This window comes from Rhinoderma darwinii, chromosome 13 (genome assembly GCF_050947455.1).
Source record: "Rhinoderma darwinii isolate aRhiDar2 chromosome 13, aRhiDar2.hap1, whole genome shotgun sequence".
NCBI classification, from domain to species: domain Eukaryota; kingdom Metazoa; phylum Chordata; class Amphibia; order Anura; family Rhinodermatidae; genus Rhinoderma; species Rhinoderma darwinii.
This window is the reverse complement of record NC_134699.1, coordinates 15583729-15727907: the sequence shown is the minus strand read 5'-3', so window position 1 is coordinate 15727907 and position 144179 is coordinate 15583729. Positions and strand designations below refer to the sequence as shown.

Here is a 144179-nt window from a genome sequence, read left to right as displayed (position 1 = left end):
ACAGCTCTGCTCTGGCTAATAAAGGGTGGTCCCAATCATGGGACCCCCTTCTTGTAAAATCCATATGCCTTCAGATTAATGGCTGAGGAACAGGTTTTTATGTGTTACTTACTAGTTATCACTTTACATGTCCTCCTTTCTCCAGTACTGAGGACTCCCATTATATTTCCACCGTGGAATCCACTACTTCATTCTTGACTGTGGACTTAGTACTTCCTTGAAGGTGTTCTTGGATGGCATTGGCTTTCCAAGTTTATTACACTCCAGGAGTCTATTACTCTTTGCAGCGGCTCCTCCCTTTGGCTAATAGAGGGGGGTCCCATTATTACATACATATCCTTAATAAGGCATATAAAAAGGGGTTGTCTAAAGCAGATAACACCTTTTTAAGACCTTGTTTAATACAATATAATGTAAAAAGTACTTAAATAAAAGCTTCCAAATATTAAAAGCCCCTTAGTATGATTTGCAAATGTAAAACAAAAAAAAATCAATTCATATGACAACACTTCCTGTCCCTGCTCTTTGACAGCTCAGTGTTGTCACAGGGACACTGGTTCTCATAACATCATAACAACCAATCCATATTCTTCTTTTTCTTTTGTTCGATAAACCCTCTAAGCAATAGGAACACCCATCTAGAATAGGAGAGAATTAAAGGGTAACTAAACTTTTAAACAAACTTTTGACATATCATAGTGACATGTCAGATGTTTTGATCGGTGGGGGTCTGAGCACTGAGACTCCCGCCTATCGCCAAAACGAAGCGACAGAAACACTCGGGTGAGCGCTGTGTCACTTCGTTTTGTATCAGCTATAGCGAGCAGTGTACAGACTCATAGACTTTCTATTGAGCCCACACCCCGCTCACGATAAAAGGCAAAGCCCCTTCATGCAGCCAATATATCATCATATGTATGGGTAAATTAGATGGCTGTACAATTCTTCATCATATGATGGAATTATTTATCACAGTTCATATCCATTACTCGTTCATCTTTCACACTTGCTCTTGGTTTTTATTCTCCCTGTAAGTTCCTTTCTAGTGAGACTAGAAAGAATGGGGTTGAATCCAGCACGGACAGTTATTTTAAAATGGAAGAACTGTTTCCAAGTTTAATGGGCCAGTATGTTTGGCAGGTTAAAATCAGGAGTAAGGAGCACGGTGTGACATCCTGATATAATGGAGAAAAATTGTGGTAGTGGTAGATAGAGAGCCTACGCGTTTCAGACGCTCCAAGCGTCCTTAGTCATGGCTGAAGCCATAAGAGCGCATACAATTATAATTTTTTTACCATCTGTTTTTTCTTTAAACGCTCAACTTTGCCTTCACAGTCCAAACATGTGGTTGGTTTGGTAATTGGTCCTAATATATGAGAGAAGCAATAATCATGAGCAAAAAAAAATGCATAAAATTTCATGTAAAGGTGTTTTCCCACAAACATTATTTACTACTTATCCACATGATAGGTGATAAATATCTGATCGGTGGGGGTCCGACCGCTGGGACCACCACCGATCACGAGAACAGGCTTTTTTTTTTCAGTTTCAGAGAGCCTCATAGGAATGGAGCGGTAGTGCACATGCTTGGCCACCGCTCCATTCATTTCTATAGGACCGCTGAGCACTATCTTCGGCAGCCCCATAGAAGTTAATGAAGGGGTGGCCGAGCGTGCACACTACCGCCCTATTCCTATGGGACTCCCAGGAACAGCAAGGTAAACCCTTTCTTGTGATTGGTGGGAGTCCCAGTGGTCGAAACCCCACCGATCAAATGTTTATTGCTTAACTTGTGGATAGGTGATAAATATTGATTATGGAAAAGCCCCTTTAACCCAGAAATTATGTTGAATGTCTTCAAGGAGTTCTGTGACCATATAAAACCATAGGGCCTTTATATAGGTCACAGAATTCTGAAAAGTTTTAAAGTGAATTTCCACCTTTTAACACCGTGAAATTTGTAGGTCCAATATTCTTTTCTGATTAATTTCTAAATATATTTTTTACAGCGATTGGACTTCCATTTTTATGAAAAGCTTCAAATCTCTTGGATAGCCATAAAATGACAATATCCTGGCTGCCTGGAGCCACCACTAGGGGGAGCTTACTGCATACAGTCTTATCAACAAGCTCAATGTATAAACCGTATACAGAAAGCTCCATCTAGTGGTGACTGCAAGTAGAATTTTATTACTTAATTCTACGTCTACGCAGGGCATTTGGGGCACTATCAGGAAAGACTCATCACTGTAAATATATTCTAAGAAATTACTCAGCACAAAATATTTTAGGGAATTATATATTCGCAGGACAATGTATATATCTCAATCTAAAGCAGGATCTGAGTCTAGCCTTATATCTAGGTGTGTTTTACCTCCATGACCGTGATCTTTGTAGTATTTGGTTGTATGGAGTAGTCTTTATGGGAAAATTGACCATGTATTTGACTTAGATGCCTCGGCTAATTTACATGTGTGTGGCAATTATTAGTAGATTTTTTCAGATCTGCTTTGATCTCCGTGACAGCGAGGTTAAACATATTATCGTAAAATGCCTCCCTGGTCAGGGCATACGGGCGCAAAGAGTTCAATGTATTTCTAGCTTGTAACCCTAAACGGGACTGATTATAAATGATTTTGGCATTCCACAAGGAGAAGATGGTGTTTATAGCTGACATGCAGAGTAGCCCACACTGTTTGTTGTTAAAAAAAGTTACCGAAAACACAAACTTCCTGCCCAAAACAAACTCCAGCCCTCGGGGTAGAGATTCCACATGACAAGGACGCTCAGGCTTTTGGAGAAGGACCCGCTGAAATGTCTTGTGAATTCTCACAATAGATAATAGCGTTTTTATGAAGTCCTATATTTAGCAAGATTAGTGGAAGTAAACAAATTTATTTGATTCAAAGCAGTTTAAGGCCCAGTTCACACAGAGTCTTTCTGACACGTTTTTTGATGCGGGAACCGCGTTGGAAAACACGCCAAAAAACGGCCGGAAATGGGAGGCGGAGGAGTTTTTTCCCACGAGCGGAAAAACCGTCTCGCGGGAAAAAGAAGCGACATGCCCTATATTCGGGCGTTTATGTCTCTGACCTCCCATTGACATCAATGGGGGGCAGAGAAAGCGTATTTCGCTCGATGGCCGTGGGTGAAACACGGCAAACAGCGTGCAGGCAAAGGAAAATCTGCCTCAAAATGCCAAACAGAATTTTCTGCCTGCAAAAAAACTCTGTGTGAACCCAGCCTTACACGATCCTAATAATCTAGTAACACCCCCTAAAAAACTGGTTGTACAAAATGTGGGATAACCTGGGTGCCAATTTAGACATTGCCAGACTAGCAGGACTGAATCTTTGGGGGCTGGAGTGTTAGGACCCTCAGATTTTTCATGGTCTAAACAGGGTAGTCCAGATTAATATCTTAGTTCTTTGGCGCTGATTTTGTTGTGGAAACCGCGTTGGAATCGGTGCCAACAAATGGCCGAAATCACCCACATTGATTTCAATTGGAGACAGGTATTTTTCCAAGCGGCTTTTGGCCACGACGCGGTTCCGAGCATCTTTCACTGCGTTTTTTGTCCTTGCATTCGCTTTAATGGCCGTGTGCGAAAAACGCAGTGAAAAGCCATGCAAAAAAAGGTGCAGGCAGGTCAAAATCTGCCTCAAAATTCCTGAAGGATTCTGAGGCAGATTTCCTTTGGACAGGGCCTTAGAATAAATGTAACAAGACGCCTGATAGTCCAGCTCTCAATACTTGACTGCGACAATGCTGCTTTAATAAAATTACAAATCAATATTCATTCTGTCTTCGTATTCTTGTTCTGTTGGATTTCTTGCGAGGCTTTAGTGGTAAGTTGGCCATATATGTTATCAATCTCCGTTACCAAAATAACAAACAAATTTGCCCTGTAAGAAGATAAGCGGCTGCCAAACAGCTCTGACGCTACTAATCTCCAATAGGAAGAAAAAGTTTGTGTCTGATCCCTGTTTGCCCTGACGTAGCCCTTATTTGAGGATCTGCCCTGCCCTTCTTCTAGCATCTATTTAGCCATGGTGGGTGTTGATATATGGAAGAGGCATAGACACCGCTCTTACTACCCAACTTCTGTCATACTAAATAAGATCTGTGTACAGGAGGGCATTGCTGCCATACCAGCGACAGAAGGTGAACCTACCAAACATCAACGTGACTTTGATAGGCTGTGATGTGTGGATGGAGTTTGCATCTAACCAAGGCCTTAAAGGGTACACCTACCTTGAGTTATTTACTCATTTTGGACTTATCCAAAGATACAACCAGTATTAAAGTCCATTTGAGATGTTTGTCGTCCGACACAGTCCTAGTGTTTTAGCTGAGTTCATATAATATAGTGTTTTTTTTTTTGTTTGTTTTTTCTACATCAGATTACTGTACAGCTCATGGTGTAGAGAAGTCCTTAAATTATTACAAGTACTGAGCCAGCAAGGAATTTTGGAATATTTGATCTCTGAAGCCAGCAGAATTGTGAATGCAGCTCTGCCTGCGATGTAGTTACAAATTGTGCTCCAAGGTCAACATTCAGGTTCACATGCCATTGTTGTACCCTGAGATGGCACTATATGGATTCCAGATTGTTATTTGATGGAGAAACAAAGGTCTAGTATCAGATGTGCCTGATGTTTTACAGCAGGAAGGAAAAGGGGTCAAGTTGGATGGGACAAGCCACCCTTATCTGCCATCAAGTTAAATCTTACTATACAACAAACATGTATTTTTAATACCGGCCCTTGTGGCCTTCAGTTTCCGCTGTCTGCTCGTCTCTCGGCTGCTGGCTACTCTGTACATCACGAGAAAGCAGCTTAATCCTCCCAACCCTTCAGAACGGGGCATTACGAGCTTTAGTTTAAAAGTCCTTAATGGGTTTTTACAAGAATGCTCAGACGCTTCACCTCTCCAAGCTGTCACATTATGTGGAGAGCAGATACCAGAGAGCCGGGAGATTCTGCTGTGCCATAAAGGAGTTTCTTTCTCTCGCTCTATTTTTCAAAATAAGCATTTCCTAGCTTATATCATCAAACCTGGGAACAGGAGAGTGACGGGTAATGATTGGCGAGGCGAGCCAGGGTGGGTTAATAATGCCCCTCTGTAGTAGTCATCTGACACGAGAGGCCTCTTCATTCATTTCTGCTGCTCTCTCATCATTTAAACCGGATTAATCAGAGGCGGCTAACAGCAAAGATCTCGCCTTCGCTTTTTCAATTATTTAACAACTAAAATTTGCCAAGTATTTACATGCTTGTCTTCACCTAAGTTTCTGGAAGGAACTTTCTATTCATCCTATAGACAAATTAAAAATTCTAGAAGTTACAAATTATGTCATGTTGTATTACCTTTCTGAGTGTTTTAATATATGTTAATATATGTTATAGAACGAATGTTGGATTTTTTGATCAGTCCGATCCTGAAATACAGGAGGACACTCAAAATACAACAAGGAGTGAATGTATACAAACTGAATGTATATGTATTCTATGGTGAGATGATGCCCTGAAGAGAAAAAAAAGTAAACCAATGCATCCATATTGGTTTCACAACCCTCCTCTATTAGCCCAGGAGCGTAACTAGGAAAAACTGGGCCCCATTGCAAACTTTTCACTCTGCACCCCCCTCCCTGGGTACCACGTACAGCCCCCTTTGTAGATAGTACCCCCCTGTAGATAGTGCCATACAGTCCCCCCTGTAGACAGTGCCATGCAGCCACCCTTGTAGATTGTGCCCCCCACCTCACCCTTGTACATAATGCCATACTTCCCCTCCTTGTAGATAGTGCCATACAGCAGCCCCATAAATTATACTCCCCTAGACCCTGTTCCCATGACGAAAGGGATCCTTGCGTAGGCCGGCGTAATCCAGTGACGTCATCCCGTCGGTCTGCACAAGGGATCCTCTCCCTGCGCCTGATAGGCTGCATGCCGAACGTGGCCTGTAGCCTGGTGAATGGCAGAGCAGGGAGATACCTCGGCTGCTCTGCCATAGTGTTCAATAGTATCTGCGTCCTAAGGATGCAGATACTATTAAATGTGGTGTCGCTACCGCTGCAGCAGCCTTAGCAGCTGCTCACGGCACCACCGGGCATGGGGTTGTTACGCCACTGCATTAGCCAGAGATCAGCTACAATTATTGGTGTCTCACACTCTGGAGGACCTAACACGTCCATTCATTACATGGACAGCCCATGAATTTCTGTGAGTGCTGTGTATAGTCAAAATATAGATTTTGCTGATACCCTCACTTATTTATATATACAAAGTGAGTTATGGGGAACCACAAGGTGTACACCACCAAATAATGTAATTAATATATTTTGGAAGTAGGGAGAAAGGAAAAGAGTTGTGGTTCCTATTGAAAATTGAAAAAAATAATAAATTTTATTAATATATTTAATTTAAAATATTCCTAAAATGTTTATTTCTCAATGTAGGTCAATTATTCAGCTGTGTAATACTTAGTTTCCCCTGTGGTGGCACTGCAGAGAAATGGAAAACTTGCTGCTTGGTTCCACCACACATTACAGCTGATCGCTAGGATCCTAGCAGTGGGACACTTAATGATCAGCTTATCATCAGGGAGCCTTTTAAAAGAAAAGCATTGTCCAAACTACCGGTTTTAATCTCTCTGCTCTATGTAATGGGGAGGCTGGGGGTTTTCTCCGTTATCTAAGCATGGCCTAAAAGTAGATGTGACAACTCTTTTAACATCTATATACTTGTATTTTGGCCGTGGTAGTTAGCTGCTTGGTGCTACTGGGGTTATTTTGCTCTCTATAATCCACCCATCTGACTGCTTTTTCGGTGGCTGTTATAACGGAGAAAATGACAGTCCGGGTGGCTTTTGTGCAACGTATCCCTTCCTGAATTTTGTAAGATATTAAAATTACGTAAGTGGTCAAAAATATAGACAAAAATCAAAACCTACCACCATCTTGCAGTATTACAAAACAAAATTATGTTCTCTACAGAGAGTCCGGCATAGTGGGTGCAAATACTATCAGAGCTAACCGGAATAAGCTGGATCCGCATAGAGAATACTAGAATCAGAAATCAGAATGTCACCATTGGAAAAGTAGAACCAGGACATGCTGTGCAAATACTGTGGAATCGCTTGATCGGAGGATGGCGTAAAGTTGCCCATACACAATGGAAAGTTGTCTGAATCAGCCGATTTTGGCAGGACTGGTCGATTATCTAATGTGTAGAGGGGTCCCGACTCTCCCTGGATGGTGGCTGTCAAGGGCAAGAAATTTTTGGCATCTCGGATTTCGACATTGCCAATATTTTGTTACTGTGGGAGATAAGCTTCTGTCTAGAAGAGTCCGGCAGCAGCTTATTCTGCTCTCCCCATTGAAAACACATGCCGGCTCGGACAAGTTGGGAGGAATAGCTGTTGGCCAAACTAACGTTCGGCTGTCCGTAAAGTGTATGGGCAGTTTAACTAATACTTATAATGTACAGCTATATTCTCCAGGAAGATTTGAAGGCTGGGTATGAGGAACCTGTAACACCATTGCAAAATGATGACCAAGAACAGAGACCCTACCATTCAATGCCCAGGTGGAAGCCAAGTTTGAACAAGTGCCCAAAAAATTCAGATAACATTTTTTTATAAACAAGGCCTTAAAATAATAGTCCGCACTAAATGGTTGACAAAACCATAGAACCCATTGCATTTCAGCCCCACTGCTCTGTCCATGGTGCTTATCTTATTTGTCTTTTCCCTTATATCACTTATTACACTTTCCATAAAGAAATCCCTTAGGGTAGAAGGAAGAAATAACCATTATACCCCAGACGGTACTAGTCCCCCAACGACCGTATCCGTGGTAGGCTTCAACTTCTTGAGATGTATTGCTTGTCAAAGGAACATTTAGAATATAGGCCACATGCTATATCTAGTTTAATAACTGGAAAGTGTCTGCCCGAAAGATACCTCAGTTGGCCTATGGCATAATTTCCACCCCTGTTAATGTTACAAGGTACAGATAATTATACAAAATAAAGAGATTAAGTGATTTACAGGGTGGGAATGCCTAATGAAGGAGACGTTTGGAAGTGTCACTTCTTATATACGGAGTTGGTGTGAAATGTATTTTGTTTTTTCCTAGAATGAACCATCATCTTCTGATGGAAACGGGAGTAGGTGGGGTGAGAGCTCCTCTTAGTGAGGTCGGGATTTAGAAAATTAAAATGAAAAGGCTTTGATCAATAATACAGGTGGAACTGGTAGTCACATAGGTGTTAATAGAAAATTGGATCTGTCTAACACAATGGGAGTTTATTTTAAATGTTTTTTAAATTAATGCTTTGCATTAGTCTATATATTTTTGAGTAGAACTTGTTTCCTAAAGGGGATGTCTCACCACAGACAACCCCTTTCATATGGGAGCCGCTGCAGCAATCGGTGGGGGGTGGTCCCCTCTATGATGTCCATATGCCATAACCTGTACCATTTATTTCATTCATTTAAAATAAGCAAATTGGATGCATGAACATTTCTCATTGGATTATTTTGATGCTACCTTATTTCTTTATCACTCATTTGGGTTTAATAATTCTGCTTTCTCAACCTCTCTGTGGCCTAGTCAGTATGGCCCCTCTCCATCTACCCTATACATATCAACGTCCCAGAGGAGTCCGAACCGCTCAGGACAGCCCTCTAATAGCCAAAGCGAAGAGCCTCTGCATAGGCATGGTCATCCTTTCATTAAAATGGGCACATATAATACCATATGTGAGGATTCCTGCAGTTTCCCCAGTCACAAGCACTGATGGTGGGGAGTTTCATCTGACAGACCCACGGTAATCCGGTGATCACCAGCAGGTCTGTATTTATAAAAGGTGCGGATGGGACAACCCCCTTTAAAATATGTTCTAACTTTATAGTTTGCGCTCCATGGTAACAGACAAATAAACAAACTCTGTGTTGCTTGATCCTACATTCATACTCCCTTCTATCTGTCCTCTATTTCTTCCTAACAGACATGTGATCGCTTAAGTAGGGTACAAATAGAAGGGAGTTTGACAGCAGGATCAGACTACACAGGGCTATTTTGTAGTCTGTCACCATGGAGATGCACAGGTCTGCATAGCAGCTTTATACAGAAAACAGTAAGGCATTTTTCATATAGACTATTTGCAAAGTTTCTACATTTTATATTTTAGATGGTTGTGAAAAATGACATAGCCTTTATCCTTCTCACAGAGGGAGCAGGAAATACTTTTGTAGACAGGAATAGCTCACTTTTTAATGCTAAAACTAGGCAGTGTCACATATGTTGTGTAAGACTGTATAACCGCGTATCTCTTGTGGTCTATCTTCTATGTCATCAGAAAAACAAGTCCTATAGATTTTTACTGTATTAGAGATATTTCCTTTTATTAATATAACTCCTCTAAGGTCACATGACCAGCGCTGGGGTTATCCGACTACAATGGATTCTGATGTGATTTAGATGTTTTCTCGTATGGGATATTTTTGAGACAGAATGTAGCTGGTCTGCCAGGAAATTTGAGGCTGGGCAAACAACATCACTGTCTAAGTTTGTAATACAAATTGTTGCTGGGATTGAGCTGGAATAACTACACCCCCAGGAGAGCAACAGTGAATGCCCTGGAATAACAATAATAGCATGGGAAATGTGAGATATAGCATGCAGAAAGCGGAAGCATGCACGTGTAAACTCATTGTAGCCGCTCTCCACTATGCTGCAAGGGTTAATACCTGGCCTACACCAGTTGGGACTGAATCCATTATTGGCATTCCATCTCACTATGTTCTGGGTAGTAATAGTTAACTATTAGAGAGAGAAAGAGAGGACAGAAAGGATAGAAAAACGAGCCGAAGCATTCACAGGAGAGGTTGTTGGAGTTTGCAAAGAAAAAATAATAATCTCCCGTACCATTGTACTACGGCGAAATACCTACAACTGAATTATCTGTTACTCACCTGGAACAAAAAGAATGTTAGGCCCTGTTCACACAGAGTTTTTTGCAGGCGGAAAAATCAAAGGAATTTTGAGGCAGATTTTGACCTGCCGGCAGAACATTTGCTGCGTTTTTCGGCAGCAGCCATTGAGCGCCGTGGGCAAAAGAACCGCTTTCTCTGCTTCCCATTGATGTCAATGGGAGGTCAGAGTCGGAATCGCCATAAGAAAGGGCACGTCGCTGCTTTTTCCTGCGAGCGTTTTTTACCGCTCGCTGGGAAAAACCGCCTCTGCCTTGAAATCAATAGGACGCGTTTTTTTGGTGCTGTTTCCAACAATGTTTGCGCGTCAAAAACAGCGCGAAAATACTCTGTGTGAACTAGTCCTTATACATTGTGGATAACAATCATGTCTGTAAGTGACTCCGCTCTTCATAAAGGTAGATATTAATATAGAATACTAGGGGACCTATTTTTTGGTTGATGTAATTATTAACAATGGGGGGAGCCCTCTCCTCTTCGTTTTTGTTTCATTCAAATTGTTAATACGTTTTTGTAACTTTTGTGAGTCCTCCATAGAAGTGATGGTGCTTGAGATCCTACACGTCTTGATCTTCTCTATTGTATCAGTCACTTCCTGACGGTTGGTTTATCTACTGGATCTCCATAAATTCTCCTAATATCAATGGTTAGAGATGACCATATCTACCCAGTTGTACTGTTAGTAATCCCCCAAGATTTACAGGAAGGTGTGGTCTTTCTTTTCACGAACAGTGCCACTCTTGTACATAGGCCATGTTTGGTATTGCAGCTAAGCACTATTCACTGAAATGGGGATGAGTTGCAATACTAGAAATAGCCACTGGACAAGCGTGGCACTCTCCTTTTTTTCTCTTTAATCCTGGGGAAACTTTTTAAGGAGTTATTGGTGAAAGTTGTGTAACAAGTCATAGTAAATATTTAGACCTAAAATGGGGATTTGACCCTTTTTCAATTGAGTGAAAGTGACACCATCTTATCGTCTTTATCAGTGTAATTGAAATGGAAGCGTTTTTTCACAAATATTAGTGGCATCCTGACTGGGTCTCCTCCCTGTACCGGGGACATTAATAATCCACCAGGAATTTTGATGAGGCTCTTGGAATTTTCCGCAGCACATTCCTTTCCCAGAGACCGGAATGAGTAGACCAGCACGTGAGTCTGAACTGACAGGCCTCGTTTCCCCCCCAACAATGAGATCTGCTCTGTAGATCTGAAAGTGTTAATGGGTGAGACCACAGTCTGAGCAGTTTTCCTAAAATCTTCTTTGAGGCGTTGGGATGATTGCTGCAGCCTCTCTTCCTAATATTCTTCTTTACCTTCCCACTAAACAGCTGTGTCCATATTCCTCTCATTCGCTCTCCTCTCACATTCATCCTGCTAGAACTACTGATCAGTTTTATTTCTTTGTTTCTACAACTCCCACCGTTCTCCTCGTACTTCCTGTCGTGGGTCTTTTGACTTCTTTCATATCCTTCCTTTTCTCTCTCATCTTCCTTCCTTACTCTTTCATTACCTCTCTTTATAACTCCACCTATTGCATTTCCATGTCTCATCTTCTTTGTATGTCTGTTTCTCAATTTGCTGTTATCATTTGCCACAACCAGAAAACTCTTCTCTTAGTATCTAGGTCTCATCTTCCTGATCTTCTTTTTATCTTCTTCTTTTTGTCACTAATCGACTGTAACTTTCTTTCTTTTTCTCTTTTTCTTTCTTTCTTTCTTTTTCTTTCTTTTTCTCTTTTTCTTTCTTTTTCTTTCTTTCTTTCTTTTTCTCTTTTTCTTTCTTTTTCTCTTTTTCTTTCTTTCTTTTTCTCTTTTTCTCTTTTTCTTTCTTTTTCTCTTTTTCTTTCTTTCTTTCTTTCTTTCTTTCTTTCTTTCTTTCTCTTTCTCTCTTTCTTTCTTTTTCTCTTTTTCTTTCTTTTTCTCTTTTTCTTTCTTTTTCTCTTTTTCTTTCTTTTTCTCTTTCTCTCTTTCTTTCTTTTTCTCTCTTTCTTTCTTTCTTTTTCTCTTTTTTTCTTTCTTTCTTTCTTTTTCTCTTTTTTTCTTTCTTTTCTTTTTCTCTTTTTTTCTTTCTTTCTTTCTTTTTCTCTTTTTTTCTTTCTTTCTTTCTTTTTCTCTTTCTTTCTTTCTTTCTTTTTCTCTTTTTTTCTTTCTTTTTCTTTTTCTTTCTTTCTTTCTTTTTCTCTCTTTCTTTCTTTCTTTCTTTCTTTCTTTTTCTCTTTCTTTCTTTCTTTTTCTCCCTCTCTTCCTCTCTCCCTCTCTTCCTCTCTATCTCTTCCGCTCTTCCTTTCCCTCTTCCTGCCTCTCTCTCGCTCTATCCCTTCGTATCTCTGACTCTCTTTTTTTTTTCTGTTTCCTTTCTATTGTTCTTTGATTCTTTCGTTCTTTCTCCCTTTACTCCTTCTTCTCACTCCCTCTCTCCTTTTCTTTATCTTGTCCCCTCTCTTATGTCCTTTTTTCCTTTTCTCTTTTTTTTTTTTCCTTTCTCTTCTTATTTTCTTTTTTGCTTTCTCCTTTTCTCTTGTGATCTCTGATACTTTTTCCTGTTCTTCACTGCCTCTCGTCTACATCTTGCTTGCTGTCACTTTGGCACTGTCTAACAATCCCCCCATCATTTCACCGTCTACCCTCAGGGAGCGCTTGGCCTCCCAGATTGATCTTTGAGTCCTGCTTTCCCACACCTGTACTTGTGCTCCTGCCGCAGGACTTTGAAGCACATGTAGATCTGCACATACACATGTAGACACATGTTCATACGCTCTCATGCACCCACATTTATAAACGGTGACATGCAAGCTTATAAATACATATGGTGAAGTATAATAAACATATGCAAGCCACACATCTGAACGGCAGTCTGAACTACAGACATCCCTCGTCTCTGTCTTAATGGAAGTCACGCAAACAAATGCTAAAAAGTAGATGTTTAACCCTTTTATTTAAGTGATATTATTAAACTTGGGGGTCAGGATTAAAGAAAATACCTATACCAAATTCAGAAAACATTTTTGTACCGTTGCCACTTTACCATTTTGGGTACTTAGTTGTCAATGTGTCGGGATTGGGGGATTTCAAGTGTTTTTTTTTTTGCCTGGGTCCTGGGAGTGCTTTTCCGTATTATACTGTTCTTGCCCCCTCAAGGATAATAGAAGAGCGAAGAAACTGTTCACCAATATGATGGTCATGTAGTCTGAGAGCGTTGTAGCATTTCCTAATCTGAAAATTGCATCGATGAACTGGTCGGAAACATTGGGACGTTTTCCTAACTTTCTAGAATGAACCAGTGGTTATTTACTAATATTAATAGGTCACAACTTTTAAAGTACTTTCTTGGACAAAGAGTCTGGTGACTGGAAATATAGGAATGTGTTACCGGTCTTATGACTAACTGAGTAGTACATAGGTGTTTCCCATCATTCCTCAAGCCTGTACATGTGGCTTTGAAATGAAACAATAAATTCAGTCATTTAGAAGACAATTGTTACATATTTACACAGTATAAAAATGTCACGGGGGAAATGAGTTGTAATATAAATGCATTATCTATCATTATCCTAATTACTGTCAAGTAAAGTCAATTGCCAGCAATGGTTTGGAATAAATAATTCAACCTTGTGCCTGGTGTTCTGGGGGATCACTTTCTCGGTAAATGTCTCATGTATTCCACGTTAATACTTTTGTGAAACCAAAGAGATACTTCGTCGTCTTCGAGATGCCCTTGGAAAGAGCCACGTGATGAGCTTTATAGGAAGGTGCAAATGTTTGAAACAACTGTTTGGGCTCTGGTTTGTTAACATTGCCTATATTTTTTTTAAAGGGTAACGAAACTTTTTTAAAACTTTTGACATGTCAGAAGTTTTGATTGGTGGAGGTCCGAGCACTGAGACCCCCACTGATAGCTAAAACGAAGCGACAGAAGCCCTCGGGTGAGCGCTGTGACGATTAGTTTCTGATCGGCTTTCCACGGTGCAAGCAGTGTACGAACTTAAGGATTTTCTATTGAGCCCGTACACTGCTCCGAGGAAAGCCGATCATAAACGAAGCAACACAGCGCTCATTCGAGCGATTCTGCCGCTTCATTTTAGCGATCGGTGGGGATCTCCATGCTTCGACCCTCACTGATCAAAACTTCTGACATGTCACTAACATGTCAAATGTTTTTTTTAAGTTGTTACTCTTTAGGGGGTTGTCTGGTTTAGAATACCCATTTTCATGGGACATGGTCATGGGACCTGAGTTAATGGGACCTCTATCAGTTAGCCTGGGAGGTGAGCAGCTACATAGAGTATTTCACTCCCTGGAGGATCAAGCATGACTGTGTATTACACTGGCTTCAATAGGCACCATTTAATACTTAAAGGACACTCCCAGAAAAATTATATACTGTTATGCATAGTGCAGGGGCTAAGGGGGAGGAGCACGACTCAGATTTAAAAAAACACCAAAGCTATGCCATGCACCGCCCATTCAGGCCCTGGACTAGGTATAACACCGTAAATCCATTTTTCCTGAAGTGTTCCTTTAATTTCCCCTGTGCTGATGCTGTATTTGTTGGTGGGTTCCTCCACATATTGATGGTTGACTTTTTGTGGGACACTCCTAACAGAAATGGATTATTCAAATCGGTCAATACATGTAAAGGGATACCCCCTCCACACCTCTCGCCTGCCTCCATAGACTTAATCTGCACTTAAAGGAGACTTGTATGAGATTAGTAAAACATAGCTGCTTTTCCAGAAACAGAGTCGTCCTTGTCCATGGGCTTTGTCTTGTATTGTAGTATTCAAGAGAATGGGGATGATCTGCAATACCAGACACAGCCCATGGACTAGAGTGGCGCTGTTTCTGGAAAAAAGCGGAAATATTTTCTTAATCTTCCATATCTTGGTTTACAGATCTTTTGGATGACAATTTATAAAATGTCTTTGGCCCGCTCAAGGCTGGATTGCACATGATTCCAGCTGTTTCCAGCACATAATTTTAGATGTTTGATATATCAAAAGGATTATGAGTCGCATGTTTATACCAAATGATTTTTTTGTCCTGTTGCAAACAATTCAGCGGCTGTAGTACCTCCTGTACATGCAACTTTTAAGTAGAAAACGACAATTTTGGGAACATTGTGCTAGTATATGCTCAATTTCTCTTCTCCTTTAAAAAAACGGAGCCCATGTTATGACGGTGATCCAATAGCCTTTGTATAAGCACATTTGTCTTTCCTCCATTATATCCTTTTAGCTGTGCAGTTTTTGTGAAATCAAGCCTTTAAGTCTATGGAGATTATACTCACCGCTATAAAAAAAAAACACCTTAATGACATACCATGTACTAGTACATGACAGCATTTAAGGGAAAGTATGGAGCGGGCTCACGGGCTGAGCACGCTCCATATTTATTGGGTGCTGGCTGTGTTATTTAGCCGACACCTCACTGCAACGGGTGGAATCAAAGATCACTTTCATTACGCCCATTTAGCACCTTAAATGCCGCGGTCAATCGCGACTGCAGTATTTAAATTGTTAGAATCAGGGGGTGCCCCTCAAACACGCCATCACGCCCCCCTCCCCTTGCGACGGGATCAGCCGGTGACTATGGTTCTTATGGCAGCCTCGGGGCCCAATGAAGGCCCCCAGGTCTGCCATTTTTGCACTCCTTTGATGGGCTTCAAGGAGACTGTCAGATTCACGATATACTGCAATGCACTAGTAATTTCAGTATATCATGCAAGCGGTCCAACGATCGCTGGATCGCTGGACTAATAAAAAAAAAAAGTAAAATACAGTTAAATAAAGATTTTTATAGTGTTCCAAAAAAATAAATATTAAAAGTCCAAAATAAAACCCTTTTCCCATTTTTTTCCCTAAAGCAATGTTAAAAAAATAAATAAAAGTTAACATAATTGGTATCGCCGTGTCCGTAAAAGTCAGAACTATCACAATATAGCGTTATTTAACCCGCTCGGTGAACGACATAAAAAAACCAAAATATAAAACATTCAAATTGCTGTTTTTTGGTCACCTTCGCTCTCCAAAAAAATAGGAATACAAAAATGTGATCAAAAAGTCGCATTTACCCCAAAATGGTATCGGTGAAAACTACTTCTCACCCCACAAAATGTAAGCCCTCCAGTCCTCTACATTGATGGAAAAATAAAAAAGTTATGGCTCTCAGAAAATGGGAACATAAAACATTACATTTTTTTAAGCAAATAGTTTTTTTTAAAAGTGGTAAAACATAAAACAAAACATATAAATTTGGTCTCGCCGTAATCGCATCAACCTATAGACTAAGGTGAATATGTCGTTTTTGCCGCCTGATGGACACCGTAAAAAAAAAAAACACCCCCCAAAAATTGTGTAATTGCTGTTTTTTGCCCATTTCACCCCACAATTTTTTTTGTCAGCTTTCCACTACATTACATTATTGCGGTACAATAAATGATGCCATGAACAACGACAACTTGTCCCGCAAAAAACAGGCCCACATACGGCTATGTCGACAAAGAAATAGAAAAGTTATGGCTTTTGGAAGGCGGGGAGGAAAAAACGAAAATGAAAATTCAAATTGGCCTGGTCTTATAAGCAAATTTGTCTTTCCTCCTTTTGTCTCCTTTTTGCTGTGCAGTTTTTGTGAAAGCCTTTAATTCTATGGAGATTATTCTCAGCGCTATAAAAAGATGCAATAAAACGGCTTCAATAGGGAAAATACACATTTACAACATTTCATATAATACAAGAGATTTCTGCTGAGCACAGAGCTCAATCCTGCACTGATCACCCGAAAACACATGAAAGAGCTGAATGTTTCATTGTACTCCGCACGTGTCCGGTTTAGGGAAAGTCCTTAATGGAGACAAGTTTGTAATGTATACATTCCACTCCTCTTAGACCTTATTGGCACGAACGTGTCCGAAGTGCGTCCGCAAAATTGACCGTTTCTCATGCATATGAATATCCGTATAGCGTCTGTGTGGTTTCCGTGTGACACCCGTTTTTCTCGTCTATTTTTCTACTCTGCAAGCACTGGTTGATTTCACTTTTATTTCTCTGCATTTCTTAGCAACTGATCAGTGAAGAACGGACAGCACATGAATGCTGTCCGTGCGCTGTCCGTTTTTTTTTTTTTTTTTTTCATGCACCCATAGACTTTAATATCCGAGTTTGGCCTGCAAAAACACACCAGAATAGGACATTCTGTGAGTTTCTCACAACGGAGACGTTCTCCATGAAAAACACGGATGTGTGATACGCCCTGGTGACCAGCATGGGTCAGTGTGCTGTTCGTTGCATTAAATTCTATGAATTGCAACTCTATCAGTAATGAATCCACAATGGCTACCACCATCAATAAGTACAGTTTCCGCAACGGGCTTACTTTGCCGTTCCTTGGAGCCCCATAGGAATGAAGCGGTAGTGTGCATGCTCGGCCACCGCTCCATTCATTTCTATGGGGCTGTCGAGCGCTATCTTCGGCAACCCCATACAAATGAATGGAGCGGTGGCCGAGAATGCACACTACTGCTCCATTCCTATGGGGCTCCCAGAAATAGCAAAGTTAGACGTTCCCTTGATCGGTGGGGTCCCAGCGGTCGGATCACCAATAATCTGCTATTTATCACCTGTCCTTTATATAGGTGATAAATAATGATTATGGGAAGACCCCTTTATGTTATATGCAATGATTATGTACTCGCACTCATACATCACTGATTTAACGGAGAATCGGCTTGTTTGCACTTGAGGGTTTATTTATCACTACAATTTCTGCTCCCATGAGGCTGATGACTGCTCACTGCCTTGTCTGGTCTCTACCCAGTGCCCCATTAAAAGCGTTGTATCTTCTTCACCTATTAAGCAATTGAGCGTAATTTCGTCAGCATGTTTTTCGCCAGTTCTGGTGATGACCTATAACTTGAGATGGTGGCGTTACTAGTTTGAGCTTTGCAGATGTTTTTCTCCTGAAGAAATGTTCCAAAACGTTGCGTTATTTCGACCTGACAAAGTTCATAAAAATGTGAAATTATGAGAAATTGATGTTTCTTAATAAAATTCAAGATACCATGGGCCACATCTATACAAACTGTTATTTTACCAAAATGGTGCAAGTACCCTATACTGCCATATACTTGCCAAGTATCAGTCACTAAAGCGACCCTCCGTTCTCCGGACAAAATTATAAATGTGATGGTGTATATGACGTAATATTACCCGGTGCCCTCCAATTGTGCCACTCTGCCGTGTATCTTCCGTTTTAGGATCTCCTCTGTGTTGTCTCAGAATGGCCACAGTGCTTCTCAGACTGAGTCTAAGACACTCCCACTGTTCATGGATTGGACACAACTGCAGCACTGGCCAATCCGAGAACAGTGGGAGTGTCTTAGACTCGTAGTCTAAGAAACGCTGCAGCCATTTTGGGACAGCTCAGAGGGGACCCTAAAACAGCAGATCCATGGCAGAGGGGCACAACTGGAGGGCACCAGTTAATATTACTCCATAAACACCAACATATTTATAATGTTCTCCCGGGACCGGAGGGTCACTTTAAGATATAGGAAATTGACTGTTGCAAAATAGGGCAGCAGTCCCATGTAAAACTAGAAGAGGATTGTTCCAGCACACAGCTATATAATGAAGGCTAAGGATATAGGTGGCAGATGGATCATTCGTAAACTCAATATCATTCCTACCTGGTTCTCGTTGTGCTTTGCCATCCCTCGGGTTCAGTTTGCTGCCCTATGTATTAAACAGGACACTTGACTTGTTTTTGCGGCAGTGTTTCGCGGCTTTTTGTTGGCAGAAACACATCTATGTATTGGACAATAATACGTGTTGGTCTTTTTGCCCTCATGGTGAGACCTGTAGTAGTTCTTTGTGGTGGGAGTACTCTCCGAGTAATGTGTCTTTTGAGTTGAATTGTGAAAGGCAGCACCGTGGATGAGGCACGCTTTTTTATCAGGACTTGCTTTCTTCTTTGTAGCCTTGTGACCAGTTTTGTTCTTGGGGTCGTCCTTCTGCTTCTTATGGTCACTGCTTCGTTTCGAGTATTTGTAGAAAGTCGTGTGGACAAGGCAGGCTATGCAGGATGTTGATGGTGTTGGTAGGGTCATTCTGTGGGCAAATCAAAGAAGGAATTACAACTTTACAAATTCATCGGGTACTTGTGGGTATAGCAGAGCTAAGTTTGTTGTTGACGCAGATCTTGGTTGTTTGATGTACGGTATTATCTAAGGTTTTCCAGAGAATTTGTAAGTGACCAACTGCATTATCTATACCATTGTATAATATGGTTCCCATGCACCCCTTGTAATCCTCCGCGCTTTACTTGCCTCCCACTTCGTAGACAATATGATCCCAGTTCTAACAAATTTCAAGGCACCAGAGATCCACATAAAATGTGGCGTTTATTGCTAATACGTCATCATAAAATATTGGAATTGGAAACATGGTGCACAAAACATACTGTGGCCATGCTGTATTTTTCCTGTTTAGTGGGATGTCCCCTATAAAATTGAATACCTTTAAAAGTAGAGGTAGAATGTGTAAAATATAAGTAAACGTATTAATGGGGTGCCAGTTTTAAGTAAACAAAGCTTATTCCAGTTCTGCAACTTTCTAATATACTGATCGTTCCTTTGAAATTTCAAAACCCCTGCTTTCTATCCTTGAATAGAAACCTTCTTGGCATTGGGGCGGTTTTAAGCCTGTCCTGATCATGCCTCTGCTCACACAGATGCACTGGGCTTCCTCGTATAACTATGCAAATGATCAAGACAGGTTTTCCACCTCTGGACGTGAACAGTAATGTTTCCAGTCACCAACAGCAAGCAGACATCTTGAAAACAGAGAGGAATTGATTCACAAAGTATATTAGGGACTTGGGTAACTTCACATAAAACTTTGACTTTTTATTTAAACCCCTCCTTACCTTCCTGATACAGTTCAGTATCCGTATACAATAATAAGATGTCCTGTAAATTCATCTCTACAAGAGAAACCAAAGAAAACTTACGTGATGTTTGTGTAAATCACCGACTACATCTGACTCATTCCTGAAGATGTTACAGGAGTTCCAACACTGAGTATGACACTGGCCACCAGGGATTTAGAGCCCTGACTGACTGATGTCACTATCACAACCGAATGACATCACAACTGTTGGGTTCCTTTTTTTTTTTTTTTCTTCATACCCTTAAAGGGTATTCCAGCCTGTTTCCGTTAAGCCTCATGCACACGGCCATGCTCCATATTTCCCAGCAAAGTTCTACGGCACGGACACCCTTCCGTAGCGATATGGAAAGGTGTCCGCGGCAAATATAACCGGGCGGATCTGTAATTGTGGACCGTATTGCGGTAGCGGTCGGGTGGGTGTATAGGTGAAAAATGCTGGAGGCTGGAATACTCATTCAATAGAAAAAAAATCGCTAACTCCAAACAGACTTGTTTGTAGTCTGTAACCCTGGAGACACATAGGTCTGCACAGGAGCTGTAGACACAAAACATTAAGTTCGCGTCTGTGTTGTCAGAGCTGGAACAAAAAGGGGATTTAGGATTCCAGACCAGCTACTTATGATCCGATATACTCTCTCTAAAAGATTTTGAGGAACATATCCCAATATATATTTGAGAAAATCAAATATGTCAGGATGGTGTCTGGGGTGCGGTCAGATGGATGTGTGTCCCTGTCAGATCAGATACAGTTGTGTCCTGCCCTCTGGGGGAGAAGTCCGTTTAGCGTTTATTCCCAGTCATTCATGGTGGATCAATCTAGGAAGAGTCCAGGACAGAGATGTGTGCGGATTCTGGATTAGGCTTGTAGAAACCAGTTGCCTACACCAGTGACGCCAGCGCTTTCTAAGATGGCTGACAATATGTCCGTACCTACACTACCGTTCAAAAGTTTAGGGTCACTTAGAAATGTCCTTATTTTTGCAAGAAAAGCACAGTTTTTTTTCAATGAAGATAACATTAAATTAATCAGAAATACACTCTATACATTGTTAATGTGCTAAATGACTATTCTAGCTGCAAACGTCTGGTTTTTAATGCAATATCTACATAGGTGTATAGAGGCCCATTTCCAGCAACCATCACTCCAGTGTTCTAATGGTACATTGTGTTTGCTAACTGTGTTAGAAGGCTAATGGATGATTAGAAAACACTTGAAAACCCTTGAGCTATAAAACTGACCTTCCTTTGAGCTAGTTGAGAATCTGGACCATTACATTTGTGGGTTCGATTAAACTCTCAAAATGGCTAGAAAAAGAGAGCTTTCATGTGAAACTCGACAGTCTATTCTTGTTCTTAGAAATGAAGGCTATTCCATGCGAGAAATTGCCAAGAAACTGAAGATTTCCTACAACGGTGTGTACTACTCCCTTCAGAGGACAGCACAAACAGGCTCTAACCAGAGTAGAAAGAGAAGTGGGAGGCCCCGCTGCACATCTGAGCAACAAGACAAGTACATTAGAGTCTCTAGTTTGAGAAATAGATGCCTCACAGGTCCTCAACTGGCAGCTTCATTAAATAGTACCCGCAAAACGCCAGTGTCAACGTCTACAGTGAAGAGGCGACTCCGGGATGCTGGCCTTCAGGGCAGAGTGGCAAAGAAAAAGCCATATCTGAGACTGGCTAATAAAAGGAAAAGATTAATATGGGCAAAAGCACACCGACATTGGACAGAGGAAGATTGGAAAAAAGTGTTATGGACAGACGAATCGAAGTTTGAGGTGTTTGGATCACACAGAAGAACATTTGTGAGACGCAGAACAACTGAAAAGATGCTGGAAGAGTGCCTGACGCCATCTGTCAAGCATGGTGGAGGTAATGTGATGGTCTGGGGATGCTTTGGTGCTGGTAAAGTGGGAGATTTGTACAAGGTAAAAGGGATTTTGAATAAGGAAGGCTATCACTCCATTTTGCAACGCCATGCCATACCCTGTGGACAGCGCTTGAATGGAGCCAATTTCATCCTACAACAGGACAATGACCCAAAGCACACCTCCAAATTATGCAGGAACTATTTAGGGAAGAAGCAGGCAGCTGGTATTCTATCTGTAATGGAGTGGCCAGTGCAGTCACCAGATCTCGACCCCATAGAGCTGTGGTGTGAGCAGCTTGACCGTATGGTACGCAAGAAGTGCCAATCAAGCCAATCCAACTTGTGGGAGGGGCTTCTGGAAGCATGGGGGGAAATTTCTCCCGATTACCTCAGCAAATTAACAGCTAGAATGCCAAAGGTCTGCAATGCTGGAATTTCTGCAAATGGAGCATGCCAAGACCAAAGCAAAGTCTGAAGGAGAAAATTATTATTTCAAATAAAAATCATTATTTCTAACCTTGTCAATGTCCTGACTATATTTTCTAGTCATTTTGCAACTCATTTGATAAATATAAGTGTGAGTTTTCATAGAAAACACAAGATTGTCTGGGTGACCCCAAACTTTTGAGCGGTAGTGTATATATGGAATAGAGCTGCACTTTTTTCATCACTGTTAGGCTGGATTCACACGAGCATGTTCGGTCTGTAAAGGATGAACGTATTTCGGCCGCAAGTCCCGGACCGAACACAGTGCAGGGAGCCGGGCTCCGAGCATCATAGTGTGTTCGGTCCGGGACTTGCGGGGCGAAATACGTTCCGTCCATTACGGACGCAACATGCTTGTGTGAACCCAGCCTAATATTCACCATGCAGGTATAGATGTACCTGTGTAGGATGCCTTCGCGGGTGGTATACTTTGCCTATGACAGTGATTTTCCAAGCGGAATAAGTATGTCCGATTTCGGTTGTGTATCACAAATAGTAGGTTTAAATTAAGAAATCCACTAAGATCAGACAGTTTTAACAAAAAACGATTTTGAATGTTTCCACTGCACCCTGCGCGTTTTGGAACATAACATATGAGCTCACCAGGACCAGATATTTGGGAGCAGCACATATACCGTATCTCTGGCTGTTGATGGACTGGACCTTCCTGTTCTTAATGACCCTTTTTAACCTGTTAGCTTAAATATGAAGATATTTGTTGAGTCAGCTAAAATATTATTTATCTCCGATATGTGTAGGCAGCAAGTAAGTGTATATACACACACACACACACACACACACACACACACACACCATATTTGCCATGTTATATTAACTTTCTAGCTGAATGCAACATATCTAGAAATTTAGCAGCTACATTGTGTAAGGCTGGTTTAGATACATTTTACCATCTGTACTACGGCTGCAATACAGGGACCTCCCATGGTCCTGTACATCTTGGACTGTAATGTTGAATGCAGTGGTGCTTAGTATTGTTTGTTCTCAATTGTTAACAGAGCAGTGGTGGAAGGTTTCTGCTGCAGCAAGCTGCTTCCCATTCAGAAACATAGTAGATAGACCTATTGGTAACACACTGTAGAATAAGAGGGGGTGACCAAATGAATTCATTTAGTGAAATATAGGTTTTGTCTTTTAATATACATTGGATTAAAAATAAGACAATTAAGTGAAGGATTCCATAAATATTGCTTATATATGTTTTTGTTATTTTTATTTAAAGGGCTGGTACAGGATTAAAAAAAATATGGCTGATTTCTTCCAAAGGCAGTGCCACGCCTGTCTACAGGTTGTGTGAGGTATTGCAGCTTGGTCCCATTCACTTTATTGTTGTTGAACTGCAATACCAGACACCGGTGTGGCGCTGCTATTAGAAGCAGCCATTTTTTTCTGGTCCTGTACAACCCCTTTAGTGGACATCATGTAAAATATTTTCATGTACGTTACAGAACAATTAAAAATAGTCATTTACAAAAAAAAAAATCTGTTTATATTGGAGCTTTATATAAACAGATTTGAAGTGCAGCATCTCCTATGTACATAGTGGCAAATATATAAATATAAAACAAATAACCAATACCTATATACAATTCTCTAAAGCAGACAAGTGGCTACAAGCAGTGGTAATACCGCAGCTTTAAATAACTTAAATATTTGTAGATGTGTACACATGAGGTAGAACGCATGGGTCTTGGAGTAGAACTTCTAGGCTAAGACCCGATGCTTGTTATTATTGAGACTTTATCGCAGATATACATGAAGAAACAAGCAAGGAAACAACAATAAGGCAAACTAGATTTCTAGATATTATTTTACCATATATGAAGGATTAGGCCCCATGCACACGACCGTAATGGTTTTTACTGTCCGCAAATATAGTCCGTAGTGCATCCGTATCTACGGATCCGCAAAAAAACAAAACAGGGAGGAATCTTTGGTAATCCTCTGGTGTCTTACGCAATTACGGACGGCTATGGATCCGCTTCTGTAGCCGTGCAGACAAAAATAGGACTTTCTATATTTTGCGGATCATTTCTACGGCACGGGCACACTTCCGTAAAAAAAAACTACGGTCGTGTGCATGGGGCCTTAGGCCGGATTCACACGAGCGTGTTCAGTCCGTGATATACGGTCCGCAGGTCGGCCGCATTTCCCGGACTGAGCACACTGCAGGGAGCCCGGCTCCTAGCATCATCGTTATCTATGGCGCTAGGAGTCCCTGCCTCGCTGCGGGAAAACTGTCCCGTACTGAAAACATGTTTTCAGTACGGGACAGTAGTTCCGCGGAGAGGCAGCGCCTCCTAGCGCCATAGATAACGATGATGCTAGGAGCCGGGCTCCCTGCAGTGTGCTCAGTCCGGGAAATGCGGCCGACCTGTGGACCGTATATCACGGACTGAACACGCTCGTGTGAATCCGACCTTGGTGAAACTTTTGGTCGTCCTTTAGTTGAATTGTTTGTCATGGCCTGTTTGGAGGGCACAGGATTCATTTGTGTTGTAAAATGATTACCCTAAAAAACCAGAAGTCGCAATTTTATGCAGACATCGGCCCCTACGTATCAAAAGGGAGTTCATTTTAGCCAATTTTTGTTTTTCAACTGTGTCCATTTTAGGCTATTGACAAACATTGCAACAAATGTATGATTGCATGTGCCACCTTTGATAAAACTTTCATACCCTACATGACTGCCGTTAACTTTCACACTGGCTGAGGCCCCATGCACACGACCATAGGTTTCATCCGTAATTACGGACCTATTCATTTCTACGGCCGATGGACACCCTTCTCGTATATTTACGGGAAGGTGTCCGGGCCGTAGAAAGCTTCCGCAAAAAATAAGACGTGCCCTGTTTTTGATTTTACAGACCGTGCTCCCATACTTTATAATGGGAGCACGGCCCGCACATGCGGGTGGCTGTCCGCGGTCAGCGGTGCCCGTAATCACGAACCACGATTGCGAGCACGGTCATGTGCATGGGGCCTAAATGTAGAGATTAGACTTTCTCTTTCTCAAGCAAGTAACTATTCATTCACTTTTACAAACTGATGTGCGATAGATTCTGGCACAAATAGTTAATAAATGTATCGCACAGCAGATAAGGCACTATTTTTGGAGTAAAAGGCACGCAAACATTGATAAATGTGGGCCAGTTTGTTATATTTGTGGCATCATTATAAATCCAAACAGGAGATGGATCATGAATTAAACTGCTCTCTGGTACGATAGATGCAGTTTAAAGGTCTGTACGCCATTGCAACCGCATCTAAAATAAGAAATGAAGGAACTTGGCCTATAATATTGATTAAAAACATCCTACCGTTTTGTGTCTACAGCTCCTATGCTGACCTAGGCGTCTCCGTCATTAACAAATTGCAAACAATCCCTGTGTAGTCAAATCCTACAGACATACTCCCTTCCATCTCTCCCCTACTTTTTGCTAACCTACTGATTGTATGTTAGTAGAAAGTAGGGAACGGAAGGAAGTATGACAGCAGGGAGAAGACTTTACACGGGTGAAGTGTGTAACCATCGAGACATCGGTCTGCATAGGGGCTGTAAACACAAAATGGTAGGATATGTTTAATCAACACTATTTGCAAGGTTGGGGTGCAATGGAGTAATAATAAAATTGGTTGCAAAAGTGGGCATCCTTTAAATACAGATATCTAGTAGAGGTCTATAAAGCGTTAAAGGGGTTGTCCCACAAAACACATGTATACCCTACCCACAGGATAAGGGGATACATGTGTGATTGCTAGCGATAAAGAGAAGGGAGGACCAAAAGTCCCCCAAAGTGCTCCATAAGAATAGAGTGCTGGTGCGCATGAACGACCAGCACTCCATTCATTTATATGGGACATGTGGGACCGCTGTCTCCAGCAGCTCCATAGAAATGAATATAGCACTGGTCAGGCATGTGCACTAGTGCTTCCATTCTCATGGAGCACTTCAGGGGACTTTCAGTCTCCCGTTCTCCTTACCGCTAGGGGTCCCAGCAGTCGGACCCCCAGCAATCACACATGTATCCCCCATCCTGTGGATAGGGGAAATGTGTCTTGTGGGACAGCCCTAAACACTAAGGACACGCATTATACAACTCCCTTAATCGGTGATGATCAAACGAATACTCTCTGCAGTTTGATTGTGGGGCGTATAATGGGCACACTTCACATCCACTGCTTTAACCCTTTATCGAAATGAAAGATCTGTCTCTTGCACCTTAAGATTTACATTACAAGTTGCTGGAAATGTAAATTGTATATACTTAAATACTTTGCATCAGTAGTAAGCTCACAAATAGGGAAATGTACTGCAGGCAGATTTCCGTCTTTCTCCTTTACAGTGTCCATACAAACCGATCCAATGTTCTCATGTACAGGAGCGCTGACTACGCGCAAATAAGGCGAGTGCCGGATAAATGTATATCTAATGGAAGCAATAACGGTTCACACAATATCTGGTTTGCTAATGTATATAAAATAACATTGAATGCAACAGGTGCCTCCAGGTTGACATCTGCGCAGCGCAGATTTCCGAATAATTTTTTTTTTCATAATTGTGTCGTCTTATAGACCGCGTGCTAATGTTACACCACAGTTGTAGGAAACTGGAAGACTCGTAAAACAGTATATCGGGAATCTGTCAATGTACTCATCTGATGGTGGTTATTGTTCATGTGGGACATATAGGAAAATATAATATGGTATGACTTGATCTACACCCCCCACAAAACATACTGTCAATGGAGTCCAGGCAGCAGAAAGCGTTTCATCCCTGGAGACCTTCTAGTACAAAACTTGGTCCATGGATCCAGACATTTTGTCACTGGTCAGCATATGTAATGGCAATCTAGTTGGATGAAAGTTTGAGGGAAACCGTCTTTCCAGTCTCCGGTGTCTCGCCTCCACTTTAATGTCATTGCTTGCAGGTATAGGTGTCTTGTTGCTGTACACACTTCTGACATTCCACATGGCAGCACCAATGCACTTGACAGTGGCAAGAAAAGGTGACCATACGACTCTGAGTGTTGTACCCTCTTCCACAACACAGGCTATCGCAGGTGGTCTCTCGAGAACACACTCTCCCCGCAGTACCAGGTGAAAAGCGACTGGGACGGCAGAAGCTGGGAGAATCTTCTAGGTAGACCAGGTCAGTAGATCGTGGAGAGCGGCCAGCAAAGGAATGTCCTAAAGACTCATGGCCTCCCACTGCCTCATTGGTGGCTCCCAATACTTTGACCGCATTATCGTACTTTGCTTTAAGCAAAGCTCCTGTCTCATGGAAAGGGGAGAGTTGTTTCCAACAGGTGCGAATTGCACATGAACCAGACACTCCATGGCACTTACACGTCGTCTTTAGCCCACTCTTTACAGCCTGAAGGGGAGCAAAATATAAGACATCAATTGGCAGTATTTGAAGAACTTTAAACATAGGGTTTGCATGTCTGCCAGCGTATCTCTTTCTCCACTTTTACATCTATTTTACCTTAATGGGGTTGTCCCAAGATCGACATTTATCACCTTTTCACAGGATAGGTGATAAATGTGTGATCACTGGGACCCCCACCAATCACTAGAATGGGCGTTCCAAGGCCCCTGTTCCACCTTACTGCGCAAACAGTGAGGAGAACTTTAAAGGGCGCGGTGGCCAAGAATGTACAGTGCCGCACAATTCAAAGTCTATGGGACTGAAGGAGACTGCTGGGTACAGCGGAGGGTGCAGTAACGAGGAATGGGGGGGCTCGGGAACCTTGTTCTAGTGATCGGTGAGCGTCCCAGACACGGTTAAGTGATGCATGTTGATCTTGTAACAACCTCTTTAATGTACAGGGGGTAACCGAGCAAGAGAAGAACTTTGGTATACTAATTACCAGTAAACTAAGCAGCAGCACTCAATGCCATGCAGCAGCTGCAAAGACAAGTTATAGGTTGTAGAATGAAAAAGATTAAAAAAAAAAAAAAAAGTGATTCAAACATTACATTGCTAGAACGGATCCCATAGCTTTCTATGGGATCTGTTCTGGCACATGGGACATGCGTTGTTCTGCCGTACGGCACCGGACCTGTGCAGGAGTCTAATTAAAAAATGTTACCTGTAGTGTTTTCGGGTCTGGCGCCGTATCCGATCTAATCCGCTGTTGGCCAGATCAACGTCGGGTGCTGCCACATCCACCTTCTGGCAGCACTCCGCGTGGGAATGCCTGGCCAGAGCATTGCAGACGCTCTGGCCGTGAAGCAGGAGCTGCCACCCCCGCCCACCTGTAGATCATGGCTCCACCCATGTCCCCCCTGTAGATAGTGCCTTTGTAGCTCCCTCTGGACTGCTACATGCGGCACTCCATCATATTAGCAGACGCTATGGAAATATTCAGAGCCCCTCTTTACTATAGGAGGTTCCCCGCTGGAAACTTGACCCTGGGGTTGTATTGCACAGCTGTGTGGGCTGTCTGCCCCTTCAAATAAATTGTTCCCCATAATGAAAATATCATCATAATCATCCACAAATATTATTGCCTGTTTTATGGCCCTTGTGTCTAGAACCAATGGAGCCTGGATTGCGCTGACGGCAGGAATCTCATTATGGGTATCTAGCGAGATCACCCCCAGGGCCAGATTTAGAGGGTGGCAAACTGTGCAATTTCCCAGGGACCCCATCTTCTAAGAGGTGCACCACGGACTGGAGCAACCAGCATTTATCATTGACTTGCTACCTGGCTAAAATTAACCCCTTCATTGACTAGACTACTAGGGAGTTTACAATTAACCATTTCATTACCCTAGACCACCAGGAATTTTAAAATTATGAGAAAAGCTGACTTGGTCGGCTTGTCGGTAAAACTCTGGCCGGGGCTTCCGCTACTACAGGTAACCCCTGACGTCACTGTCCATATATGGACAGTGATGTCAGGGGCTCCCTCTAGGAGCAGAGTTCCCGGCCAGAGCCTCGGCAACGCTCCAGCCTGGGATTCCGCTACTAGAGGGAGTCCCTGTCCATATATGGACATTGACATCAGGTGCTCCTTCAGGAGGGGCGGTGGGTGGCGCTATCTGCAGGGTGGCCGTGGTTGCCACTGGGGATTCCACTCCTGGAGGAGCCTCTGACATCACTGTCCATATATGGACAGTTCTGTCTGGGGCTCCTTCTGCACTGCAATCCCGGGTCAGAGGTTTTAGACCAAAGACTACCTTTTTAGTGGACCATTGTGGTAAAAACTTATGGTAAAACTGATGACCACTGATGGTTTTGTAAATTTTGAAAAAGTCGGATGGCAACTGATACATTTTTGCATCAGTTGTAGACACTTGAGACAAAAAAAACTGATGCTGATGCAACGGATATGTGAACGCAACCTTAGGCCTTAGGGCCTATTCACATCAGCGTTGGCTTTCCGTTCCGGGGTTCCGTCGGGTGAACCCCGCAATGGAAAGTCAAACTGAAACCACAGCTTCCGTTTCTGTCACCATTGATATCAATGGTGACGGAAACATTGCTAATGGTCTCCGTTCCTCACCATTCCGGCAGGTTTCCGTTTTAATGACTGAATCAATAGCGGAGTCTACTGCGCTATTGATTCCGTCGGAAAAACTGAATCCTGCTGGAACAGTGACAAATGGAAACCATTAGCAAAGTTTCTGTCACCATTCATATCAATGGTGACTGAAACAGAAGCTGTGGTTTCAGTTTGACTTTCCGTTGCGGGGTTCACCCGACGGAAACCTCAGACGGAACCCCTGAACGGAAAGCCAATGCTGATGTGAACAGGCCCTAATTTACACAAGCGTTGCGCACCATTGAAACAACGGCTGTGTGAACGGCCACATTGAATTACATAGGTCCGTGGGACGGCCGCTGTTTCATCGGCCGCCCCACGGACGTTTAACACTCTTGTGTAAATAAGGCCTTAGGATGATGCTTCAATGTTTCTCTATTTTCTATGTTAAAAAACCCAATAAAAAATCTGATGATGTAGAACTGGCCAGCAGAAGAATAGTAGCGGCTACACAAGAATATGCCGCATGTATTTGTTTGTGTGCTTGTTTGCTTATTTAGACTGTGTCTCTTCTGTATGTAGTCAGCCAGATTTAGGTCTCTTGTCTTTGATGCTTTTGTAGTCCAGATGTGACTGGTGTAAACATCAATGATGACAGGAGCTTTGTTCTACTCATGTCTAGTTTACAGCGCTTTACTGTGTATCCTGCCAAAGGTTTACATGTAGGTTATATTGTATGTAATATCTAACATGGCCTCTTCAAGGGCTTCTCACCTTAATCCCGGCATTAGTGTTATGCAGATCCACCTTGGCTCTCATGTCTCTTCCTCCTTTTCTTTGGCCCAAAAAGTTCTGAAGAAAGCGGGTACTGTGCCGTAGATTATCTCCGCAGACCCCCCACTGCCATGCCCGCTGGCTCTCTAGGCCTGGAGAATCATCACACGTGCAGCGCTCCATTTTACCTCCGCTGCAAGCCTTCGCTAGCGAATGAGTCAAGGCCGCAGAAGACGCTGCATATAGGAATGCTGTCTCTTTAAATCCTGGAAAAAGAGTGCATATGATTACGTATATAGATAGGGGTCTTGTGTGCACGGTATTTGCCTTAAAAATGTATGACCCTAGTGCAAACAGGAGCACTGAAAGTTCATTCCCATATATTTTAATCTTTTTCATATAGCGATGGAAATCTCAAATGTGTCCTAAACTTTAGCCTCCACTACCCCCAAAGTAATAAGGAACGCACCTGTATCTGAAGTGTGGTTTGCCACATGGGCATCACATTTCTTTCTGCTGTTAGGGTTCAGTTACGTGGTGTATTAGCCTTGTATTTCCGCAGGGTAAAGATACGATGCGGAAGACTTTACAATGTAATCCTATGGGAAAAATATCCCGCAACCAAAAAATTGCAGAATTGTTTTCCCATAAGATGACTTTGTATAGATTCCCCGCAGCATACTTATACACTGCAGAAATATGAGACAGATACACCACGTGTGACTGCGCCCTAAGAGCAAATTCAGACATGATGGAAATTTACCGCTGCGGATTTTGTTGCAAATTTGCAGCAACTACGCAACGAATCTGCAGCAAAATTTGCATATTTGACCGTTTGTTTAGACGTGGCGGATTTTGCAGTGGACTTGCCGCAGATTTCAGCTTTTGCGTTGCAAAAGCTGAAATCCGCTGTGAAAATCCGCAGCAGAACGTGCATGCTGCGGAATGTAAATCCTGCACCGCAAGCTAGTTTCTGCAATGTGTACTGTTACCTAAAAAGCAATAGAAACCAAAAGGAAAAAAAGTGTTATGCGGATTTCCACTGCGGCCTGTCCGAAGCAACTCCACTACGTGTCTGAACGTGTCCTTAGTCTTGGTCACTTACCTCTTTTCAAGAGACTTCCCCTCCCCTGTAGACTGCAGTTCCAGCGCTCACTGCGCAGTTGGTATTGGCATTCCACAATGCCCAATCGAACGGCTTCTTTAAGTGCTTCTGCCAAACCTGGTTCTTTTCGACACAATCTCTTCTGCCTCCGAGTGAGGGGCAGCAGATCACACTGTTTGAGGTGGGGTCGGTTGTGGTTGCTGCCAGTTATGGATGAAGGTGAAGTGTATTGTGAGAGCGACTCCTTGCTAGTTAGCCTGCGGAGAGTCCCAAACGCAAAAGGTCATATTTTGATGGCCATTGTCATAGTGGCACACTTTATCGTATCTGCCTACGTGGTGACCTCATACCCATCGATTTTCCTTATTCAGTATTGTGAAGGATAAGTTTTCCATTTGTTGAAAATAGATCCTTCTATATTATACAAAAAGGAAAGAATAGACACCCACTGGATCTAGTGGAACTGGCCTTGCACCATGGGTCCACGGAGAAGAAGACCATCAGTGTTGGAGAGATGTCTTTCCGTACCAGATCTAGAAAAGTCTTTCATGTGATATCCGCTCGTTTTGTATCTGGGGCAGATGGAGCAGATTACTGTAGGCTCCGTTTGGGTTTGTTAGTGGTTGTCGTCTTCTAGATCCACCGTTCATCTTGCCTAATAATGATTCTATTGATTTTGTTGTTGCTCATTATTAGGCAAAGGCTTTTGAGTCCACATTGGGCTTGGCACAGTACGTACCGAGCAGACAATCCATTAGTATTATGTATTTTCTTTCTAGTTAAGTGGCTGTATTATATATTTACTATAATAGTGTTTTTTTTGTTGACACAGTTTTTTGGCACCTTTTTTTGCCATGGAAACCGCGGCAAAAAAAGGCCGAAATCGCCTCCCAAAAAAAAAACCGCTCGCGGGAAAAAAGTGATATGCCCTTTTTTTCTGGCTTTTCCGTCTCTGAGCTTCCATTGACATCAATAGGAGGCAGAGAAAGCATTTTTCGTTGTGCTTTTTGCCAGGGGCGCTCAATCTCTGCGGCTGAAAAATGTGGCAAACGGCGTGCAGGCAGGTTAAAATCTGCCTCAAAATTCCTGAAGGAATTTGAGGCAGATTTTCCCGCCTGCAAAAAACTACGTGTGAACAGGGCCTTAGTATGCAGATGGTTTGCTGCACAAATGGCACGGATGTAGCCATCTTTATCTTGACTTTTAACACATTAAATACACAGTGGCAAGAAACGTTAACTTTACCTTTTTAATGGCTTTTGCTATGTGATATCACGCTGCAGCAAGTGATCAGTCCAGATAAACTTGGCTACATCTGTACGATCTCTTGTTACTACTTTATATACAGTAAAATTAATTTAATCTGGCATCCGGAAGTCCAGAAATTTGAATAATCCAGCACTTGTTTCTGCACTAGGGATTGTCTAAGATTAGAGAAAATGTGAGTGCGCGCCTGCGATAGATTAGATTGTGAGCCCCATTTAAGAAAGGGACTGATGTGACTGCATTTTGAGGCAGGGTACACACATCATGTAAATATTGTACTATTGAGCCAGTCTAGAAATGTCTTACATGTGGATCTTAATGCAAATTTCATCCAATGTCAAAATCTGGCGGATTTTCCTCAACAGACAGGGGATCATTCTCAGTTTGGTACTTTGTTGGGGAATTTCGAGGCAAATTTCGCAACAGAAATTGCACAACAAATATGTGAAGTGTTTACCCGTCATTATGCATTTCAGTGTAAGGTATTATATATATATATATTTTTTTTTTAATTTATTTATTTATTTATTTATTTATTTTGTAAATATTATCCTTTTTGGGGGTCATATTTAACAGCCAGAAATGTGTAGTCACTGTGCCCACTATAAAAACGTGAACCACAAACTGAGCAACTGAAATAAATAAAAAGGACCGAACAGGGCAGCGCAAAATAATTTAAAATGGCCAAATGTTCCATAAACGCACCACGGACTTATAATTGTACACGCGCCATCATTTCCAGAGAATCCGGCTCGTCTTAAATTGGCAAACACATTTCTAAAAATTATCAGTCAGAAATCGCGCTAGATTCCAGTGCAATTTTGTTGCTAATGTTTCCCTAAGGCCTTATTCACACGCGCGTATTTCACATCTGTGTTACGCGCGTGAAAATAACGCACGTCACACGGACCTATGCAATTCAATGGGGCCATTCAGACATTCAGTATGTCCGCTGCGTGAAACTCACTGCATGTCCTATACTTGTGCATTGAAGTCAATGGGTGCGTGAAAATCACGGACAGCACACGGACGCACATCCGTGTGCTGTGCGTGATTCACGCAACAGTTGCTAAAGAAATTATGAGAAAAAGAAAAACACCTTCAGTTTATTTTGCTGACGTAAAAAATGCATGACATACGCACGTAAAAAACGCTGACAAGCACCATACACTGATGTCACACGGAACTGCAACGCAGGAAAAAAGCTGCGTTTTTTACGCGCGCAAAACTGACACGTTTGTGTGAATAAGGCCTAAGGGATATCAGGAATGCAAAAATGTTTTATGAGCCCGTCTTCAGCTAACGCCGTCTTTCCAAAAGGATATGAAGTTCTACCATTATAGCCGGAAGGGCACTGCGCTCGGCTGATCACTTCTGCCTCTTTGTTTCAGCGATCGGTGGGGGTCTCCGCACCCGGACCCCCACCCATCAAAACTTTTGACATGTCCTTATCACATATCAAAAGTTTTCTGACATGACATTTACTCTTTAGATGAATTTTGGTTCTCCTTAATCACTGCTTGTCTGTTACTATAACCCCAGTCACATCTCCAGCATTATGGCTATTACTTGCTAATCCAGACAATCCAAATGCCCTGCCGTATTCTAAATATATTTTTATTTATAACAAACTAATTTGTAACATTTTTAAATTGAAAATCTCTTGGCTTTTGTTGACTTTTTTTTTAAATAATATTTAGCTGATTATATAAATATACGGAGACTTTTTTTTAATATGCCAATAAATGTGTATATATAATAAAAAACACACTTTTTTTTTTTTTATTTTTTTTTTACATTCATCCAAAAATTTGATTTTATTATATATACCGTATTTTCCGGACTATAAGGCGCACCGGATTATAAGGCGCACTTTCTATGAGCGCCTTGTAAGCAATCATGTTTCATATATAAGGCGCACTGGATTATAAGGCGCAGCACATTACCGTTAAATAAACCATTGCTCAGACTGCAAGTCAAAATTTATTACACTTTTTAACAATAACTTGCAACTGGTTCAGCTGTAATTGCAAATCAAAACGTTAAGGGTATGTGCACACACACTAATTACGTCCGTAATTGACGGACGTATTTCGGCCGCAAGTCCCGGACCGAACACAGTGCAAGGAGCCGGGCTCCTAGCATCATACTTATGTACGACGCTAGGAGTCCCTGCCTCGCTGCAGGACAACTGTCCCGTACTGTAAACATGATTATACTACGGGACAGTTGTCCTGCAGCAAGGCAGGGACTCCTAGCGTCGTACATAAGTATGATGCTAGGAGCCCGGCTCCTTGCACTGTGTTCGGTCCGGGACTTGCGGCCGAAATACGTCCGTCAATTACGGACGTAATTAGTGTGTGTGCACATACCCTTACCGTACTTTTTCAGTTCATTCCTCCACCAGAAATCCATCAAATCCGTCATCTTCAGTGTCGGAGTTGAACAGTTGGGCGATTTCGGCATCAAGCATGGGGTCCTCCTCTTCATTATCCGAGTCGGTTTCGTTGCTGCTGCTAGGCTCTTCAGTGGTGATTCCAGCCTTCCTGAAAGCTCGGATGACACTGGAGACTGATACATTCTTCCAGGCATCCACGATCCACTGGCACATAGTGGCATAACTCGCACGGCGTTGCCTCCCTGTTTTGGTGAATGTGTGGTCACCTTCTGTCATCCAATGCTCCCATGCAGCTCGCAATTTAACTTTAAATGACCTGTTGATGCTGATATCTAGCGGCTGGAGCTCTTTGGTTAATCCACCAGGGATGACAGCAAGCTCCGAATTAGTTTTCTTCACTTGGGCTTTGACAGTATCGGTCAAGTGGGCGCGCATCGAGTCACAGACCAATAGGGATGGGGATTTGTGAAAAAAGCCACCCGGTCTCTTGACGTAGACCTCCCTCAGCCACTCACTCATCTTCTCCTCATCCATCCAGCCCTTTGGGTTAGCCTTAATGATGACACCAGCAGGAAAATTTTCTTTAGGCAAAGTCTTCCTCTTGAAAATTACCATGGGTGGTAGTTTCTGGCCATTAGCCTGACAAGCGAGAACTACAGTGAAAGAGGACTTCTCATTTCCTGTGGTACGTATAGATATCGTACTGGTCCCTGTTTTCTCAACAGTACGGTTTACGGGGATATCGAAAGTGAGGGGAACCTCATCCATGTTAATAATGTGTTCTGGCTGGATATTCTTTTCATTTATCTTGGTTATGCAGTAGGTGCGGAAAATGGCCAGCTTCTCTTCATAATCCTTTGGTAATTGCTGGCACACAGTAGTTCTGGTGCGAATGGAGAGATGACGCCTTTGCATGAAACGAAAGCACCATGAAGGACCTCCTCGAAAGTCCTTGATCTCCATGTCACGTGCTAAAGCAGTGGCTTTGAGTCTAATAGAGACAGTGGAGACGCTTCTACATGCGTTTCTCTGTTCCATAACCCACTGTTCTATTTTGTCCTCCAACTGTGGCCACCTTGCTTTGTTTCCTCGGAAACTCAGTTTGGTCTTCTTTACTTGGCGGAGGTCATCTTCTTGTTTTCTCCACTTACGCACCATGGATTCATTAATGTTGAATTCTCTTGCAGCTGCCCTATTTCCATGCTCTACTGCATAACTTATAGCTTTAAGCTTGAAACCTGCATCATAAGCATGTCTCTTAACAGGAGGCATTTTTTGGGGTAGTGGGTATAGTTAACGCTAAAGCAAAGATATATTGCAAGGATCCTACAGAGCTGTAAGTATCACTCAGTGTGGCTCCTGATTACGGTGGCCGTAATGCTCAATCCATTTATGGATACTGTAAAAACCCAAGTGAAGAATAAATTCATAGGCGCACGGGGGGGAGGAGCATGGTGTGTGCTGTGGTATGCCGCCGCCGACCCCTGCCGCCCACGATAGAGGTAAAGGATCCTGTATGAACCCCTCTCTTTACTGTCGGGTTCATATATAAGGCGCACCGGATTATAAGGCGCACTTTCTATTTCTGAGAAATTCTCAACATTTTATGTGCGCCTTATAGTCCGGAAAATACGGTATATATATATTTTTTTCTCTTTATTCAAAACTTTCTTGTAAGCATGGTGTCCAGGCTTTCTTCATTTTATTATATTATTAACCTTATTTCCTATCCTGGTATATTCATACCAAAATATTTAACCTCTTAAGGACCATTCCATTTTTTTTTTTTCATTTCCGTTTTTTCCTCCTCACCTTCCAAGGGCCATAACAATTTTATTTTTCTGTCAACATAGCCGTATAAGGGCTTGTCATTTTTGTGGGGTGGAATGGAAAAAAAACTGATTTCTCCATTTTTTTTTTATGGCATTCACACTACAAACTTTTATTCTCTGAGTTTACACGTTTACGGCAATACCAAATTGATATTGTTTTTTTATTATGTACTACTTCTACAAAGAAAAAAACTATTCCTTAAAAAAAAAATAGTTTTGTGTTGCCATATTCTGATCGCTATAACTTTTTGTATTTTTCTATTGATGGAACAATGTGAGGTCTTGTTTTGTAGCCGGATGAACTGTCGTTTTTATTGGTTACCATTCTTGGGAACATATGACTTTTTGATCACTTTTTGTTTCATTTTATGGAGAGCGAAGGTGACCAAAAGATATAAATTCTGGCATTTTTTTAAAAAAAATTTAACCTAGGGGTTAAAGAATATTATATTAGATAAGTTCTGACTTTTATGGACATGACCACACCAATTATGTTTATTTTTGCATTTTTTACATTTGGGGAACAGTGTGTTTTTAAAAAAAAAATATTTTTCAATTTATTTTTTTTACAAGATTACTAACACTTTATTTACCTGCCATAATAACTATCGACACCCTGTGATCGCGTGGTGGAAAGGGGGGGGGGATTGGATGACAGTGGGTCCCCCCCTCTTTCTAACGTTTTAGATGCTGTGGTCAATATTAACCACGGCATCTAAGTAGTGAAACTGCCAGCACCGGAATTATCTCTAATCCCGGCCATTAATGCGAGGTGTCCGCTGTAATACACACTAGACACCCGCAGTGTATAGAGAGGACTCCATTAAGCTGGTCCATACCCCCCTCCACGCTGCACCATGACGTACAGTTAAGTCATGTTACAGGAAGGGGATGAAAACCTTACAGCAGATTGGTTTCAAAAATTACTTTGACTGTCCCATTCATCTTGCAGAAATCCATGCACATGCTGCAGAGACAACCCCATTCACATGAATGGAATAGATTTTCTATTGAAGAAATCTCAACCACAAATCTGCTGCGTGTGAATATATCCTTAACGTGGAAATGCGTCTAATTTTGATGTAAAACCAGTCTCACAAGTAACAGGACTTGATGGTTTGTAAAGACTGAAGAATTCAACATCTATTTCAGGAGAATTATCAACTTTTTCTAGACCAATCTTTTCATAAATAAAGTTTTCATACAAGTTAACATTAAGTTTTTTCACTTTATCTTCTAACTTCTCATGATTCACATTAAATTCTCAAATGGATCATATTAAAAGTATTTAAAGTGATGATCAAATATATATATATATATATATATATATATATTCGGTTTTCTCCACTAACACTTATCTGAAAGATGAAGAGGGGAATTTGCCTCCACCAAGCTTTTGGATGTTACTACATTCAGTAACTCAACCCTCATAGATATTTTTTATGTTAAAAGTTCAGTGAATGTTTTTATTATTACTCCAAATTCACATTCACACACATTGTGTACAGCTGGAGGACGGCTGTGTCTGCCCCGCTCTCCCATCACCTGCCATCACCCATATTATGCGATCTGATGAATGTAAATATTTGGGAGATCTATCTTCATTTCAAGGTCTCCAAGCTCAGCACAAATCGCCAAAGAGCGAGAGAGAACGAGAAAATCTACACAGGGAGGGGAAAAACTGACTCTGGGAAAACAGGAAAGGGAAATCTCTGGGATAGAAGTGTGAGAAAAGGAGATGAAAAATATGCATTTATCGGGTCGCCTTAACCCGTTAAAAAAAAAAATGAACATATGTATACGAGGCATATACATATGCAAAATGTATATTAAAATTTACATTAAATTTTTATATTACTTGAAATCATTAAATCCTGCCTGAATGATCCGAATCTTTAAAGTTCATAAATAATTTTATTATAATAAAAATTATATATATATTTTTTTTTATTTTATTTATAAACTTAATTGGATCAAGCAGATTGTCAGGTATTCACTATGATTGCATGAGTGAAGACAGAATTAGAAATGGATTCATATATATTACAATTATTTTATCACAATAACAGAAAAATGTATATATATATATTTATTATTTTTTTAATCTGTCTATGCTTGATGGAGATGAAAGCTTGGAGGATAATCTCTTCGCTGTGAGAATCTTGTTATAAGTAATAAGCTCTGGTCTGATCATGGTAATAACACAGATGAATTATGACAGATAGAATGGGGCATATATACAGGATAGGCATGTGATTACTTAAAAAAAATTACAATAATCCCAGCCTGGGCAACTCAAAATATACAGGCAAGAAATGATGGGATTTGTAGTCTTCGTCAGAAGTTTTTAAAATACGAAGACAAGAGTATACTAGCCTTTGAGGTGTGGAAAATATCTATATAAAAGGGATACTAATAGGGTTCGTCCCTCTAGAGCAGTGGTCTCCAACCTGTGGCTCAATAGCGGTTTTAAAACAACAACTTCCAGCATGCGGCTGTCAGGGTATGTTGGGAGTTGTAGTTTTATAATTAATGGTAAGCCACACGTTGGGGACTATTGCTCTAGAGATTTGCAAACTACCCAGACAGGGAATACTAGGACTTGTATTTCCCACAAAGGTTTATATAATAATAACCAGGCAGGGAATGCTGGGACTTGTAGTTCCCTCAGAGGTGTACATAGTAAACAGGCAGGGAATACTGGGACTTTTAGTTCCCCACAGGAGGTGTACATAATAAACAGGCAGGGAATACTGGGACTTGTAGTTCCCCACAGGAGGTGTACATAATAAACGGGCAGGGAATAATGGGACTTGTAGTTCCCCACAGGAGGTGTACATAATAATCAGCCTGGGAATACTCGGACTTTTAGTTCCCCACAGAGGTGTACATAATAAACAGGCAGGGAATAAATGGGACTTGTAGTTCCCCACAGGAGGTGTACATAATAATCAGCCTGGGAATACTCGGACTTGTAGTTCCCCACAGAGGTGTATATAATAATCAGACAAGGAACACGGAGACATGTAGGTTCCACAGAGGCGTATATAAATAACCAGGCAGGGAATACTGGTACTTGTAGTTCTCCCCTGGAGGCTTTAGGAGTGCTCGAGATTAGAGATTGCAGATTATCTAGATACTATTCTATTCTTTTCCTGTAGATTTTGAAAGAAATTGACCTATAGAAAAATGTATACACAGTGCAGTACAAGAACACATAAGATACAATTAATCAGATACATCAGAACAATTCTACACGTCCTGTATGCAGCTGCAGAATATTACTAGAAGCTGTACAGCAGAAGAAAATAAATAGTGGGTTCTCACCCAAAATAGGAGTCCACAGGCTGTCCTAGAAGGGTGAGGAGGGGTAGGGCGGCCAGGAACAGGTGGAGGCCGGCTGGCATGGTGTACACTGGGCTCTGCTCCTCATCTCTCTCCTCCTGCAGCTCAAATCACTGCTCGCTGCTTACTCCTGCTTAGTTTAAAGGGACAGGACACACCTTGTTGCTGATTGGCTGTCATCTGACACACCCTTACTCTGGTTGGCTGAACTCTCAAGGTGTGTAGAGGGGGCGGCTGCTTGCTCTGCACATCAGGCTGCGAGTGACCGTAAGTGTGTAGTATCAGATAGTGATGTGAAGATTCATCCCTAGTATCTATCTATCTATCTATCTATCTATCTATCTATCTTTTTCAAATATTTGTCTGTCTGTCTCTCTAGTAAATATCTATCACCTATGCCTATTTCATATCTATCTAATATTTATCCATCTTCTAGTCTATTGATCTTTCTATCTATCTTCTCTCTCATATATTTGTCTGTCTGTGTCTATCTATCTGATATCTATTATACATCTTTCTAATATCTATCTCGTATCCATTTACTTGTCTATCAATCTGTCTTCTCTCCCCCTCTCTTATATATAATTTGTCTGTCTGCATCTATTTAATATCTCTATCTATCCATCTATCCATCTCATATCTGTCTCTCTCTCTCTCTCATATCCATCCATCCATCCATCTCATATCATATCTGTCTCTCTCTCTCTCTCTCTCATATCCATCCATCCATCCATCTCATATCATATCTGTCTCTCTCTCATATCCATCCATCCATCTCATATCTGTCTCTCTCTCTCATATCCATCCATCAGCAGAGGACTTGCTTGAATTTACTGGAATAATGAAAGGAAACCTCTCCATGGCTGGGTAATCTCTGTGAATTTATTCTCATCTCATTACATTTTTATCGTTCAATCTTTTTTACAGAATTTTTGAAAAAATTAAAAGCAAAACATTGTATGTAGGACTGCAATAGGATACAAATAGTGAAAATATATCAAGAGGGCAGACAGAGTGGGTATAACTCCAGCCAGCAGACGTTTTCCTATAAATAGTAGGAGGGGGGGGGGGGGGGTCATGTCCTGTATAATAGATACCTGTGACACAATTGTAAGGTGCTGTATCCTGAGACATTGTTATTATGGAGCGGTCAGTGGCAGGAAATAGGTATTTTATAACCGGTCTAGTGTGTGATGTATTCCTTATATATTCTAGACAAACAGGACACAAGCCCTCATGTATTTAATACTGGCGTGTTCTGGATCAGTCTTATTTTGCAACCGGTTTTTAAAATTTATTTTGTGACAAATTTATCACATTTCACACACCATTTGGTTAAAGAGTTACTGCACTTTCAGAAAACTTTTGATGTCATAGTAACATATCAGATGTTTTGATTGGTGGTGGTTCGAGCACTGAGACCCCCACCGTCACTAAAAAGAAGGTGCAGAGCGCTTCTGCCGCTTGGATTTAGCGATAGTGATGGTCTTAGCACCCGGACCACAACCAATCAAATCTTCTGTTATGTCGCACTGATATATCAAGTTTTCTGAAAGTGCAGTAACTCTTTACATAAACTGTATATTGGAGAATGGCGCTGCTCTTGGTGCCGTTTTGTGACTTTCTTTACGCCAGTCTATTGGTGTCGTGCAGATGCAATTTTTTTGTGACTTTAAAAAGTAGCATATCGTAAATATGACTAAACTTGAACTCCGCCCATTGACTGACATTAATCACAAAGTGGCACGGTTATTCTTTTTGGCACATTACTTAATACATCTTACACGCACAGTATACACCATTATTTCCACCATAAAAGCGCCAATATCCTGGAGCATGGAGCTTAGTACATGTGGGCCAGGGGACCTACGGGTCCATAATATAAATCCGGTTGGACCTCTGTACAGGCATTTTGCCAACAGCAGTGACATATGCATGCAAATACTGGTTGATGTGGGGCGATTTCTTGGTACCTCTAAATAAAGGGGCACAGCTTGAATGAAGCAGTGTTGCCGTTCCCTGAGGAATGCCGACCAGACCTTGGTCCCTTCGTTCTCCCTATTGGCTAGGAAATCAGAGGTTGGACCCCCACCGATCATACTGCTATGTCATATCCATGTCAAATGCCATAACCTTAAATGATGTGAATACCCTTTAAATACAGATACATACTAAATAAACACAGAGCGACACAGTGGGATAACCCGCCTATTGAGAAGTCTTCACATCTATTAGATCCGGGCTAAGTCTGTTATCTGCACCTTGACTACAGACTTCAATGCATTGCATCCACATAGAAATTCACATTATTGCGAAACTTAGTAGTTTGCTATGGATGCATTTGTTGCCCAACTTTGAGCGTCCGGCATTATCTGCTCTGAAGCCTCTGCCCATTAGTATGTGTGTCATGAGACTACAAGTGTGTAGAGCCAATGTTCTACCAGCAGAGGGAGACAAAGTCCATTCAGCAGTTTGGATGCAGGTGTATTGTGTCCTCTCCACCACTAGTAGGAAAGACTGTGGACTTTTAATTTGGAACAAATGTAGATCATAAATGTTTAGTTTATATCGGCAATATAGTTTCTACATAAAATGTCATTAATGGCCGTAGTAAGAGCGTGATGATGTTTCCATTGCTTCTCCTGTTTCAGAGGTTCAGCAAATGATTGTTTGCGCTCAATTCTCATCGCCATCACTTTAAAAGAGGGTCTAGAAATGTCCAGAGGTCGACATTCAACTTTTGGTAATATAGGTATAGCCTAAATAATTGACATTTGAATAAGAGTTTATTAACTAACGTATATTGGAGCATTAGATACTCTTTGGCATCTATGCTCTGCAGGTGTCAGGCCATGCTAGGAGTCTTAGGTTTTGCACTGTTGGACTAGCCTATTTGTGACTTAGAGATAAGTGGATCAGAGATGTCTGCCCGCCGCTTATCCCTCCCTTCCCTATAGTACATGTTAGTTGGGGCAGAGGTAATAAGTGACGAACACAATAACTTTGATTTGCGATTTGTGTGCAGCTTATGAGCAGTACTCTGATTTTGGAAGGCTTTGCTACATCCATATAACCCTTTGTCCTCACATTGTCTCTCGTCTTTTCCTCAATTCATGACACTAAAACCAGTTTCATGTATAATAGATGTAGTGTATTGACGACTAGAAATGTTATACGTCTTACAAATCGTTAAATATTTTATTTATCAGCAAAGATGCGAGTTAGGCCTTAGTCACACGAGCGTATTTCACGTCCGTGTTACGCGCGTTAAAACAACGGACGTCACACGGACCTATGCAATTCAAATGGGGCCATTCAGACAGTGTTTTTCACGCAGCGTCTGTCCGCTGTGTGAAACTCACTGCCTGTCCTATACTTCTGCGTGTTTTGCGCATCACGCACCCATTAAAATCAATGGGTGCGTGAAAATCACGGACAGACACGGACGCACATCCGTGTGCCATGCGTTTGTCATGCAACAGTTGCTAATGAAATGAGGAGGAAAATAAAAACACCTTCAGTTTATTTTGCTGACGACGTAAAAAACGCGTGAAATACGGATGACACACGCGCGTAAAAAACGCAGACACGCACTGTACACTGCATTTTTTACGCGCGCAAAACGGACAAGTTCATGTGAATAAGCCCTTAGTGTGAAGTTCAGCAGTGGACGCAGACCGCCGGGGGCCCTTGTGTAAGAACAGGATGCTGCTTCCAACTCTCCCCATCAGTACGGACTGTTGGAAGTTTTGCTGTGTTGTCCCCCTTACCTATAGGGATCCTGGGGAATGTAGCAGAAAAGTTCAAAGTTCATTTCCAAAGCCTACATTTTTTTCCGAATGCTATTTCACTCTTCTGCCACCAGAGGGCAGTGTACTATAATAATTCAGATATTGGATTAAAAAGGAGATTCTGCTCCCTAAATTCCAGTGCAGTATATAATGTTTGTTTATATTGGAAAACCACTATAATGACCTGTGACCACTGCAGAACGCGCGACTGAGCTTAAAACCGCAGCATTCTACATCAATTAAACAATATTTATTAATATCACATCACAATAAATGCTGTGGTGCGGCCGGACATTCAATATCAGTCATTTTGATTTTAAGACCTGTACTATAGCTGCATGCCAGGCGGGTACAATATACATTACAGGTACAAGATAACTGCATGGGGGGGGGGGTATACCTCTATAGACCCATCGGATGTATGGGGACATATTGCATTTACCAGTGGGGGACAAAAATGCTGTGTCTGGCGTTAGGTGCTCGTGTGTAACATGCTATGAACGATCAATCCGCGCAGGGGTTAATCTGACACCCCCCCCCCCTAATTCTTGGGGCTGTATTGAGCCCCTGGCTGGTTGTCCCGCAGTTTGGGGTCTCCCTGGAGACGCTCCCAGCAGGGGGTTTTTCACTTAGGCTTAAGGGGAATGCTTTAATTTCACAAATGTCCTGAATATGGCCCAAACCCATCTTCTTGAGCAGAGGTCACAATAAACGGCAGAGCCGGAGAAATTGACTAGCCCAGAGCAAGACAGAAATGTCCCTGCAGAGTGGCTAGTGATGCGCTAGTACGACAGCGGGCACAGCCAATCGCACCCGCCAGTGATTGTATCTTTTAAACCCACTGTCCGACTCACAACCCCTTGGACCTCCGACTGTACTTTAGGCCATAGAATTACTGACGTTTATAACCGTGGGTGAGGAAACACTTTATTCACAATGATTAGATTGAGGGTATGTTCACACGGCAGCGTCCGTAGCGGCGGAAATCACGGAGCTGTTTTCAGGAGAAAACAGCTCCGCAATTACAGACGTGATGGCATGTTGAGGCGCTTTTTCGCTGTGTCCATTACGGACGTAAATGGAGCTGTTTTTCCATGGAGTCAATGGAAAACTGCTTCGTTTACGTCTGAAGAAGTGACAGGCACTTCTTTGACGCGGGCGTCTTTTTTACGCCGCACCTTTTGACAGCGGGGCGTAAAAAAATGACCGTCGGAACAGAACATCGTTAGGGTATGTTCACACACACTAATTACGGACGTAATTCTGGCGTTTTTGCCCCGAATTACGTCCGAAAAATGCGGCTTGAAAGCATTGACAAACATCTGCCCATTGAAAGCAATGGGCTGACGTTTGTCTGTTCACACGAGGCGTATATTTACGCGCCGCTGTCAAATGACGGCGCGTAAATAGACGCCCGCGTCAAAGAAGTGACCTGTCACTTCTTGGGGCGTAATTGGAGCCGTTATTCATTGACTCCAATGAAAAGCAGCACCAATTACGTCCGTAATGGACGCGGCGTTCAAGCGCCTGCACATGCCGTTACGGCTGAAATTACGGGGATGTTTTCTCCTGAAAACATCCCTGTAATTTCAGCCGTTACGGACGCTGTCGTGTGAACATACCCTAAGACCCATTCAAATGAATGGGCAGATGTTTGCCAACGCTATCGAGCCGCATTTTCGGACGTAAGTCGAGGCGTAAAACGCCCGAATTACGTCCGTAAATAAGCCGTGTGAACATACCCTTAGAAATGTGAATTTTGTATCTTCTGGACCGCCATGCAGACCAGCAAAGATATGCCCTGGGCTACTGTCCCGATGCTTGGACCATTTTGTTTCTTGATCTGAATAGGTCTAAAATTCTATCAACTGATCTCATAATATTGGGGATGTGTCAACTTTTCAACACCAGTCTTGCCTAGAAAAGTTGCTAACGACTCAGAAGTTGCAATTTAATGGCAAAAAAATTAGACTTTTGGGCTGTTTACGTCACTCGTGCCGCTTTCAGGAAAAAGTGGGTGGAGCTAAGTAAAAGGGGCGGGGCCATCAGCAGCCTGACAAATTGATTATGATTCATGTCAGAAAGTGGTGTCAATTACAGCGGAAATCTGTAGGCCTCGTACCGCCCCCCATGATCCCTTATTTAGGCAAAATAAATGAATTGCTCACCTCATCGCTCCCGCCCCCTCCCCTCCCCCAATCTTCTCTGGCTCCTGCATCCAGCCGTGGCGCATGCGAGTTCCTGACCCGGGGAAACGTCAAGCCTTATATGTGATGCAGCACACAACATCCTGCCCCTCAGAGTTGGGTGCTGCGTGTCATATATAATGTTCTGACGCTGCCCGGCATCAGGTCCTTGTATGCGCTGCAGGTGCCTGAGAAGATCCAAAAGTGGGAGAAGCAGGGAGGGGGATGGGGCCTGGCTGGGCAACTACAATTATTACTCCTCAATTGTGGCACATGGCCAGCGGAAAGATATGACAGACGGCTTGCGCCTCTTAATAAAGCTGTCGCATCTTAGGCTTCGTTCACATCTGCGTTGTGGCATCCGTTTTTGCAGATCCGTTGAAATGTTAAAAAAAAAAACGGACAGACTGACTGATGCCAGACTGAATGCAACGGAAGGTAAAATATGTTCGGGCCTGTTCACATCAGCGTTGGCTTTCCGTTCAGGGGTTCCGTCTGAGGTTTCCGTCAGGAGAATCCCGCAACGGAAAGTGAAGCTGAAATCACAGCTTCCGTTTCAGTCACCATTGATATCAATGGTGACGGAAACATCGTTAATGGTTTCCGTTTTATCGACGGAATCAATAGCGGAGTTGACTGTGCCCTTTGATTCCGTCAAAATAACGGAACCCTTGCACAACGGTGACGAACGGAAACCATTTGCATCGGATCAGTCTATTCTAAGCCGGTCTTAGGCGAAACGCGCGTTGAGGCGTTTTTTCTGTGCCACATCTCCTGACGTGCCCTCCTCCCTCTACCATGTCTTTAGGTACGGTTACTCATTTCTGATGATTCACTTAGCTGAATTCTAGCTTCCATTTATATTGCTGCATTTAGGCCCTGCCTTATACATATTCATCATTTATCTTGGCGTACCTATAAGTCTTCTATCGTCTTATGTATTATTATTTATTATTAATAAAGATTTCTATTTTTGACGATACGTGGTAGATCTATATTCTTACATTCCATTTGGGTGCTATGTTCCCTGTGCTTTTTGTTCTACAGTTCAGTGGGGACTCCCTTGTTCTTCTGTTTGAGGTTTCTTGTAGGTTTGCAGATGTGAACGAAGCCCTAGTCTGAGCATGTGCAGAAAAAAAATGGATCCGTTAAACGTAATGCATAACTGATACAAACGGATGGCACATCGGTTCGTATCTGTCATCCATTGACTTAAAAAAAAACCTGGAAAGCTCCTTTCCGTCAGGTTTCCGTAGTTTTTGACGCAATAGCGCAGCAGACTCCAGTATTCTGTCAAAAAAATGGAACCCTGATGGAACGGAGCAAAAATAAAACCCATTGAAATCCATGTTTTTTGTTTTTTTTAATGGAAACAACTTTCGTTCTTGTGGTCCTCTGACTGATCCGCTAGAACGGAAGCCACAACGCAGATGTGAACGCAGCCTTACTCCAGCGGAGCAGAAAGCTTAGTGGTGTACGAGGCGCGCGTCTAGAGCTCTGACTCTTTCAAAGGGGCAGATTTACATGAGCTTGTGCGTTTTGTGCGCGCAAAAGGCACTTAACAGCTCCGTGTGGCAGCCCCGTATGATGAGCGGCTGCGTGATTTTCGCGCAGCCGCCATCATTATGACACTCTGTTTGTATGTTTGTAAACAGAAAAGCACGTGGTGCTTTTCTGTTTTCATTCATAGTTTTTACTGCTCTTGCGCGAATTACGCGCGTCACACGGAAGTGCTTCCGTGTGCTGCGCGTGATTTTCATGCACCCATTGACTTCAATGGGTGCGTGATGCGCGAGAGACGCAGAAATACAGGACATGTTGTGCATTTCACGCAGCGGCCATACGCTGCGTGAAACTCACGGACAGTCTGCACGGCCCCATAGACTAACACAGGTCCGTGCGAGGCGCGTGAAAATCACGCGCGTTGCATGGACGTATTACACGGTCGTCTAAATAAGCCCTTACTGTTCATTTAGTTACTTTCGACAATCTCACAAAAGTATATTATAAAGCTACAGAGCTGTTTATACCGAATACTGGACAACATGAAAGCTTCTAAACCGTACAAACGTAAATGGTTATTCCAGTCATATACATGTCCTCTATTCCGGTTAGATTAGTGGGGGTCCGACTGCAGGGACACCTACCAATGGCTAGACCCCCGGTCCCCCCAGCCTCATGACTGGCAAGGGGGATTTGAATGGATAGGCAGTCGAGTTTGTGCACTACCACTCCATTCAGACTTCAGGGGAACGTGATACCCCGTTCTAGCGATTCTCTGTGGCTTGACCCCCACCAATCTAACATGTATCACCTATCCAGTGTATTAGGTGAAGTGTGGGGCTAGACTACCCCTTTAATTATTAGAGTAATGTCTACAATGACCAGGACAGATTTGCAGTTTTTTGGGAAAAAAAAACAATGAAGGTTCATTTTTAATGACCGCAAGCAGAGATCTTGAAAGCTGTGCGGAATTAATACAGAAAGTATATTGGATAATTTTATTAATTTGATTTTGCAAAGCATAACTGATGTCATTGCAAACTACTAGACTCAGCATGCCCAGGGTATACTGGGAGTTGTAGTTTTGCAATAGCTGGGGGGCACAGGTTGGAGACCACTGGTATAGAGCATGATCGGACTGGTACAAGTGCAGTGTCTCCGAGCTGTACGTGAAAAACTAGAGCAGGCAATAAGGTTTTATGTCTGATGATTTATTATGTATGATACCAAGTGTAACCAATAGGGCAGTGCGTGGTATAACAGAACTAGTGCATGGCATTACTAGTGCAAGTCATGTCACCAGTAGGATGGCCCACACAATGGTAGTGCACGGGGCACCGAGTAGAGGGCTCCCAGATCATACAGAAACACAAGGGGAGATGAGTAGGAGGCTGCATAGATGAGTCTTGCTGGGGAGGGGGCAGCTCCAGTTAGGGAGGATTATCTTACCTTGTCTCATGGCTCTGGGATTGGTTGTCTGATGACATCCAGCTTTCCTCTCCTTGTCATGATCAGGGGGCAGAGTATAAAATGCCCGGCACCTCTTGTGCCCCCAAACAGGCACTCAGCAAGAGGACAAACTCAGCTTCTCATGGGATGCCCCTCACTTTCCCACCAAGGTCTCCTGACTGCCCCATCACCGCCATCATTCCCCCCATGGACAGGCTCCATACTTTACACTTCCTCTGGCTCTTCTCAGCTGCCCCCGTCCTGGCAGGTTACCCCATTTGGTGGTAAGATCTCGTCGTCTATTTTACTTACCTTTTAACTGTATCCAACTAAATTCTGTAAAGTGCCAACATTACTTGGTATAGTCTGCTCGGCAGAGCTGAGTTTGTCATTTAGCTCAACTCCTTGTGATATCCCAATGCACTATGGATCGTTTTACTGCACGAAAACTTTCTGCGTCTGAACGTTATCATGATGCCGGTTGAATGACAAATTCAGCTCTGCTACATCTGTACTTTATGAATATAGATGGCTATTTAAAAAGTTAGTATACAAATCAGCATAGTGTCGGCTGCTGAATTCTGATAAATCTTTGCATATCCTGAGGTCGGTTGTTGGGGAGGAAGAATTGATCTGTTTACTAATTCATTATTAAGGCTGATACAAAAGTTTACACGCCCTGAAAGATGGAGAAACCCGAGTATATAAGACATCTAGATTACTAGAGAAGACATGTTGGGATGGACCCACAGCACAGGTGTAATAATATAGAATAGTGACGCGTCCGTTGTCCGCATTCAGACGCTTCTACCTTATAGCCGGTGTGTATCTTGTATATTATTCCCACGTATCATTGTGGACTAGAACCGCTCATAGATCCATTGTGTTCATCTTTCTCATGTATCTAATAAGTATTTCTAGTAAATATCTCTACAATAATTTACATAAAACATTTGTTGTATATAATATACGGAAAAGTTCAGCAATTTACTAATATACTTTTGTTTTTAAATTCCTAACCATTTTCAAATCGCTGCTTGCTGTCAGCGAATAGGAAGATTCTTGTTTACATTCACTACTGCTCACAGTTGATTGTTTGCTACAATTGTATCCAGCAATACAGCTCCAGGCTCTTACAAGTGATCTGCACTGATACAATGTAGCAAACTGTGGACAGGATTTTGTGCTGCTCATTTGTTTAGCTCATAAGGGAGCAGGACGGGTTTTCACCCACTGGATATAAACCTTGAATTTTCTCATTCACTGACTGCAAGCAGAGATCTTGAAAATCGTGAGGAATTGAAACAAAGTATATAAGAAAGTTGCAGAACTTTTCATTGTACAACGGGTAACGCTGTATTTACACAAAACAGGAAAACCGCCTTTGAAGTATGCAGGGAACCCGTAACTCGGGCGACTGTAAAATGTAGCTCTATAGAGGGAGTAATTATTTTATACAGGGGTCTCAGGACGTGACTCCGGTATATAGTAGTCTGAGACTCCTTCTGGATGGAGTTGGACTTTGACTATATTTTAAATGATTTAGAATGACATGCTCTCCAGGTGTAGCAGAGCTGGTATGGTCATTGAAGTGGGAGTGAGTTTGTCATTTGGCACAATGTGACCACAAGCTGTGACTTTTCACAAGACTGCTAAGTTATTTTAAGTCAAATTATCACAGTGGGCAAATTAAACCGTCCAATGACAAACTCCACTCTGCTCCATCTGGATTGTGAGAAAGAGGAGTACAGAATTGTGTTTGCTGAATTGAAGTAGAGAAAAAAAAAACAGAAGAAAAGGTCTCCGTCGTGTTACACACGCATGAAAGCGTGTTCCAGTGTAAGGCCTTATTCACACGTGTCCGATTTGCGTCCGCAAAAAAAGGAGTAGTTTTTCCATGCATATGACTGTCCGTGTTGCGTCCCGTGTGCTTTCGTTTTTCTCGTGTTTTTTTTCCCTCTGTAAGCACCTCCTGGTTATCCTTTTTTCTTCTCTGCATTTCTTTAGTAACTCATACGTGAAAAGCGGACAGAACACAGATGTTGTCCGTTTGTTGCCTGTTTTTTTCACACTTCCATAGACTTCACTTGGCGAGTCTGATCCGCAAAAACGAACCAGAATTGGATATGCTGTGATTTTCACACAACGCGCACACGCTCCGTGAAAAAACATGAATGTGTGAGTGGCCCTGTTGAATTGCATAGGTCAGTGTGCTGTCAGTTATATAAACGGACAGCACACGGACATAAAAAAACGTTAGTGTGAATAAGGCCTAAGAGGAATATATCACCAGATCAGTCACCTAGAACAGATGGTGGTTGTCACATAGGATCGTCCGCAGGGGTCACATAATGGCTGACACTTCTTAAAGGGGTTTTGTCTGAACTATGACAGATCAGCAGATCACCATTTCAATGGTGACGGATCCGGTGCCAATGGTTTCCGTTTGTCTCCGTTGTGCAAGGGTTCCGTCGTTTTGACAGAATCCATAGCGACCTACCCTATTCATCCCACACAACGGAGACAAACGGAAACCATTGGCACCGGATCCGTCACCGTTGAAATCAATGGTGATGGAAATGGAAGCCTTTGGTTTCCGTTTGTGTGAGTCCGGGTCCAGCTCAGACGGAACGGGACCCTGGCGCAGATGTGAACGAAGCCTTACCCGGAGCAGTGTGTTGTATTTTGTTTTTTTCACTTTGACGTATTTAAAAAAAAAAAAATAGTAATGCAAATCCCTGTGTGAACAAACTCTTATTCATACGCTGCCAGTTAGGCGACATTATTGTGTGTAAATCTGTCGGTGTGCGTTGCATTTTGCATCAGTATGTTTTGTGTGCGGAATATGTTTTTGACGCACTTGCAAGCACTTTTTTTTTTTATGTCATTGATGCGTAAACCACGGACAGCACACAGGTGTGCTGTCCGTTGTTTTCACGCACCCATTGACTTCAATGGGCGACACGGTGCGTGAAAACCAATATAGGACGTGCAGTGAGTGTCACGTAACGGACTCTCGCTGTGAAAACTCCGGCATGTGTGAATAGCCTTATTGATATCAATGGGTCCGTGTGCTGTGCCTTGTTTCAAGAATCACGCTTGTGTGAATAAGCCCTAGGGCCAGATTTACATGTATGTGTTTTTTTGTTTTTATTGTGTGTGGTTTTTTTTATCAATCCATCACCCACGAAAGACATAAAAACAGATAATGGAACTGGTGAATATAATAATGATGAACTTTGACCTAAATTGAAATCCTATAAAAATGAATAAGATCTTTGCCTGTAAACAAACGCATATTGGAAAAAAAAAAAGTGTGAATGTTTCCCGCAAATGCTACAGGGCAAATATAGTGTTAATGGCTGTTATACATGGACCAGCCGCTCTTACTTAGTGGAGCTCCGATCTGGCGCATAGAGTAGGGTCCCCATTTATAATAAGGCATAAGGACAGGGGTTTTCCTAATTAGACCCCATCCCATAAACAGTTTTTTTGTGGAAGTAGAACTACATCTAAGATATTGTATTAGAAGTGCGGTATATACTTGTTGTAGCATTCATATAAAACACCAGTATGATTATTTGCATGACTCTGTATAGGAAACAAGTAGACGTTAGTGGGGTTTTTCTACTGACTATCAATGTTTGATTGGTGGGGGTTCGACACACGCCGATCAGCAGACTAAAGGTGAATGGGGCTGAGCTGTAGTACCAGGCATTGCCACATGTACTGACGAGGCGCTGTGCCCATGTAAACAATTCTGCACTTTCTCCACAACGCGCCTCTTCCAAATAAGCGCCAGGCGGAGAACACCACGACCCTGCTCAAGTGAATAGTTACAGGACCTGCACGGTGCCAAATCTGCCGGGGCAGGGGAGAAATGTGACTACAGTCCTATGTTGGGGACTCCTACAATCTAGTGATTTGTTGGCATCCCAGCAGTCAGACCCATAGCCTGTAATGGGTTGAACCTTTGGCGTAGATCTGGATTGTTTTCTTTTTGTAGGATGTCCCAGTATTGGAAAGGGTAGATGACGTTACTTTCTAATACAGTTAAAAAAAAAAAGGCAAACCGTGTGGTATACATCTTTTTTACATTGGTAGTAATACAGTTGGATATATCTGGGCTTTACGTCAGATGTACAGTGTGAACAGGGCCTTGCTTGGGCACAACTACGGTTTTATACTATGTAGCAATAAGTCTGCAGAGAGTCCAGTTGATGAGAGGGATTTATATCAAACAGTAGTTTGGGTGAAAATAGAACATGGTCTGTACAGACTTTCTGCCTCTGTAAATAGGAATGTTTACATTCACTGACTGCAAGCACAGAGCTTGAAAATGATTGCTAGAGTTTGCTACAAAACTGCAGAACTTTACTGTGATGACGCAATATTTACAGAAGACTGGTCTCCTTTAAATACGTTAAGGGTATGTTCGCACAGGCAGGAGACGCTGCAGATTTTCTGCAGCGGAATCTAAAAAAAAAAATGCAGGTAAATCAGTCACAGAAATCAGCAGTAAATAATGCGTTTTGCTGCACTTATTGCTTTGGAAACGTTGTGATTTTTCCGCAGCGGGTTTACCTGCAGATTTAGTGTCACACATTGATTTCCGCTGCGTAAACAATGTACAAAATTCTAATTTTGTGTGGAATTTCTGCTCCCCACTGCGGCGTTTTTGGCCCATAGCCTTCATCTCCCCACAGAACCTAAAGCATAAATGAACATGCTGCAGAATACTTTGCGTGCAACTTTTTTCTGCGTTTTTTTTTTCTTCATTTTTTGCAGTGTGTGGCTGACATTTGCAAAATCTCATTCACTTTGCTGCTGCTGTAAATGCTGCGGAGTTTCTGCACGCAATTCTGTTGAGGAAATTCTGCAATGTTTACGCTGTGGGGGGACCCGGCCTGAACGCCACCACTGTTTGGGCTCACGTGGGCAGCACGAACGTCAAATATGGACTGCAGACCCTTAAATGAAACTTGACTCCCGCCATGCTCACAATTGGCCCTGTGGATTGTAATATTCTTAGAATTATCTCTGAGGGTCCAATGTGACAAGTTTCTACTCCGGCCTGATCCGAACACTGGAACAATCACATTGGGAGAATATCACACTCCTTCTATCCAGTGAAGCAGCTAGTCACCCAGTCACCGGGTCATTGATCTCTTTGTGACGTCTCAGATTGTGGAAAGTTTTGACGGACCCTCCATTGTATCGCGGGTGATGTTTTCCGTGTGGATTATGTCGCCATGGATGCCAAGTTACAATAAAGTTGTGATGTATTTTTCTCACCAATATGTTGAATATTTGGGCGATCTATGAGTCATGGCTACAGCGCGGCCCTGGATGGATGTTATGCCTTGTACCCAGCTGCATGAAATAGGGATGGGTTACCAATAGGTAATATCCGGGGCATCCTAATCCTTTTTATTGTTGGAGGATTAGGCTGTAGGATGATCAGTATTGTCTAGCAAGGCTCTGTCTGGTGGGATGCATTGAGGATATGGGGGTCTTAAGCCCTTTGTAATGAGGTCTCCCCGAGGAACAGGAGAGGAGGGTCGCTTATGCATGTAGTATGTCCGGATATTAGTATCTAAGAAAGGGTCGGGGGTACATAAATCCTCAAGCTACATTGTTATCGGAAGGATAGAAATGGTTCCTTTTGTGAATTCATGATAAAATGCTCCTCGGAGAAGAGTCTAAGACCATTTGTATTGGATACGAGGCTTAGAAGGAGCTGAACCAGGGAGAATGAGGTTTGGACACCAGTATTAGCAGAAATAAGATAAGAATACGACCTTCCATCGATTCCTCAATCCCGCTCACTACATCCCCCTACCAATATGGGTTCCAAGATGGAAAAAACTTTGTAGCTCGCAGGAAAGTTCTAGAAAATAAATGACTGGACATTGCATTGTACTATATCTGTATGGCCCCATGTACACCACCGTGCATCTGTATACCATCCGTAATTGCAGATAGTATAGGGCACATTATGTCCTAAGGGCCAATGCACACGGCCGTGGTTTCCACAGTCCGTGCCTTGGCCAGAGCCCAGACCACAAGAAGAATAGGACGTCATTTTACGGTTGGCATTTGCGGTCCAGGCTCATTAAACTCAATGCACTGATTGCGGACGCACCCCGGATGACACTCCTCAGGCCGTCTGTGCCGTAGTCATGGATTGTGCACACCTCTATGGTCGTGTGCATGAGGCCTTAATGTGAGTCCTATTGGGGGTGTAGTGAGGAAAGTGGGTCCCATGGCACAACCGAAATGGCGCTCCCAAAGCAGTGGCATGGCCTATCTCGCACCCAAATCCCAGGTAGCCAGTGGGCCTAGAATTTGCTGCTTGTTTTCTATTGAAGTAAATGAACGGCAAATTTGGTACAAATTGTGCGACTCAAAACATTCCTATGGATGATTACATTGCACTAAAGCCGCAGCCGTACCTTAAACGTAGACTATTGATGAGGTGCCGACACTGCGCGGGTGAAGGAGGAGGCATCTGGTTAGGAGTATTGTGCACTTTCTCCCGTAGCACATTTATCGGGGAGATTTATCAGAACTAGTACAAGGGAAAAGAGAAGTTGTCCCTGCGAAACCAATAATGTTGCTTTTTTCATTTTGGAAAATGAGAATTGGCATCTAATTTTTTTTTACTATTGGTAACTGCGCAAAGAGAAAACTAGTGCAGTCACTCATAGCAACCAATCAGATTACAAGATTTACAACAATTTGACTTTTAACATGCAGCAAAGAATGGGTTATTGTAAGACGTGACGGCTTTATAGGGTTAAACCACTTCTCTGGTATACAGACTATATGAAAAAAATAATATTTTTTTTATATATATATATATATATATAGCCTGTGCCTAATATTCAGATAATATGTTCCTGCTTTTCCAACCACAGGTCACTTGCCCTGGGGCCGCAGTACAGCTCTCTTGGATCACAGCCCATTCTCTGCGGGTCTATACCAGGTCTGGTGCCTAAGCAAATGCGATTCTGTCGAAATTACATTGAAATCATGCCCAGCGTGGCAGAAGGCGTGAAACTGGGGATCCAAGAATGCCAACATCAATTCAGGGGCAGGAGATGGAACTGCACCACTATTCACGACAGCCTCGCCATCTTCGGACCGGTGCTCGATAAAGGTACTGCCTGATCCGATACAACACAAATGCCTTAAAGTCAACGAAGAGCCAAGTTACATTTCATTAACAAAGTCTACTCATTTTATTGTAATAATCGGAACCACAGTCGGGCGTCAAGTTACTATATAGCAATGGTATCAGAGGGCCGTATAGTAACCATAGCAACACTACAACCAAATACCGCATTCTAGAGATGTTAAAATCCAGAACAACAACCTATAGCGATGGTAAAACCAGGATAAAATATACATCTATGGTATCTCATTGGCAAACACCACATCGAAGTCCACTGGTGGAGTGTTATTAGGTGGCCCACACCTAGATCTATAGTAATGATCCCTTGTAGAGTAACACAATGCACCATAGCAGAACCAAGGTAAATTCACACAGGGCAGAAACGTGGCAGATACAACGTATAGTAATAACCGATGCCATGCTACATTGTGTAGAATAATAGTCATACTAAAAGCTATTGTGGAGTAATGATACCAAGCACCAGGCCGAGATTCAAAAATATATCGCGATACACCAACTAAATAATACCACAGCCGCTGCCATGCCATAAGTATGGCGCCAAGGAGAACGTCCACACCAGGCTACAGAACCGAGTAGTGGAGGCCCAGAGAGCCATTGCCCTGAAGTAAAACCATGGCCTTACCCCATCAAATCTAACCACCCGTGTGTACCGCCATTTGTAACAATACCTTTAGGCTTTTACACGGGACATTGCGGCTGCCCCCTATAATGTAGAGACAAGGCTGCCACGTACTCCAAGTATTTTAGGGCTTCATGTGCATTTTCGGATTTTATTTTTGCTTCTGTTCATTTGGTGGTTCATGGAAAGAGGATACTGATCCTTGACTTTTCTTCTTCAGTTCCTGACTGATTTGTCCATCGCTTACAGGGCAGGGAGATGAGCAAGTTCCCAGCGATGACAAGAGGCGCTGCAGGTTCGGCTCCCAGCTCAGTAACACTAAGTGAATGAGTGAAATGAGCTTAGTGCAGGATGAAAGGGGTCTAAGCCTCCTCCCCACTGTGAGGCTGAGAGGGGCTCCGAGCCCAGCAGGACTCCAGGACTATTCACACGCCCTTTCACTGCTCCCCCCCTAGACAGAAAGGGGTCTCGACAAGCAGGGGACAGTGCACAGTCTGCACACAGTTGCCGGTTGCTACGAAATGGCAGGGAAATGGCAGTCTGGTCACACGCAGGTCCCAGAGACGTCCATCATTATAGCTCTAATACACTGTGACACCGCCACACAAAGGGGAATTGAGTGTCTCAGCAGGTAACTGGCCGCACTGGGAAGAAGAGGGAGAAGTTTTTAATAAGTAGCTTAATCCCTCTCCATCATACAGAGATCTCTCCAGTATTCTTCTTGATGCACGGCTCTCGTATCCTTGGAGCTAGCAATCTAACTCACTGCAGAGCAGAGTTTTGTGCATCTAATTTTAAGCTCTCCCTTGTACACGGCCATTTATTTCAGCATGGTATGAAGCAGAGCGGAGTACAGTCCTGTATAGATTTGAGAAACCTCCAATTGTTGATTATTGCCGCAGAGTCTGTGTATATTCTCCCATAAGGTTACTGTATATGTGTTCCACTGCTATTCTTTGTCTTCTGCAGCCACTCGGGAGTCGGCCTTTGTTCATGCCATCGCATCAGCCGGTGTGGCCTTTGCCGTGACCCGCTCCTGTGCAGAAGGCAGCTCCACCATCTGTGGTTGTGATTCCCACCATAAAGGCTCATCAGGAGAGGGCTGGAAGTGGGGAGGCTGCAGCGAAGACGCAGACTTTGGGGTCCTGGTGTCTCGGGAGTTTGCAGATGCCAGAGAGAATCGGCCAGATGCCAGATCAGCCATGAATAGGCATAACAACGAGGCAGGAAGAGCGGTGAGCGAACAACATAACATGAGAATGTAGGAAAGAAACACAAACTAAACTACAAAACAAAAAATATAACTAGCAACAAAGCGGAAGCCTAAAGACTGGGACTGATGTAGAATACAAAGCTGGATAGGACACAGGGTTTTGGTGGCACTCGCACGTCCATGCCCTTTTAACGCTATCCTCCATTGGTCTGACTTGGGGTGCAGTCACGTGTGGCATACTTGCTTTATATTTCTGCTGCGTAAACATACACTGTGGAAAACGTTACAATGTAAGCCTATGGGGAAATATATTCTGGACCCACAAGAACAACAGAAATGGGTTGCGGGTTATATTTCCCATAGACGTATATTGTAACTTTCTGGCAGCATATTTTAACGCTTTGAAAATGCAAGAGACATATCTGTGCGCGTGCCCCGTTATATGAATGTTTGATCACCATGTCAAAGTTAAGCCGCACCCTATTGCCCATTACAACCAATCAAAGCCAGTTTTTGCGTTAAGATCGTTTTGATGAAAATCCCATTAGACATAGTTGAACTAGTAATAATCACAATTCCTTAAAGGATATATACGCCTTTAAAGAGGACCTGTCACTAGGTCATATAAGTTGAACTGGTAACTGACCTGAATAGTGCGGTCTCCCTGATTCCATTTTTTTTCCCTGGACCCCTCCCACCCTTCCAGAGATATGGCCACTGTTGGGTTGGTTCCCTCTGTGCTAATTTGCTGTAGTTAGCCAACAGGGCGTAAACTATTCTCAAGCTGCCTTGCACGGATTGGTCAGCATCAGAGGCAGGAAAGCTAGCTCCACCCTGTTAGCTAACTTCAGCAAATTAGCCAATAGGGAGCCAACAAAACAGTGGGCCGTATATATCTGGAATTAGGGTCCAGGAAAACAAGAAAAACAGAGCTATTCAGGTCAGTCAACCTAGTGACAAGTCCTCTTTAAAACCAATTTATTTATTGAACAAATGAAGCAACTTTACAAACAATCTTAATTATAAATTATTATTTTTTATGTATACAGCTCCTTTGCAGACTTAGGATTCTTCAAGGTTAGACTACAAACATACCCTGTGTAGTCTGATGCGGCATTCTCTCCGTGCTATCCTACAATGTCCTATGTATGTATGTATGTATGTTAGTAAAACAATTGGGCGGATGGAAGGGAATGACTGCTGTATCAGACTACATAAGGTGTATTTGTAGTCTGCAACCATGGAGACAAATAGGTTTGCATTGGAGCTGTAGACCCAAAACGGTAGGTAGGCATACCCTTTAAACACTACTTGTACTAATTTATTTATGGGGTCTTTCCTGAAAGATTCCCATTTTTCACTTCAGTAAGTTTATGCATTTTTTTTTTTAAGACTATCTTGGATCACATGCACCTCAAATGTAAATGTCATGGTCTATCTGGGAGCTGCGAGGTGAAGACTTGCTGGTGGTCGCAGCCGGATTTTCGAGCTATTGGTGATCATCTAAAAGATAAATATGACAGTGCCTCTGAGATGTCAGTGGAGAAACATAGAGAGTCCCGTGGATGGGTGGAGACCCTCAGGGCCAAATATTCACTATTTAAACCCCCCACTGAGAGGGACCTGGTGTACTATGAAACATCTCCTAATTTCTGTGAACCCAATCCAGAGACTGGCTCTTTTGGAACCCGAGGACGTTCCTGCAACGTGACTTCCCATGGGATAGACGGCTGTGACCTGTTGTGCTGTGGACGGGGCCATAACACCCGAACGGAAAAACGCAAGGAGAAATGCCACTGCATTTTCCACTGGTGCTGCTACGTGAGCTGCCAGGAGTGTGTGAGGATCTACGATGTCCACACCTGCAAGTGACACAGGTACAGGGAGCTAAAACACCATCCATAACACACGGTTCATTTTGGGGTTAATCTGCTGGGAAAGGGGTGTCACCTGCTTGGGGCCTCCCTCTATTAGCCAGAGCAGAGATCCACTACATGTAATACTACATTTCCCCTGTAGCGGCCACTGCAGGAGAATTGTGTGGTTGACTGCAGCCTTCTCCTGCAATTACAGCCGATCTCGCTGGGGTTAACACCGCTTATGGCGGTCAGCTGCTCCCCGGCGGATCTGTACTTAGAAAGTAGGTAGACAGCCCCTTTGAAGCCAAAGTTGTCTGGGCGCAAAGCTGCACCAGTACCACTCACCATCATGGCTTCTACCTTAGAAATGGGGCCATACAGCAACATTCACCCTAAGCAGTGACCTAAATATATATATATTTGGCTAACGCCTCATGCACACGGCCATCTGACGGCTCAGTTTTGTACAGGGCTGAGAGGTGTCCATGAGACCTCCGTATGCCTCAGATTTCCAAGATTTCTTTTCCGTATGAATAGAAATTTAGGAAAATGCTTTTTAGCTTTTGTTAATTAGACTGCCGAGAAATAAACTGTTGGAAGAGATGGATTCTACTTGCGGAGATTCAGCTGGTAGGGAGTCAAAGGGATTGTACAGGATTACAAAACCATAGCTGCGGTTTTCCAAAAATAGTGCCACACCTGTCCACAGGTTGTATGTGGCATTGCAGCTCAGCCTCATTCACTTCAATGAAGCTGAGCTGCAATACCAGACACAACCCCTGGACAGGTGTGGTGCCGTTTTTGGAAAACCGCAGCCATGGTTTTTGTAATACTGAATGATCCTTGTGAAAAAAAAAAAAAAAGTGTGCAAAATAGCTCTCCTTCAAATGGAAGAAAACTGTCTCGCTAGTGCCAACTATAGACGACTACCTTGTAAGTCAATGTCCGGTCCTTTTATATAGTATTGAAATATGACTGATTAATATATAGGGCTATAGGGGGCACTAGGGAGACTGTTTTCCTCCTTCTGAAGAAGAGCTATTTTGCATACTTTTTTTTTGCCACCAGAAATATAGAAATAAGTCGGCCTGTGTAGTCAGGAGCGCCTCCTCACAGCGGATACAAATTATTTGTGCAATTCCCTCTTGCAGCATTTCCTACCAGTCCTGCGAAGCTTAAAATCGAATGTAAGTATACAACAAAGTTGGTTCATTTTAGTTATAGCGGTTATTTCTGAAAAGTTCCCTTCATAATGAACCCACATTTTAAAGGGGTTTTCCCATAATTTAACAACCTATGCATGGGATAGGTGATATATATCGGACCGGTAGGGGTCTGACCGCTGGGACCCCCACTGATAACGAGTATGTGTTTACCTTGCCGTCCCTGGGAGCCCCATAGAAATTAATGGAGAGCTTGCCGAGCACACGCACTACTACTCCATTCATTTCTATGGGGCTCCCTGGGACAGCAAGGTAAACACATGCTCGTGATCAGTGGGGGGTCCCTGTGCAGTCAGACCCCCACCAATCATTATTTATCACCTATTCACAGGTTCGGTGATAAATATCTGATTATGGGAAAACTCCTTTAAAGGTGAATGTCCACGTTTCCTTTTTTTTTTTCTTCATCTAGATAGGTTACAAATTATATTAAGAAATCAATTAGATCTTTAGTGGTTGAAGCTTTGTTGTTTTTCTGATACAGATCTCCTTCATAGATTTAAAAGATAACAAGCTAGCTACCTGCAGCAGCCAATAGGGGGAGCTTACTGCATACTGTTATACATTCTATGCATTAAAGCTCCCTCTAGTGGCAGCTGCAGTGAGCCTGAACTTTGTTTTTCTGATACAGAGCTCCAAATCCCCTAATAGACAAAGTTCCGACCACTAGAAGATAAATGAAGAAATCAATCGGCATAGAATTTTGGTCCTAACATGACCTGATAATACGTGTATAAATAGGTCTTAGGGGTGTGTTCACACAAGCAGGTTTTGTGACTTGTTTTTTTGGTGATCGCATCAAAATAAACCTCCAAGGTTACGCAAAATAGCAACAAAAAAATACAAAAACTGGATTTTGTGAAGATAAGTTTTTGTGATAAATCACGATAAAAAATGCGAGTGTGAATACACCCTAAAAGCATCGTTCTCTTCTGTCCACAGACGCCTGGAAATTAAAATCCTCATGATCGAGACGGTCAATTACAGAATCACCAGGTCTATAGGACATTCCTGCTGGATTTACCTGGAGGTCTCTATACCCTCATCTGAAGAACACTGGACGGTGTGTGACGTCATCACATGCTCTTTCTATTCTGGACTTTACACTGGGCAGCTGAGCCAGCCTTGTGGGTTATGCCTAATAATCGATAGCGGACAATCAAGTGATAGGGGATTGAAGACAGATTGGCATCTCATATACCCAAAACCAAGAAAGTTAAAACATAAAAATGCATCAGATTACAAGAGCAGTAGCGGAGAGGAATAAGACTTTGTTCATATCACGTTTTTCCTTTACATTCGGCGTATACGCTGGGGAAATTGCCCGACATATGCCATACAGTGGCATAGGCGCCCATGTTAAAAAAAAATGTATATGGGGCTCTATGATACCTGCAGTGTATCAGCTATACATACATACTAAACGTGGTGTGAACAAAGCCTTGTGGCATGTACAGGTAATATACCTCCATATAACGGAAGGAGATCGCTCCCATGTATCCGTATTGTTAGCGTCTCTCTGACAGGTCGATGTCAGACTTCCAGCGGTCTATCCAAAGCTTTCCATCTGCTTCATAGAATTGTCAGAATTTTATATTCAGAATCATTTTTATAAATCTTATTTATTATACAATGTGTATATATCCTATATGCAGTAACTAAGAGTATATATAATATATTATAAATATATATTTGGAACAAAATGCCTTTGTGTAACTTTGTCTTGCGATCTGGACGGAGACGAAAATATTCATTGTAGAATGGAACAAGAGGATGTGCAGCTTTGTGTAAATCCCTGATAAGAAAAGCCACGCACCTTGAAAAATGATAAAATTAGCATGATAAAAATGTTAGGCCCTGCAAGTGTCATCATGTACCGTCCCCCATATGTTACTATTAAAGGGTTGTCGAGGATTAGAAAAAAGGGTCTGCTTCTTTCCAGAAACAGCGCCACTCTTGTCCATTGGGTGTGTCTGGTATTACAGTTTAGCCCCATTCACTTAAAATAGGGCTAAGCTGCAATACCAGACAAGGCCCATGAACAAGAGTGGCGCTGTTTCTGGAGAAAAAAAAAGCAGATCCTCTCTCCCTTCCTGGACAACCCTTTCCACTGACTCTGACATATGTTTGACGTTGAGTAAATTCGATAAGACATAAGACATCTTTTGAGGTTGAACAGTATTTAAAGTAAGGGGATGTTCACATGGCCTATTTTCAGACATTTTTCGGGGCGAAAAAGCCCCGAAAAGCGGCTAAAAATACGGAGGCTGAACATCTCCAAACATCTGCCCATTGATTTCAATGGGAAAAACAACGTTTCATTCCGGCGGGGCGTTTTTTTACGCTGCTGTTTGAAAAAAAACGAAGCATAAAAAACACCTCGTAAAAAGAAGTGCATCTCACTTCTTGAGCAGTTTTTCATTGGGTCAATAGAAAAACAGCTCCAAAAAACTGCTGAAAATCGGAGGCTGTTTTCCCTTGTAAACAGCTCTGTATTTTGTTTAGCGTGTGAACATAGCCCAACACTCCAGGCAAAACTGAAACACTTATGTTTAGTGCAAGACCTGAGAAGTGGAGCATGACCCTAGGGTTCAAAGAGATCCTTGTGCCATCCCCCCCTCCCGCCATGCACTAGAACAGCGCAGTGTCAGTTTTACCAGTAGTGTTCCTTAATATCATAGGTTTAGTTTTGGGGTACTCTCACAGGAGAACACGGTGTCTTATCCCCTTTTGCCACCACTACTTTGCTAGTCTTCCTATGCCTGACCAGGGCCCATCACATTAGATAAGCAAGAAATGATGCCACAAGCTGGGGCAGCAACAAACTAGGATATTGTATTTCCAGCTCAAGTTGATGAAGCTAACCTGCAATACTAGACCCAGCCTGTAAAAAAGAGTGGCGCAGTTTCTGGAACAATATTCTTATGGTGTCTACCTCGGAACCTGAGGTAAGGAGAAAGAAAATAGATAAAAGAACCCTTTAGACTGCCCGTACCTTATAATGTACTGTATATACGGCCCCTGTGAATTGGATGTACTGATATATTTAACACCTCTTTATCCTGCAATGGGAGAAAACGTTAGTAGTTGGAAACACAGAAAATTTAAATTAAGAACCCCTGCATTTAGCACTTATCTTACTGGAGTAGATTTATCAAAACTAGAACAGATAGTTTGATCACTTGCCTATAGCAACCACATCCCAGCAGCCTCTGGGAAACAAAAACAGCGACCTGGATGGTTACTAAAGGCAACTCTTCCACATTTACCTTGTGCTCATTTTAATAAATCTCTCCTCCTGTGTTCTCTATAGCAGCCACCCAAACCGCTCTGTGTCCAGACACAGAAAAGAGCAGCTGCTTCTGTCTTACCCACAGCAGGAATTCCCAGCACAATCTGAGGCACCAATCAGCAGTTGAGTTACAGGCAGCGACCTCTCTGCTGAGAAGAGAACAGATTTTGAATGATGGGGATCTAGTTCCCAATATTCAATTAACAAAAGGTATAGAACAATGTTTTTATCTGCCGAGCTGCTGAAAACCTCCTAACTGCTTGATCCAAATCCAAAACAATGTCCGATAAATAATTTCTTTATTGCAATACTTGTCCAACTGCAATAACCAACAGATCATTTATTACAACATAAAATTCACAATAAAAATATACACATACTGTGGGACGGAGGATAGGACATGTGTCTGGAGATTGGGGTTTACGTAGAGCTAAAGCAGCTACAGAACCACAGTACATGTCACAGGGGAAGACACTGAAGGGTGGGGAGGGATAAAAGAAACCCACACAGCCTGTTCACATCCACCGTGAGCATATCCAGGCCAGAGGGACATGAGAAAGGAGTATATGGACGACCCCCACAAATAACACTACTCAACTAAACATAACCTGGACACTACTTACATATCATGCCGGCGGCCACCTTGTGACGTGAACCACCACCCTACAATAAACTAGTGAATCGGTAGATTGTATTCCCATAAATATAGCGCTGCCTACAGTCATAGGAGGGGAATTCACCAATGTCATTGGCCTGTATAATATGACTGTCAAACACGTGGCAGATAAAGCCATTCTGGAACTGCTGAAAAGTGACTATTTGTATCATACGTCTACATCGTAATAAGTGTCTGGCGGCTCAGCACAACCAGGAGTCTACAAGCTGGAAATGATGGTGAGCAAACCCAACAGGAAGATAACAAAAAACAACATGGCTACTGGAATATGGCTAAAGCACCGCAGTGTAATATGTGCATTCATGTCAGAGCTAGAAGCTGCATTGCTGGGACTTAGAGATGATGTACAGTCACCACCACAAGATGAATGGTGGAATTAAAGCCGCTGGTTGATGAGAATGTTACGGTGTTGTTACATTACGGTTGCAGCGTGGCACCCCGTCCTGTGCATTCATACTAATCAGAAGCTGGGTGAACGGAGAATAGATCTGAATGGCTTAGACAAAGCATAGACATGCACATCCTGTGTGATACAGAAATAAGGGAGTCAGTGGTGCTTCTAGAATCCAAACTTCCCAGAAACAGCCAGTGGTGGGTGGAATGTTACTTGTTCGGATGATGATGACGACACCTTCCCCCAGTGCTCCTGTCCCGTCGGTTAATCATAGTCACGACGCGCTGGAACTCTGCAACAGAAAAGAGACTGACTGTGAGGATATTGAAAAATACATCTCAATAAATGGCAACGTGTAGCAGATCTACACATCCAAGTGAGACCTCTCCAGATCAGATCATGCGACAAGGTAGGATGCAATATGACGATTTGACCATCATACTATAAAACAGTTACATACGATCAACCATCCCCAGGGACTTCTACGAGTTGTTAATGAGGACCTGTCACTGGGCCATATAAGTTAAACTGGTTTACTGACCTGAATAGCACTGTATCCCTGATTCTAGTGCTGTTTTGTTTGTTTTCCTAGACCCCCTCCCCGTTCCAGAGATATGGCCCACTGTTGTGTTGGCTTCATGCTAATTTGATGTAGTTAGCCAACGGGGTGGAGCTAGCTTCTTGCCTCTGATACTGACCAATCAGTGAAAGGAGGGTTGAGTGTAGATCGCACCCTGTTGTCACAAAGCAATATGATCAACACAACAGTGGATCACATCTCTTGGGGGGGGGGGGGGGTCCAGGAAAAAACCAAAACAGCACTGGAATCAGGGTGACAGCGCTATTCAAGTCAGTTAACCAGTTCGTCTAATATGATCTAGTGACAGGTCCTCTTTAAAGAAAAACCCTGGGAAAAACTATACACAATGTCAATCCTAGTGCAAGGTGCACGGCCCAGGGATTCAAAGAACACTATAGAGAGAACATCCGCGTGTCATGCTCCACCCGTCAGGCTCCGCACTTGGCATAACACTGCAACGGTTCTGCCCACAGTATTCCTACAATGATTCTAAAAGGGAAGAGCAGAATCCTGGATTTATCATTGATGGATCTCTTCTCTAGTTATATTTTGCGTGTGTCTACTTTAACTTATACAGTCGTGGACAAAATTGTTGGTACCACATCGTTAGAGAAAGGAAAACCCACAATGAAATAACTTGAAACTGACAAAAGTAAGAATACATTTTAATTTACTGAAAATCAATTAATGTAAATCAGACTTTGCTTTTGAATTGTGGTTGAATAGAAAATTTCTAAAAAAAAACAAACGAATGAAACTGCCTGGACAAAAATGATGGTCCCTAAACATAATATTCTGTTGTACAACCTTTTGAGGAAATCGCTGCAAACAAACGATTTGTGTAACTCTCAATGAGACTTCTGCGCCTGTCCACAGGTATTTTGGCCGCTCCTCGTGAGGACACGGCTCCGGCGGTCTCAGGTGTGAAGGTGTCTTCTCCAGACTGCAGGTCTCAGCTCCTTCCACAGATGTTCGATAGGATTTAGATCAGGGCTCATAGGAGCCACTTCACAATAATCCAATGTTTTGCTCATGGGTCCTCCAACAGGATAATGACCCAAAATACACAGCTAAAAACATCCAAGAATGGCTGTGACTGAGATCAAGCTTTCTGAAACCGGCAGCACATTTAGCTCCAGAACGCCAAAATATAACCGAGACGGATTATACGAATGGTAACCAAAGAGCCCAGAACAACTTCCAAAGAGATTAGAGGTGAACTCCAAGGTCAAAGTACATCAGTGTCAGATCGCACCATCCGTCGCTGTCTTTGCCAAAATGGACTTAATGGAAGACGACCGAGGAGGAAACCACTGCTGAAAGCAAATCAGAAAAAAGCGAGACTGGAATTTTCCAAAATACATACGGACAAGCCACCAAGCTTCTGGGAGAATGTCATGTGGACAGATGAGACAAAACTGGAGCTTTTTGGCAAGTCACATCAGCTCTATGTTCACAGACGCAAAAACGAAGCATACAAAGAAAAGAACATTGTACCTACTGTCAAACATGGAGGAGGCTCGGTTAGGTTTTGGGGCGGCTTTGCTGCATCTGGCACAGGGTGTCTTGAATCTGTGCAGAGTAAAATGAAATCTCAAGACTATCAAGGCATTCTGGAGCGAAATGTGCCGCCCAGTGTCCGACAGCTCGGTCTCAGCCGCAGGTCATGGGTCCTCAAACAGGATAACGACCCAAAACATCCAAGAATGGCTAAGAGCAAAGCATTGGACTATTGTGAAGTGGCTTCTATGAGCCGTGATCTAAATCCTATTGAACATCTGTGGAAGGAGCTGAGACCTGCAGTCTGGAGAAGACTCCTTCACACCTGAGACGGCTGGAGCCGTGTCCTCACGAGGAGTGGCCAAAATACCTGTGGACAGGCGCAGAAGTCTCATTGAGAGTCACACAAATCGCTTGTTTGCAGCGAATGCCTCAAAAGGCAACTAAATATTAAGTTAAGGGACCATTATTTTTGTCCAGCTCAGTTTATTTATTTTTATTTTTTTCTGTTGAACCACAATTCAAAAGCCACGTCTGATTTACATTAATTGATTTTCAGTGAATTAATATATATTCTTACTTTTGTCAGTTTCAAGTTATTTCAGCGATCATTGTGGGTTTTCCTTTCCAACAATCTGTCCACGACTGTACCAGGTATATAAATCCTATCAGATGTTTAATATGTATAATAAGGCTTTATAAATCACCACATTTCACATATGGCCACCATAGAAAGCTTAGTACCTCTCCTAACCCATGTCCTGTACAATGCCCACAATATAAAAACTTACGCAGCTTCTTCTTTCAGCAAAGCCAGGAACTTGCTGACGCGATACTCCGGATCCATCTTAAATATAAAAAAAGAAATCACTGTTAGAAATCAGACATAAATCACAACCCAGTAACTCGGAGAAAAGCTTAAGGGACTCATCGTGGCGCAAGTAATAGTCATTGGTGAGAGGAAGGACGGTCGGCTGTGTCTGTAGTCGGAGGAAGTAGGGAAATGTTGGAACTTTGAAATTTCTCGGCACAGAGATCAGTGCAGTCAGGTGACTGAGCATTTTTAACAGTTGGAGTGTGTTGAGGAATTGCCGCATAAGCAATTGTCCACACACTGAATAAAAATGTAAATACAAGGTGAAGCGTATATGGACAGTAATGTCAGGAGCAGAGCATTGTCCCAGGCAGTGGCATAGCTATAGGGGTCGTAACTGCCACCGGGCCCCTAAGCCTGGGGGGCCCACAGGGCCCCCATTGCGTCACAGCGCTGACCGTGCTGGTCCTGCTTCCAACTGAATTTGCGTTCAGTTGGGTTCAATGCTGGAGCCTTGCGATGTAGTGACGTCACCCTGCCTGTCTGCGCCGAGTCACTCACAGTGCAGAGAAGGATCCTCCACGTGGGAACAGGGATAAGTAAGTAATGTTATTAGTTTTCTATTAGGTACATACATATGGGGGCATTATACTGGGTATGGGAGGGGGGGGGGCTCATATGGTGGCTGCTGAGGGACTTATACTGTATGGGACAGGAATGGGGGTAGCATAGGGGCATTATACTGTGGGGGCAGCTATGGGGGCATTATATTGTGGTGGGCAGCTATGGGGGGGATTTTACTGTGGGGGCATTCATGGGGGTCTGTCGGGCAAGGCAGCTGGGCATAGGCGTGCGCAGGGGCCTGGTGGTGGTGGGGAGGGGTAGGGGGGCCCAAGCTGAATTGTTGCAGCAGGACCCATGAGCCTTTAGCTATGCCCCTGGTCCCAGGCAGAGTGCTAGTAGTGCTCTGGGGTTGCCCCTGACAACACTGTCCATACATGGATAGCGACGTCAGGGGCTCCTCCTGAAGCTGAATCCCCAGCCAGAGCATCGGCAATGCTTTGGCTGGGGATTCCACTCCTAGAGGGAACCCCAAAAGGCACTACCCACAGGGAAGCACTACCAGGGAGGGGGGCGGTGTGGTGCTACCAGGGAGGGGGGGGGGGGGCGGAGTGGTGCTACCAGGGAGGGGGGGGGGGGCGGAGTGGTGCTACCAGGGAGGGGGGGGGGCGGAGTGGCGCTACCAGGGAGGGGAGGGGGGGGGGGCGGTGTGGCGCTACCAGGGAGGGGGGGCGGTGTGGCGCTACCTGGAAGGGGGGGGGGCTTTGTGGCACTACCTACAGAGGGAACTAAATTTATGGGGGGTACAAACTGGGGCCTAACTTCTATATGGGGGCACAAAATGATGTTTACTGCCACCGTGAGATATTACCCGTTCACTATAATAGACGGTGACCGTGTATGTTTGGGATCAGCACTCCAGCATAACGGGCACACTCATTCATGGTAGTGGTGGGGGTCCCAGCAATCAGACCTGACCCATTCAGGCATGTACGGCACATCTAATCATAAACATGTCTATGGGAAACGTTGTTTCAAGTGTTAGAGTATGTTCACACGACGTCTGTACGAAGCACAAAAATACAAGACTGTTTTCAAGAGAAAAAACAGCCTCTGAAAACCCAGCATTTTTTTGGGCAGATTTGCCAAACATTTTAAGCGTTTCTTCAGAACGTAAAAATGGGTCAAAAATCGGCCTAAAAAACGCCTCAAGAGCGGACATGCGCTTTTTTTTTACAAAGCGTAATATTACGCCTCATTTTTTGAAGCAGCAGCGTAATATTAAGCCCTATGCGCACTATTCAACTTTAAACCACTGACAACAATGGTAAGCTGTTTGCAGGCGTTTTTACCAAAGCGTATTTCAGAGCGCGATGCGACAGCTTTACGATCTGAAACACGCCTGAAAGAACTCCGTGTGAACATAGAGTAATAATACACGAAGATCCCAGCAGTCCATGCGTGTACTCACCTGCATGGACATCTCAATTAACATGAGAAGCTTCTTGATACCTAAGTAAACCTTCTTGCCCTTCACATGCTGAGCAATAATAGAACGTTCATTGTCCTTGAAACTGCCCAAAAGCTGCAGAACAAAAGACACAAAAATAGAATGTAAATAATGTACAAACGCACATATATGTATGTGTATCAAAATAGACAAATATAATATAAAACATATATATATACACATATATATATATATATATATATATATATATACACACACACACACACACACACACACACACACACACACACACACACACACACATATATATATATACATATGTAAAATAAAATACAAGCAAACACATAATCCATGTCATGAGTCACCTCCAGGGCCTCCATCAGATGCTCTCCGGTGCAGATGTTTGGAACATGTATTGTGGTACTGAAGGCATCCAACATCTCCATCTCTTGAAGGACGTCCTTACGACTGGTGGTGCCAATGATCAGGAGTTTACGACTCTGGAGAGAAATGGTTAAAATCTCAGCTGTGTCCGGCACAATATACCACAAGTCATTTATTTCTCCACAATATACCATCACGTGAGTTTCCTTACTGCAGCATGTTGTAGCTCACAGGTGGAAACCCCTCTCTTACCTGCGGTGGAGCTTTCTTCAAAAGTACAAGTAAAGCCTGGAGTACCAGATTGGAGAAACGAGGACCAATGGGAACGTAATCTGCCAAGAAAACACAATAGATTATAATCTCGTATGGTTTATGGATTAAATGGTTAGTGTGGATCTGTGGTCTCACCTAGCAGCCTTTCTATATCATCCACCACAACGCAACTCAGCTGGGACTTGTAAGCATCATCAAAGATCTGGAAAAGGTCAGAACGACCAATGATTCACAGACATAATGAGAACGGCAACGGGATATAAAAGATCCAGGGTATTCTGATCAATTTAATGAGCAAAATTACATATTAAAGAGAAAAAATGGCTTACAAGTGATGTAAGATGAACAAAAGTATGTCAATATATATCTAAGCAGAATCCGCCACAACTATAGAAGGTCCTTAAAGTAGATTTCCATATGTCCACCTTTTACCACCATGTCGTTTTGAGGTCCTACATCCTGTGCGGATTCATTTTTTAATATATGTTAATAGGGGTTGAAGTTCCGTTTTATGAATACTGAGCTCATAATTCCCTACTTAGACATAAGATTTGAATGATACAATTCTGTCTTCCTGCAGCCACCACTAGAGGGAGCATAGGAGCTTCCTGTATATTGTTCCATTATGGAGTTTAATGCAGTAAGCCGCTTAGCTCCCTCTAGTGGTAACTGCAAGCATTGTATTATGCAACTACATGGCGGATTTGAAGCTCTGTATCAGAAAAACAGAGTATAACCTCAATACAGATATAAGAAATGAATCCTTACTATTGGAAATATTTAGATTAAGAAGCAAAATAATATCCAAGGGTGGATAGTCACTTTAAGCTACTAGGGCCCAAGGTAAAAACGTATTGTGGTTGGACTTGAGGTCTATCTACAAGTTACATTTCCACGTTAATGACCTCTCCAGATGTTCTGAGGCCCAGATAGTAATAGATGCTGGAAGTCATACCTTTTTGATGGCCTGGCATTTGGCAGTCTCAGAGAACCCAATCATCTTGTCTGGTGAGCAGATCTTGATAAAGGGGAAATTAGAGTCCTCAGAGATCTTGGCGGATAGCGCTGTCTTGCCACTATGGGGTGGACCTGACAAAAGGCATGAGAGAAAACTTTACACAGAACTTCACCTTCTTAAATGGGGTTAACCGGGACTTTTCAAAATTGGCAGGAGGGCAGGGGATGGAATTACATAGTAAACTAACAGATACCCCCCTGAAGTTCCTCTCCACTGCAGCCCGGAGGTCCCACTCTCCGGTCTCTGAAGCTCCTGCATCGGTCACGTACCGTCCATCGGTCATGTGCCGTTGGAGCTGCCTTGATGCCATGTGACCAATGCAGGAGCTTCTGGGACCGGAGCGGCAGAGAACGGGACCTCAGCGCTGGAGCGGGGGGCACTTTAGGGGGCATCTGTTAGTTTACTGCCCTGCTGCCAATTTTGAAAAGCCCCAGAAAACACCTTTAAACCAACCCCCTGATAATACAGCTTTAACAACCCACCTTCCAATAAGACGCTGACCAGGGGTGTACGATCACTATTCTTGGTTTGTTGGACGAGTAGTTCACCATCTTCCAAGACACGAGTAACAGGGTCACCCCACTTAATGATACCATTCATAATATAACTTGCATAGTCCTCTTGGTTGGTTCCAAAGGCCTAAAAACAAGACATGTCAAGAATCAAAATAAGGGTTTATCTAATGAGGCAGAAGAGGAGAAGACCCTCTCACTGGACTAAGGAGTCCAGCCAAGTTTCCAATTCTGCTAGATGCAAACGCTGCCTACAGACAATTGTTGGTGCATCCAGCACACATACATTCAGTAAGGGCTGTCAGGCAAAATCTTTACCATTGCGGTCGGTGGCGAAGCATGGATCTGACAGGTTGGATTTTACCTGCTGATCATAGTTATCTCCTGGTGCCTGGAAGGAATTCATCTACCCCAGTTTATTGAAATATACTAAATGGGGGACTTGGGGTTGATAACGGTCAACTGAAATCTAGTTGGACCAACAATTACCATGTCTATGGCTGCCTTAGGCCTCCTGCACACAGGCTTTTAATGCCTCCGCACAACCTCCGGCACCCATAACCTTCTACGGCACCCTATTTTACCTCTGTATGACTTTATGAGGGTTGTGAACAATTGGAATATGCTACATCACATGCCATATTATAGAGCTTCTTTCCCATAGGGGATATTAATTATGTACAACAACTCCATACAGGCCACCATGCAGCCTACATCTACATAGTAAGTGCACCTCATTGTGCCCCTGTACTGCCTCGTGTATGAAAGTTGAGCGGCCACATTGATAGTAAAACTTACAGGCTTTATGTCGTTTTCCAGAGAAGTGAGAAAGTCTACTCTTGTCACTTGGAGCCGTTCGGCCCTCTCCATATCAACTTCCACTTTGTTGGTGGCCTGGTGAGAAAAAACAAACATCGGTCATGTAGTTATGATCAAACACTTGCATTACCAAAATTCGGTCACTAAGGTTCACAATTATGCAGAGGACTATAGACCCTAGATTTCTAAACTGGCCAAAATTCTGACAGTTTGGGCCGGCACATGAAAGTCCAATCCTGTAAGTCTGACACTTTCAGTTCCATGCTCAGGTAAATGCCGGATAAGTGTAATTTTACTTTACAGTCTGTATACAGTAACAGGCGGGACGCTGGGAAAACCAGGAACTGTAAGAACACTAGACCTCGTCATTCCCCCTCTGCCAGCTAATAAAGCGAGCCGGAACAGTGACAGGGCCACAGTGATGCTTAAATATTGTAAGGTGCTGAAAGACATAAGGGATTATGACACTAGTGCAGACAAGGGGAGGAATCGTCAGGGCATCCTGAAATTGTGAGCTTGTCCACTAAATGGAATAATATTACACTCCTGAACATTTACTGTATTATGAGAAATACAAGTCTATTCATTGTCCCTTTTAGATACAGCTGAAATAGAAAAACATGATAGATTTATGACACATTCAGCTCTGCTGTATCTGAGGATGAATTGTTAGTACATTAACTCAGCAGGTTTCCCTGCAGTCCTATGTAAAATCACACAAACCTGCTACATCTACTGTATGTGTATATCTCCGAGACTGCATACGATTGAGTAAGAACATATACATTAAATCGCTAGGATATTGAGAGAGAGCGAGAGCGCCCGAGAGAGAAGAGTGAAAGAGAGAGTGAGAGCGTGAGAGAAAGAATGAGAGTCAGTAAGAGAGAGAGTCTGGCAGAGCAGCATCCCCATCCAATAGAACTATATAATACAAGTCTGTAAACAATATCTGTATAAACACCACATTCTGATGTCAGAACCTGATTATTATACAGAGATGAGCGGCGCTGCATAGTCACTGCTTATCTCTTCCTGGTAAAGAAGTCTGTCACGGATGGCTATTATAGGATGTTCCTTCTCCAGTGCAACTAGATGGACGGACATGTATCACTTCCTCGCTCTCTCGTATATAAAAAAAAAAAAAAAAAAGTCAGGTTCTTCAGCAGTTGCAGTGTGTGTTATACAGTACGGAGGCCCTACTACTGTAAATCCTCAAAATTCACACCTCAATTGCTGCAGAACCCCATAATGAACATCTGCTGCCGATAAGCCGTTTGAAAAGGATGAAGACGCTAAAGATCAATCAACAGGGACAGGAATATCCCTCATACTCGAAAAAAGAGACACTGCAGCAGCTGAGGTGGATCATAGGGAATAATATAGTCACTATTATAAATGATTAGAATATTAGGAGTCACATCAGACGTCTGTGACCTGTATAAATGTATTCAACCCGCAGTCTTGTGCTTGTATGTGGTCGCGGGGTCTTATAATGTACATCATCCCTTAGATTGTCTTCTCTGACTACTAGATGTTTCTTTCCTGTACGTGATCATCCTGTAATGGTGGAAAGTCAAATGTTTTCTCTTTGAATTGCATAATATATACACGTCCGGATTTTAGGACATTGCATAGGTTATACATTGAGCCTTTCCAATTCAATCATCCTGGGCGCTCATATGAAGTATTATCAGGTCGTTCATCTGAAACCCCATCAATTTCTAATGATGTGCGACATCCGCTCACATTTTCACCCCGTGGTGTTACCTTGATGTGTCGGTTCATGGCCGTGGACTGCGCGGCCCTCACAAGTCCCTCCAGCTCAGCTCCACTGAAGTTTTTGGTCTCCTGAGCCAATTCAGCAACTTCTACATCCAGAGCCAGCAGACTGTGCTCCCTCATCCGGGCCGTGTGGATGTGGAGGATCTGGACACGACCCTTTTCATCGGGCAAGCCTGAAGTAATCATGAAAATTCAGAAGGTGAATATGATGTTTCATAAGAGCAAGACAAGCAATTGATAGGTCGGTACAGGCACGTGCCATATAGGAGGTCTCACTCACCTATCTCCATCTTCACTTCCAGCCTCCCAGGTCTCAGAAGAGCGTCATCTATCAGATCGGGCCTGTTGGTCATGCCTAAACAGATGGAGAGGAAGAAACGGTCAAGATCCACCATACTATGATCAGGAGGGATGATGCCACCCTCGCCCAGTCTGTCTCACCTATGACCAGGATGTTGTTGAGCTGCTCCACTCCATCTATCTTGGAAAGCAGTTGGTTGACCACCGTGTCATGGACGCCTGTGCTTCCTGCCATGCTTCCTCTTTGCTTACAAATGGCATCTATTTCATCAAAGATGATAATGTGGAGCCCACTGTTCGCACCGAGCTGGAGATACAAGGATACAATGGTCAAGAACAGATAGTGATTAGGGAGGGATATCTCACTTAAAGGGAAGGTCCTCCTATGCAGCGTTTATTTATTTATTGCTCCAATGCGTCTACAATTAAAACAAATGAAACAACTTTGCTAAGTCTATTAATGAAAAAATGTACGGTTTTGTGTCTACAGCCCCTATGCAAATCTATGTGTTTCCATAGTAACAGACTACAAACCCTGTGTAGTCTGACCCTGCAACAATATTGCCATCCATCTGTCCTTTAATTTTTCCCAACATACCAAATTTAATTTGTAAGAATAAAGGGACAGATGGAAGAGACTAGGACTGCAGGATCAGACCACACAGAGTTTGTAATTTGTTACCATGGAGACACATAGGGCTACACAAGAGCTGTAGAAACAGAAGAGAGGGGGATTTTTAATTTAGACTATCTGCAAAGTTGTTTAATTTTAGATGCATGGAAAAAAATACAAAACGGTCGTGAAGGTGGAGATAACCTTTAAATATTTTAATTCCTTCCAAAAGAAACCTTGAGCTAGACTCATTGACTCACCCGCCTTTGTTCTTCTTCTGCATCTGCAAAAAGCTTTCGGATATTGGCCTCAGACTCTCCAACGTACTTGTTCAGGATTTCGGGTCCATTAACCACTTTGGGTTCCCGGGCATTCAGCATCTTACCAATTTGCCTGGCCATGAGGGTCTTACCACATCCAGGGGGGCCGAAGAGAAGAATACCTTTCACGTGCTTGCACCCTACAAGCGGAACATCAATAAAGTGTGAAGAACCTCAGGAACTTACTGCAAGAACTATAAATATTTATTCTGGATACATTGATTTTTTTTCTATGTCAAATTAATGTACAGCGTCTGATGTAAAGATTACAATACAAATCCCCAGAGCAAGCCCAGTGCAGACAGTGAACCAGCAGGGATGGCAGTGACATGTGAGCTCAGTAGACAAAGTAATTATGTTACTGTGGACAACAAAAGCAAATTACTTGCAAAGGTTCTCGGTAGTAAAATGTTTCATTAATTTCTTTAAAGGGATGCAAATCTATTTATCAGAATTTTCCATATCGCCCTCTGGTGGTTACCGTTATTTTACGGCAGCTAATGACTTACATTTTTACTTTGCCTATTGAGCTGTGGGTCACAAACTGTATGACCAGTGGCAAGGCTGTACAGGGTATAGAGTTTACTTTTGCATCCAGGCCTTGATGCCAAACGCCCCTCTGCCACATAGAGTAGTAGTGTACAAGTCTGAAGTCTGTGCATGGGATGGTTGGGGAGACCAGATACAGATTTTGCTTTATAGCACATCTCTTCTTATTAGTAGTAACAACAATAAACTCAGGCCCCTTCTCTCTCATTGGCAGAAATATCAGTAACATCTGATGTGTTAATTTGGAGAAGTGGTCCATTGATCAATCCTGATCTCCAGTGTCAGCAGATTCCAGCTGCTGCCTCGCAGTCTATTACTTGCCAGTGATGACAGCCATGTTTGGGTAGAAGAGGGCACCTGTCATCCCGGCCTAATCCTGTTACAATATGACCTTTACCTGGGATGCAGGTGAGAATGTACAAGAAACACAAAGTTATACCCAGATAAGGTCTACAAGACAAGGCTGGTGGAGGTGACGGGAGAGCGGGGACATGGAAGGAGCAGCTTTTACTGCAAAAGACCTGACATTTACCCGTTTACAAACTTCTCAGAGTTCGCCATTAGAAAGAACAGGTGCAGCAGACCCCAGACCACTCGCGAAACAGACATAGCTTACCACTGGCAGGACGGGCAGGAAAAGGTTTACTGCTTGTGGTTATTACCCATCTGCAGGAGGCCATATCCAACACACATATACACACACACACACTATATATATCTCTATATACACACACACACACACACTATATATCTCTATATCTATCTATATACACACACACTATATATCTCTATATCTATCTATATACACACACACTATATATCTCTATATCTATCTATATACACACACACTATATATCTCTATATCTATCTATATACACACACACACTATATATCTCTATATCTATCTATATACACACACACTATATATCTCTATATCTATCTATATACACACACACTATATATCTCTATATCTATCTATATACACACACACACTATATATCTCTATATCTATCTATATACACACACACTATATATCTCTATATCTATCTATATACACACACACTATATATCTCTATATCTATCTATACACACACACACTATATATCTCTATATCTATCTATATACACACACACACTATATATCTCTATATCTATCTATACACACACACACTATATATCTCTATATACACACACACACACTATATATCTCTATATCTATCTATATACACACACACTAGCATACAAATATACTCACACACTATAAAATATATATACACATATACATACACACACACACACACACACACACACACATATACACTATATATCTCTATATACACACACACACACACACACACACTATATATCTCTATATCTATATACACACACACACACAAATACACTCACACACTATAAAATATATATATATATATACACACACACACACACACCACACACACATATGTATGTATGTATTCATATGCTTTCAGGAAGAAAAACAGAATGTAGAATTTGAAGAAAATTGACTCCAGCATTGCAATTATTATGGTAAATACAAGTAAAACAGATATGTCCGGAGGGCAGACAAGTCCCCCGGTCAGTGACGCTCATAAAACTATGGATGAAAGGCCACATCAAAGCTCGAGAACTCACTTAACCATTTATATACCTTGTTTCAGTCAGTCAATACATACAGAATTAACCCCTTCATACATTGATCACTTCTGTGTCTTACCCTCTGATATTACGTCTGTTATTTGTTCAAAGAAATCAATCAATGCTCCTGTTCGTCGAGGCCATAGGGTAGGGGTCAGCAACTCCCTGCACCGACAGCCAAAGGCTTTATTATTCCAGCCAAAAGCTGTCAGGGCATGCTGCGAATTGTAGTTTCCCCAACAGCTGAACTGCCGAAGATTGCGGACCCCTGCCGGTTCCAAGACAACCTTGCTTGGTTCATTATCTTACAAAAACTCACCCATCTGTTCTACTATCTCTGGTGGGAAGACCCTTGAAGCAAAGGCTCGTCTAAAGATGTCCGAGAACTCCTTGTCCAGACCACCGATCCCCATCTTCTCAAAGTTCCAGTCTGGGTTGATGATGGACTGACGGTCCTGCTTGGTTTTTGATTTACCTATGAGTAAACCGGTGGACAAATTATCGCTCTATAAGACCTTGTACTAAGCCTTGTCTTATACATTTTATCATAAACTATTTTACGCCCAGTTTCACCTCCCAACCCCTCATGGATGAATTCATTGCTCTGCATGGGAGTCAATGGGTTAAATTCATTCTTGAGGGGAATAAGTCGCTGCCAGACTACTCTGGTGGCGGTTCTCTCCCATGAAAACAAAGGAATGGGCATGTTGAAATCCAACACGTCCGATCCTTCTTTCCCATCGACATCTACCTTTGGGGAGAGCCTGGACACCCCCATACACATTAGAAAGTCGGCCAGTCCTGCCAAAAGTTTCAGCCACGTTCATCTAATGTGCATGGGCACCTATAGGGAAAAAGCTATTGCCCAGGGAAAAGGTGCCCATCCTAGCCCCATAGGTCATTCGCCCGAAGGTACTTCGATTTCATCCATTCCATTGTTAAAAATCTCGGTCATACATTTCTTAATATCATCCAATTCTGGGACAGCAGAGCGGAAACAAATCCAGCCGCCATTACAGCTTAGAACGTGGCGGTTTCCCAGGATTTGTCGTGACACCCGAGTGTCAAAGCTGCTCAGTTATACAATGATACAACCCCAACTCTCATCACTGTATAAAAAGGCAGAATTGCTATTCAGAGTTTTAGGAAAGGGACAATATTTGTGGCAGCTATAATAGTGGGCCTTTTAATGGTCACCCAGCTTTCCTAGAGACAGATACTACTTGACAAACTACGTGGCATAAATGGAAATATCAAGTACTGTGGGGGAAATGTCTCAAAAGTACTGCAAAGGAGTAGATGCCCATCACAACCAACCAATCAGTTTCCAGAATCCTTTTTAGGAGCCCCATTAGAAAATGAAACAACCTGATTGGCTGTCATGTGCAACTACGTCACTTTTCCTATGCAACCCATCTTTTTTTTTTTTTTTTGTTTTTTTTTTTGGAGGGGGGGATTTTTTATTATATGACATTTACTTTAAAAAAATGTACTTAATATATCAAGACTAAAATCTCATTATTGGCAGGACATGTTTTACATGCAGCTCCCGCCTGTCACTTGTGTGCAGCACCATGTGTTAACACTGCCACCTACTGGTCAATAGAAGCAAAACAGAAAGTCAATTCTACTTTTAACTCAACTAAGACCCCGTGCACAAAAATCTCCGTAATTGCGGACCAGTTCAGTTCTATTGGCCACGGACACTTTTCCGTATCACTACAGAAGGGTGTCTGTGCCGTAGATCTGTGCCATGAATTATGGAGCATGTCCTGCTTTTTGTTTTTTTACGGGCCGTGCTGCTATACTTTGTATGGGAGCACGGCCCAAAAATGCGGCCGCGGGCCCCGATTCCGGGCACGGCCGTGTGCATGAGCCCTAAAGGGGTGTTTTTATTTTACAAAGTGATGGCATATTGCTAGGATCTGCCATCACATCATGATCTATGTGGGTCCAACCTCTGGTACCCCCACCGATGTTGAGAATAAATGGCTCGCTGCGCTGACATAGCACTACGTCCCCTTCACTGCGCAGAAAACGACAGAGGGTCCCATTGAATTGAATGGTCCCATTGAGTTTTCTGCAGTCGGATTGCCGCGAGCATCGCTGCGTAGAGAATACGTAGGAAAGGACGCTGCGTTAAATCAGCGCTGCAGTTCCTTCATTCACATTATCGTTTGGGGTCCCAGAGGTCGGATCCCCACTAAACATAAAATGATGGCATATCCAAGATGGGAATAACCCTTAAAATTCAGGAACAAGGACGGGATCAGAATGGTCAATGACGGTCACCAATAATTCCCTTTCCAATACCGGCTCTGCAGGTTTACAGACATTTTGGCCCTGCAGAGCGTCTATTATGTCAAGGTAAAAAGAATATAGCAACCCCTCGGGCGGTAGTAACTCTACAGTGGATATATTCACCGTGTGATGTGACTACTATGGTCGGAGACGTACCGGCTGCTTATTAATATCCTTTTCTCATCTTGACATGGTGATAAGTACAACACATAACTCACCGGTGAGGTTCAGAGAGGAGTTGTCGGCCTTCTCAAACACCACCTGACTGTTTCCCACAACCAGACCCGCCTCGATCTGCAGAAAGAAAAAGGAGTGAGTATGAGGAATAAACTATGGAGGGTCAATGAGGCTTATAGGGGTATTCCAGTTGCGAAGAGTTTTTACCAATCTTCCTATCCACTAGATGGGGGATAACGGTTGGATCAGTGATGGTCCCAGTGGTCAGTTCCCGGTTTACCCCATTTGAATGGAACGCCACTCGACTATCTCCATCAGTGCCGTAGAAAGTGAATGGAGCAGCAGCACAGATGCTTGACTGTCACTACATTCAAACGGGGGAAACTGGACTCCCCACGTTCGGATGATTGGATTCCAACCGCTGTGACCCCCACCCATCTACTAACCCCCACCCCCACCCATCTACTAACTATCATCTAGTCACTGGATAGGTGAAAACCGGTAAAAACTCTTGGCAAACCCCTGGCCATACTAAAGCAGTAGTTTTTAGGATCAGCCCTGACTCTCCCATAAACAGAAGTTATTTTGATAGGGCACGGGAGACAAGCGGATTTCCAGACAACACTGGCACAGCTTATCTAGGGGGGAAATAATAAAGGGGGTTTTACACAGGACGATTATCGTGCAGACGGGCGTTATTAGAACGCTCAATGCCGATAATTGCCATGTGTAAACAGGGGAACGATCAGCAGATGAACGAGCAAGCGCTGGATCATCTGCTGGTCGTATCGTTTTTAAAAAAGTAAAATATTATCGTTGTCGGCAGCACATTTCTGTGTAATCCGGGAGACGCGCTGCCGACATGATAATAATGTATGGGGACGAGCGATCAGAATAACGACCGCTCGTCCCCATCCATAGCTCCGTGTGACAGGAGCAAACGACCGCCGATCAAGAATGTCTCCTTGATCGGCGCTCGCTGCACCGGCCGGGCGTTGGCCGGTGTAAAAGGCCCTTTAGGGGAGTCAAATTCAACAAGGAACGGACTTGTTGGTTTTTCTTATAGGATAAGACAGATAAAAACAAATCTCCCCTATATAGATTGCTCGTGAAATTAATTCGCACAGAATTTTATAGCTAAAATTTATGAACATGTGCCCCGCAGGCGCCCTGGCTGATACTGGGTGACTTTAATAACATGATGGACAACTTTGTGTATAGGATGGTGAGGGGGGCAGACCCAAGGGGAGGGGGGGGGCTAACTCCCTTTGGCAAGAGTCTTCATGAAGTGGCCCTGATAGACCTCTGGTGTTCCAGGTATCCAGATGCTAAGCATTACTTCTATTATTCTACATCTGGAACACTGTCCCGTATAGACTTGGCGCTTGGCAACTCGCAGGCCTTGGGTATATTGGGAGAAGTGCAGTATTTGAGGAGGGGACTATCTGACCACTCGCCGTTGCAGGTGCCTTTGCTGTGTTCTCCCACCTTTACTAGGACCCCGGGTCTGTGGCGGTTTAATCCCTATTGGTTGAGGCTTCTGACTTCTTCCCATTCCAGCTCTTCACAAATTCTCTCATTATGAGGGGTCTGCATCACCACCAGCAGTATGGGATTCCACGAGGGTCTATCTTCATGGTGTCCTGATACGGGTGGTGAATATGCTGAAATCATCCTCCAGGGCTCGAGAGCAGTATCTGGGAGGGGGTTCAAAGGGCGGAGGAGGGCTTTTATGCCAGGTTTTTAAGGGCTTTTATGCCAATCTATGCAAGTTGAAGACCAGTCCCTCCGATGGTGAGTTAGACTGCTTTTTACAGGGTCTTGACCTTTCGTCTTTGCCCCCAAAGGATGCAGATCTCTTGGATGCCCCCCTTACTCTAGAGGAATTAGAATAGGCCTTCTCATCTATGACGAATGACACGTCCCTGGGGATGGACAGCTCCGTCTTAAGTATTCCAGACCCATCAGGAAACATTGCTACCTCAACTGCTTAAAGTTTATCAAGAGGCGTTTACTGTGGACCCTGCCTGACTTCATGAATGAGGCGATCATTATCTTGTTCCCCAAACCTGGCAAGGACGTCCGACAACCTGAGTCGTATAGACCGATTTCCTTATTAATGGTTGATGTGAAAATCTTGGCTAAAAGTTTGGCTAGCCGGATTTTGAGAGTGGTCGAGAGGGTGGTCCATCAAGATCAGGCGGGCTTCATGCCCAATATCCCCACTGCCATTAACCTTAGGAGACCATTTCTGAATCTTTAGAAGACAATCAGTAAAGGGCACTAAGGCGGTGGCGTTGCTTGACGCGGCAGAGGTCTTTGACAGCGTGGAATGGAATTACCATTGGTTCACTCTGCGCTGTGTGGGCTTTGGGGAAACCTTTGTTAGGTGGGTCTGGCTGTTATATGCTTCCCCTAGGGCTCGAATTAAGGCTAAGGGGCTTCTATCTGGTCCCTATGCACTATATAGAGGAACCAGACAGGGCTGTCCCCTCTCGCCCCTTTTGTTTGCCTTGGCTATTGAGCCCCGGCTGCAGCCAATAGGAGGGCTGAGAAGGTGAAGGGCTTCCAAAATGTGCACAAATAATTGGCCCTTTACACAGATGACATGCTGCTATTTTTGAATGATTGGACTACCTCACCACGTAATGTCATCCACATCATTAATGACTTTGGTCTCCTATCTGGCTTATCTATCATTTGGATTTCCTTCCTTCTGGTAGGACCGCAGGCGGCTGATACGTCAACACAGGCGGGGCAGCTACAGATTGTATCCTAGTTTAAATATCTAGGCATCCAAGTCAGCGCTAGGGCCCAGGACTTTGAAGGTCTGAATATTGACCCGCTGCTAAATAGATTGCAGACTAAAACAGCGGCGTGGTGTAAACTCCCTCTTGGTGTGGTAGGTAGGGTGAATCCCACCAAGATGATTTTTATGCCACAACAACTGTATATATTGGATAATACCCCGGTATGGCTGCCCCTTTGGATCTTTCATAAATTTATAGGTATTTTTCGATATCTTATATGGAAGAAGGGGACGCTAAGGATATGGTTAGAGACATTGCAGGGACCTAAGGAAGACGGAGGCTTACCTGTCCTGAATCCCTGGTTATATTACCTCTCGGCCCAGCTCCAACATCACAGGGTGTGGGGTGCCCAGAAACCAGTTTGCTCAGCGGGACGTTAAGTTGGGCATCTAATGGGGCAACAGCTGCTTTTATTGGCCCTTATGTCAGAACGAATATGTCCCACCCCGCTGTTAACGCAAAAAAACCTAGAATAAGGTGAAGGCCATAGTGGGTCTGGTGGGGTATGCTCATTGCTCTGCTATATGACGCAACTTGAACTATAAGGAATTTGATAAGCTGGAAGGGTTTGATAGATGGAGAAGTCGGGGTGTGAGGGTTATACCTCAGCTCCTTCAGAATAATGTGTTTGAGGATCTGCAGCCGGAGTTTGCCCTGCCACACTCCACTCTTTTCCAATACCTTCAATTGAGACATGCCTGGGAGTTGCAGAACAGGCAGGTTCCTACGTCACAGGCCTCACATTCATCACTTCTAGATGAATAATGGATAGTGATTTCGTTGTTCTACAGGTGTCTGCTGGGGGCGACTCCTAGGGTGCAGCCTCTCTCCGTTAGGGAGAAAGACGAAGGACCTATCGAGGAGGAGGTCTGGCAGGACGTCCTTGAACTGGTTTCCAAGACTTCCCTGAGTGAAATGTATAGGTTGTTCCAGGTCTATCTTTTGCCCAGGGTTACAAAACCCCATTGCTGCTATATAAACTGGTATATCGGGGACAGAACCGATAAAAACAAGGGGACATATACAAAAACACAGAAAAAGGCCATACTTACAAATGGACACAGCCAGGTCAGAAACGCTGATGAAGGAATGAGCAGGTGCTTAAATAATAATAGCCACTCCCACTAGTCTTGAGGGGAGTGGTGTGTGGTGCATGGGAGGTGTAGTAAGAAATAATAAATGAATAATGTGTGTGCAAGTGTAATACTATAAGTGAAATATAGGGGGCAGTAATGAGTGAAGTGCCTCAATAGAAATAAATGGATAATGGGGTGCAAGTGAGTGAAACATGGAGGGATAGTGTGTACGTCATGAGGCACAACGTGTATAGCCAGGTAGAAGCCTATTTGTGACGCCTTGATAATTCATAGAGCGGGCTACCCTGCTTGCTATGCCAAACAACAACACACCATGCTCTCCCAGCATCAAAGACCCGGCTGTGTCCAAGAGAAGCGAATATAAGTAATAATGAAAAATACCTGGGGTATTGGTAATCATTTCTGACCTTGTTTTTATCGGTTCTGTTTGTGCATCAGGAACGTTCTGTTCCAGTTTAGGAGTTAGGGACTCGCAAGTCTGGGGATCCTTGTCGTGGATTGCGAGCTTGCGTCCTTTTGGCCAAAATGATTACTAATACCCCAGGTATTTTCCATTATTATGTATATTCGCTTCTCTTGGACACAGCCGGGTCTTTGATGCTGGGAGAGCATGGCATGTTGTTGTTTGGCATAGCAAGCAGGGTAGCCCGCTCTATGAATTATCAAGGCGTCACAAATAGGCTTCTACCTGGCTATACACGTTGTGCCTCATGACGTACACACTATCCCTCCATGTTTCACTCACTTGCACCCCATTATCCATTTATTTCTATTGAGGCACTTCACTAGTATTACACTTGCACACACACCATTTATTATTTCTTACTACACATCCCATGCACCACACACACACACACACCACTCCCCTCAAGACTAGTGGGAGTGGCTATTATTATTTAAGCACCTGGTATATCGGGGAGACTACGTGTTTTAGGTGTAAGGAACATGTCGCAGACTTAGGCCTCATGCACACGACCGTGTTTTTGCGTCCGCAATTCCACCGCAAATCCACGGGTTAATTGCGGACCCATTCATTTCTATGTGGCCATACCCACTATCCGTGTTTTCACGGCTCTCCGCATGTCCGCACATCCGTGCCGCAGAAACTCCGGACATGTCTTATTACGGGCCGCAAATGCGCTGCGGACATGCCAATAGAAGTCAATGGGCCCGTGGAAATTGCGGATGCACCTCCGTGTGTCATCCGCAGTTTGCGGATTTGCGGAAATGTTGCTAGGCGACGACCGGGAATGAGTTCTGTCGTCATCCTGTTTTACCTAGGCGTTTTTTTTTTCATCCGCATTTTGCGGATTACATACGGATGAACTGCGGATTACATACGGATGAACTGCGGATGACATTCCACGGAACACGGTCCTGGAATTTGCGGACCAGAAAAACACCACGGTCGTGTGCATGAGGCCTTACTTCATGTCATGTGCCCCAGACTTAGGAGGTGCTGGAGAGATATTGTGAATTTTATAGGTATGGTATATGGGCTGTCAAAATGATCTGGATCCGTTGAGATGTATTCTGGGTTATTCTGCAAAATTTGGAAGAATCAGCGACTAGCGGTGCTGCGCCTTTTATTTCAAACAGGAAAATTGGCCGCTTCCCCCATGTGTGAATTTAAAGTGAGAGTCAATACTATGCTGAGAATGGAAAAGTATGTATATAGGAAACTGGGGACTCTCAAAAAGTTTTAGGATCTGTGGTCCCCTTGGTTGGATACTTCGGGTCTAGTCCCAACAGTCCTCATGGATATGATGTCTCCAGCACTAGCTTTGCTGCCAGGGGGGCTGTGGGAAACCACTAGTCGCTGGTTCTTCTTACTCTTTATAGTTTTGTAGAGCTGGGCTGCGTCCCGCATTCTATTGTTATCTGACCGATTTGTATGCAATATTTACATGCCTGTGCCAAGTAATTTTCAGGACCTATTGGGGGAGTGGGAGGTGAGATTATTTGTGGTTGAACATCCGCCATCATCGTGGACTATAAGGACTCTATAGGCTTGGAGGCGCCGAAGAATGATGAACTAGGCTGCATGGCAGCTTCCCTTGAGTGGAGGGATCGGGGAGGGGAGGTTTCGATTTCTCAACGTCTGAAAATCTTTAATAAAATCTTTGATTAACAAAAAAAATGACGATCAGCTCTAATAACGGCGTGGTACATTTGGTGGAGCTTTCAGTAGGGCCTATGGTCATTAGTTTTGCTATGAGATCCAATGTTTTCTGTGAACACCCCTACCAATACCTCATAGGTTCTTATGATGCTATGTGATCCATCTTACTATATATATACTATCCAAATTATAAGCAGCATATACAGTATCAAGCAGCTTTGCTACAGGGAAGGTTCACATAAGTTCCTGGCAGCCAAAGATATGAGAAGATGACAAAAATTACTCCCAAAACTTGGACACTGTAGAAACAATAATAATAATGTATGTGGGACATTAGATTGTGAACCTCGCTGAGGACAAGGGCTGACGTGAGCGACTACAGTCAGTCAACAGCTCTGCCGACCCTTCTAGGCTAAGACTACATGGCGACTTTAAGATCGCAGCCAGTCCTATATAATGATAGTGAACGAGGTCGTGCAGAACTCCAGTAGGTTTGGATTTCAGCCGACTGTCATGTTGCAGAAACCAGCGGGTTACAACGTGACCACATTCGCTACCATTAGGTGTGATGTAGTAGCGCAACATTTCCATCTTATGTCGTGCAACTACAAGTCGCCGTGTAGCCCTAGCTTTACAGTGATAAGAAATATATGAATGATGACGTGTGACATCAGTATATGAGGTTAGAGATCCCAGAGTCACGTCAGGATTATATAGAACATAGAGGGACACGTCATCGGTACCTTCTGCTTCTTTCCACTGGGCTGCTCCCCCTTCAGGATACAGGGATCCATTGCCTCGATGTCTTTTACAACCAGTCCAAAAAGCTTGTCATTGAAGCTGAACACCAGCTGCAGAGGAGACATTCAATGCAGGATGAATAAATGGAGAAATATAATTCAGTGAAGGATAAAGCAAGACAAGAAAAGCTTTTAATCTGATTGTTTAACAGGGTCGTCTCATCAAGACAAATCTTTTCCATATTGTGACGTCATAGAGGACCCTCAGGACCCGCTCTATTAGCCACAGTGGAGAACCGCTAACAAGGAGTGGCTCCTGCTCTGGCAGACACGGTCCGACCTCCGATTACATCATAGCCTATCCATTTAAATGGTGAGAATTTAAGAATACATTTCACCTGCAGTGTTGGCTGTAGGAGAAGTGCATGGCCGGTCACAATACTTTTGCCGAAGGTGCCAGAAGCCAGATCCATGGCTAATCCCCAGGACAGGTTCACTTGAGAAAAGGGGGTTGCATCATGGCCATAGTAACTTTGCTTCGTTTATACATAGTGCAAAAACCCATCCCACTCTCCGTACTGATAAATCTGCTCCACTGACTTTTATTCATATGTAATTGTGGTGGTTTTAAACAATTTCGGGGGGGGGGGGGGGGGGGGGGATCTTAAAGACACAGGATTTACCTGCTGCGTCACAGAGAAAGCCTGGTTGTTGAACTGCTGGATAAATTCTCCAGCCATTCGGTCGGTGTCATAAGGGTTGGCGTCGACACTCTTCTTCTGCAGGAAGTCTATCTCGATGGTCATGACGCCGATGCACTGCTTGATCTTGTCGAAGCTGTACATCCCAACTAAGAATAAAAAGCACTTGTTAGGATTATGTGGATTAATCTTATACGTATAATTGATGCAATTTACACTTTAGTATGTAAATATATAAGGGCGAGAGCCTGGTTCTGCCGATAACAGAACAATTTGTACCATATTTGGAAGCCAAGAGAACAGTGCCACCTGGTGGGACATTATGCAATTGCTGTTAAACATTTACAAGACTTTCTATGGAATCCGCACACCATGAAAAGCTAAAATCAGAAACCAAGCGGCTCAGAGCTCAACAGAGTGCTTCTGCTGCTTCGTTTTAGTGATCTGTGGGGGTCTCAGTGCACAGACCCTGCACTGTTAAGCCACTCCAGCTGACTCAAGTGAATAGGAGCGGAGCCGCAGTTCGGCAGCACGGCCGCTATGTAATGTACGGAGCCAACTGCTTATGGCTCTGTACATTGCATAATGTGCCATAACATACGGTGCCCGCAGGCCACCGGAGCAGCCAATCTGTGTAGGGTCCGGGTGTCGGACCCGCACCGATGATATACTGATGACCATCAGTTGTCTGGTAGTGGACAACCCCTTTAGCTAGGATTCATCTCTTTGGTACAAATCACTCTCCTTCCCAGTTTAGCCAGCAATTCATATTCAGAAGGATCACCAAGAAATCGTCAACCCTAATCCTCTGCTGAGGGAGATACTGGGAGTGGAGGTGCAGCAGACATCCGTAAACACATGGCACAAGAAGAATAGCAGCTGCCAGGGAAGAATAGAACAGTGGCATTACGCTATTTATGCACCTGTGGGTAAAACCTCCTTCCTGCTAATTCCCTGGCACCTATGTGGCATGATGGATGCTCTCGCTGAAGCCCCTGTATTGATGTACTAAAAAAAACCAAAAAACTTGAAATCGATATAGAAAACCATTAAAACAAGTAGCAAAATGGTTTTACAGTGCGAGGATTTCTCACAAGGATCTTTACACAGAGTAAGAGCACATTACACCCTGCGCTGGGACAGGTGCTCAATCCATTTATGTATTGATGACAAAGTAAGCACCTGTAGGCGGGGTGGGGGTTCTGAGTTAATAGAGGAAGGGGTCCTCCGTTCAGGATCCTTACCCTCTTGGCCTTAGAGGGAAACAGCTACAAAGAGCGTCTCTCACTCTGGAGGACTCGCCCTGTCTTGTATTACACAGGCAACACATTAATATAAATGGGCACCATGTAATGCTTCATTTCCCCTGTGGTGGCACTGCAGGGAAATTAAACACTTACTTCGCTCCATTTAAACTTCTCCTAGCCACAGTCTTACGGCTGAGGAGGGGACTGGGGACCAGGGTCCCCCGTTATGCCGAACGATGAGGGTCCCAGCGGTCAGACCCTCACCGATCTAGCATTTATCACCTATCCAGTGCATAGATGAAAAAAAAAAACTTTAACCCATGAATTCACAAATAGAATGTATTTGCACAAAACATTGATTCACTTTGTAAATACATTGCATGACTTATCCTGTACTGATCCGGAATTACATCCTGTATTATACTCCAGAGCTGTACTCACTATTCTGCTGGTGGAGTCACTGTGTGTATACATATTACTTATCCTGTACTGATCCTGAGTTACATCCTTTATTATACTCCAGAGCTGTATTCACAATTCTGCAGGCTTCAGATCTGAAATCTCCCAGCATTCCTTGCTACATCAATGTCTTGATATGGTGTCTATATCAGAGGCTTATCATCATTGTTTACATCTACAGATTGAAAACCAGGACCACTCACACGAGGGTTTCCTACAATTGTATCCAATCCAGGCAACCCTAAAGAGACTTTTCTTTAATATACTACATTCATTTTTTTTTTATACTCTGACATCCTATAGACAAGAATCTCTAATAGACCTGCACTTCTTTCCACAAGAGAACAGCAAAATAATCTGTAATCTTACAAGACTGAACTCCAGGGATAAATTATAGGTCTGCTGGGAGTGGCAGCCTGTTTTATGCGGTCTGTCTTGAGGATCTCTATGCTCAGAAGTAGATTTTCTAAGACTATCTAATAATCCAGAATATTTGATCATCCGGACCGGAATCATTGCACATGCGATAAAATGAAATAGAGGTTGTTTCTATATAACAACGACTCAGAGGACAGACACTGCAGCTGTACAGTGCAGGTATGGGTTAAATATAGACGCGTTCCTGTGTAGGGCGATGCTGTCGATCTAGCGGCTGATCAGTGGGTGATCCTTCTATAGTTCTTTTATCTCCATGGTAACTGAAACCTTCTCCTGCCATGATGTCTACAAAGTAGCGACACTCCGGGTTATTAAAGACACCAAGAAATAACTCATGTCAGCTATAAGTAACCTGACGTCCATATTCAAAACTCGGGCACAGCAACCATTAGGGGCACTGGTTTTTATAGCAATAACTTAGTGGCACAAGAAAAAAAATATGCTTATTTTCATCCCAGCATCCATGTGTATATATGTACCGAAACAATGGAAAGGGTAGAAATGTGTGTATGAAGGATAGGCAGGAAGACCGACCGACCAGAGAGCGACCGTCCGACCAGAGAGCGAGCGACAGACCGACGAGCGAGCGACAAGAGAGAGAGCGAGCGACAAGAGAGAGAGCGAGCGACCGACGAGAGAGAGCGAGCGACCGACGAGAGCGAGCGAGCGACCGACAAGAGAGCGAGCGAGCGACCGACAAGAGAGCGAGCGACCGACAAGAGAGCGAGCGACCGACAAGAGAGCGAGCGACCGACAAGAGAGCGACCGACAGACAAGAAAGATAGAAAGATAGATAGGAGATGCAGAGATTAGAGTAAAGGTGAGAGATGTACAGATAAATAGTTGTGGTTGATTAGATCGGTCTCTAAACAAACAGTTGCCATAAATTCCCATGACTGTCTACACGATGGACATTTGTGTGTTCAGGTAACTACTTGACCCTATAAGTATCTGGACACGAGCAGCCTCTGAGATTTACATGGTCATCAGGTAGTGGTAGCGCTGGAGGAGGAGCATACAGTGCTGCATTGCACAGTGAAGGAAGACATCTGCACACAGACGCACATATAAATCATATCATCAGAGATTTGGCCTGGAATAAGGCAAGAGCCTCTAAGGGGGGCGTAGAAATGTACAACAAAGAATAAAAATTTGTATTAAGGTACAGAGCATAAAGCGTTGACAAGAGACCGGTTATGAGGATGAAGAGGACTAAGCTGCATGCACAGGGTTAATTATAAAACATGCGGAGACTCCCTGGGGAAATATCTCCTGCAGTCAAGAGAGGGTCAGGCAAAATGAAGCTTCAGGCTGGATCTGTGAAGTATTGATCTGTATGGAGAGAACACGGTGACTGATTCATAAGGGATACGGGATGTCCCTGGCGCCAGAATACAGCGCCATATGGCCGTGCCCTGCTCCATACGAGCAGCTCCCTGCGCCTCCTCCCTCACGATCAAGAAATTATTTCATACGGCAACAGTGGCCTTGAGGAAACCCGGCAGCAATCAGCCATTAATATATTATTATTTAATAGATCATTATACCGCCATCCCACAATGCAACGGGATTTATTCTCCGCATCTAAGTGACTCATGAGATGCTGGCTGCCTGCAGGGGTTAAATCGAGCAATGAATACAAAATATATTGTCCCGTGCCTCCAGTTCCATCAGGAGTGATGATGTAATGAGAAAACTCCAGATTATCCCTTTAAAGGCACAGTAAATCTAAATTCTTCATCTACTGTTCAGCTCAATGTAATCTATTGCTCCCTTTTATCCGCCGTTTCAGACCGGAAGACTTGGAAGAAGCCCATAAACATCCCTTATGATCACTAGTTCATCTCATATCTCCAGTCTTGGGAACGTCCCCCATGGACAGCCCAAGTTCAGAGTCCGAGGCGCTCCTTGTAAGCAGCTCTCCTCTCAAGCCATAAAAGGGGACCCCTCTCATGATGACCATATACTCTAATGGGCTATAAGGACAGGGTTTGCCCCATTAACATTTTGATTTGCTCAGTCATCAATATGAACAGTGTGACTAGGACTAGACACTGAACTGCACAGTCCTGATTTCAAGGTTCAGGACCAGGGACAGCAGACGTTACTGCATCATACTGAGGCTCAATTCCTGCTGTCCAAAATGCTAGGAGGACGCGGTGACAGTCACAGACTCTAGTGAAGGCACACGGTACTAATTCTTAAAGGCCACGTACACCTTTAAAAACAAGGTTTTTAATAAAAATGTCTGTCAGTGCGTTTAATGAAACTTTCTAATTACTTTTATTTAAAAATTATTTTTACTTTGAGTTACAGCTGCTTTGTTTCCTGTATACAGAGCAGCTGTATCTAGCGCGGAGACCTCAATCCGTCATATCAGCAGAACTGACAGGTTCAGTGTCAGCGGGTCCTGGTTGTCTATGATACGCAGGATCCACCTGTTATCGATCACATCTAAGCTCATAACCTAAAACACCTAAATGAACCGTTGATTAGAATCATTGAAGGTCGGTGGCGGTAATCGCTCATGTACCTGGCTGTATGCGTAAGAAATGTGAGAAATCCCTGGAAGGACAACGAGCCAATAGGGAAATCACAATGTCTGCACTATTAAGGAAAATCTATCACCTCTCCCGACATGTCTGTAATAAGAAATACTTGTATTCCAAATGAAATCATTCTGGACCATCTTCTCTTCAAACTCTGCATTGTCACTCCTCTTTTATTCCTCCTGGAAATGTATGAATAAAATGACAACTGGGTGTTACCATTCCTTTGGTCAATGGATACTTGTATTTCCCATGAAATAATTCAGGAGCCTCTTTTCTTCTAACTCTGCATTATATTACTCCTGTTATACCTCCTGGAAATGTATGAATAAAATTACAACTGGGTGTTACCATTACTTTTGTCAATAAGGTGTGTCGCCAATCTGTGTAGGGATGCACCTATTGAGAAGGTCAATGTATTTTCCCCATTCCCAGGAGGAATAACTGAGGAACAGCACTACGCAGAGTTGTAAGAAAAATGTTCCAGAATTATTTAATGGGGAACACAAGTATTTACTAAAACAGACATGTCAGGAGAGGCGACTGGAAAGGCCTTGTTCACATCTGCATTGGAGGCTCCCTTAGGGGGCCCTGTCGCAGTTTTTGGTTAAACCACGGGCACCCCGATGGAACCCATTAAAGTCAATGGGTTCCGTCGGCCGCCAGAGTCAGTGTAGCAACAGAATCGGCGCTTCTAGTTATTACCTTGTTCTGCTCCTCTGACGAAGCAAAACAACAGAATGGCAAATGCAGGTGTGAACCCAGTCCTATCTTTAACAAAAGAAACAAACAATCTCTAAATGAACAGTGACTTTAGATCATAAATATATTCAGTAGCACCAAGAAGATGAAAAGCAGCAAATAAAAGGAAACAACAAGACACAATATATTTACTTAAAAACAAACCAATCTACAGATCCAGGCACGTATGTAGAGGAGATCACCTTGTCCACTTTCATGGGAGTTTTTGCAGAACCATCTGCTGCCCGCTCAACACAAGCTCCACATGGGCGCTGCCATATGTCGGTGACTAAAGGCATTAATGGGTCACACGGTCATTCGTTCAGAGAGAAGACAGATTTGCTAAACCCACGTTCACCTCATCAGACGATGGCATGCAGTTCTTCAGATTACAGTTTATAATCTCCACACAGTTCTGCCGTTCTTCTCACGTAAAGTGTTGGGTAGTGGGGCCTGCATTATATCGTTTTCAGACCAAGTATTCCCAGTGGTAATAGTTTACTGGGAATTCTACAAGAGGGACAAACTATAAATCTTTATTTTAAAAGTCTGCGTCTACCTCCCCCTTTAACCCCCCAAGAACGAGAGATGCTCCTGAGAAACCAGCTTGTCCGTATCAGATGAGCATAAAACCCCTGCCTCTAATATAAAGACATAATACGTCCGTCAAGTTGTCCCATCTTCTTAACACCCCCACCCAGATCAGGTGTTCTCTCCATGAGAAGTTGCACCCTGCCAAACACATCAGTGGTAGTTGCAAGGTAAATGTAATATTTCTAATGAATGGCTGAATACGTAATACATGGTCGGGTCCGTCCGCCAGAGTGAGCGCTGCTCTATGTTAGCGGATCTTCACTCTGGCTCAAAGAGTGGGGTCACTGAGCAGGGGACTCCTCTGCATAACATCCATATGTCCCAATGGAAAGGTGTTGTGTTAAAGAGACAATCCAATTAAGGGGTTAGGTGATCATTTTCTGATCGCCGGGACCCCTAGCGATCGTGAGAATGGGAGTCCCAAATCCCCCGTTTCTTCACACTGCTCGACCGCAATGAGGAGGACATTGAATGGAACGGCGATCGAGCATGTGCGCTACCGGTCATTTCAAAGCCTAGGGGAATGATGGAAACAGTCAAGTACAGTGCTCGACTGTTTGTTATTCTCATAGATATTGAATGGAGTGGCAGGTGCATGCTCGACCGCCGCTCCATTCAAGCTCCTCCTCACCTGGTGGGAGTCCCAGTAGTGGAGCCCCCAGTGATCAGAAAATTATCACCGATCCTTTGGATATGTGAAAATTTCGAATTCTGGGAAAAACCATTTATTTACCAGTAATGCTTTATCAATATCACAATATGTAGGAAGTATGAGATGTCTCATGTAATGAGGAGCATAGTCCAGGCTTTGATGGTCTCTTCTGTGGCGCTCTATGGATGTGAAAGCTGAACAATAGAAGAGGAAGGAGAGCAGGGAGAACAAGGCGCTATACAACTTTGGCATTGCTGGTGGCCTTCTCAAGGCTTCACCGCCAGGAAAACTAGCGAGGGGGTCCTTGACTAAATCAGAGATCTTGAACTTGAAGCACAAATGCAAAATATTTTAAAGTAGACTAAGCTCATTGGAAAAGACCTTATGACACGACAAAAGAGGACAGCCAGAAACTAGACTGATAAAGACAGTCCCATAAATCATGAAGACAGCATTGAGAAGCCTTAGGGTATGTGCACACACACTAATTACGTCCGTAGTTGACGGACGTATTTCGGCCGCAAGTACCGGACCGAACACAGTGCAGGGAGCCGGGCTCCTAGCATCATACTTATGTACGATGCTAGGAGTCCCTGCCTCTCTGCAGGACAACTGTCCCGTACTGTAATCGTGTTTTCAGCACAGGACAGTAGTTCCACGGAGAGGCAGGGACTCCTAGCATCGTACATAAGTATGATGCTAGGAGCCCGGCTCCCTGCATTGAGTTCGGTCCACTACTTGCGGTTGAATTACGTCCGTCAATTACGGACGTAATTAGTGTGTGTGCACATACCCTTAAAGAAGTTGTGCAAAGATAGATATTTATCTCCTATCTCCAGAGCAGGTTATAAACGACTGATCGCTGTGGGTCCCACCACTGGGACCCCCACTGATCACTAGAACAGAGGTCCTGAGCTTCCAGTTCCTCCTTTCTGCACGAGAACTTTGAATGGATCGGCAGAGGTGGATCATGAGTGCCGCCGCTCCATCATTCCCATAGACATTTGCAGGGCACATGCTCAAGCACCGCTCCATTCAAGCTCCTCCTCACTGTTCGTGTGAAGTTATGTTAAGTGTCCATCGAGGAGTAAATGAGACCTGGGTGTCAACCCGTTTGGGACTAGTACTGGCATCCATGCTGGTTGTCACCGAGAGTGAAAAACAATTGTTTACAAATATGAAATTCACAGATACCAAAGTCAAAATTTATTTGCGTTTTAACCAGCGCAGAAAGCGGAAAACTGCACCCTGGATACTAAGGAAGACTCCAGACTAGTAAGGGGTTAATGTGCGGCTATACTGTTCACATAAGCAAAAATATTATCAGCTATTGTACAAATACTCCGGAGAGGATGTTTTCAATTCATAAATAAAGCTCACCCCCCCCCCAACCATTGAATAACCGGCTAATAAAATATCAACATTAAGCCGAGGGAGCCGGGGCATCGGAGAGGGATTATTTATAGTACGCAGAGACACCGTTAATTCCCCAGCGCCTTAATTATTCAGTGCACGGCCGGAAACTGCCTTCTGGTTCAGATTAATGCAAGGGAGATATCAACTGACTGACATCATTCTCTGCGCTTCTGATATTAAAGACACAGTAAGGACACACGGGACATGTAAACCATTAACTTCTGTTGTATGAACTAAAACACCATTATAAAAGACATAACAAATCTTACAATCTCATTTTAAAAACAAAAAAAACAACATTTAGCATAATCTGTTCATCCAGAAGAAGGCAACACATTTAAGGCCCTGTTCACACGGCGGAATTTTTGCAGCAGAACCAGCCGCAAAATTCTGCCTCCTATTCATTTCAATGGGAGTCATACGCTTCTTTTTCCCGCTAGCTGATAGAAGAAGCGTCCTGTTCGATCTTCAGGCGGATTCCGCCCGAACCTCAAATTGAAGTCAATGGGAGGAGGAATCTTCCCCTGCCGACGGCAGAAATAATTCTGCGGTGGATTTTGCAGTGTGACCCGCCACGCAAAATCCGCAGTGTGAACCGACACTAAAGGGGTTTTCCCATTTTAGAGATTTCTTTCCTATCTTTGGGACCCCCACCAATCAGGAGAACGGTGGCCCCGTAACGATATTGTGGCGGAGAATGAATGGAAACGTGGCCGTGGGCTGCGCTCTCCATTCAAGTCCATTACACAGCTGAGCAACATGCGTGACCACCTCTCCATTCATCCTCCGTGTCGATGTAGCAGCCAACTCGCCTAAGAAAACAGGTGTCGGATGACCCCCATTTTCCACATCGGTGGTTGTCCCAAAAGTAAGACCCCACGATATCCTATGGATATACCATAAATGTTGGAAACAGCCCATTAAGTATTGTTTGATCTTCAGAATATGATACAATTGACATTTCTGATAAATGTAGAATTATAAATTAAAAGAAATGATTATAGCCAGGAATATATAATAAACTGGCATGGAGAATACACAGCCCCTGGTAGGATTAAAAAGGGTTTTCTTACAGGATATGTCAATCATGAATGCACTTAACACGTGGCTGGTGGGTGTCCTGCCACTGGGACCACCACCAATTCCAAAAACAAGGACGTTACATTCCCCATTGATGTGAATGTGAGTTATGGAAAGCTCTGAAGGATTCAGAAGTTTCCACATCGGTCATTCATTTCAATGGAAAGTCACAGCACGTGCACAGCCACATCTCCACCCAGAAATAAACTCACTCATTATCCTTGTTCACAGGACCATTGGGGGTCTCAGCAGCAAGACCTCCACTAATCACAATTTTAGGACACCACAAAAGTCATACATTAATCCAAATTGTGAGTTGTGTTCTCAGGTCACAGCTGAGGTGGTATTTAATACTCATGTAGCGATACATCCGAGAAACCCAAAATCCATCATCGCGTACATTCAGTAACCAGTTAGATCAGCCAAAAAAAACACGTAGAACCCACGTAAGAAAGTGACCAGCTTCCTGCGACTCTCCCGACATGGTCATAAGTGGACAATGTCTGGGACTACTATTCATCCATACAAGTTCCCAGGTTCAGAGATCCTATATACTGCAGGTGAGATTTTTCTTACCTTCCACATCTTGCCCAATGGAGAGACCAGCCCATTTTCTCTATAGAAAAAGAAGGAGAAAGCAAAAACAGACCGTAGATACGGTAATTATTCTACTACAGTAACCGACAGATGGAGAAATTCGTATTACAGAAGATTAAAGAATCTGTGTTACTGCCTTTTCTTGCAATGCCCCAAGTGTCCTCTGCAGGCTGTTTAGTTCAGGTTGCCTAGCAACTGCTTGACCTGCCCTCTGTGTGACTACTATTTAGGCACGTGTAAGCTACATGTACAGAAGTGGTCACAGCAATTTTTATCTACTATAGAATTATAATAAGCGGTCTCTACGTGCTACAGGTGTTTGTTTTAGGTCAAAAAAAGCGTGTATATATATATATATATATATATATATATATATACCTTCACGTTTCTTTGGTCTACGTATAGGTGATTGACTCACGGTCATAAAAGAGTGTTGTCTAGATGGGACAATCAATCCCTTTAATCTCGAATTAGATTATATCACGTTAAAGACAATTGTAACAGATATTACTAAAGATCTTAGATATTAATAGGGCTGCAGAACTAACAGGATATTATTCATTACAAGAAGACAGAAGTTAAACAGCAAAGCTCATACAACAAGAGCTAAATTTCTGCCTATTCCGTATCATGAAGAAACAGGAAATATTTAATATGTTGGTCTTACCTGAGGGAGGCTGAAAGCAATATTGCCTGGCAGGACAGTGTGGTGAGTCTTCACGGTGAAGATATAACGATGGTTTGGTGTTGTCCGAACGTTGACATGCCTGGAAGCAGATGACGGTGTGTGAAACTCAAGTATATACTGTGAACACAGCATTTTTTATGTCTCATGTTTAAGCCGGTCTTATATTCTATATATACGGTACATATAGGAAATGGTATAGACTATTGGTGGTCAGTCATACCTCAAATATGGCCATTGGTTCCATCAGAAGGCTGCCAATCACAACCGAAGTATCCCCATAGCAGAGCAAACTATAGTGCCCCCATAAAACAGCCACAGCAAAATACACCCACATGCCTTGGGGCCAAGGACACATGGGCTACAAGGGTGAGTATCATTAATATAGAGGGGTCTGCACCCACTCAAAATCCATCAGAGCCCCAAATGTCTCCGCAGAAAGCTTCTAGAAAAGGGCACTTTAAAAAATTGTACATGACAGAAAAAAGTGAAGTACTGAAAACTCTGTTCTTGGGGTTTCTAAGGCTATGTTCACACGGAGTATTTTGGGGGAGGAATATCTGCCTCAAAATTCCGTTTGGAACTTTGAGGCAGATATTCCTCTCCCTGCACGCCGATTTTCGCGGCAATTATCGCACCGTTTTTCGCCCGCGGCCATTGAGCGCCGCGGGCATAAAACAGCGAGAAATACGCTTTCTCCTGCCTCCCATTGAAGTCAATGGGAGGTCGGAGGCGGAAGCGCCCGAAGATAGGGCATGTCGCTTCTTTTTCCCGCGAGGCAGTTTTACTGCTCGCGGGAAAAAGACGCCGACGCCTCCCATTGAAATCAATGGGAGGCGTTCTCGGGCCGTTTCTGCCGAGTTTTGCGACGCGGTTTCCGCGTCAAAAAACTCGGCAAAATACCCCGTGTGAACATAGCCTAACAGTTCCCCTCAGAAGACTTATCAGCTTGGAAAATAAAGGTCCCACATCACCATGAGGTTGGAGCCAAGAAGTGGTGTGGTTTTCCGTACGTATGAGAACTTGTCATTGCTGCTTTGTTACTAATGAGCGGGGGCTTTACTACGTTCAGGAATCCTCCAGAATTATCTTGAATTGTTAACACTTTCACAGTTGAACAACTTGTTCTGTAAATGTTCTGATCCGAAAAGCACTTTAAAAAGGGGTGATCTGGTCTAGAAAACCCATTTTAACAATATTGAAAAGGGGGTCCTCCGAGAGGGTCTTCATCTGTTGGCCAGCGGGGAGGACCTGTCATGTCGTTGCATAACACGGTCAGCGAATTATTTAAACGGAAACTGTGTAATGCTTCACTTACCCTGTGGGGGAGCTGCAGAGGAATGTAACACTTCCTGCCAGTTTCCCCCCCACAGATTACAATTTATACTGGGATCCCATGCGAAGGACACCACGTGATGAGCTCACTGACATTCTGGTGTATGGATTGCTACCCAAATGCTCCATACAAAACAATATAAGAAAAGAAATAAAAACTAACAGTTCTATACTTACTGTCCAGACTGGAAATCCTTCTCACTCACCACAGCGCAGTTTGTGAGGGAAAGCTCGTCTGTAGGACAACGCCCCGCTTGCATCGTCTGCCGGGAAAAAAAAATAAATTATTATTTAATTATAACAAGATGATGATGATAATTATCTATGAGCGCCAAGAGGCAGACTAAATAAAACCATCAGTACAGGGAATAGTGTTGTTGACTATAAAGACAGGTCCACATTTGTAACCATACAAAAATTTTATCATTATTAATGTTGTGCTAATGCATCTAAAGTGAAAAACGAGGCAACTTTGCTTAATTTGGACTTTCCTACTATTTTCTGTATACAGCTCCTATGGAGACCTATGTGTCCCCATGGTAACAGACTGCAAAATAAAGCTATACAGAGTTTGTTTGTAGTCATATTTCCACCAATCTGTCCCCTACTTCTTGCTAACCAACTAAATAGAAGTTGGTAAGAAGTAGGGCACAAATAAAAGAGTATGACTGCAGAATCAGACTGTTCAGCGTTTGTTTGTAGTCTGTTACCATGGATACGCATAGATCTGTGTAGGAGCTGTAGACGTAAAACGGTAAGATATTGTTAATAGAGAATAAAAAGATCATTTCGGATGCATTGGAGCACAAAAAAAAACACTCTTCCCTCGAAGGTGCCCTATTTGTAGAACAATTTTTTAATCTGTAGGGCTAGCACATAGCAAACCTAAAAATGGGCCCCAACTATGCTAGACTTCTAATAATCCTACTAAATCTGAAATGTCCCGAAAAGACGAATATAACAAGACTGACCTGCTGCCGACAGACTGAATTTCCAGGCCATGCTCTTAACATCCCTGACACTTTATCTTATTGATGCGGTAGCAAAAAAACTGCTGAAATCAGCAACACTTCCGATTATTTCTTTATTTAGAGCGGTGCCAAATTTCAGGCTACAGAAAGCGAGATCGAAAACCATCAATAAACCTGAATATTTGGAGCCAATCAGAGCCGCAGGGGCGCAGTGCTCAGCTAAGCGCTTCCACCCCATCGATCGAACCATAAGTGGGAGTTTCGGCCTCCAGTCCTCCAAGATCAAAACTTCTGACATGTCATAGTAAGGCGCTGTTCACATCTGCATCAGGCTTTTCCCTTATTCCGCTGTGTCATAGAAGCAGAACAAACTAAAGATCAGAGTCGCCAGATCCGTCGCATGGCGAACAACAGCGCCCAACAAAACGTATTGACTTAAATTGGATCAATCAAGTTACGGTGTCCGTAGTCTTACCGGACAAAATAGCGTAGCAAAAAAAAAAACAAAGAAATCTAAAAAGGCTTTGAACGGAACCCAACAGGTCAGAAGATTTATAACACGATAGCGACACTTTATAACGCAGATCCTTTTATCTGAATGACGCCTCGAAACCCCTCTCTGAAGAATTCCAATTAAACTCTATAGAACGAGATGACAAACTTATTAAAATAAGTAAATGGTTGTGATCTCCTAATACAGCTCTACCAGGCAGCGCAATGACACCACAAGACAGTCCCCAAAGTGCCAAGCAGGAGGAGGTAAGAGCCCGGGGGCAGCACAGATCAGAAGACTACAACCAGCCCTGAAACAGCAGCATGGCGCAAGCAGTGCACCAATACCGCCCGGACCATCTTCTGGGGAGGTATGTTGTGCTGCACCGCGGTATTTGGTGCTGCTGGGGAGGTATGTCGGGCTGCGCCGTGGTATTTGGTGCTGCTGGGTAGGTATGTTGTGCTGCACCGCGGTATTTGGTGCTGCTGGGGAGGTATGTTGTGCTGCGCCGCGGTATTTGGTGCTGCTGGGTAGGTATGTTGTGCTGCACCGCGGTATTTGGTGCTGCTGGGGAGGTATGTTGTGCTGCACCACGGTATTTGATAATGCTGGGGAGGTATGTTGTGCTGCGCCGTGGTATTTGATAATGCTGGGGAGGTATGTTGTGCTGCACCGCGGTATTTGGTGCTGCTGGGGAGGTATGTTGTGCTGCACCGCGGTATTTGGTGCTGCTGGGGAGGTATGTTGTGCTGCACCGCGGTATTTGGTGCTGCTGGGGAGGTATGATGTGCTGCACCGCGGTATTTGGTGCTGCTGGGGAGGTATGTCGGGCTGCGCCGTGGTATTTGGTGCTGCTAGAGTGGTATGTTGTGCTGCGCCGTGGTATTTGGTGCTGCTGGGGAGGTATGTTGTGCTGCGCCGTGGTATTTGGTGCTGCTGGGGAGGTTCGTTGTGCTGCACCGCGGTATTTGGTGCTGCTGGGGAGGTATGTTGTGCTGCACCGCGGTATTTGGTGCTGCTGGGGAGGTATGTTGTGCTGCACCGCGGTATTTGGTGCTGCTGGGGAGGTATGATGTGCTGCACCGCGGTATTTGGTGCTGCTGGGGAGGTATGTCGGGCTGCGCCGTGGTATTTGGTGCTGCTAGAGTGGTATGTTGTGCTGCGCCGTGGTATTTGGTGCTGCTGGGGAGGCATGTTGTGCAGCGCCGTGGTATTTGGTGCTGCTGGGAGGTTCGTTGTGCTGCACCGCGGTATTTGGTGCTGCTGGGGAGGTATGTTGTGCTGCACCGCGGTATTTGGTGCTGCTGGGGAGGTATGTTGTGCTGCGCCGTGGTATTTGGTGCTGCTGCGGAGGTTCGTTGTGCTGCACCGCGGTATTTGGTGCTGCTGGGGAGGTATGTTGTGCTGCGCCGTGGTATTTGGTGCTGCTGGGGAGGTATGTTGTGCTGCGCCGTGGTATTTGGTGCTGCTGGGGAGGTATGTTGTGCTGCGCCGTGGTATTTGGTGCTGCTGGGGAGGTATGTTGTGCTGCGCCGTGGTATTTGGTGCTGCTGGGGAGGTATGTTGTGCTGCGCCGTGGTATTTGGTGCTGCTGGGGAGGTATGTTGTGCTGCGCCGTGGTATTTGGTGCTGCTGGGGAGGTATGTCGGGCTGCGCCGTGGTATTTAGTGCTGCTGGGGAGGTATGTCGGGCTGCGCCGTGGTATTTGGTGCTGCTAGAGTGGCATGTTGTGCTGCGCCGTGGTATTTGGTGCTGCTGGGGAGGTATGTTGTGCTGCACCGCGGTATTTGGTGCTGCTGGGGAGGTATGTTGTGCTGCACCGCGGTATTTGGTGCTGCTGGGGAGGTATGTTGTGCTGCGCCGTGGTATTTGGTGCTGCTGCGGAGGTTCGTTGTGCTGCACCGCGGTATTTGGTGCTGCTGGTGAGGTATGTTGTGCTGCGCCGTGGTATTTGGTGCTGCTGGGGAGGTATGTTGTGCTGCGCCGTGGTATTTGGTGCTGCTGGGGAGGTATGTTATGCTGCACCGCGGTATTTGGTGCTGCTGGGGAGGTATGTTGTGCTGCGCCGTGGTATTTGGTACTGCTGGGGAGGTATGTTATGCTGCACCGCGGTATTTGGTGCTGCTGGGGAGGTATGTTGTGCTGCGCCGTGGTATTTGGTGCTGCTGGGGAGGTATGCTGTGCTGCACTATAGCGCTTGGTGCTGCTGGGGAGGTATGTTGTGCTGCACCGCGGTATTTGGTGCTGCTGGGGAGGTATGTTGTGCTGCACCGCGGTATTTGGTGCTGCTGGGGAGGTATATTGTGCTGCACTATGGCATTTTGTACTGCTGGGGAGGTATGTTGTGCTGCACTATGGCGTTTTGTACTGCAGGGGAGGTATGTTGTGCTGCACTATGGCGTTTTGTACTGCAGGGGAGGTATGTTGTGCTGCACTATGGCGTTTTGTACTGCAGGGGAGGTATGCTGTGCTGCACTGTGACATTTGGTGCTGCTGGGGAGGTATGTTGTGCTGCACTGTGGTATTTCATGCTGTTAGGGGGTATTATGCGTGCTGCATGATAGTATTGGTATTAAGTTGGCCCTGCTGGGGTAAATACGGGCGCTGCGTGGTGGTATGTATTCGCTAGTGAGGCCACGGCATCATTATGGACTAACTGGTGATGCCAGAGTAGAAAAAGTTTGAGAAGCCCTGATATAGCAGACATCTTACAAGTACAGCACGAACAACCCACCCAAAGGCCCAATACCCGCAGAACTAGGTTTTCGCTGGTTGACAACATAAAAACCTGCCGGGCTTAAAAAAAACTGCACAATTTGCACCCGCAGCTGACAAGAAAGAACTTCCTGGTTATGTGGAGTCACATGATGTATCACCTGATCTCACAGCCAGTCAGAAGAGAAGAGATCATATGACATACAATGCTGCATCACGTGATCCTTTTAAGACCTGCTGACTGGCTGAAAGGAATCATCTGATACCCATGTGACTCCACAGAACCAGTAAGGGCTTTCTTTTCAGCCCACTCCCCTGTTTGCCACTTTAGGGGGCATTAGCGTAATAATTCTTTGCAGATGCCTGTAACAGCTACATGTATATACTTCAATTATGCCGGTTATATAGCTCTGCTCCATTAGATCAGTGACTGCAGCTTAGTCGCATAATTAAGAAGCATATTAAGCAATTGCCACATATATACTGACCCACAGGAGTCGGGGTGTAAGTACCATAAAGGCAGCCTATGTGGCCATTAGAGAGAGAGGCCCAGACCCATTTCGTCTATGTATTCACGGCAGAGGAACCTCAGTAAGGGGTAGCCTGGCATACGTTAGGGCCCTTAGGACACTGGGGGATAGGCGTCATACAGTAGTCCATACAGAGACATGTTTCGGATGAACGGTGAAGCAGCTTACACCATGAGCGGAGGACATGAAGGCAACCTGTCGACTTCAGATCAGCGAGCAGAACATAAATCACGTCGATCCTATAGATATATGAACAATGGTGCTCAGCTGTCATCACCCCTGCGCCACGGCCCATCATGGAATTATTTTTCTCTTATTCTGCACAAACCAGCTCGTTGATGTATTGATTAACGTCCGGAATATCTGACAGACGGCAGGGGCCACGTGCCAGGGATGAAGCTTTCACAAGAAATTCAACCACAGATTGATAGAAGAAATTATGTAAAGTGGCAACAGATGATGCAAATCAAACCCCGATGAGGGTACGGTCCCACGTAGCATGCGACCGAAACCACGCACATTTGCAGCAGCCAATGGCCACGTGATTTTGGAAGGTATTAACGGCACCACATGTGGCAGTGGTTTTGGCTGCATGTGGACCACACTACGTGGGACCTTACCGTTGGGCTACCAGATAAAAACCTGAAGATCCCATGTTAGGCCGGGTTCACATATTGCATATTTATTGCAGAATTTCGGTTGCGGTTTCTGCGACGCAATTTTGCAACAAAGTACAGTACAATATAAGAGAATGTGGTCTTCACAAACCCATTCACTTACAGCATAAATATGTATACGTTTTTTCTTATTATTACTTACGGAGACGCACAACGTCAAATATAGCACTAGGCCTCGTGCACACGACCATAAGGGTTTTTACAGTCCCCAAATACAGATACACATACGTAGCCGTCCATAATTCCGGAAGCGCCTATGGGCGAGTCCGTGCCTCAATTGCAGACAAGAATAGGACATGTTCTATATTTTGCGGATCATTTCTACGGCCCGGACACACATCCGTGAATATATGGAAAGGTATCCGTGGCCTATAGAAATGAATGGGTCCGCAATTATCCATAATTACCCGATCCATAATTACGGGTGAAAACTACGGTCGTGTGCATGGGGCCTTAACGGCAAATGTTCCCTTTGATAAGATGATTTTGGGGCTCAAAGGGTTAACGTAAGGTCACATACAGGAACACAGGTCAGATCATCCGCTTGCCCACACCCAGAAGATAATCCCTAAGGCTTTAGATACATTTCTGTAATCCGCTGACTGATTAAGACCATAAACTCATCAAACTGGGCACCATATCTCTTTTTTTTTTTTTGGTCCCACTTTATAGTCTGGCTCCACTTTGAGCAGTTTACATAGGATTGGCTGCTGTACTGATCTCGGATTGTTGTAGGCTGACTGATCCGAACAGCATAGCCCGGGACCTACAACGCAGTGCTATCCGCTGCATCGTATCATGGAATAAAGATTTTCTTCTATATGGGTATGTTGGGTTTGTTTGTTTTCTTTCGTCTTTTTTGCTGCAAATTTCCTGGGAAAAACACTTTTACAAAAATGACGCGGTTTTGGCACAATTACAAAAATTTGCACCGAAAAAATAAATAAAATACACCCTGAGACTACTGCACTACCAGCAGTAATAAATACCTCCAAAACAAAAGGACTTGCTCAGTACAGACACTGAATCAGCAGGAGGCGTTGGGACAGGTGAGCTCAAAACTAACGCCTCATGCACACGACTGTTGTGCCACTCGGGCCGTTTTTGACGGCACCCGATAGTCTTCACGGACCCATTCACTTTAGCGGGTGAACCAGGTCCATGAAAAATGATCCGGGTTTCCGATCCGAGGAAAGATAGAACATGTCCTATCTGTCCTCGGATCACTGACGGGACTCGGCCGGCGCATGAGGCGGCGTTCTCTCCTCCCCAATCCAATCCTTTGTCACAGTAGTCTCACACAGGAGCGCTCTCTGGCGGTATTATTTGTCACTATTATGTTGGCACTTTTATTTTGGCCCTGTATGGGACTAGTATATAAATTATAGAAGCCATATGACAAGGTTCCTTGTAAATGGCCGTCTGTGTCGACCCCCATGGGTGGTGTCTATAATACACACTGTAAAATTTCTTTAACCTGACATCAATAGGACCGGATAAATACCAGAATATCAAATATTCCGGATTATCAGATGCTTGAGTAAAGGAAGATCACTTTTTTGGTGAAATTAGGTACGCTTTTTATTTAGTATTGAAAATAAACTTTCTACGGCATTAAATGAATCAATATAACCCAACACTGATGTAATCAGAGCATATGCATGTCATAGAGGGGGGTCCCGCTCGGAGCCCCTTTCCTAGGAGTCAGAGCTGAGGGGCGCTAAGCAAGAGTGACTCCCGCCCAGGCAGACTTCATTTGATCGGCCAGCATGTAATACTACATTTCCCCTGCAGGGGCCACGGATTATTTTCCCCGGAGGTTCCAGGAGCCGAACCAGCGGTTATTCGGGTTGGGGTTGTTTTACACTTCATGCCCAAATATCTTTACTCCTCCTTTGTTGTGCAGTTGTACACAATCTATTGTTCCCTGTTATCCACCATTTCAAGCAGGGGACAGGCGGTCTTTTAATGGGAAAACTAATAGTGCATAAAACCCCCTGCCTCCATGACCACGGTTTTACCACCTCTAGACCTGCACCGCGGAGAACCTCCCGACACATTTACGTACAGAAGTGTGACTGATACTTATGGGTCTTTCCATAAACTGTCGCAGACTTGGGCTATGTTCACACAGATCAGTTGCGTGCGGCCAGTTGTTTTTAGGCTGGGCCGAATACAATTGATGAAATATCGCACACCAGTCCGGCATCCATAGCGGGTCAGGAAAAGCGAAGCATGCAACATTTTTTCTCCGGTGAAGGCAGACACGCGGCGTAAAAACGGATGAAACTGATGCGAGAACTGCTCCCATACGAAAGAATTTGATAGGTTCTGGCATCAGTTTCTCTCCGTTGTTTCTGCACCACGCCGGAGGGTAACTACGCCGGATCATCAGATATATAAGAACGAGGCCCTAGGGCCAGTTCACATCAGCGCCGGCCTCCATTCATCTGTTCCGTTCAACCTTTCCGACAGAAGAACGGAAAGCCAAACGGAAGCAATCGTTTCAGCTTTCATAACCTTAGATTTCAATTGTATTTTTTTTTCTTTCAGCTGACATCAGTTTGCCACGTTACGGTTTTTTTCATGGAAACAATAGCGTAGTCGACTACGCCATTGTTTACGTGAAGGAAAAACGTAAACAAAGCAGAACGAAGGCAAACAAACACCAACGGAAATAAAAAAAACTATAATGCAAACGAAAGCGATAGTTTTCGTTTGGCTTTCCGTTCATCTGTTCCTCTGACGTAAAGGTTGAAGCGCTGATGTGAACAGGTCCTTACTAATCAGATTATATAGGCCTGGCCCTGCTCTTATAAATCTACAAAATCGTATGTCTGTTTAATTATTTGCATCTCTTCCCAGAATTCCTTTGTGTAGAGACGTAATCCTGTATTTTCTGCTTGTGAGGAGAATTGCTGACTTGGCACGGACGTGTGAACAGCTTTTTACTGAAATTCAGACATAGAGGAGGAAATGAAAGCGACCTTCACTGTAACATGAGCAATGCCAAGCAGTGCTCCTCTGTAACTACGCCTGGCACGGAGAAGGTGTCAGGATACCTTAGATAGAACCTCATTGTTCAACGTCTCAATAGGCCCGGATAACATGTACCTCCAGTGGCCACATCCCACCCGTTCTGACACCAGGCGTGGGGAGACTATACTTTGCGCTGGGCTGTCTTATTTTTCCACGGATCGGAGAGTCGGGCCCGTTTTCATGCACTCGATTCACCCACTAAAGTGAATGGGTCCGTGAAAACTATCAGGTGCCACTCTGATGCTGTGAAAAACAGCCCGAGTGGCACTCTGTCATGCGCAGGAGGGCTAAGGCCTCATGAACACGGCCGTGCCCGCTATTGCAGGGACGGCCGGCTGCAGGCCGCATTTTCGCGCTGTGCTCCCATTCAAAGTATGGGAGCACGGCCTGTAAAAAACAAAAAAGTAGGAAATGCTCCATAATTCCCGGCACAGTTCAACAGCACGGACACCTATCCGTAGCGATACGGAAAGGTGTCCGCGGCCAATAGAACCGGGCGGGTCCGTAATTGCGAACCCTATTACGGTCCGCAATTACGATTTTTTTTTACAGTCGTATGCATGGGGCCTAAATCAGGGCATGTGGACCGTTATGCGGTCACTCCTAGTGTAAGAATGCCATGATGCCATCACAGTCACGTTACGATATGGCGTGTCATCGCTGCTACCACATAATCAAACACCGGCGGGGAACCAAGGAAGCATCGACGCTGGATCGCGGAGGGATTGTACACGCGATTGCCTTTTTTGTTATTCTATCACATATTATATAACCTTTCAGAATACAAAGAAATTTATTTTACGAAAATGGAACACCCCTTTAAGGTTTACACGCAAGTCTCTGGCTTGAGATTTTACAGAGATGTCAGGAGATAAATAATGCAAACTGCTTCCAAACCCAGAATGTTCTTCGTGCTGAAACAGAAATAATTCAGCGACTATCAGGACAAAACCCAAACTCCCTCCCCCGTAGATCCTGCAGCAGCACAGAATCCAGGTCACACAGCGCTTCTCCGTCACATCAGGAGGTTTTAATGAGGAATCGGTGCCTTATGCTAAATCTGGAAATCACTGCAGATTCCCACCCTACCAGGGAAGGTCTGTGCCCACATCAGCACCACGCGGCGCTCCTCTTGATGGATCTATACCATAATGATTCCTGCCGTCACACATATCATCCTTTTACATGCCAATGATGAATATTTATCCAGACACAATGTAAAAAGACTTCACACGGCGGCAGAGGTAGGGAGGGAATGTAAAAGGAGCAGAAAGATGCTGTGATGAGAATGTGGGAGACTACACCTCAGCTACGGGCATTAAAAATACAGGGTGCAGGAAAGCAGCGCAGCACGTAGACCACGTACGGCGAGTAAGACCGCAAGTGGGCATCATCAGAGATCACCCTGGATGGCACTAAAGTGGCTCCAAGGGGGCACCATACTACTTAAAGTGTTGTCTAGTTTAGAAAACCCATTTAATTAATTGGGGAAAAGGGTCCTCTATTCAGGACCCTCAAGTATTAGCCAGAGTGGAGAGCAGCTAAAAAAAGAGTCTCCTGTTATGGAGGACCCAGAATGTCCTTGCAATACACAGACAGCCCATTTATTATAATGACACAACTGTGTAATGCTTGATTTCTCCTGTGGTGGTGCTACAGGAGAATCATACACTTGCTTCTAGGTTCCAGCACAGATTTTGGGCGATCACTGAGGGTCCCAGCAGCAATATATCCTGTAATTAGTAGGGTCTCCTGACGATGTGTTATGAAAAAAGGGATTAGTCAAAGCAGACAAGGTCTTTAAAGGGCTATTAAGTCTGCAGCTTGTAAGGCTGGGTTCACACCACCATGTTACGTCCGTAATGTACGGAACGTATTTCGGCCGGTAGACCCGGACCGAACACAGTGCAGGGAGCCGGGCTCCTAGCATCATAGTTATGTACGATGCTAGGAGTCCCTGCCTCGCTGCAGGACAGCAGTCCCGTACTGTAATCATGTTTTCAGTATGGGACAGTAGTTCCACGCAGAGGCAGGGACTCCTAGCGTCGTACATCACTATGATGCTAGGAGCCCGGCTCCCTGCACTGTGTTCGGTCCGGGTCTACCGGCCGAAATACGTTCCGTACATTACGGACGTAACATGGTCGTGTGAACCCAGCCTAATAGAAAACGAGCCGATAACATCATTTACATACATGCATAGAAATATTTCTAGGGGTTATAGAACTAGAGATTTGTGAGACGAGATAAAAGCAGAGATCATGGGGGCAAGGGTTTTTCTGGATTTTCTGTCAGTTATCACATCAAAAAGCACAGACATTAGGTTTCATGAGTCCTTAATATTCTAAAATGTCAATAATATTGTATAAAAGAGGAGGTCAGGTTTACAAGACCCTTTCTCAAATACTAAATTTGCCTTAATAGAGGCGGCAGCCTGGTCTGGACCCCTTCTAATAGCCAGAGAAGTTATAAAGAGAGTCTCTCATTTTGGAGGACCCGGCATGTCCATGCAATACACAGACAGCGCGTTGATTTCAATGGGAAGCATGTAATGCTTCATCTCCCCTGTGGTGGTGCTGCAGGGGAATTGAACACTTCTTGCTGGGTTCCTTCACAGATTACAGCTGATCACTGGGGGTCCTAGCAGAGATAAACCCTGTGATCAACTTAATATTGGAGGACCCTCCTAAAAGAATGGAATTGTCCAGAGTGGACAAAACGTTCACGTATGAACATCATTTGAGAGTCTGGATGTATTCACAACATATCATCCTACAGAGGACCGGCCACCGTTTCTTGTTTGTTGTTGTTTTTTTTTTTTTTAAAAGCACATGCCTCCCCTTATTCCTCGTGCTGTCAAATTTTTTTGTTATTGCCCCCAGTGTCCCGTTACAGCCTCCCACTCTGTTTGGCGCCTAATATGCTAATTTTGAGTAAAGGTACAGAAAGGAGGAACCCTCATCTCTCCTCCTGCATCGCTGTGACGACATCCAATCAGGCATCTATTCGAAAAGAGGTTGTTTGCAGGAGATGGCTTCTCTGGAGTTTCCTGGCAATCCCACGTGAGCCAAACACAACAGCAGCACGAGTCTGAAAATCTAATAATAGCATTTCTGTACTGTTACACTGTAACGAAAAGCAGCTGTGTGGGTGAAACACCCTCTGACTGTTTGCATTCACTGATGGAAAGCAGTGATCTTGAAAATAGCGTGGAATAATTGATTCATTATACAACAAGCTTTACCCGCATAAAATCATACAACCCCATTGAGGCTTTTTTGTAGTGAGATTTTGTTGTTTTAATTATTGACCTACAGCTGCTGTCCAGAAGCAACACAGTGCACCGTGGACTGCAGCTGTCATAGGTAAAATTAGAAAATCTCACTACAAGAAGACATTTTCTTAAAAAGGTTGTACGTCTTGTGTGTAGAACTCATTGTACAGTGAAAAGTTTAATTCCGCACCATTCTCAAGATTGCTGCTTGCTGTCAGTGAATGCAAGTCAGTGTGAAGGCCCAGGTGTAAGTGGACAGAAGGTTCCTGAATTTCCCCTCTTTTTGAAGAGTCTGCTTATGTTATCGCCACCAGTCCCCTACAGAGGTCAAAAGGGAAAATTGTTTAGAAGGGCTATTAAAAGTAGTAGCCACAATATGTTTGGCCTTGTTGCTTAGCAACTGATGCCGGATCCGGCAGGTGACACCACCAGCTCTCTATGCCCTCGTGGAGATGCAGTGAAGTCACTCAGTGTACTGGCGCAGGAGGTGGTGGCACATTGGTATAGATAGGGCATGTAGTAACCTGCAATGTGTATCTGAATGGGCAGGACAGTGCTGCCATAACAAGAGCAGGGCATGAGCGGCTTCATCAGCAGTATATATATATATATATATATATAGATATAGCTCGGCAGGCGGAGGGCTGCGTCTGGACACAATGAAAACTAACCTGCAAGAGAAAGTAGTCCTAACGCTTCACAACCTACTGTACAATGCAGAAAATGCCTGATACATTGTAACAAACCCATCAGTTCTGCAAGCAGAAGAAGGTGTGCCGTTCACATGGTGCATTTTTATTGTGTTTTTATGTTTTGGTAGATAAACTTCCATGTCTCTCAAAGGGAGTTCATTATAAAAAAAAAAACCACAATGTGAACCCAGGTTAAATGTTAAAACCAAAATAAAAAATATGCAACTGACTGCAAACAGAGATATTGAAAATGGTGAGGAACGGAAACAAAGTGCATCAGAAAGTTTATTACGCAATGATTACGCCTCATTTGCATAATACTGGACCCCCACTGAGAAAAATTCTGGCATAAAATTCAGCTAAATATCAGTGTAGAAATAGGCAACGTTCGAAGGCCCAGCGGCAATTGCCCCATTTGCCCCTCTTATAATCCCCACCCCTTAATAGACCATTCCCACATAGTAGTGCACATGCAAATGTACCGCGGGCAGCAGAGAAGGCCCCAGTGCCGGAGAACAGCCTGCTCATCCAGGGTGACTGAAGTGTTATCATGTTCCCATTAACTACTTTACAACGTTTTGCCAAAACTACATTTCTGGAATGACAGCTCTGAGGTAAGTAATGCTGGCTCAAAGTCTGCTACATCTGTAGAATACACGTCTATGGAGAATTTCCACTATAGTGTATGTAAACAACATCTGTATAATTTAGAATTAGCAGTGTACCCCTCAACACCCCGACACGCTCCCATTTGTGCGACTTGGAGACCTATCATGGTCACACATTTGGAGTAGAAGGTATACCACCCAAGTGTAATATTATATGGCGGCCACTCATATGTGCCGGGTCCGCCAAAGTTAGTAGCACTCGCTCTGGTTAAAAGAGGGGTGTCACAAGCCAGGGACCCCCTCTATGACGGCCATATACCCAGAAATGGAAAGGGGTTGTCTTGATTTCGGAAAACAGATTCGGGGTATATTCACACGCAGCAGATTTGTTGCAGAAATTCCATCCCATCCATGGGGTTATTCATGGATTTCTGCAATGAATGGGACAATCGCAGCAATTTCGGTGACATCTGCCGTGTGTGAATATATCCTCACTGTGCCGCGTAGTAAGATAAAAATACTTCAAATATACTCCACCACCAAGGACGACGCTTCTCCGCCACCGAGTGACATTTCATCCATAGTCATGTCACGTAAGCATGGCAGCCCACCATGGAACGGAACTGTGACATGCATCCATAGGCCCGCTGCCAAGTCATGATTGGCTACCATGATCACGTGACATCCCAGGCGTTCTTAACCGAGGACAGGCAGCAGGGAGCGGTCATTTTCCAAAAAGTGCATGTGAAAGGTTTTTATTGTTATGTGCAGGACACAGTAGATGAATTTTTGGAAATGTACCCGAGTTATGGAAAACCCCTTTAAATTTCTTACCCAGAATGCATCTCTCTGTACTGCACAGTAATGAACGCAACACACAGTGGGATTATCATTTATGGCTTTCAATCCATTTCCAGCCCACGACTATTGACGTTTATACTGCGACTGACACAACCTGGAGAAACGGCAAGCAATACATAACAATGTAGTAGGCACATCCACGGCGGGCACGTCTGCAATGCCATCGCCAGCAGTGACCAGGGCGGAGGGCGGTAACACAACCCACAGCAGTGAGAAGTCTCTGGTCTGTGTTTCCATCCCTCAGCCAGGGAAAGGAAAAACATAAAAGGATCTGATTGAGACGCCGACAAATCACACAGGAAAACCAGCGACACAGCAACAAATTACAGGAGGTGAACGGAATGTAAATCATAGTCTGTGCCCTGCAAATCACTGACACACTGCAGAACCTGGGCATCGCCGGAGACAGATAAACAGGACTGCAGGAGAATGTGCAGTATACAGACATCACATCTATAGATAGCTGCTAACCGTATACAGCACTACCCCTCCCCCGACTAATACAAAGTCAATAAGTAAAGGAATACAAGCCGATAATATGATATTACACCCCCCCCCCCCCCGTGTGAATGCAAATTAAAATGATTCGGTATATAAATATATATTTATTATGTACGGTTGTATACTATATAGTATGTATGTGTATATATGCGGTGTACTAGTTATGTGTATATATGCCGTGTATGTATTATGTATGGTTGTATACTATATAGTATGTATGTGTATATTCTGTGTACTAGTTATGTGTATATACTGCATATTATGTATGGTTGTATACTATATAGTATGTATGTGTATATTCTGTGTACTAGTTATGTGTATATACTGCATATTATGTATGGTTGTATACTATATAGTATGTATGTGTATATTCTGTGTACTAGTTATGTGTATATACTGCATATTATGTATGGTTGTATACTATATAGTATGTATGTGTATATTCTGTGTACTAGTTATGTGTATATACTGCATATTATGTATGTCGTATACTATATAGTATGTATGTGTATATTCTGTGTACTAGTTATGTGTATATACTGTATGTATTATGTATGGTTGTATACTATATAGTATGTATGTGTATATATGCGGTGTATCAGTTATGTGTATATACTGTATATATTATGTATGGTTGTATACTATATAGTATGTATGTGTATATTATGTGTACTAGTTATGTGTATATATACTGTATATATTATGTATGGTTGTATACTATATAGTATGTATGTGTATATATTATGTATGGTTGTATACTATATAGTATGTATGTGTATATATTATGTATGGTTGTATACTATATAGTATGTATGTGTATATTATGTGTACTAGTTATGTGTATATATACTGTATATATTATGTATGGTTGTATACTATATAGTATGTATGTGTATATTATGTGTACTAGTTATGTGTATATATAATGTATGGTTGTATACTATATAGTATGTATGTGTATATATTATGTATGGTTGTATACTATATAGTATGTATGTGTATATTATGTGTACTAGTTATGTGTATATATACTGTATATATTATGTATGGTTGTATACTATATAGTATGTATGTGTATATATGCGGTGTATCAGTTATGTGTATATACTGTATGTATTATGTATGGTTGTATACTATATAGTATGTATGTGTATATATGCGGTGTACTAGTTATGTGTATATATGCCGTGTATGTATTATGTATGGTTGTATACTATATAGTATGTATGTGTATATTCTGTGTACTAGTTATGTGTATATACTGCATATTATGTATGGTTGTATACTATATAGTATGTATGTGTATATTCTGTGTACTAGTTATGTGTATATACTGCATATTATGTATGTCGTATACTATATAGTATGTATGTGTATATTCTGTGTACTAGTTATGTGTATATACTGTATGTATTATGTATGGTTGTATACTATATAGTATGTATGTGTATATATGCGGTGTATCAGTTATGTGTATATACTGTATATATTATGTATGGTTGTATACTATATAGTATGTATGTGTATATTATGTGTACTAGTTATGTGTATATATACTGTATATATTATGTATGGTTGTATACTATATAGTATGTATGTGTATATATTATGTATGGTTGTATACTATATAGTATGTATGTGTATATATTATGTATGGTTGTATACTATATAGTATGTATGTGTATATTATGTGTACTAGTTATGTGTATATACTGTATATATTATGTATGGTTGTATACTATATAGTATGTATGTGTATATTATGTGTACTAGTTATGTGTATATATAATGTATGGTTGTATACTATATAGTATGTATGTGTATATATTATGTATGGTTGTATACTATATAGTATGTATGTGTATATTATGTGTACTAGTTATGTGTATATATACTGTATATATTATGTATGGTTGTATACTATATAGTATGTATGTGTATATATTATGTATGGTTGTATACTATATAGTATGTATGTGTATATTATGTGTACTAGTTATGTGTATATATACTGTATATATTATGTATGGTTGTATACTATATAGTATGTATGTGTATATATTATGTATGGTTGTATACTATATAGTATGTATGTGTATATTATGTGTACTAGTTATGTGTATATATACTGTATATATTATGTATGGTTGTATACTATATAGTATGTATGTGTATATATTATGTATGGTTGTATACTATATAGTATGTATGTGTATATATTATGTATGGTTGTATACTATATAGTATGTATGTGTATATTATGTGTACTAGTTATGTGTATATACTGTATATATTATGTATGGTTGTATACTATATAGTATGTATGTGTATATTATGTGTACTAGTTATGTGTATATATAATGTATGGTTGTATACTATATAGTATGTATGTGTATATATTATGTATGGTTGTATACTATATAGTATGTATGTGTATATTATGTGTACTAGTTATGTGTATATATACTGTATATATTATGTATGGTTGTATACTATATAGTATGTATGTGTATATATTATGTATGGTTGTATACTATATAGTATGTATGTGTATATTATGTGTACTAGTTATGTGTATATATACTGTATATATTATGTATGGTTGTATACTATATAGTATGTATGTGTATATATTATGTATGGTTGTATACTATATAGTATGTATGTGTATATTATGTGTACTAGTTATGTGTATATATACTGTATATATTATGTATGGTTGTATACTATATAGTATGTATGTGTATATTATGTGTACTAGTTATGTGTATATATAATGTATGGTTGTATACTATATAGTATGTATGTGTATATATTATGTATGGTTGTATACTATATAGTATGTATGTGTATATTATGTGTACTAGTTATGTGTATATATACTGTATATATTATGTATGGTTGTATACTATATAGTATGTATGTGTATATTATGTGTACTAGTTATGTGTATATATACTGTATATATTATGTATGGTTGTATACTATATAGTATGTATGTGTATATATTATGTATGGTTGTATACTATATAGTATGTATGTGTATATATGCGGTGTACTAGTTATGTGTATAAATGCTATGTACAAGTTATGTGTATACCTGTAGACAACTATAAGGCATTAAAATATAGGATGTGTGTACACACACACACACACACACACACACACACTCTAAACAGCTCCAGGCAGACACTGACATCACTGCGGCCAGCGACAATGATGCCACCAGTGTGACAAGCAGGAACTGGCAGAGCTTGTGGCGTCCATTCAGTTACATGGAGACTACCACACAGGTACATGGACGGTGTCTACGTAATAACCATCAACACCCGGGAACAGAGGAGCAGCCCCCGCTGCTGTATGAAGGATGTCACCAGGACGCCGGCTGCTGTCACTTACCCGCCCCGCCATTGCTGCTTTGTCCCCTCACACCGAGAGCTACCGGCTACACAGGCAGACGCACCAGCTCAGCACTAGAGCTCAGAGCTTCTCCGGGGGAGGGGCCTGTCAGGTCACATGACTGCTGTCAAGCGCGTAAGACGTAAGAGCGCAATCCCGGAAGTGACCATTGCTTTATGTGGAGACGTACAGGAGCTGGGAAGACATGTTTATGGTTATCTTCACAGTCTCTACATTTTCTTACACATATAATTAGTATTGATTAAAAAGTAGTAGTAGTAGTAGTAGAATTAGAGAAGTAGTAGTAGTAGTAATATTAGGGAAGAAAATTAAAAAACAAAACAAGCCCCATAGAACTGTGATGTCCATTCTTCATTATTTCCGCTGGTTTGCTTTGGGTAATAAGTAACTTGAATCATCTATAAATCATAGTTACCCTCTTCACAAATTAGCTTTTAGGGAGACATCACAAAGCCCCGCCCTTCATACTGACCACACCTCCATAGTGACAGCCAGAGTGACCCATAAGTGGCAGCCACGGCCGGCACTGATGGTGGCCTCTATGGTGGTGTAGACTTCTGTGGCTGGTAGAATGTTATGGGGCATCTGTGGTTGGCATCTATGTGGGATATTATGAGTCCAACACTTATCCGGGGGGTTCTACCTATTTCTGACATTTCAGTGGTAACCTTTGAACCACAAGTCTATATGTCTTCTTTTAACCCTTTATGGGCCTTTTATAGGTGCCCTTACCTAAAATGCCACTGTGCTTGTATAGGTTTCCTCTGCTTGATCTGCTCTTTCCTTAACTCCCATAAACTTCAATGGAGAGAACCAGCTCCACACTGATTTCAATGGTAAAAGCAGCTGTTGACGTTAAATCGGCGGACGGGGATCACAGGACCCCTGTTCTCTGGATAGGTAAGGGACCTGCACCCATCAGGCATTTATGGCAGAACCTATGGATTGACCACGCTAATCTTAACATTTTGATCCGTCATATTGAATTTTTGGCAAATAATCCACAATAATCGTAAGATTATGGTACAATAGACATAGCAAACATTATCAAAAAGTTGTTTTTTTTCCAAACTTACAGAATTTATGATGGAAACTAAAAACTGAGAATGTAAAGAGAACCTCAATGCCACTGACACATGTGCAGGGAAGACAGCCAGCCCGGCACCTTATTACTGGATCACTCCTGCAGCTTCTAGTGAAAATATCATATTAGGTCATTGCTGTTTTAGCAGCTGCAATCTCAGTCATTGAACTACATGTTGAGAATTATCACATTTTCCACCTTTTTTTAATCTATAATAGTAATAAACTAAGTAAAGCATAACAACGAATCAGTGATTAAAGACATAATTTGAGACGGGCGGACGAGGCCGCGCCATTTATACTGCAGTAGTGCTGCGTCGTTGTATTGCGATGGAGAAAAGCTCCCTCTAGTGTTCAAAAGAGGATAATAACTGAACAGTTTCATTAACCAGGGTACCAATAGAAAAAAATATCAGTCAGTTGATGTTATTTTTTACTTATATTACTTAGATATAAATAAAGCCTGCCGTACACATTGGATGCCGGCTGATGTATAACGGGGGTCTCTGGACAGATGTCAGGGGAAAGAAGGATCAGGCATGTTATATCAGTGGCCTATTCCTCCCTCTCCATTGAAAAAAAACATTCATGCTCGGCTAAGGCCCCATGCACACGACCATAGATTTTGTCCGTAATTACGGACCCATTTATTTATTCCCGTTTATTTAGGTGTAGGTACCGTAGAAAGGCTCCACAAAAGATAGGACATGTCCTATTTTTTGCTTTTTCCGACTGTGCTCGCTACTTTTTATGGGACCACGGCGGGTGGCTGTCCGTGGCCGTTAGAGGCCTGCCGCATCCGTGATTACGGGCATGTTCATGTGCATGGGGTCTTAATGTGTATGGCTAGTTGTCCAAGGTTAGAAAAACATGGCTGCTTTCTTCAAGATACAGCGCCACACCTGTACATGGGTTCGGTATTGCAGAACAGCTCAACTAAACTAAATGGGGCTGCGCTGCAATACCACACACAACCTGTGGACAGGCGTGGTGCAGTTTTTGAAGAGCGTGGCCATGTTTTTCTAATCCTGGGCAACCCCTTTGAATAGGGCCTGTCACCTTTCCTGACTTGTCTGTTTTAGTAAAAAATTGTATTACCCATGAAATAACCATTCTGTAGCATCTTTTCTTTACGCTGTGCTGTTCCTCTGCTATTACTCCTAGAAATTTATAAATGAATTGACAACTGGGTGTTATCCGTTGGGGGCGTGTCTTTACACAGACTGACACTGTCCAATCAGTGCTGACAGAGTGAGACTGTAGGGATACGCCCCATTGACAAGGGGAATGGTAACACCCAGTTGTCAATTTATTCATACATTTCTAGGAGGAATAACAAAAGAATTGTGCAATGTAGAGATCTTAGAAAAGTTGCCCCAGAATTGTTATTTCATAGGGAATACAATTATTTTCTAAAACAGTCATGTCAGCAGAGGTGGCAGGACCTCTATAAAGGCTATGTACTCCTTTGAAATAATTTTTTTTCTTTTATATAAAAATGTCTATCAGTGTGTTTGGTGCAACTTTCTAAATACATTTTATTAAAAATTATTTTGACTTTTTAAGATACAGCTGCTTTGTATCCTGTATATAGAGCAGCCGTGTTTAGCGCTGAGACCTGAATCCGTCAGGTCAGCGGGTCGAAACACGCAGGATCCACCTGTTATCGTTCACATCTAAGTTATGGACTTAGGCCTCATTCACACGGCAGGGTTTCCCGGCCGGGTGCCGGCCGTTCATAAATCGGCCGGCACCCGGCTGCATTAGGAATAATAGACCCCTAATGGGGCTATTCACACGACCGATTTTTTGACGGCCGGGAAAACCGGCCGTCAAAAAATAGGACATGCTCTATTTTCGGCCGGGTACCCGGCCGCCCGGCTCCCATAGAAGTCTATGGGGCCGGGTAATACACGGCCATCACCGGAATGTGTCCCGAGTGATGGCCGGGTTTTCCGGCGCTTGCGCTCTATCTCCTCCTCCTCACAGCGCAGAGTGCATGTGAGGAGGAGGAGATGATGCCATTCGGACGAATGGCTGTACACTGTGTGGCAGGGCCGGGGTGTACAGCAGGTGGAAGGGAGCGCTGCGCTGGCTCCCTTTCCCTGCTTGTTTTAAAAGCTCCCTGGCCCGGCGACACCTTCCACGGCGCCGCTAGCAGCTGCAGCTGCGGCTGCTACTACTGTAGCGACGCCACTATAGCAGAGCAGGGAGGTATCTCCCCGCTCTGCTATGTGCTAGCTCCATTTTAGCTCCCTGAAGGAGCGGAATCCCCGTGTGTTCGGGGATTCCGCTCCTGGACAGAGCGCTTGATGTCTCTGTCCATATCTGGGCAGTGACATCAGGGGAAACTCCTGAAGCGGAATCCCCGAACACATGGGCATTCCCCTTCAGGAGTTGCCGCTGATGTCACTGTCCAGATCTGCCCGGCCTGGAACGGATGCAAAAAAAATTTTACCGGCCGATACTTGGGCTCGGGCGGGACCCGGTCGTGTGAATCCCGCCTTAGACGTGATTGGTCACAGCTCGAACCCGTCAGTGCCGCTGATCTGATGGAAACAGGTTTCAGCGCTAGATACAGCTGCTCTATATACAGGATATAAAGCAGCTGTATCTTAAAAAGTTAAAAATATTTTTAATAAAATGTATTTATAAAGTTGCACCAAACGCACTGATAGACATTTTTATATATATTTAAAAAAAACTATTTCAAAGGTGTCCATAGCCTTTACCGCTGAGTCATTTCCTATTATGTTATCTAAAGTTTAATGTGTTGTGCAAGTAGCCTGTAGAAAGGAGCCACCAAGTACTGCAAGTTGCCGTCCTATTATTAGGTGATATACTTTACACTGCGCTGTGCCCCATCACTGACATTGGTGGCATATTGCTAGACTTCAGCTCCGTTCATCTTTTCCTAGGCGGCTACATGTTTGGCCATTGACTATATAATCCCCCACCGAATGGCAGCTGCTCCCCCCAATTCCCTCAAAAACATGTACACTCAGATCAGCAGGCATATTTATTTCAGAAGAGGGGAGAAGTCACCACCAGATCCCCCTGACAGCACTGGCTGTCTGGCTGCCACCCAAATGACCAGGTGAAATGTATGCCTAGATGGATGCGGCTTCCCCCTACAATAACAGCTGATGTCAGGACCTAGAGAAGCCGGACATGCGTCTGTAAGGCTGGATTCACACGACCATGTTACGTCCTTAAAGACGGAACGTATTTCGGCCGCAAGTACCGGACCGAACACACTGCAGGGAGCCGGGCTCCTAGCATCATACTTATGTACGATGCTAGGAGTCCCTGCCTCTCCGTGGAACTACTGTCCCGTACTGTAAACATGATTACAGTACGGGACAGTTGTCCGGCAGCGAGGCAGGGACTCCTAGCATCGTACATAACTATGATGCTAGGAGCCCGGCTCCCTGCACTGTGTTCGGTCCGGTACTTGCGGCCGAAATACGTCCGTCAATTACGGACGTAATTAGTGTGTGTGCACATACCCTAAGAGTGGGCTTCAGTATTGGCAAACCCGACCTGTCCATATTTTTCATTTGCCCATTTATTTAAATGGCTGGCATGTTATTCTACATTTCCCCTGCAGGAGAAATGTATAGCCAGACGCGACTTACCCTAGTGATAACAGCGAGCTGATTGCTGGGTGTTAGAGAAGCCAGACCCCGCAAACATTGCAGAGGCTGGTCAGGCAGGACCAAATAATAAGGAGCAGGCTAGCGACATAAAATAAATGGAATCATATATTATTTAAAGGGCATGTGTAGCGAGATAAAACTGATGGCCCATTCTCAGGATAGGCCATCAATATCTGATCGGTGGTGGTCCGACCCAGCTGTTTGAAGCGGCTGTGGCACTCCACGCTCTCACACTGACCCGCAATACAAAGATTCTTATGATTTGTAGCTTATTGAATAGTTTCTTTTGTCACATGGGAAATTCTTCGCCTATTGTAACAATAACGACCAAAGCCCTAAAATAATATTATCAGTCATTATTTTGTGACGAGACAGGGTATAACCCTGTAATGACCTGGCCACTTTTCATGTTTCCATTTTAGTTTTTCCTTCCTCGACTTCCAAGAGCCAAAACTTTTTGGTTTTTCCATTGCCATGGCGGTATGAGGGCTGATTTTTGCGGGACGAGTTGTAGATATTCATGGCACCATTTAATGTACTGGGAAACTTTTGGAATAATTTAGAAAAATTATTTTGTTGGGTGGAATGGAAACAAAACGGCAATTTCCTCATTGTTTGTTGAGTTTAATGGTTTACGCCCTTCACGATTATGGCGATACCAAATTATAATTATTTTTATGTTTTACTACTTTTTCAAAATAAAAATATTTTATTTGAAAAAAGATGTTTTGTGTGGCCATATTTTGCCACTCATAACTTTTTTATTTTCCAGTTGATGGAGTTGCGTCAGTGCTTGTTTTTTTTTTTGCAGGTGGAGCCCTAGTTTTTATTATTCGTATTTTGGCGTCCATATGACTTTTTGAGCACTTTTTATTCCATTTTTTGTGAGAGACAAGGTGACCAAAAAAACAGCGATTCTGGCGTTTCCCTTGATTACATTTTTACGGCGTTCACTACGCAAGTTAAATAAAGGTATATTGTAACAGTTCAGACTTTACGGACACGGCGATACCAATTGTCTATTTCTTTTTGTTTTACATTGCCTTTGCGGATAAATAGGGGGAAGGATTTTTTTCTTACTTTAAGGGCAGATTCCGACGAACGTTGCGTTTTTGCGTGCGCAAACAACGCTGCGTTTTGCGCGCGCAAAAACCATTTGACAGCTGCGTGTGTCATCCGTGTATGATGCGCAGCCGCCATCATAGAGATGAGGCTAGTCGACGCCCGTCACTGTCCAAGGTGCTGAAAGAGCTAACTGATCGGCAGTAACTCTTTCAGCACCCTCGACAGTGAATGCCGAACACAATATCGAGAAACCTGTTCAAAAAAAAGAAAAAGTTCGTACTTACCGAGAACTTCCCGGCCGTTGCCTTGGTGACGCGTCCTTGGTGACGCGCCTCTCTTGACATCGGGCCCCACCTCCCTGGATGACGCGGCAGTCCATGTGACCGCTGCAGCCTGTGCTTGGCCTGTGATTGGCTGCAGCTGTCACTTGGACTGAATTGTCATCCCGGGAGGTCAGACTGGAGGAAGAAGCCGGGAGTTATCGGTAAGTCAGAACTTCGTTTTTTTTTACAGGTTCATGTTTATTGGGATCGGTAGTCACTGTCCATGGTGCTGAAACAGTTTAGCTCTTTCAGCACCCTGGACAGTGACTATCTCCTGACGTCGCGTACCGGAAATTTTTTTGCCGGGTTCGGCCAAAACGAGTTCGGCCGAACCCGGTGAAGTTCGGTTCGATTGTCCGGGTTCGCTCATCTCAAAGACACTCCATTTGGATGTTTGGGAACAGAAAAGCACGTGGTGCTTTTCTGGTTACATTCATCCTTTTGACAGCTGTTGCGCTGTTTCAGTCGGTTCGCACGGAAGTGCTTCCGTGCGACCTGCGTGGTTGTCACGCACCCATTGACTTCAATGGGTGCGTGATGCGCGAAATACGCGGAGATATTGAACCTGTCGCGTTTTGTACGCAGCGAACAAACGCTGCGCACAAATCACGCACTGTTTGAACTGCCCCATTGACTTCTATAGGGCTGTGCGTGGCGCGCGAAAAATACGCGGCCTGCACGCATGAAAATCACGCTCGTGTGAATCCCCCCTTAATCATTTTTTTTTTATACAAAATAAAACGTTATTTTTTTTTAGTCCTCCTTGGGGACTTGAACCACGATTGTTGGCTCGCTTGCACAATATACTGCAATACTAATGTATTGCAAAATTGTGTTTTACACAGGCTCCTTTACAGGAGACAAAGATGTCAGTTCTGGGGGCCTTCATTAGGCCCCCGGGCTGTCATGTCCATCATCACCCCACGATAGCATCGCAGGGGGAGCGATTGGCTGTTATAGGGGCCGTCCCCTCTTTCCAACGGCTTAGAAGCCGCGGTCACTATTGGTGGATAAACTCTTTATGTGATGCAACGGCCCCAATATCTGCGTACACCTAAGGACTTGTTCACGTCGGAGGCTCCGATAGATCATCATGGAAACATCACTGAACCCATTAAAGTCAACGGGTTCTATCAGGCGACGTTGGTGACGCACATTAAGACTCGCCCGCATTACGGACACATGAAAGCGGCGTTAGGCTCTATTCACACTTGTGTTCTGTTGGCCATGACGCCAGTAGGGGGGGAAAAAAAAGTCTAAAAAAGTCCCTCCATATATCTTACCCTAAGTCTGCAAAGTTTATTGGGTAGACAAGAGTGAACTATGGTGGAACAGCAAGGCCCGACACTTCCTGTTAGGCAATACCAGGCTTACTCAAGACCGGCTCAGCCACACTCCACCTCACTACATGAGTCTACAAGCTAAATATAGTAAAGAGGAATCCCCAAGTTTATATAGTCCATAGACAGAAGCCACGCCCACACAGTATGTCAAACGAATCAGAATCCAATTGGTAGTCACATAGCGTGGGTGTAACCGGAACAATGACATCTTCAATTATGATTGGTCAAAATACGACAGTCGCCATCTTACTACACCCTCTGGTAAGAATGACGAACAGTAACCATGGAAACTGTACGACACCTTACGATGTCTTCCTTAACGTCTCAATTGCTATCAACTCTCTATATTCCGATCCACAAGGAATATATAACGATAACATATACAGTAGAGCCGCTGTTTGACTGGATAGGATAGGTAATGGAGAGAGAAATGTAAAAATCCTCGTTTCCTGGATGGGCTGTCGTAAAGTAGAGTGAATAACGTTAGCAAGATGGCCATACTTTAGCTTCCTGCGCATGACGTAGGCTCTTTTGATTGGCTGCGTCGCTGACACGTGATTAGAGCACGCCTACAGATCTGAGAATCGGGGCTTGAGCATGCGTACTCGGCAGAAGTTCCGGCACTCTTCCTTCGGTGACGTCAGCAACCGCCGCCATTTCGTGTGACCGATCGGCAAGGAAGAGGTGGCGAGAGCAGGAAGTCGGTGAAGGAGAAGCACTGGTAAGAGATATGTTAGAAATCCTCGTGTTTTATGGGGTAATCGATTAGTTGGTGGGTCGGTGTGTGGCCATGTTGTCCGTATACGGTGGGGGCTCAGTCCTTGCTTCGCATAATGCCGATCCCATATCCTGTGTGTTCTATGTAATGTAAATCAGGGTGAATTATTCTTCACAAAGCTTCTTCTAATGTCCTATAGATTAACATCCTGTGTAAGACTTTCCTGCCGCTGAAACTAATATCCGATCAATATCCTAAAGTAAATCGCTTGTCTTTTTGAGTCACATGACCCCTTCGCTATTGCGCAGTCCTCCCTAGTTTCCATTGAATTCTACGTTATGGGACGGTCTGCAACAAAACGGCGTCGAAACGTGCAAAACCATTGCATCCGACCGCTTATTTTGGCATTAAATACTATGAGTCGCCTACGTTATTAGACTTGGCGCACGGCTCTGCTATGTAACACATCGTCAATTGTACGTGAAACCTTTCGAAGACGTGAGATTTAAAATGGCCGTCATATGCGCCACCAATTGGGCGAAACTTGAGGCCGGTAATCCGCTATGGAGGGAAAAGTCACTTGACACATTTTTTACAAAAATTTGGCGACGTCCTAAATAAGGTTGACAAATCCCAGGGGCTAATGGCGGAGATGTACCGGGACTTGGTTACCCGTAGCAACCAATCGGATTCCACTGCTCGTTTTTTTCAGAGGTAGTTTGGAATATTGAAGCCGTGATGTGATTGGTTGCCATGGACAACTGCTCCAATTTTCCCATGCGCTAGTTTCGACATCTCGCCAGTCTTGATGTCTGTTGTGGATGAACATGTCATCTATTAACCGTAAGGCCTTTCAGATAGATAATGATTCAATTCTAGGCACAAAACGCGCCGTGGCCGTAATACGGACACCATAATGTGAAGGGGGGGCTCATTCTAGTGGTTGGTGGGAATTCCTGTTCTCCTCCGCCTCCTCAGATACTTCAGTGACCAGTCGGAAGATGGGTAGAGTAGTGCTCTGTTGTACTGTTACCTCGAAGGTCCTGTTCACATCAGATCCGGTGAGAAATCGTGGACAAAACATTGCAGCATGCCGCGCTATTTTTTCCTATAAACGAAGGACATCATGATGGCGCCCGTTAAAGTTAGTAAATCGTCGGACGCTAATGGAGTTCTTCGTGCGGCGGATCTGGTTCTCTGTTTTTTGTTCTCCTACGACAGAGCAGACCGTGGAAAACCGTAACGCAGATGTGAACGAAGACTTACAGAACGTTTGATAGACTTGTCCGTATGAATGACCCATAAAACGATTGCCCCTGTGGTTCGCATTGTTCCCTCCCTGGTCGGCCATAGGCAGACGTCTAATCAGGAATATCAGGATCTTCTTGCTCGGCCTCGGGTGAAATAGATAAATGCGGTGACTTGGACTGCGCTACTCTGAGATGAGGCCGTTCATGTGTGTTCACACCCGGGCGGGTAGATTTTTATTTACTTAGAAGAACGTTTCCAGGACTAGTCCACGTGTATATTGACCAGTCGTGAGTTTATGGAAAAGGACCATGTTTGTCCTCTCAACGGAAGGTCCTGCACATGGGAAAGGGCTCCTGGGATTTTCTGTAATCCATCTGGACAATCGCTTACGCGTTTCATTCTGTATATCCGTATATTACATCCGTGCTGTTTGTGTGTCGTCCGTACTTCAGGGCCTGCAAAATAAACCCAACTGGAAACACCCATAGGAAAGTCACGTGATCCAATTTCCCAGGCGTTTCCCAGCAACGTATCCGCAAAATGCGGACGGCTTCCGTGTGCGGTCTGTTATTACACGGCTCCGCAAAGACTGATAGGGACAGGACTTGTTATATAATTTGCTTAATGGAACTGAAAAAAACGCTGATATGTGCATCTCCCTATAGAAATGTACGGGTCAGTGTTAAACATGCGGATAGTACGCTGAAGAAAAACACGGTCGTGTGTGAGCGCTAATCTGCGTGTAACACATCCACGTTTTGCTGTGGAAAAACTTCTGTGTCTGAATACAACCTAAGAGGGCATGAAGATTAGAGGAGACGCAAGCCGAAGGTAAATTTTTGCTGTGACGGGTGGAGTAACCGTTATACCACGGCCACCTTCAGTTTGGGGGTGTTCCCATGTTATAAAGTGATGGCATTTCGCCTGATATACCATCATTGTCATCAGTAGTGTCCAGACCTACAGGACCCCACAGATTCTGAGAACGAAGGGGCCGTAGAACTTCTTTAGCGCTGCGTCCTCTTCTAAGTTTTCCCTGCACGGAGGCGTCCAGACCACCCGCTACGCAGGGAACGGAGCACCGCGGCTTCCCGATTCCTGATGTGTCGTATCTCAGTTTGGATGTTCTCATGGGCCTTTGTGATTGGCTGAATTATTGCTTCTGTTATACAACTACAGTCTTAGGCCCCATGCACACGACCGTAAAAATTGTCTAATTGCGGACTGTAATACGCAATTGTCCGCAATTACAGACCCATTCAGTTCTATTGGCCGCGGACACCTTTCCGTATCGCTATGGATGGGTGTCCGTGCCGTAGAAATGTTCACATAATTATGGAACATGTCCGTTGTTCTGCATTTTCCGGCTGCGCTCCCATACTTTATATGGGAGTGCGGCCTGAAAATGCGGGCAGCCGTCGACCATGTGCGTGCCTTAGATCTTACTATATGGCACCCTAAACATAACGTGCAGATGGCGGTGCAGTAAGCCGTGGTGTCTCCGCAGTTGTGACTCTGACGTGGCTCCTGTGTTCTCGGCAGATTCTGGTCACGTGATGGGCACTCCAGGAAATGAGTTTCAGGAAGAGCTGCGGTGAGGACAGGACCTGCCAGCGTTTCTGGCTCCAGCTCACCAGACGCTCTCCGCTCACCTCTTATTGTTCTCTGTGCATGATTGTGGCTTTCTAGAAGACCTCGTTCACACACTGCAGATTTTGCATGTATTTTTTAAGCCACAACCGGGAACTGAACCTAAACAGAAGAAATATATAAAACAAGGCCGTATAGGACTGTTCTACTGGATCCAATTTTGGTGTGGGATAAAAAAAAAAAGCATGCCAAATCTGCGCTATGTGAACAAGGCCTAAAGCTGCTTTCTATTCTGAGACTTGATGGTCTCCTACTCTTGCGATAAATAGTTTGCCGTTTTATACGATTGGAATAATTAACGCATCGCAGGTTGGAATGTGCTAGCGATCAGTTATTAGACATGGATAAAGCGCTACAATCCAGTATGTCACCTGCTGGTCATGTCATTGGGCCGCTGCTGGACAAACCGCATGATGTTTACCTATAAAGGGGGTCCCCATTTGAGTTTTAAAAATCACCTGTACTTTGTATCAAGATACAGCCCTACCTGACATCAAGCGGAGAGGGACGGCAATAAGGGTATGCTCGCACGGCAAATCCGCCATAGATTTTTTTTTATTCATTTTCTAATAAAATTTACGACGGCTGACACTGATTTCTGCTCCGGATTGGTTCGCAGATCCGCACACTGATTGGCCCCATCATAGTTCAGAAGCAAATATGCGGCTTTTCAGGATTTAGATGTGAACTTAGTTGAACATGCACGCAACAGTGTTGTTTTTTTTAGTTTTTTCTTCCCTTGTACCAAATAGATTACAACGGATCTGTTTTGTGGACCGCAAAATCACTGCTGTGTGCATTAGGCCTAAGGATAGGTTTACGCGGCTTATTTTCAGCCGTTTCTTTGGGCGTAAACTCCCCGGAAAACGGCTGAAAAGACGGAAGTTGAACGCCTCCAAACATATGCCCATTGATTTTCAATGGGAAGAATAGGGTTTTGTTCTGACGGGGTGTTTTTTTTAACACGACGGTTTGTAAAAACGGCACATAAAAAAAAACCACTCCGTAAGCACGGCCTGTAAAATACAAAAAGTAGGACATGCTCCATAATTCACGGCACAGTTATATGGCACGGAAAGGTGTCTGCGGCCAATAGAACTGAACAAGTCCGTAATCGCGGACCGTATTGCGATCCGCAATTACGGAGATTTTTTACGGTCGTGTGCATGGGGCCTTAGGGAGAACTTGCTGAATTAGGGTATGTGCACACACACTAATTACGTCCGTGACTGACGGACGTATTTCGGCCGCAAGTCCCGGACCGAACACAGTGCAGGGAGCCGGGCTCCTAGCATCATACTTATGTACGACACTAGGAGTCCCTGCCTCTCCGTGGAACTACTGTCCTGTACTGAAAACATGATTACAGTACGGGATAGTTGTCCTGCAGCGAGGCAGAGACTCCTAGCATCGTACATAAGTATGATGCTAGGAGCCCGGCTCCCTGCACTGTGTTCGGTCCGGGACTTGCGGTCGAAATACGTCCGTCAATTACGGACGTAATTAGTGTGTGTGCACATACCCTTAAGAAGATAATCAGAAGTCTCGAGGCTGTAAAATACTGTGTTGCCTTTTGTGGTTGGGGGGGGGGGGTTACAGCATTAATCCGTAATTTAGAGTATTTTTCGCTTAGTGACCCCTCAAAAACCGGTAATTTTACAACTATTCTCAAAGTTTTGGTTCTGTAGATCATGAATTTTATTAGAGGATTACGTATAGTCCATCAGTTGTATTACATTCTTTTTCTCCTTAACCCTTTGTTTTTCTCTCTCTCCCCTCACTTAGACCACATTTAGACTCTTTTTCACACCTGCGCTTGTATTTCCATTATTCCGTTTCGTCATCTGAGCAGAATAAAGGAAGTGCACCCACTTCTTAGCGTTTACGCTTTCGGTTGGATCCCTGTATCTCGCGGGAATGGTAATTAGTAGGTGTTCATTCATCCACCGGTATAGCGCTGTATGGTGACCGTACATAAATAAAAATGTTAAGGAGTTTGTTTTTTTTTGTTTTGTTTTTTGTGGTATAGAAATCCTCCTACACATCACCATACGTTTTCCATCTTCATCACATCTTCCTGCCCCCTCGTTTCTGAATCATCAATAATTCTTTGTGCGTTGCTCATGCACTTTGTGTTCTATAGGCAGATTTATCCATGTATTTTATCATGCCAATAGAAGTGTGTGGGCAGGAGCTGTGCCGTGTGTGGGCTGCATCTGGGCACGGGTACAGCTTCATTGATTTTTCTCCCCTTCTTGTACACGTCCTGTAGATTATGCTTTTGGTTGACAGCTGAATAAAATAACGCTGCTGATCGATAATGACCCACATCCCGATCGACATGCACACTCGGCTCAGCTACATTTAGAAGAAAGGAGGGGCAGCTCCGTGGCTGGCGGTGTTTTCTTGCAGCATCGGGGGTTCTGGGTTCGAATCTGACCAAGGACAACATCTGCCCGGAGTATTCTCGCCCATAGAGTAGTTGACACCCAAAGGAGCCCTGCACCTGTTCTATTGTTGGCTGGTTTCTGCCGATGGGAGAAAGATACAGAACTAACTTGGCCTTTTATATATTAAGTTTTGAACACAGAGCCCCAAATATCCAAGGGCCACCAATATAGCTACCCGCAGAGGTGAAGCAGTCTAGCCATGTTATCAGAAGCCTCCGAAATGGTGAACATGCTTTCTAAAAAGACTGGTAGGGTATATGCAGTTGGCCCATGTCCATTGTTCTCCACTTAATGAGGCTGTCTCATGAACGCAAACCCTTTTTAGAAAGAGACGGGTGATCGTGGGTCTGGCTTCTCTAAATGCAGAGCTGGAGTCTTTCTTATGCAATGGCTGTCCTGCACATAGAGGGGGATTTTTTTAAGTTGGGAACCCCCCTCTGATTACATATACCCTAATATGGATAGTAGTTGACCTGTCACCTCTCCTGATTTGCTCTTTTGGTAAATTCTTCTATTCCCCCATGAAATAACAATTCTGTAACATATTTTCTTAGAACTCTGCCTTTTGCCATTCCTCTGTTATTCCTCCTAGAAATCTGAATAAATTGGCAGCTGGCTATTGCCATTCCCCTTTGTAAAGGGGCGTGTCACTACAGTCTCTCTGACCATGTCCAATCAGTGCTAACAGGCTGTGTAGGGACACGCCCCAAATAGCTACACCGGGTTGTCAATTTATTTATACACTTTTAGGAGGAATAGTAGAGGAACCACAAAATGTAACCTTCTAAGGAAAGATTCTCCTCCAGAATTCTTTCGTGAGGGTATACAATTCTTTACTAAAACCAACATGTCAGAAGAGGTGACCGGTCCTCTTTCAATATAATTTTTTTACTGATGTATGGTTTAAAAGACCGGAAGAGGGGGGGATAGACTTAAACAGAGTATACCCCCCCCCCCCAACATCTGCCTTGCGCTAAAGACTTCAGCGTTCTAAAACCGAATGGTTACCATGAATGTGCTTCCTGACGGCTCCATAGCAATGACTCGTAGTTAGGCAGCTTATCCCTAGCAACCTGTCATGTTAGATATGATCGGTTGACTCAGCAGTTTGGCTCAAAGCTGGATTGCCATTGTGCTGACAGCGGAGAGGAGGAAAGCCGCTTAGCAGCAGTCACACCATGATATTTCTAAAGGTATATCGAGCTGGAGAACCTCTAACTGCAGACAAGCCCCTATAACCTCTGCTCTTCACTTAAGCTTGTGCCTACAATTGACATTCTTGCATATTCCTTGTATCCATCATACAGGTGACCTGGGCTCTTCTCCGTACCACGCCGTGTCGTCACATGCAGTGATCGGGGGCTGTCAGACTGTCTAGGCTAATGGCAGCTGCCGCCTGCACAACGCTGCTCTGTGCTTCACCAGTCAATGGGTCTCATGTATGAACGCTGTCCCATAGCGACCTCTGAGCTTTCTTCTACTAAACTGCGCTTTAACAAGGTCACTTTATCTTGTTTTTATACTCGAGGCCCCTTGTTTAGTCCGTGTATTAGCAATTGGGGTTTTGGTTAGGAGATACGGACTCTTAATAGCTCCGCAGCAAACAGTCGATTAATGGTTAAAGGTGTTTTCAGAGTTAAAGAGGCTCTGTCACCAGATTTTGCAACCCCTATCTGCTATTGCAGCAGATAGGCGCTGCAATGTAGATTACAGTAACGTTTTTATTTTTAAAAAACGAGCATTTTTGGCCAAGTTATGACCATTTTCGTATTTATGCAAATGAGGCTTGCAGAAGTACAACTGGGCGTGTATTATGTGTTTTACATCGGGGCGTGTTTACTACTTTTACTAGCTGGGCGTTCTGATGAGAAGTATCATCCACTTCTCTTCACAACGCCCAGCTTCTGGCAGTGCAGATCTGTGACGTCACTCACAGGTCCTGCATCGTGTTGGCCACATCGGCACCAGAGGCTACAGTTGATTCTGCAGCAGCATCAGCGTTTGTAGGTAAGTAGCTACATCGACTTACCTGCTAACGCCGATGCTGCTGCAGAATCATCTGTAGCCTCTGGTGCCGATGTGTCCTCGCTCGTCTGACACGATGCAGGACCTGTGAGTGACGTCACAGCGTGATCTCTTGAGAACACGGCTGTGTCTGCACTGCCAGAAGCTGGGCGTTCTGAAGAGAAGTGGATGATACTTCTCGTCAGAACGCCCAGCTAGTAAAAGTAGTAAACACGCCCCGATGTGCGCACATAATACACGCCCAGTTGTACTTTTACTTTTCAACACGCCCAGTTGTACTTTTGCAAGCCTCATTTGCATAAATACAAAAATGGTCATAACTTGGCCAAAAATGCTCTTTTTTAAAAATAAAAACGTTACTGTAATCTACATTGCAGCGCCGATCTGCTGCAATAGCAGATAGGGGTTGCAAAATCTGGTGACAGAGCCTCTTTAAGGCTCATTCAGATGAGCGTGAATCTCGTCCGTGTGACGCCCGTCACACTGACTCGTAATTAAATGGGGCTGTTCACACGACTTTTGCATCAGAGCGTGTGAAGGGTCAGTGAAAAAAATAGGACACGTCCTATTTTACTGCGTATCACGCTTCCCTCCAGAGACTAGTTTATGGGGGAACCGTGACAACGTGCCCCCCCCCCCCACGGGTGCACATTGGACGTGAAAAACGTCCATTTTTTTTTTTTTCCCGCATATGGGGTTGCCAACGCTCATCTAAACATAGCCTTACACGTTTATTTGGCCACTATATCTAACCCCCCCCCCCCCACACTGACTTTGGAAAGAGTCAGTAACTTCCAAAGTGCCTCGTCTTGCCCCTCACCACAAGACCTCTCGTGGCACGTTTCCAATAGCCTCTAGTGACGTGCCGTATACACATCACATGGGCTAGGAGTCGATAGCCCTTGCCCAGTATACAGCGCATCATTAGTGACATTTCATTTTGGAGGTGTGTATTTTCGCTGGGGGGGAAACGCGCGGTCCCCGTGTTACTTTTCATTTGACCTAGCCAGGAAATAGAGGGAGGAGCCTAGGGCGTGCAAGGCATTATGGGACATGAAGTCTCCGCATGAAGCCGAGTGAACACGCGTTGAAGACAAGCGGTGCACCCCAGGAGTGTGAATATCAGTGATTTACACTTTTTTTTTTTTTTTGTGTATATAAATATTCTCATGTTTGTTACTGTAGAAGAAATGGTGTTCATTTTTTTAATTTATTTTTCTGGAGTTGGACAGAGTATAGCAGGCTAAGGTCTTGTGAACGGAGCATGTATGGTGGCATACCTAACGGCCACTGTATATCCCTTTTTGTATTCATCTAGAAGCAATAATTCTTCTATGGGAAGAAACCCCCCATAATACAGCAGGAGTGGAGCATGCTACTTGTTTTTTGGGTCTCCAAATTGGAGCAACACGCAGATATATGGATCCCTAACTTGTCAGAGTTCATGAGGCCACTAGTTAGACCTTTCCAGGAGCCAGGTTTACTTTTAGGCCTCCTTCACGCTCACAATTTCTGGCGTTTTAACCTGCATCAAAAATACTCCTAAAAAAAAGCTAGCGTTAATAGAATGAAACCTGCATATTTTTTTTTATTTTTTTTTTCAAGGCTATTTAGTGGTGTTTTTCATCTGGTGTTCTGTACATATGTTTTTTTTTTTTTTTTTTTCTCTGTCCTCAAGTCCTATAGAGAAGCTTATGTGGAAAAAAAACCCACCACTGACCACAAAATTGGCTCAAACCGAAGCGCAGTTGTATGTAGTGCGTCTGATACTTTAACATGGACTTGAATGTAACGTCTGGCCGCACTTCAAACTGCTTGAAGAAAACAAAGCCACGGAAAACGCAGCATCCTGCTGTGCGTGTGAATCCAGCCGAAGGCATAAATCTGAAACCAACCAATAGTTCGGTGCCATCGATGATTTTGTAGGCACGTTCGCTGCTGGGATTTGTCCAGCCTTGGGTTAAATATTATTTCCCAGATTGTGAGCGTGTATTGAAGTGACAGTGCCGATAGTCTGCAGTGTGATACTCTGCAGGTAAATGTAGTAGAAGTAACCGATCCGGCAAGCTAGGAACGCTATATCCATCTCTCCTGTCCCTGACCCTTTGTGTTAATGTAATATTAGGCTGTAATTGTTTCGCCCGCTTTATGTTACACCCCCTCTCCTCTTCCCGCTCGCACAGTACGCTGTCAGATGTCTATGGTTGCCATGGTGACTGTTCCTTCCTCCTACTGAATCTTCCTCACTTGTAATAGACAGTGAAGGACACAGGCACTTGACAGCGGACCAAAAAAAAAAGATGAATTTGCAGGAAGTGGAGGAGGGACTCATGAGGACTTTATAATGATATTACCGTTCAATCGTAAAAGCATCGAATGCCGTTATTAGCTGTATTCTGTTACCATTCTGATAGCGCTGTAAGTCTCTGTTCACATCTAGGTTGTGGCTTCTAGTCATAACATAACGCTGTGATGGATCGGTCACCTGACGGACCACACAGACTTATTATGGGGTCTGTCGATTTTCCGATGAGGTGTCAAACGTTTTGACGGTGAAAAATAGCGTTGCATGCACTGGTGTTTTTTCCATAAATTATGGAATCTGCAACAGAGGTTCTGAAAGGATCCTCCGCCGTAAATGTGAACAGGGCTTTAGTCCATGAACAATGCTCTCGTTGACTTGAATGGGAATGTATCGTTGGAAAAGCTGCAGTCCCAGCCCAATTCCAGGGGAGTGACAGGAATATGTAGTGCGCAGCAGCTGGTTTAAAGGGTAACTGAACTTTCAAAAAACTTGACAAGTTGTGATCGGTGGAGACCCAAGCATGGAGACTCCCACCGATGGCTAAAATGTAGCGGCAGAAGCGCTCGAGTGAGCGCTATGCCACTCCGTTTCGGATAGGCTTTCCTCTGTGTCCGGACTCCTAGACTTTCTTTTCAGACCATACACCGCTCCGTGGCTAGCCGAGCAGAAATTAAGCGGCACAGCGCTCACCAGAGCACATCTGCCGCTACGTTTTAGCGATCGGTGGGAATCTCAGTGCTCAGACCTCCACTGATCAACTTTTGACAAGCCAAAAGTTTTTTTTTTTTTTTGTTTTTTTTATGTTTTAGTTGCCCTTTAAGCAATGTTCCTCAACTGTAAAAGTGTTTAGTGATGTACTACCAGGTTACCATGAAAAACCTGCCACATCGTGACACGGGACAGGGTTTGCTGGGAACACTCTCACATGATGGCTTAAAATTATTTACAGTTCGCTTTGATCTGTAAGGCCTCGTGTACATCGCCGTGCCCGTAATCACTGCCCGCACAAAGTATGGGAGCATGGACCGTAAACATCAAAAGATAGGACATGTCCTATCTTTTGCGGAGGCTTTCTACGGCCCACAAATACAGGAAGGCGTCCGCGGTCAATAGAAGTGAATTGGTCCATAATTGCTGGCAAATTGTACGGTCGTGTGCATGGGGCCTAAACCAGCAAATGGAGGGAAGACACCGATTGTCATTTTTATTAAAGGTTTGTAAATTCTGGTGCTAATTGTCAGATCTTCTTTTATTACCAGGTGAAAAGGAAAACCACCCACAAACACTACAATGGGGAACATGTTTGCAAACCTTTTTAAAGGCCTCTTTGGCAAGAAGGAGATGAGGATTCTTATGGTGGGCCTGGATGCCGCCGGAAAGACGACCATCCTTTATAAGCTGAAGCTGGGCGAGATTGTGACCACCATTCCTACAATAGGTATACAATGCTCCTTCCCTTCGTTCGTGCGTGAGATATGAGGCGCACTCCTAACCTTTATTAAAACGAATAAAAGAATACCACAAATGTAAAGGTCACGCCATTAAATCATAAACTTCCGCACATGGGAACCCTCGCCATGCAATAAACCGATAAGTCTTCGCTGAATGCGTATAATAAAGACCGATAATATAGCCAAGAAATACAATTGACTTTATGAAGACCAACACGGTGGTACAAGCCACTTGTAAAAACATAGTAGATAAATGTGTATAACAGGTCCGTGTATTAACGTAAGGCAGGGTATACGTGGGGGTGAAATAAATCCAATCACTAAATATCATATGTTACCGGTCACGTGACCCGTTCATCTCTTTTCAGGTTTTAATGTGGAGACTGTAGAATACAAGAATATCAGCTTCACTGTGTGGGATGTCGGTGGCCAGGACAAAATCCGACCACTGTGGCGCCATTATTTCCAGAACACTCAGGGTATGTATGTGTTTCCACTGCATGATTCATATCGGACATGATGTAACTTCTGCCAATCTGTGGTGTTCATCTTTGCTATCAGCACAGTGACCATTCAGCTCACGGATAAACAGCTAAGTCCCATTTGACAGTCTGGTTGCTAGGGACATATTGCCTAACAACCACAACCTTTTCAGTGGAGTTGTTAATCTGCTTCTCCCTAACAAGTCCTCGGTTGTCCAGGTCTTCACCTCAATGAAAGAAGTGCCACCAAACTCCGGGCTCCATGCTCATTAACCGTTTTCATGAAAGTCTATTAAAATGTAGATGAAGATCTTCGAGGTTGGACAGGGTTGGAAAATAGATATACATTTATTTATTTTTTTGCAGAAAACACGCCACTTTTGACCGACAATACCAGACACCGCCTATAGACAGATGTGGCGCTGTTTCTGGGGGGGGGGGGCAAAAAAATAGCAGATTGTTGGTTGCCACTGAATTGATTAAAAATCGTTTACAATTGTTGGTGATTTGGACTTTTGTCTTGCATGCAGGTCTCATCTTTGTGGTTGACAGTAATGATAGAGAGCGAGTCAATGAAGCAAGAGAGGAGCTAACCAGAATGCTGGCGGAGGATGAGCTGCGGGATGCAGTGCTACTAGTATTTGCTAACAAACAGGTAAATTCATTTTTACGTTCACATCATCCAAAAAAAGTTCTGAACGTTGATTTATGAACGTATTAGATAAGTAGCGGAGATACAACTGTTTAGAATCTCTGGAACCAGCAGAATAACCCAGAAGATCAGGATGCTGTAAAAGTCGTACAAAAATAGTTTACATCTGACCGTCTGCAGCGTTTTATTTAAATAAGCCTAGAGGATTAAAAAATACCTAGGGGGGGGGGAGGGGAATGCTTTAGGCGGGATTTACACTTCGCGTATTTGTTGCAGGATTTGATAGCAGTTTTTTGTTTTTGAACCAAAGCCAGAAGTGGACACAGGAGGAAGGAGACATATGTTTTTCCTTTAGATTTCCCATTACTTTTAAAACTACTTCTGGCATTGGCTCAAAAATCTGCGATGTATGAATCCAGCCTTAGAGTAGAAACACGCACAGCGTGTTCATGGCGGATACGCTGCTTCAAGCTGCGCGGCGTATCCGCCCTGAAAATCACAGGGAATGCCGTCAGAAAAATTGCACCACGTTTTGGTGCGTTTTTCCGGCGGAATTCCCTCTTCCCTGCGCGCAGTCCCGCCTCCTGGGATGACGTTGCAGGTCACACGGGATGGATGAAACGTCATTCCAGGAGACCAGACTGGAGAAGAAGCCGGAAACTCTGGGTAAGTATAACTTTTTTTTTTTTTTTTTCTTACGATATTTGTGGTGGAATGGCTGTGATTCCGCAGCATATGTCACAACACGCATCACTTTGTTGCAGGTTTAAGCAGCCCATTGTATAGATTCCGCAGCATTAATTGACATGCTGCGGTTGAGGAAACCTCACCGCACGTCAGTTTGTGCGGTTTTGTTTTTTTCGACAGCTTTTTCCCGCTGTGTGGGGACGAGAGTTGTTGACCTCTCACCCACACTGCTGCTACTGTGATACGCTGCCAGTTTTCTGCAATGAATCCGTTGCGACGTACCCTTTTTCTCGGGTGGGGGTTGCAACAAGACAGAATTTTTCCCTCCAAAATTCAGACTGGCATAGACCTGGGTATGAAGTCCATTTATCGACCGCACTGTGAAGCAGTCTTTATAAAGGGGAGCTCTGTCGTACTGAAAGCCGCACCCCCCCCAATTCACCTTACACCGACCCGAGGTGGAGGCACGCTTTTATACACAGTGTTTGGTGTCTTCAGAAATGCTTATACAAAATGGCACTTACATAAATAAAATAAAAATATATATATAATATTTTATTAATTTTTTTTTAAAGGCACATAAGCGCTTGAAACACAGACTTTTTAATTTTTTTATTTTACGTGCATTTTAAAATGCAGAAAAAACAAAGCGTGTGTGCAGCAGGCGTAATAGTTTCTATGACTAAGTTATTATATGTTGAAGGCTAATGACAATCCTGCGACCAGGGCAGCAAATTCTCCTCCACATTTAACTTGGATTCCTGTATTTTTGTAGGACCTCCCGAATGCAATGAACGCTGCAGAAATCACAGACAAGTTGGGTCTGCACTCCCTACGTCAGAGGAACTGGTACATCCAAGCAACCTGTGCAACCAGCGGGGACGGTCTGTACGAAGGCTTGGACTGGCTGTCCAATCAGCTGAAAAACCAGAAGTGATCCCATCCTTGAGTGAACACCACCCTCCCTCCGCCCCCTCTTCCGCCTAAATCCCATCCTGTTCAGCATCTTGGCAGGGCTGGCCAGCGCCTCTGCTGCCTGCCAGGCGGGCACGTCATTTCCGCGCACATCTGTGTCGTGTGTTTGTCTGCACGCCTGTGCGAGTGGGAGCAGCAATCTCACACTGTGCCTTATACATGCTTAGCAGTATTAACTCCCCCCTCTGAACAAAACACTACCCGCCACGTCAACCGCCTGCGCGTCTCCTTCCACCCTCTTTAGGCTTTATAATCTGCACCAGGTAGACGGATATAATACAATTTCATAATGAGATGTATGGCCTATCCCATGTCCTCTCTCCATTGCAGCTGTATTGTGCTGCTACAGGTTATATAGAACTACAGGCAATTAATTTCCTAAGATTGTATGTTATCCGGCACAATATACAGCGAGTGAGCTAGACCGTAGAGGGCTAATAAATATATAATTTTTTTAAATTTTTTTTTTTTATTTGAGACTAGTTTCTCAAGAGGTCGTGAGTTGTGATATTCATGAGCTCGAGAGGGTTTGTAGTTTCTATTACAGCATTATGGCGAGGTTTTGTGCGACCTTCATATAACTGCTAATAGTCTACTGAAGTTTGATTTATCATTTGTGGATTTTTTTTTTTACATTTTTTTTCATTCTTTCCTGACTCGGTTATATTCTGGAGACTGGACTGGATGTATGACAAGGCACACCCATTAAATGCCCACACTGGAGAGATATTACAGGGCAGAGGAGAATGCATATATTGGCACAGGGCTGGCAAGCCATTCTAGATAACCTGTGATCATATCTATTCTATATACCTCAACCTGTTTCCACTCCTCACACAGCCATATCAGGCAATGGCCGGTTTGTAACCCCCCCCCTCCCCTCCCCTTCCACTTGTACTGACACGCATGTAACTTCACCAGCCTGGACGCTGAGGCTCCTGAGATGTCTGCTCCCACTCCTAGAATTATTATTTCTCCTTGTTTTTGGGTATCAAGCATGATATGCCGTACCTGTTTTGAAGGAAGTCTGTACAGTAATATTTTATTCTAATCTACTACTAACTTCACTTATATTCATCCACACTCATCCCTATCATCATCCCTGGCCCCTTGTCTAATTGTCTGATAGACCAGTGTATGGTTATGTAAGAAGGAAGGTGCAGAGGGAGGTGAGTGGTGGTATACACACGAAAGGGAACATTTCTTTAAAGAGCTGTCTGGTTTGCAGACACTGCAAGTGACTAGGATTTTAAACCGGAAAAAAAAATCTTGTCCTGGGTCCACCCCGTTGTGGTCATGGACTCATCCGTACAGAATACAGACTACAAGGACAGTGGACATTACATCACCCGGATGTATTATGAATGTAGGAGGAGTCCTTTAAATTATATGAATATAGAATTTTCTAAGTACACTGAGTAGTATTAAATTAATATGGCGTTTGTTTAATAATTGATCAAAGGAAATAAGAGATAATCCTGTACTTTGTATCCGACCTTCCTGTACCCTGGCATTAAAGGGGGGTACTCACCAGCAATGTGACTCTAAATCCTGGGTAATGACTCTCCCAAATTATAATCTCCTTGTCTCCTGCAGCGCCACCTGCTGATGATTTGCTGGGAGCTAGTTAACTGTATCGCGCGTGTAAAGGCCATGGCAGCACACGGCGGGATTGCATTTATTATTTTTTTTTAAATCTGCGTCTAAATCTTTCGGTTTCTGTTTATTTTGTGGGGATTGGGTTGTAGCTCTTATCAATTTTAAATAGCTATATATACTTCAGTCTGTAAATGAGACAGTTTTCATATCATGCATAAATGGCATCGGAGCTTTAAAGCAAATATTTTTTTCTTTTCCTGTATAAAACTGATTCAAAAGCGTGAACTATGTGATGTACAATTGGACCGAAATTGAGTTTCTTTTTTTCATTTATTTTTTTTTTTCTTCGTTTTGTTTTCTAACCATGTTGTAATTTGTCTGAAATACTCTATATTAAAAGAGTTCTGTATTAAAGTAACCAGCTCGTGCTGCGTGTTAACATTTTTTCCGTCCATCTGTATGTCGGGGACTGAATGGAGAAATGGCCACCATGTGTCTTTCTATGGGAGCTATGGAAATGGCTTCTCGCCATAGGTGGAGGTCCCGTCACCTGACGGAACTGTGGAAATACCATAAATGTGTAAAATGGATAAACCAGACCCACTTGTGCCCTTCATTATTGGATACCCAGTAACGGAAGATACCTGCAATTCGGGGACACACACACACACACACACACACCACCCCCCCTCCTCGTGTGACCTCCTTTTTTTAAACGTGCGTAACACAAGTGAAATACCCTCGTGTGAATAAGGCAAAAGTCTTTGGAAAAATATCCTGCAGTACGGACAGGTTGCTCTAGTTCTTGTGTTGCAGAATGTCTATACTGCAGGATTACATCGTAGTTTTCTGCTGAGCAAATACAATGCAAGCACGCAACATGTGAGCGTAGCGTTATGGTCCCAAAGATCACATCTAAGGCTATGTTCACGTGTGTGTTGGGAGCCGCTCACAGATCTGGCCAAGAATTATGGAAAAAAGTTGCGTGCTGCTTTCTCTTGGTAAAACAGACCCCGTGAGTGAAACCGACAAACTATAAAAGTCAATGGGTTCCGTTGGTGTCCGTCATGCGACCGGCACAGCGCTTCTATGTGTTCGCTCTGTGGACAGACCAGAAAACCGAACGCAGATGTGAACCCAGCCGAAGTATGTTTTTTTTTTTTTTTTTTCAAAAAGCATGACTTTTAACTCAACCCTTAAAATGGATTTAATGCAAAAGAAATATACAGCATGCTATATATTCCTTTGCGGGGTTATCGGCACTGAAAAGCAGGTGTAAACCCAGCAGGTATGTTGTTGCATGGTGCCCCCCCCCCCCCCCCCCTCTGTATATGGAGAGGACATTCTTGGCAGACATCTGGTAAGTGGGGCCCTATGGACCGGTTTGGCATATGCGCTGGGAGCGTTCTCAACGTATACGCCAAACGTATACTCCAAACGCAGCATGAACATCGCCTACGATGTGTTTCAGTGGATATTGGCTGCCGCTCCAGCAGATACCACAAATTTTGATCTGCGAAGACGTGACTGCACCTCTGCAACAGTGGACGTGAAAATGTATTCCTAGATCCGGCATATAATAGAGGATAACCACCTTCACCGTGACCAAATACCGGATGATCAAACGCTCGGCCAATCCCACCCCCGATAGAGCCGGAAAGTGCAGCCCACGGAAGATGAATTGTTCCACTTCACATTCTTTTGGACTGAAATATGAATATGATATGCGCTCGATCTCCAGATCTTACATCATAACCATATTATGCTCGGTGCTTATCGCCCTATTGTTACTTATTAGGGGTTTGAATGAAATTGCAATTGTACATGCGCTGGTGATTTTGCAATTGAAAAAA

The 144179-nt window shown here is 43.5% G+C and overlaps 4 protein-coding genes and 1 long non-coding RNA gene across 11 annotated transcripts in view; 2 read left to right on the top strand and 3 right to left on the bottom strand.

The window, feature by feature from the left end:
- The window catches only part of WNT3 (Wnt family member 3), a 203792-nt gene extending 140525 nt beyond the window's left edge, over positions 1–63267 (top strand). For 5 of the 7 annotated variants that reach the window (XM_075846541.1, XM_075846542.1, XM_075846544.1 and 2 more), the window contains 4 exons: positions 56382–56623; positions 58248–58513; positions 59884–60368; positions 62516–63267. In XM_075846541.1, the coding sequence (XP_075702656.1) occupies positions 56467–56623; positions 58248–58513; positions 59884–60363 (903 nt within the window). In that variant the 5' untranslated portion in view covers positions 56382–56466 and the 3' untranslated portion in view covers positions 60364–60368; positions 62516–63267. Of the gene's footprint in view, positions 1–49542; positions 49746–56381; positions 56624–58247; positions 58514–59883; positions 60369–61501; positions 61538–62515 lie in introns of those variants that run through there. The other 2 variants (XM_075846540.1, XM_075846539.1) reach the window with 2 other exon arrangements.
- Positions 17725–20116, bottom strand: LOC142666690 (uncharacterized). The gene is made up of 3 exons (XR_012851717.1): positions 20007–20116; positions 18685–19105; positions 17725–17991 (listed from the first exon to the last, which is right to left on the bottom strand). It is a non-coding gene; the product is annotated as an uncharacterized LOC142666690 (long non-coding RNA).
- On the bottom strand, positions 27238–40594 carry WNT9B (Wnt family member 9B). Its single transcript, XM_075846548.1, has 4 exons — positions 40515–40594; positions 31692–31948; positions 30587–30852; positions 27238–27696 (listed from the first exon to the last, which is right to left on the bottom strand). The coding sequence occupies exons 1-4, from the start codon at positions 40592–40594 to the stop codon at positions 27238–27240; spliced, it is 1062 nt and encodes a 353-aa protein (XP_075702663.1).
- A 1880-nt stretch (positions 63268–65147) lies between the features above and the next one.
- Positions 65148–118704, bottom strand: NSF (N-ethylmaleimide sensitive factor, vesicle fusing ATPase). The gene is made up of 21 exons (XM_075846538.1): positions 118588–118704; positions 101005–101090; positions 99475–99574; positions 98787–98826; positions 89017–89183; positions 88337–88444; positions 81606–81681; positions 79406–79561; positions 76823–77022; positions 76091–76256; positions 75930–76004; positions 75635–75822; positions 73847–73942; positions 73019–73175; positions 72474–72607; positions 71654–71720; positions 71498–71577; positions 71227–71361; positions 70862–70975; positions 68807–68862; positions 65148–66227 (listed from the first exon to the last, which is right to left on the bottom strand). Exons 1-21 carry the CDS (start codon positions 118597–118599, stop codon positions 66200–66202), a joined length of 2241 nt encoding a protein of 746 aa, XP_075702653.1. The 5' UTR covers positions 118600–118704; the 3' UTR covers positions 65148–66199.
- A 7991-nt stretch (positions 118705–126695) lies between these two features.
- On the top strand, positions 126696–142744 carry LOC142666226 (ADP-ribosylation factor 1-like). The gene is made up of 5 exons (XM_075846212.1): positions 126696–126802; positions 137740–137918; positions 138300–138410; positions 138944–139068; positions 140528–142744. Exons 2-5 carry the CDS (start codon positions 137771–137773, stop codon positions 140687–140689), a joined length of 546 nt encoding a protein of 181 aa, XP_075702327.1. The 5' UTR covers positions 126696–126802; positions 137740–137770; the 3' UTR covers positions 140690–142744.
- The last annotated feature ends 1435 nt before the right edge of the window (positions 142745–144179 follow it).

Bases quoted from the DNA above. Each gene is read 5' to 3' on its own strand.
- WNT9B (XM_075846548.1), bottom strand. From the start codon at position 40,594: ATGCCAGCCGGCCTCCACCTGTTCCTGGCCGCCCTACCCCTCCTCACC. The intron at 31,949-40,514 runs GTGAGAACCCAC...GACTCTCCGCAG, and splicing joins CCTGTGGACTCCTATTTTGG to GCTAACTAGCAAGGAGTCGC. The intron at 30,853-31,691 runs GTAAGTGACCAA...CTCTTTTTCCAG, and splicing joins GGGAAGTCTCTTGAAAAGAG to GATTTAAAGAGACAGCATTC.
- NSF (XM_075846538.1), bottom strand. The intron at 88,445-89,016 runs GTAAATCCTGTG...TCTCCTCTGCAG, and splicing joins CTTTCTCTGTGACGCAGCAG to CTGGTGTTCAGCTTCAATGA. The intron at 75,823-75,929 runs GTGAGTGAGACC...TGATTACTTCAG, and splicing joins GGAAGTGAAGATGGAGATAG to GCTTGCCCGATGAAAAGGGT.
- LOC142666226 (XM_075846212.1), top strand. From the start codon at position 137,771: ATGGGGAACATGTTTGCAAACCTTTTTAAAGGCCTCTTTGGCAAGAAG. The intron at 137,919-138,299 runs GTATACAATGCT...ATCTCTTTTCAG, and splicing joins GACCACCATTCCTACAATAG to GTTTTAATGTGGAGACTGTA. The intron at 138,411-138,943 runs GTATGTATGTGT...TCTTGCATGCAG, and splicing joins TTATTTCCAGAACACTCAGG to GTCTCATCTTTGTGGTTGAC.